This window comes from Lygodium microphyllum, chromosome 25 (assembly GCF_053477565.2).
Source record: "Lygodium microphyllum isolate KBCC chromosome 25, Lygodium_microphyllum_v1.1.10, whole genome shotgun sequence".
Lineage (NCBI taxonomy): Eukaryota > Viridiplantae > Streptophyta > Polypodiopsida > Schizaeales > Lygodiaceae > Lygodium > Lygodium microphyllum.
Genome location: NC_141159.1, coordinates 63,348,884 through 63,493,062, shown reverse-complemented (window position 1 = coordinate 63,493,062; position 144,179 = coordinate 63,348,884). Strand labels below are relative to the sequence as shown.

The 144,179-nt window shown below is 42.7% G+C and overlaps 1 protein-coding gene across 1 annotated transcript; it reads left to right on the top strand.

Moving 5' to 3' along the window:
• The first annotated feature begins 52,258 nt into the window (after positions 1-52,258).
• LOC148014300 (protein CHROMATIN REMODELING 35-like) lies at positions 52,259-133,874 on the top strand. The gene is made up of 5 exons (XM_087666603.1): positions 52,259-52,489; positions 68,989-69,046; positions 130,208-130,791; positions 131,437-131,589; positions 131,927-133,874. Exons 2-5 carry the CDS (start codon positions 69,001-69,003, stop codon positions 133,829-133,831), a joined length of 2,688 nt encoding a protein of 895 aa, XP_087522729.1. The 5' UTR covers positions 52,259-52,489; positions 68,989-69,000; the 3' UTR covers positions 133,832-133,874.
• The last annotated feature ends 10,305 nt before the right edge of the window (positions 133,875-144,179 follow it).

The following is a 144,179-nucleotide window of genomic DNA, read 5'->3' as shown; positions in this document are numbered from 1 at the left end:
ATTTTATTCTTATTTATGCTTAATTTACGTGAAGAAATATTGTCTTAAGAGGCTAATTAAGGAAGTTGGTTGCTATGTATCAAACTAAATCATGCTAGGAATAATAAGCAAATTAAAGAAAACCCTAAAGGGAAGCAGGTGGCTAGATCCAATAATGGGTCTTGCCTAAGGTAAGGATGGTCTCGGTTTGCTGAAAAGACATGAAAAATCCTAGTATGCAACCAATAAGGTGACCAAGAAACAATCGGCCTCTTGGAAGTTACAAAAAACCAAATACTAATATAAAAAAGAATGAGGACAAAAGAGGGTTTGGCATTTAGGTATTTATGTGTAGTTTTTCTTTTCTTGTTGTTTTAATAAAAAATATAAATTTTCTTTAATTTTGAAAAAAATTTGTGTGTATGTATTTTAAGTTGGGTTTGATTTTGTTTCTTTTTGTCTTTTTGTTGATTTGGGGGTTTATTTGTTTTCTTTGTTCTTTTTTTTTTTGAATAAATAATGAAATGAATAATTGAATATGATTACCCACATGTCAACAAATATGAAGAATATAAAAGAAATATGGTTGAGATATGTCAAGGCATGAAAACAACCATGTTTTGGAAAAATTTTGCAATGTCTTATTGTTGAAGTTAATCATTTCGAATATGTTTACTAATTTTTTATGTAATTTTAACAAGTTATAATCATACTAGAAATGCAATTGTAATTTTGTGAAACTTTTTTGTTATTTTTTAGATTTTTGGGAAATTTATATGACATAATGAAGATTTGTGAATTTTTGCCCTTTTTGTTTAATATTCTAATAATTTTTAACATTTTTATTGGCATTTTCCATGAATATGAAATATTCCAAGTGTTTAAAAATGGGATATTTTTTTATGATTTTAAAATAATTTTCTACATTTTAATTATTTTTTTATGAATTTCAAACAATTTTTTAATGTTGTTATGGTTTGTTTTCAAAAATTAAGAAGGCGAAAAATATGGTACCTGATCACAAACGACGTGGATTGCACGTGAACAGCTGCAAGCTCGTCGCCACGTAGACAAAACCACACACTCGTCCTTGCATGTGAACGATCGCAATCTCGAACACACGTAACGAGGTCCAAAACCTCGCACATGAACAAGACCTAAGGAGGCACACACGCGTACAAGATGGGGGAAAGGGGGCGGTCACGCAAAAAGAAGGAAGACGAAACGAGGGAAGGGGAATTTGATTGACTGTGGGTAATATTTTTTCAGTTTGGTTTGGTGAAATGAATAAATATATATAGACATATATATGGATTGAATGGGGGGCTTTTTTTAATAAGTAATTTAATTTAATGTAATTTATTATGAATTTAATCATGGTGGTAAGAATTGAATGGAGGAAACAACAAAAAAAATGTGTGTGTGGGGGGGAGGGGGGTGTGGAGATGGGCAAGGTAGTGGGATCTGGGCGTGTAGGGGGGCTTAATGGTGGGTAGGGGGAAGCTGGGCAGCCGAGGGCAGGGGGGGATAGGGTAGTGGGCAAAGACGGTGAGGGTAGGGAGGTAGGGGGGAAGGAGTAGGCGGGGCGGGGCAGGTTGGGAGGAGGGAGAGAAGGAGCTGGAGGGAATGGGGGGAGGGAAAGTGATGGTTTGGGGGAGAGGGGTGGAGGGAGAGGATAATGGGGAAGATTCACGGGTAGGAGGGAAGGTAGGAGGGGGAAGGGTGCCCAAGTAGGGAGGGAGAAGGGGAAGATTCACGGGTAGGAGGGAAGGTAGGAGGGGGAAGGGTGCCCAAGTAGGGAGGGAGAAGGGCACTGGGGGGGGGGGGGGGGGGGGGGGATGGGGGGGGGGGCGGGCTGGTGTAGGAATTAGGGGGATGTGGAAATGGGGTGGGGGGTCTTTAGGAAGGGAGGGGTGGACATGGGGTAGGGGGTAGGAAGTGGGGGGGTGGTGTGTTGTGTGTGCTTGTGTTTGTTTTCGTTGTTTTTTCTGTTTTTTTTTTGTGTTTATTTATTTTTTGGGTTTTTTTTTATTTTTCAACTGTTATGCTGCCCTTCATCCAGGTGTGTGCCCGCATGCTCTATCAGTCCCAAGAATGCAAATAGAAAGTCATAATCGAGGATGTTCGCACGCAAACATATGCAATATCAAAATGTAAACTCATGGAAAAAATAATTTCGAAAAATCCGACTGCCGAAATGAAACGCAAAAAAAGGAAAAGTGTGCAGAATGGCGGGTTGGATAAGTTTGGTAGATGAGAATGCAGTTTCGATAGGGATAGGACTCGGTCACATGGGAAGAATTGAAAAAACGAACCCGAAATGATAAATAAAATTTAATATAGAGGACGGTAGAGCGTATTCGTATAGAAAAAACCGCAAAAACACAAATACAAACAGAGGCAAAACTTAATTCAAAAAAATATGTGCATCAAAACGGAGGGAAACAAAAAGAAAAATGTTCACGAGAAGCTTGTCAGACAAGTTTATTAGGTCAAAACATAGTTCTGATGGCGTTAGGAGGCGGTCACATGGGAAAAATAGGAAAAAGAAACACAAAAATACACAAAAATTTTAATAAAATAAAAAGGTGGGCTGAAATAGGAGGGAAAAAGAAACTTTTTTAGGGGAGCAAGCCAAACAAAGTTGTCAAATCAAAATTGAATTCCAAGGGGGTTAAGATAGATTCACATGGAAAAAGACTAAATAATGCACACAAAAATACTCGAAACGACGAAAAATGTAATTATGGACAAACTGTATATCGGAATGATGGGCACTAAAAATGAAAAATTTTAGAGGGAAGGTGAAGGTGAGGGTTGTATCATCATATCACTATTCTAAAGCAAAAAAGGTGCATTCACATATAAACACGTAAAATGAACAAAAAATCCTTTAAAAATTGATAATGTATGATTTGTGGCTCAAAATGGAGGATTAGAAAAAGGAAAAGGGGCCGATTCAAAGGGTCAAACAAGGTTGTAAGGTCAAACTTTACTTTTGGTGAACGTAGGATGCGCTCACATGGAAAAGCAGCAAAATAAAGGAAAAAGGCAAACAGACAATGAATGACCCCAAGATGGGGTGAAAATGGTACATGTGGGTCGGGAAGGGACCCCGTCAGGGAAGGACCAGGACATGGTATGCTCAAGTCATTTCATTAGGAGGTCTCTAGGAGGGTATGCAAAGCGGGCGTGCAAGGACGTGTCCCCACACTTAAGACCTTAATAGATCGGATTGACTGCATGACAGGGGCCTAAAACTTGATACACGTATCTTCCCACACTTAAAACATGACTGACTCTTGCAATCAAAAGGGTTAGGGTTAGAAAAACTTGGCCCAATTTGCAGATGATCAAGGAAAATTGTCATTGATGCATGAAGGATCGTAGTCGTTGGTAGGAGGTACCAGGGATCACCACATCACACTCATCCAGCATGGCAGGGACCATGCAGTAGCACCTAGGGAGATAGCTTTATTGATGAAACGTTGTTTAGGTTGTCGATGATAGGATAGATAGCACACAGTCTCAACAATCACTCATGTTGAAATGATAGATCAGTTGCTCACCCTATGACTCATGTCACTCAAAAAATAATGATTGAAACCCATAGCTCACATTTGGTTTAGAAATCGACAAAGGGAATGGTTCAAAGGGAGTATGCCAATGTGCACAGTTGATGGTGCATCAGTGCGACCCAATCCATTTGGCATAGATGGAAGAAGAAAGGCCAAGGAGCCTTATCGTCCAGTGCGTCAAAGAGAATGAGGTGTAGAGTAATGACGGAGGAGGCATGTCCCATGTTGTGTGCATAGGGAAATGAAAACGTACATGTCTCCAAGTGTTGGAACGTCCCTCAATCCTCACCTCTTAGTTGATGAAGGGAAAATCAATCACACTCAGTCGCCCCCCCCTCTGTCTCATGCTCTGTTGATAATTATAGAAGGGCAACCAAGTTTCTCACATCCCGTTGTTTGAATCATGACTGCCACTTGTGCGAAGGTTGCATGCCTTGTGTGCAATTGATGGTGCAATAGTGCATCCCACCTTGTACTGGCATACAGTGCGAGAAGGAAGGCCAGGAAGCCATATAGTGTTGTGCTCAGGAACAATTTTGTGCTTCATGCATTGAGAGGCCCATCCCGTGCATGCAATGCTCCATTCACACATCTCACCTCTCTGTTGAATAGAAAGAGCAAAGAATGGTCACTCGCCCCACCCTCTATCTCACGCTCTGTTGATGATTATAGAGGGAAGCCCATACTCACAACCCCATCTGTTTAGGATGATAGCTCTCATCGCTGGAGGTTTGTTGATGTCAACGTGGATTGGTTGATGAAGAGGCATACCCAAGGAGGTAACCAACAAGTCCGGTACTTTGATTACATAAGGGGAATATCGTATGTTGGAGGAAGCGGAAGCATTGATGGGGTTACAAGGTGTGCAATGCACCAAGGGAGGCGGCTTTGGAACTTCTGCTGTGTAAGAGTTCTGCTAGTAATTCAGTTGTCCTAAACTGCGGGGTGTTACCACCTTTTTCACAGTGAGCTTTCCGTCCAAAGGTGTGTGCCACCTTTTCTTGGTTATGATAGGGTGTTTCTTCCTTTTCTCCCATCACAATTTTGTTATTATTATATATATATATATTATTTTCTTTTCTTTTTCCCTACTCTCGAGGGTGTTTCCACCCTTTCTTGAAGAATAGGTCGGCATGATAGGGACCGAAGTCCTTTTTTCCCATGATTGATATATATATATAGGAGAATGACAAGAACACCGTGTATCAGAACCATCCTCGCCACCTCTGCTGCATTAGACGGAAAGGAAGCCAAGGAGGGTGGAAAGGTGGCTGTGAGGGGCTAACTGAATGAAACCACATCATCAAGATCAGTAAGAGGGCTATCATGAGCATTAGGTAAAGCCGTATTGATTGTCGTGCAAGGAATGAGGAAGCTATTGGCGGTGATTGTCACAATCCCCAACGAGGGTAACATGTCTTGAGGCAATAGCCATTAATCAGGAAGGGATCATTCAAAGCATCGATTGTCTAGACTTGGACACAACCATTAAGGTTGATGGCAAGTACCTTATAGGGGCCCATCCATCGTTGTTGAAGCTTTCCGAGAAACTTGCCAAATCGAAAATCATTAGCAAGGACTAAATCTCCTTCTTTGAACTCCTTCTACTTGATAAAGAATGGTTTCCACGCACTATAGGGCCATCTTGTGAGTCTCATCTAGACATTCCAGGTGCAAGAAATGGCATTTCAAGGACTCGTCATCTCCCAAATGTTCTTTGATAGCCACGTACAAAGAGGGTAGCTCGAGTTCAACAAGAAAGACAACTTATGTCCCATACACCAGTTGGAAAGGGGTCTTTTCAATAGCAACCTTATGGGTGGTTCTGTACACCCTAAGGGCCTCTATAAGTCAATGACCATCCCAATCATGATGATGTGCAACAATAATCCTTGTGAGGATCGAGCATAGGATGAAATTGGTAACTTTCACTTGGTTGTTGGCTCTAGGGTAGCAGGTTATAGACTTGTGATGGTGGATCTTATACAGCTTTGTCAATTCTTCCATGATCTTGTTGAGGAAGTGAGTACCTCTGTCACTTATGAGATTTAGGGGACTACCAAAATGGGTGGTGATGATATTCTTGTACAAGAACATGGCCATGCTATTGCCATCATCTCACTTGAGAGCTTTGGATTCACACCACTTTGTCACATAGTTTGTACACACCAAGATATATCTATTATGTTTCCTTCTCATTGGCGGATCTATAGGGCCCATGAAGTCAATTCCCCACTTCTCGAACCGCTGTAGGGGAAGGGTTGGTTGTAGTGGCATGGTGTTGGATTTGGTAGGCTTTCCCATTCATTGACAAGCATCACAATGTTTGCAGTAGTTATAGGCATCCTTGTGGAGGGTTGGCCACCAATATCCTGCAAAGCAAGGCCTTTTTGGCTATCGCTTCTCCTACAAAATGTCCATGCCACAGGGCTCGTCATGGCATGCTTTCAACACTATTTCAATCTCTTCTCCTGCAACACATCTTCGCAGTACTTTGTCCTTACCTTTCTTGTACAGTAGTGCGTCGTCTAATAGGGTGTAGGGGGTTGATTCCAACAAAAGCTTCTTCTTCTCACAAGACTGGAGATATCAGGGGAGTACTGTTGGGTTGCCAAGAGGTTGGCTATGTCTGCGTACCATAGGGTTACAGTTTTGACCAAAAAAAGGGGAGCATCAGAGGAAGGTCTGGATCATCCTACTCCTCTTCATCACTCTAAGGAATTCATGACGGATGATTAGCCAGAACATGGGAGTGAAAGGGTTTGATGACTACCTCAAAGTCAAACTCCTGAAACAAAAGGAGCCATCTCATTATTCTTTTCTTCACATTGGCCTTGTTCATCAAAAAGAACAAGGCCTCATGGTCCACATAGAATTTGAAATGCATCGATAGTAGGTAGTGCCGGAACTTCTCCAAGGTGAACACCATTGCTAGGCACTCAAGCTTTGTCACTATGAAGTTATTTTCTCTATTGGTTACTTTTCGACTTGCATAATAAAAAGGTTGATCTAATTTCGAGGGGCCCTTGTGGCATAGGACTGCACCTAGGCCTTTGACTAATGCATCAGTGTGCACATGGAAATCCTTCATCCAATCAAGAGGCTACATGATGGGTGCTTCAATCAAGCACTGTTTCAAGGTGTTGAATGCCTCGTCACAATTAGTCGTCCATGTAAACTCTGCATCTTTTCTGAGGAGTTTATGCAGGGGGACTACCTGTGTTGGAAAGTGTGCAATGAACCTTCTATAATAGTCCACGTGGCCAAGGAAGCCCCTCAATTTTTTGAGGTTGGTTGGCGCTGTTAAGGATACAATCTTCTCAATCTTTGCATGATCTATTGCTATCCATTATGCAGAGACAATATGGCCCAAAAAAACTCCTGATGAGACTCCAAAGACGCATTTGTCACGGTTGAGAGAGATCTCATACTCTTGAATTTGTCAAAGCACTACTCTAGGTGTTCTTAATGCTCACAAATTAGGCTATAGACATAGAAGTCATCTAGGTACACCTCAATGAAATCATACAGATCATTTTGGAATGCAGCCATCATCACTCATTAGAAGATAGCAAGGATACTACAGAGCCCAAACAGCATTGCTCTATAAGCATAGGTTCCCCATTCTATTGTGAAAGTTGTTTTAGATTGATCTTCTTCTATGATTTGGACTTGGTTATATCCACTGAATTCATCCAAGAGGGAATAAAGCTCGTGGCCTACCACTGTGTCCAACAGTTGGTCTATGAAAGGGATAGGGAAACTATCATTCTTTATCTTGGAATTTAGCTTTCCGAAGTTCACACATATTCGTAGCTTTCCATTATTTGGGTACAATGGGTGACACCCATTCACTATTGGCCACTCGATAGATAAACTCAGCTTCAAGGATGTTAGGATCTAAAACGATCCCGACACTAGCTATAGGCACTAGCTGGGCCTCTCTAACACTCACAAGACAACCCCACACGGCCTCGCGGCCAAGAGTGACCAACGGACACACTGCCCTAATCACTACTATAGATATTGCATTTGTAGTGAAACGTAGTCCAACAATTGCCTTTCTCTACTCGTCAAAGGGAGATCACACACATCTTGGTGTAGTACACCAACATAATACAAACATAAAGGAGGCACCCCTCCGACTAAATGTCATGGCCCCATTGCAGCTCTCCTACACCTTGGGGATTGGTCCCAAGATGTGCTGCTCTAACATAAAGCACATACGAACACACTCCACTCTTATATATTTCAAATGTTCCAGGATATAAATAAATGTCTGCACTTCACAGGTTTCCAAAGTTTCGAGCATCTAGCCTACAGCTTGGGTTTTCTCACAACTTAGCGTAGGTCATGTATTTGGCAATCAATTGCTATGCATCAGGAGTTACCATGTGCTATGCATAATGCAATTGTGGATGACACACCTTGTGCTCAAGCATTTTATGATTTAAAAAATAGCCATGTGAGGTGCAAAACCAATCCTTTAATGATTTCCAAGTACTCGTAATTGCGGTGTTGCTAGAGATTAGCACCAAGTTTCCTCATGCTCCTAGTCTCTCTTAAATTTAAACGGCGATCAGTCTGTATGCTATGCATAATGAAATAAATCAGAATTTGAAACATTTTCAATGACCACTCACTTTTATAACCCCTCTTTCCTCCTATCGTTTAGGTTTTGCATCCGTTGGTTGGTGTAACATTTATTTTTATGTAGTTTTTAATGTAAAAATCGATTTAAAAAACATACTCTAACATAAAAACAAGGCTTGACTAAGGCTTATCCCTCATGCTCCAGCCTTGTTATACGTTCATGAACATAAAATATATATTTTTCTAAATTTTTAGGCATAAAAACTATTTTCCCCCTTAATTTTCCTTTTTTTTCTCATTTATTTGTTCATAAAAATGTGGTATTTTTTATTTATGTGTCTTGACTAATCATATTGACTAAAAATTGGTTTTTATCAATTTTTTAAATCCCATATCAATTCCATTCCCCAACCCAAAATGGAAGAAATCCTAGGATCATTTTCCTTCATTTAAGACGCATTTTGAGTGTTAAATTATTAATTTAGACTATGTAGGACTACGGATTTTACATTTTATCATGTACAACCCTAAAAAATACTTTAAACATGATTCATACAATTTTCTTTCCATGTGCACATCATCAAAGGCATCAAATATCAAAACAATGAGATTTCCTTTGTAAAAATGGAGCATACCGCTTATTTGTGTGTTGTGTGGTTTTTATAAAATGGTTTCGAGAAGCCAACAAACCCATCCTCAATTTTCCAATAGCGCTGGACATTTTCTCTCAGGCTCTTTTTGATCTTGGAGCAATCAGGTCCATGCCAGACAAGCATCCTTCATCCCCCTTTCTTCTTGATTTTTCTACGTGTGATTAGCCCCTTAGAGGAGAGAGGAGAGAGAAATACTAAAAATCAGAATCTTGATTCCCTCCATGAAAATCAGCATGCTTATGACCAAAATGAAGCCCTCAAGGAGTAGATCAGGAATGTGTAGTCGATTCTTGAACAATCCCAGCATCAGAGAGGCATGTATCTCCCAAAAAATGGGTGCAAAAATTTTTTGTGCCCCCTCCCTTCTCATGACTGGAAATTTGAGTTTTCTTTCATTAATTAAGGTTAAGGTTTTAATGTTGAAAATATCTAGTTCATCTCTTTGTGTTCACACTGCAAACCAAGGTGGATTTTTCACTTTTGGAGGGGGAAATGAGCTCAAATTCGAGATCCATCTAGCCAGATGGCTTTGTGACGTCGAAATCATGTAGCTATTTCATAATGCGAAACCTTGCAGGGATTAAATGGGGGAGGGGGGATCAAATCTGATCGAAAAACCGAGACTTGCCTTGGGTTCCTAGCATCAAACTCCATCTAGGGAAACTCTAGCTCATCAATCCGCAACCGTTCAATTTTGCATGAAAATTTGGTCTTTGACACCTCCCAGCCACTTTTCTACTCCGAAAAATGGGCTCCAACACTTCAAAAATGGGTCTAAAAATTCAACTCTCATTAGCGACCACAAGATAGGGCGACTCAGCCTGTCGAATTCCATGAACTAATATGCACAGATAACAATCAAAGCAAGCATCAAGTTGCCACAAAAATTATAATCAACAAAGCACAATAACAGCTCTCACCCTACCCCTTGATAGAATCAAAGCATGAAAATTCACAAGGGATAGGCCCAACATAATATGACAAAAATCCAAAGCAAGTCGCTAACCAAGTGCTCTAACATGGATTGGCTAAAAAGCCTATCAAAGAGGTCATCCTAGTGGTGGTCTAAACTACCTGCCTAGCTTAGGACAAAACTGGACCAGGACCTCCTATTGGGCGAGGACTCCTATAGCCTGGGCATCATATTTTTCTTGTAACACATTGTCTTCCCAAGGTTTCCATACTCGGGCATGTAAAAAGAAGGGAGCTGAGCATAGAGTTACCCAAGGAGAATAGGCCATTGGCCTCAGGTCCTGACTTGATACCCAAGAGCCTACCAAGCCCTCGTGAGGAGGCGATACTTAATCCTTTTCTAATGCTCACTTTTATTTTTGCTCCAACCTTCCTTATTTTCCTTCTTTTCCAACTAGATGCCCCCTTTAGGAAAACAAGGCATCGGCCCTAGGTCTCTAACTCATCCCTAGGAACCTACCAAGCCTTCGCAAGGCGATAAGTAATTGCTTGTAGGAAGTTTCTTTCTTTTTCTTCTTCTTCTTTTTCTTTTCTTATTAAGGGGTTAGAATCCCTTTTTACACATCTTTGTAATTTTATTTTTTTAGATATACTCAGAACTTACTCTTCTTTTGATATTTTGGTAGGCTTCTCTAACTGGCTCACACTAGCGGGGACTCCTAGGATAGCTGCCTAGCAAGCAGGAAGGATAGGGCCACAAGGACTACCCTCTATCACAAGTCTTTATCGCTTAACAATGTAAGAAGCTAGGAAGAATAAGGATTTAGTATGCAAATAATATTGATGTTATGCCATGTCACAGTGACATTGGTATAAAAGGAGAGGACATGTAGTTTTTCTCATCTTTTTGACACATTAATACATTAATGTCCTCTTCCGTCTTGCTCACAGCTTCTATGGTTTCTTTCTCTTTCCTGTCTTTCTCTCTCCAATTCTAGTCTTTCTCTCTCCTTGTCACTCTCTTCCTATAGTCTTTCTCTCTCTTATGCACTCTCTCTCCTCTTTCTCTCTCTATAGTCTACTTCTTGGCAAGTGGTATCAGAGCATTGGTCTTTGATCCATTTTTCCTTCTATTTTCAGTCCTATTTTTCTCCATCAAAATCAATGTCAGACAAGCATTGGACAAGACAGTGACTAGTGGAGGGTTGCAGACCATCTACAATTAGTAAGAGACTACATCTGGAGATCTCCAAGGTTAGATATGGTAGCATGAGGCTAAAATAGCATGTTGTCATCAAAATTTCATGCATTTCGGAGGTAACTAGGGTAAAGGAGAGTTAACCGGGCCTAGTTTGGAAATAAACTATGGTTACTTTGAAAAGAGGGAGTTCTCTTTCCCCTTTCTTGGAGTTTCCTGCAGGTTTCATGGAAGTCTACCATCAAGATGTGTTCATCTCTCTCAAATCCATGATCTTCTTAGCCAAGCACCATATGGAATAGCTTCCGTACTTCAAGATCTACAAGTTAACTACCTATTTTACAAAGATCAGCTCAGCAATGGAGCCGAGAACAACCCCAAAAATTGTAGTGCAATTTTCAGCTGATTCCAGCCTATTCTCTGCATCATATGCTTCAGCTCCAACCTTGGCACTCTCTCTGATCTTTGGTAAGTGAAATCCCTCATCAAACTCTCAAGATTGAACTCCATTTGAGAACCTTCAGCTCTCCTATAAACCCTAGATGAATGTCCATGGGGCAGTCATGAAAGCTTTAGTCCAAGCTTTCATTTCTTGACAATTTCTTGAAGATTCTTCATCAATCTAACCCATGGTACCATTTCAGTGAGGATTCTTCAACAAATTGCAAAGATTTCAACTCGTGGAGAACATTGAAGCTCATATTGAAGCTTTGACATATGATTTTTGACATCGAGAAGTGCTTAAAAATAGCCAAAAAAGTCAAATTTTAGGGGAAAAATAGACTTCGTCAAAGGTAGCAGTTGCAATCAATTCGATTTTAAGCGGCAAAGCCCCAAAAGTGCTTTAAAGACCCACTGAGCGACGATCGGGGAATTTTCATAATTTCTTGGCATGTTAGATGAGAGTTTGGGAGATGCCCAACTGTCGGGGACTTCGAGACGGACACCCAGGAATTTTCGGAGGTCGATTTGGATGTCAGACGTGGGAGGAGTGCCAAAAATTGACAAACCTTCTTGAGAATTAAAAGGGTGTGACCCTTGGGTGCTCCCTTGGGTGCTCCCTTGGGTGCTCCCTTGGGGGGGGGGGGGGGGGGGGGCTTAAATTTTGATTTCTTGTGGTGGGGTTGTTTGTTTTGTGCATGAGGTCCGGCTAGTGCCATAGCTAGTGCCAGCCCATTTTAGGCCCCATTAGTGGTGCATTTTTCGGGAGCCGCCAACAAGTGGTGGTTTCAAATCTAGGGTTTCTAGGAACCAAATAGTTGGTTTATGTCCTCTCACAAGAACTGTCAAGCCGAAATACAAAAAGCAGAATGTACTGAGAGGGATAGATGGCATTGGAGATTGTAAGGTGTTATTTCCCTCAAAGAAGCAGCCCACTACCCATAAGCGGAAGTGGTTCTAATAACCTAAGTGTCATAAGTAGCCCTTTGAGTGCAAGTGGAAGTCTTAGCAGTTCCCCACTTCCAATCAATCAATCCACTTCAAGTGGGGGTGTAGTTTTGCCTACAAAAACTCCTATTGTCAATCCGGTTGTAGCCATGGCACAACCCATTGCAATTCCAACAGGTACACCGGATTTATCGGAATTAGGAGCACCTTTACCCATCTTCCATGGGTTAGCAGAAGAAGATGGAGAACTCCATATTAAGGATTTTCAAATGCTCATGTTCAACTATCGAATCCAAGATAAAGGACACCTAATGATATTCTTCAATATAACGTTAAAAGGAAGGGCAACAGTATGGTATCACGGTCTAGAGGCCAAAACCATAACTAGCACTGACCAATTCTTCATGGCCTTTCGTAGAGAGTTCGCTCCTAAGAGGGGTGGACAGTATTGGTTGTGTGTCTTGAATATAACACGCCAAGAGCCAAATGAGAATGTCCATGCCTATGGCAAGAAGTTAAAGCAAGTTCTTTGCAAACTTAATACTTATATCCCCATTCCACCGGCTGCACAGTTGTAATATTTCCTACATGGATTAGATTTCAATATCTAGGTGCAGCTCAGTAGTGTCACTTTGGCCGACATTGACACTGCTATTACCCAAGCAGGAGTAGAGTCGAGCTTGCAAGTGGCTTACGTAGCAAGGATAAATTGGAATGGTAGTAATTTGGCACTGACCAACAGGAGTCAAGGGGACCCCATGTCAAATGCGAATGGCCGAGGGAGTATCATGCCAAATTTGCCTATGTTACCATCTCCTCCCAATAGCATGACTATGCCTATGGCTAGTCAAACGGGCCCACTACATGGTGGAGGCCAAATAACGAATCCTATTGTTGTCCCAATAGGTGTGCGGCCAATTCCTAATCAAGTAGTTAGGTCGATGGGACGACAGATAGATGATCACGGCTATGAGTCGAGTGCCTCTAATGTCCTTGGCAAAGTTAAGGACATGATGAAGCACTACACTGATGTGATTTCTGAACAATATAGATAAATAGCTGTGGAAATCAATTTTCTTAAGAAGCAGTAGAATTTGATAGGGAATCAATGCCCTGAAGAGGGTGCCCCCTCAAGATTCAATTGCTGTAAGTGGTGTGGTGGCCAACATTTCCCTAGGAATTTCCCGAATGGCAAATGCGATATTTGCAGAAAGTCTGGCCACTTAGCTACTACTTGTTGGAGTAAGATTAGTTCTCTCCAACAAGGGAGTAAACTGCCGGGTCCAATTAACCATTGCGCACAAGGGAGGATTGTAGAGGAGTTGCCTCATGGGAATAGAGTCAGTCTTATTGAGGTTGTATGTGTCAATGACACTAAAACTTCTAATCTATGAGCCATAACAAGATGTCAAAATATTAAAGAGGGTGACAAAGGAACTATAAAACCTGTCAAGGGAAACCCTAAGCAAGAGGCTAGGGGAAAGCAAATTTTGAATCCTGATATGGAAGGTGGACCTCTAAGACCTGTTGATAGTAAAGTTGATCCCAAGAAGGATAAAGGATTGCCAAGAAAGAAGGAAAAAGTTAACAAAGAGGCACTAAAGCCAGTCCAAAGACCAAAGGAGAGAATGGTTTGGCGCGACAAGAGAACTTTGGCTAACTAGCACAACTTTGATCTAGCAAGTTCTCTTTGTGAAGTTAAACCAGACGTGAACCTCTTGCAATTGATTAGACTTTCTCTAGGAGTACGCAAGGAATTCAAGAAAATCCTACGTATTGGGTATATTCATAGAACCTTTGGGCATCGCACGAGTGGGAGAAGATTGGTTTGATCATGCTGCTGAAAAGCATTGCCCTAGGATTCCAACATACTTGGATGGAATATTAGTAGAGCATGCTATCATGGACACTGGATCCTCCGTCAATATCATGAGTTCAAACTTGATGGAGAGGCTAGGTCTCGAAATTCAAAAAGACAGCTCCACACTTCTTAGGATGGCGGATGAAAGTCTAAGACAACCAGAAGGTTGCATCACTAAAGTCCACGTTACAGTTGCGAGCGTGGAATGCTATCTGGACTTTAGGGTGATAAGGTCTGTAGGACGTCCTAGCTATCGAGTTTTGCTAGATAGGCCATGAATCTTATGAACAGACTACCAAGTCGATATACCCGCTGGTCAAGTGATTCTATGTAGAGGCACCAATCGTGTAGTACTAGATGCTTACCCTGAGTCGCCTCAGAGTGAGAGGGCTCCTTTATCCTCTATCAAACTAGAAATAGTAGAAGATCCATCAGGTAGTGAGACATCATCGAACAATGGATCTAAAGAAGGGTCCACTACAGAGGACATTTATCAGATAACATTGAATGAGCCGATAGAGTCTCAAGATCGAATAAGAGATGGAATTGAGTTAGACCTTGGTATGCCTAATGATTTGTGGCCAATCAAATTAGGTTCCATGCTCAGTTCAAAAGAGAGAGAGGACTATGTGTCCCTGATTCAAGATTTCCATGACATCTTCGCTTCGAACTTAGGGCCGTTCCCTCCAGTCTGGCTGTGCATACTAGTCTTGTAAAGGAAGAAACCCGCCCTATACGTCAGAAAGTAAGGTGTATGCCTTTTGAACTAAGGGACAAGTTGTTTGAGGAGCTACAGAAGTTGTGGAAAGCGGGTTTGATCTTCCCTATTCAGCATACTGAATGGTGTTCGCCAATTGTGATTAGAAAGAAGAAGAACAATCAAATCCGGCTTTGTGTAGATTTTAGAGAGCTAAATAGGCAAATTGTCAAGGACTACTACCTATTGCCCTTTATTGACCAAATTTTGGATCAATTAGTGGGTAAGGAAGTATAGTCATTCATGGATTACTTTGCGGGGTACAATCAAATGGAAATTGTTGAGCAAGACAAGCTTAAAACGACATTTATTACTGTCTTTGGTACTATTTGTGTACCATGTGATGGCATTTGGTTCATGTAATGCACCTGGTTTGTGGCAAAGAACAGCCGAGACAAGACCTCTAGTAACATCTCCCCAGAGGAGTTGAAAGTACTCATTGATGACCTGGGGACATCCACCACAAGAGAAAGGTAGTTGATCATTTTGCGGAAGTGTTTTAAGCGTTGCATAAAATTTTGCATAGCTCTTAACCCACGGAAGTGGGTCTTTGGAGTCCCTTATGGGCTATTGTTAGGCCATGTGATTAGTTCAGTAGGGATTGCGACTGACCCTGAAAATATCAAGGTCATAGTCGCCATGAGTTTGCTACGTACTCCAAAGGAAGTACATAGCTTTCTGTCATCAGTAGGGTATTATCGGAGGTTTATCAATGCTCCAAGAAGAGGAAAAGTAAATAGTAGGCATTGAAACTTTCCTTTATCGTAGGAACACTATATCGACAAGGTGTCGATGATATCTATCACCGATGTGTGATGCCTGACGAGGTTCCATTTATCTTGGAGGAGTGCCATGACTCCACTTGTAGAGGGCACTTTGTTGGGCCATTGACGGCATAGAAGGCTTTAAGAGCTGGATATTGGTGGTCGTCCACCTTCCAAGATTCATTTGAGTATGTTAAAAGATGCAATACATGTCAAAGACATGACAATAGAGAGAATAGGAAGTGACCACTTACACCTATCATGGCTATTCTTCTCTTTGAGAAGTGGGGCATCGACTTTGTGGGTCCCATTACCAGTCATCAACTACTCAGAAGAGATACATTATAGTAGCAACTGATTACTTCACAAAGTGGTCAGAAGCACAGGCGACAAGGTAAGACAATGCAAAAGAGACTGCGAGTTTCCCACTTGAGCAAGTTATTTTCCGTTTTGGTCCATCAAAGGAAATATTATCGCATCGTGAAACCCATTTTTTGAATAAGGTGATTAAAAGTCTGATTGAAACTTAGAAAATGAAGCATAACAAGACTACCCCCTATGATCTGTAGGCAATGGACAAGTCAAAAGTACCAACAAGTAGCTTGTGGGTATCCTATCCAAGATAGTCTTTGAAAAGAAATGGGAGTGGGATACAAAATTATATGTGGCGGTTTGGGCGTATAACACAACATTTAAAAGAGCCACTGGCCACACCCCATTTAAATTAGTTTATGGGGAGAAGTGTGTCTTTCCCTTGGAAATTGAGTTGCCAACCATAAGATTCACAATCAATTATTCTTTGGGTGATGAAGACTCGGGGGGTTCACTATATATATATTCTCTATATAACATGCGTTCATGGCCTATTTATAAATATCCCAATTTGTGAATTTTTCTTGAATAAAACACAACCCTTTTCTATTCAATCTATAAGTAACCCCTTTATATGACACCCTTTTGTATGTAAAAAATGTATTAAAATGGTATTTTAAAAACCCCTTAATTTGAACTCACATTATATATATATATATATATATATATATATATATATATATATATATATATATATATATATATATATATATATATATATATATATATATATATATATATATATATTCATGAGTGACCCCCCCTCGAGGATGAAGATGCCTTATTTGAGCGGTTTATGACTATAGCCCACTTGGATTAGCTTAAATTACAAAGTATGTTGTACCAGGAGATAGCTAAGCGTTGGATGAAGTGGTTGCATGATCTAAAAGCAAAGGAATATACCTTTAAGAAAGGACAATTAGTTCTATACTACGAGATGCGCATAGGGAGCTATTTCCAAGAAAGCTGGAACCTAAATGGGATGGCCCTTACAAGATAGTTAGGATAGGTAAAAATATATCCAAGGGTTTATTAGCTGATCTGCAAGGAGTGGAATTTAAAAATAAGGTTAATCTTAATAAAATTAAACCTTATTATTTTTTAATATGCTAACATGCTAAATCCATTGCAGATCCATGTTGGGGTTGATTTGAGACTTGCAAGAGATCTTAAACTGGTTGATGGGGCGGTTAATCCCTTATCTGGAGCACCCATATCTAGAGCAAAGGTATCAATAGGGGAAGCTTATCTAGTGGAGCAAAGGATACAAAGTGATTGAGCAAGAAGATGGTACCTTTGTGTGGGAGATTAAAGTCTTCTACCATCACTGTTTACAAATCCTGACAAGCATCCCTATTGAGTTTAATGAAGAAAGTGGGATGGAGCTGTCAGTCCATCCTCTAAAAATGTTGAATTTTGATTATCATCATTATGAATAGGGGGAGTTCTTTATGGCTGGCTATGTAAACCCATTGTGGACATACATGTTATACTTTGATAGAGTGTCCCAGGGCCCTAATAAAAAAGGAAGTGTTGGAGTATTTATCCAAGATCCCCGACATAGAGTTACAATGAAATTGGCTGTTTATCTCAGGGTAGGATTCACTAGAGTATGAAGCCTTGATTATGGGAATAAATATTGCCAAGAAAGGTGGTATTCAGCGGTTGTTAGTAAAAGGGGATTTCCAGCTGATCTTAAATCAATTAAATGGGACATACACGATTTGGAATCCTATCCTTCGTATATATCATCGAACTGCTATAACCCTACTTGATGAATTTGAGAGCGTCTCTCTTCAGTTGATTCCACGTTATTGGAATCAATTTGCAGATTCCTTAGCAAATTTTGCTTATGACGAGGACCTTTTCTTCAATTGTGGTCCTAGTCCGGATGTTGTCATTGATAATGAGACCAGACCTAGTCACTTGTGGGGAGTTTTATCAGACCACGCATTATATGGCAGGCGATGGTTGATATGGGTAATGCGAAGAGTAGCTGAGACCCATCTACCACTACTATCTTAGACCCATAGGTTGGTCAGACGACATGTTATGCATATGCCTCTTGCTATATATGCAGGAGGGATGGGTCACAACTTGATGCATTTAGTCTAGGGTAGAAAGCCCTAAATTTTTTTCCTTGGAATAGAGCATATTTCCATATATCTGCCTTCTTCCAAGGAGGGATCTATATAAGTTGGTTCATTCGATTTCTTTAGGCCAAGAGGGCTCGTTACTTTCAGGTGTTAATGTTTGATTTCTTTAGGCCAAGAGGGCCCTATGTCTGTTTGGTGTAGGTACGTTTAATGGTTTGTTGTTTTAGTGATTGCATCATACAGGTTGACGAAGTCACTGGAGGGAGCCTTTTCTGCGAAGAAGCTTCTTGTGGCCATTCCAGGTGGTTTTGTCCCCTTTCCAAGTCTTTTTTCCTTAAGCAAATAATGATGTATGTGTATGTAGTAAGGGGTATTTTCTTTTTGTTTGTTGGGACAATCAAGGCATGAAGTCCCAGGTTTAGGCTATGTATGTCTATGGGAGGTTTGAGTAGTCATTGCCTCCTGTAAAGGCATTGTTGGGCATTGAAAGACATGTTTTAGATGGCAATTATATTGATCCTATTTTTCTGACTTGCTAGGTAGATGTTCTAGGAGGTCCTACTAGTGTGGGGTAGTTAGAGAATCCTACTAAAAATAACCAAAAGGAAAAAACCTAAATATCCGAAAGAAAATCTATGAAATACAAAGGTGTGTAAAAAGGGGTTCTAACCCCTATAAAAATAGAGAAGAAATAAAAATCTTTAAGCAGTCATTTATCACCTTGCGAAGGCTTGGTAGGTTACTGGGGATGAGACAAGACCCAGGGCCGATGCCTTGTCTTCCTAGGGGTGGCAACTAGCTAGAACAGTAAAGTAAATAAAATAAGATTGGAGTGAAAATAAAAGTGAGTGTTAGAAAATGGTTAAGTGTCGCCTTGTGTGGGCTTGGTAGGTTCTTGGGTACCGAGACAAGACCTGAGGCCGATGACTTGGGCTCCTTGGGTCACTACGCTCAGCTCCCTCCTTTTTACACTCCCGAGTATGGAGAATCCGGGGCTACAAGGGGAATGTGCTACAAGACACCATCTATTAATCAGGCTACTATAGGAGTTCTCACCTAGTTGGAGCTCCTCATTGAGTTGACCTTAGTTAGGTAGGTAGTTCAGACCACCACTTCAGATTACCTCTTTGATAGTTCTTTTTAGCTTGGCCATGCTAGAGCAGTTGGTTAGTTCAGACCACCACTTCTCGGATTACCTCTTCGGATAGTTCTTTTTAGCTTGGCCATGTTGGAGCAGTTGGTTAGTGACTCGCTTTGGGCTTTCTATCAGATTATGCTAGGCCTACTCCTCGTGGATTTCATGCCTTGGTTTTGTCAGGGGGTAGGGTGAGAGCTGTGATGTGTTTTGTTGTGTATCTATTGTATCAGCTTGATGCTCTTTGTGGTTGTGTTTATGTGCAGATTTGTTCATGGGATGCGATGGACTAAATCGCCCTATCTCGTGGTCATCAATGATAGATAATTTTTGACGTCAAGAAGTGCTTAAAAATAGCCAAAAATTTTGAATTTCAAGGGAAAAATAGACTTCTTTGAAGGCGGCAGCTGCAATTAGTATGATTTTAAGCGGCAAAGCCCCAAAAGTGCTTTAAAGACCCACCGAGCGACAATTGGGAAATTTTTATAATTTCTCGGCATGTCAAGTGAGACTTTGGGAGATGCCTCATGGTGGGGGACTTTGAGATGGACGCCGAGGAATTTTTGGAGGTCGGTTTGGATGCCAGACGCGGGAGGAGTACCAAAAATTGGCCAACCTTCTTGAGAATTAAAAGGGTGTGACCCTTGGGGGGCCCCCCTTTATTTTTGATTTCTTGTGGTGGGGTTGTCTATTTTGTGCATGAGGTCCAACTAGTGCCATAGCCAGTGCCGGCCCATTTTAGGTCCCATCAAGCTTTATTTTGGGGCTTTCCTTCAAGAGGCTTGAATCTTTGGTATTCAAGTGTTCAAGCAAGCTCTGGGCTTGATCATATTGATTCTTCACGTACTTGATCATATTGGAGCTCATATGGATTGATTTCATGGATATTTCAAGCTTTGTGGTGGATTCATGGTGGATTATGGAAAATTCTTCCATTAATGGGATTGAATCTGACATCTACCATCCTCTTCAAGCTTAATCAAGGTATTTCTCTTGCTTAATCTCTGAAATCTCTCAATAATCCACTTACTAATTCTTTTCCACTTGTTGATGAGAGATTATTGATCAATTAATTCTTTGAATTGATCAATAGATCAGAGATTAGTATTATTCCCATTAATCTCAGCCCATTTCATTGAATTTCAATATTGATTCAATCATAATCTCATCATAGGTCTCATTTACCAAGTTTGATGCATAACCTTGATTTGTTTTGTTGAATTCTTTTTCCCAAGCTGAAAAACTATAAAAGGATAACTATAGCAATCAGTGAGTCATTGAATTGCATTGGTAAGAACCTTTTCTTATCCTATTTTTCCAGATGTCATTCAATTGCATCTCATGAAAGGGGCTAAATGAATACTTTAGAAATGCACTTCATGCTGGTTGATTAGAATAGAACACTGCCATGTTGATATACCCACCAAAGAAAAAGGTGGACGTTGGGGGAGATATTGGGACAAAAGAGAGGTGACCCTCCCTCACTATCGAAGATCCTAAAGGGGTGCAATTAATCGACCCGGGGGGAACTTTGCTCACCTCCTGGTGATTCGGAGCCTGTGTAGGGAGCCTGTCCTACCGTTTTATCCCTCGCACAGGTACATCGAGTGGATAATTGAAGATTGAAGAGTTTCCAAAGGCTCAAGTACCTTCAAGATCAAAACAGGGTAAAACAGGGATTTTACAGGATACTACAGAGCATTTATAGGTCCATACAGGTACAAAATTCATTACTCAAGTACAGGTGCAGGTGCTACAGAGTACCCACAGGTTCTATCAGCCTTCTACAGGGTTTGGTAGCTATTTGGGGTTACTATTTTACTTATAGGATGTAAACAGGACATTCACAACAGGGTGCAAGCCTGGACAATTCAGACTCAAAGATTGAGTTGCAAAATTTTCTGTCCTAAACTTATTATAGCGTGCTATAGCTCATCTTGAAGAGGGCATTCTTAGATTTGATTTGAACTAAAAAAATTTGGAATCGGAGTTTTCTAGCCCAAGTTATAGCCATTTTTCTGACAGGAGGTACTGCAGGACTGCACTATTATGGCACGGCATAAAGGCAAAAACAAGGTCCATGATGATTATGCTCAGCAAATCAGAGATTCCATGTTGGAGAATGTATCCCAAGTAAGCTCTAAAGAGCCTCAACAACATGGAGAAATCGGTGCACTTAATAATACCTTGTGTGCACATGAACAAAGGCATCAACAACGTCATATGGACCTATTATCGAGAGTTGAGCATATGGTTTTATCTACTGATCAAACAAAGTCTTCCATTGAGAAGTTAGTAGATTCAACAACTCAAAAAAGGCTTCTATTGACAAGTTGGTGGAATCCAATGCTCAAATTATAGCTCAATTCTCCCAATGGATGCAAATGCAAATGGGATCTAAAGAAGCGAAGGAGAAAGCTTATTCAAGCAGTGAGCCTTCATTTCCACTTCATCTACCTAACCAAAATGGTCATGGCCATGGAATTATTGGGTGAGGAGGCATCCCAAATAGCCAATATGAAGTAGATGAGACTTCACAAAGGCATGATGATTCTTTGGGCAGTTTGAATGGAGTCAACTCTCAAGCTTTTGGGTTGAATACTCAACTTCTTAGGGGTCCTCTACCAACGGGAAGATTGCATAGTAGTTCTCAGTCACCTATTGTGAGATTTTCATCTCAATTTGGGGGTTCAATGTCTGGCACTCATGATTAGTCTATCTTGGGATAGCAAACATTCCATGAAAGCAAGCTGAAAGAAAAGATTATTTTAGCCAAGTTCAATGGTCAGTCATCTTCACCATCTGATTTGGAGGAGTGGACCTCTAAGATGGAATCTTACTTTGACATATTTCCCCAAACTAATGACATGAAGATTCATTTTGCTTTGCATTTGGAGGGATTTGCGCATACTTGCTGGAGGTATATAAAAAGGGAAAACATACTTGTAGAGAATTGGGAAGCTTTCAAGGAACTTATGGCTGAAGTATTTGTCTCCACTCTTGAAAAGGAGAAATTGGCACGGAGATGGTATGGTTTGGATCAAAGATGCCTAAGTGTAAGAGAGTACACTAACCAATTTCTCAACCTCACCATGTATGTAGAGAGCATCAGTGATGAGGCTAAGCTCCACAAGTACATGTATGGTTTAGAGCCATCTTTATCAGCTAATGTCATGGCACAAAACCCTACTTCTCTCTTTAAGGCTATTGAGCTTGCAGAGCACTATGGAAGGAGATATAGAAGAGAATCTTCATTTCAACCTGGTTTTGGACAGCTGAGAACTGTTTTAAAATAGGGGCAAGTTGGTAACATTTATGGCAGCAATCATGTGCCAAATGGGGGCTTAAGAGTGCCAACTTATCCACCCTTCAATGCAGCCAACATGAATCCTAAGTCTATTCCTATGGACCTCTACAAAGAAAGAAAGGAAAAAGGCTTATGTTTCAAGTGTGGGGAAAAGTGTACACCTGATCATGTCACAAAGTGTGTATACAAAAATGTCAAACCCAAGCTTTAGAGTATGTTAGTCTTTGAGGATCTTGAAGATGAGATTGATGAAGCTAATGCAATCAAACCTAATGCTGAAAATGATGATCTCGAGGAAGAAGTTGGGAAATAGTGTCTTTATGATCCACTCAACTCTTTTCCTTTTGATCCAGGTGGGAGTGTTTCTTTTGACCCAGGTGGGACTTATCATGAGCCACTTGCTGCCATTAGTTGTTCCATTTCCATGGATGCCTAGACAGGTTCTAAGATCCCTAATGCACTCCGTATGAAGGGTAACATTCATGGAAAGGCAGTGTTCATTTTGGTAGAAAGTGCCAATACACATAGTTTTGTGAATAAGTCCATTATGGACAAGCTGAATTGTATTCCCACTAATTTACAGCAGCCCATTAGAGTTCAAGTGGCCAATGGTGAAGAAGAAATCAACACACAAATATGCCCACAGGTTTCTTTACAGCTGGCTGAAAATTTTGAAGCAAAAGTAAACTTTTTTGCCGCATTAATACATTACTGTCCTTCTCTCCCATCTTGCTCACAGCTTCTATGGTTTCTTTCTCTTTCTTGTCTTTCTCTCTCCAATTCTAGTCTTTCTCTCTCCTCTTCACTCTCTTTCTCTCTCTTCTTGCAGTCTTTCTCTCTCTTTTGCACTCTCTCTCTCCTCTTTCTCTCTCTCTACTCCACTTCTTGATAGAAAATGTCCTAATAGGAGGTAAACGACTACTCAAATCTCCCCCAGATATACCTAACCAAACCCTAGGACTTCATGCCTTGATTTTCGATCCCTAACAAACGAAAAGAAATTAACCCCCACAGACACATATAACACTTATTAGCTTAAGGGAAAAAGCTCAGAAAGGCGACGGTACCACCTAGAATGGCCACAAGAAGCTCCTATGCAACAAAGGCTCCCTCCAGGCACTTCGTCCACCTGTGTGATGCAATCACTAAAACAGAAAACCATTAAATGTATATGCACCAAATAAACATATGGACCTCTTGGCCTAAAGAAATATAACATTTCACAACCAACAAAACGGCCCTCTTGGCCTAACATAAATCGTTTTATTCTAACCAAATATGGTCTACTTGGCATGTAAATTATATCTTGTCAAACTAACCAAGCTAAACCAAAGTCACAAGTCCAAGCCTTCCTACTGATATAACCTTAGTATGGGTTATTCCTATTTGTGTGCTATTAGTTGAATGAATGACCTCCTCAGGTTGGAGTGTCTTATCATCCAAATAGATTGGTTATTCCACCTTTCCCAAGACCTCTCCTGTAGAGAGATCCGTGGATTCCAGCCCATGTGACCCTTCCCTATTTGGAGATTTGGATGTATCATTGTTACTACCCAAATTAGGTAGGGATTCAATCCTAGGCCCATCACAATGATGTGTCCTAGAGCAATGCATAGTGCTAGATGTATTATTATGGCCTCTGGTCTCATCCACTTGGGAATTATCCATAGTGTGTCCACCTGGGACACTTTGCTTGTGATCCAGCACACTAGCCACACTTTTAGAGATTTTGGGCCTCCAAACCCATCTCTTTCTAATCTTTGCATGGCTTGATTGACAACCACCACTCCCTCTATTTTGATATTTTTTCATAGTGACTATCATTTTGATATCTCGGCTCACTTGTTGTCTATCATTTCCCCTAAATCGGATCCTTTTACTAAATCGACCTCTAGCTGGGATAACTTCCAATGGTTGAGATAGCTTCCACTATTTTGATATCTCGGCTCACTTGCTATCTATCATTTCTCCTAAATTGGATCCTTTTACTAGATCCACCTCTAGCTGGGACAGCTTCCAATGGTTGAGATAGCTTCCACACGGTAGCAAATATCAACTATGTTGTGGGGTGTCATCTCATTGACATGATTTTATTTCAAACTTAGACCATTGAGACGGGTTGCTTAACCACTCTGCTTCCCCTATTAGGTCTACATCCATTTCTATCTAGCTCATGGCTTTGGAATGAGGGATTGGCTACACCAAGATGCCAAGATTCCTGGGCCTCAAGGTATTTATGGTTAATTCTAGGAGTCTACCTAGTATACCTATCATTTGCACCTCCAACATGACTAACATTCAGCAAATGTTGCCAATCCTTTTATGAATTTTAAGGGTGCGTGGAAAACTCCAATAGCTCTCACAACATCTCTGAATATATCTCCCATAATCTTATGCTTGAACCTTTGTTGCCAGTGAGTTAGGGTTTCTCATCCTAACTTGGAACTGCATATTTGTTTCCAAGCCACTAACAAAGAGTTCACCAAGCACGTCTTCTGGTAATTGACTGACTTTCCTTGGCCAAAGCTTCAAAATGTCATCAAAGGCTCTTGTGTACTCTTTGATGGAGATATACAACTCTTTGCCGAGTCTACATAAGTTATCCCAAGACCTGAGTTATGGGAACCTTCTTCCATCCAAAAATCTATCACATAATTCCTAAAATGTTTTAATTGACCCTCTTGGGAGGCTCCAATTCCATTTCCTGGCCTCTCCCTTTAGGGTGCTAGAAAATACAAGCATCTGATGGATATCATCAAACCCACTTGCAAGGAAAGTCAAGCCATATTCTTTCAAACGTAGCATCAGATCCTCATCTAGTAGCCCATGAAACACGAGAATATCCTTGTAAGGAGGAGGGCATTTAGTCCTCTTCTTTGGGATCAAGACGGGGTCATCAAAATCTTCATATTCATCTTGACTTAATACCCACGTGTTAGGGTCGCTAATCTCTTCCATTTCCACCTTTATGGTGCAGAAGAGTCACTAATTGCTTTGGCTTCCCTTTCTAGCAACTCACAGAGTAGTCTAGGGAGCCCTATGGCTTTCAGCATATAATGTCGATCCTTTCTCAGAGAATCTTCCATGCCTTGCCCATCCAAAGGCCATTCCCTAATGGATTTATGCAAGAGCTTTTTCCCTTCATCTAAAACCAATATATCGATATTATTTAAAGCTTGCGGGGTAGGCCTTTTGAGCAATGGCTTCCCCTTAACAACCCCAAGGCTTCCAATGTCCTTGTGAGGTCTAATATTTTAGCATGATGACCCACCACATGGGATGCTTCAGCCATAAGCAAATTCCATAGTATATTATTACTGTCCCATGGTGTTACGGCTTTGGTATGATCGTTGGCGATGCCAGAAGTGCCATGGGTTCCAACATTCTTATTGCATATCCTCTAAGCTGATGAATGGCTGTGCACAATGTTTCTTGAATAGAGATTGCAAACCTCGGCTCCATGCCATCATGCTAGAGGACGGACTAGCCACTAAATGCGTAATTTCCACTTAACCTAAATCATTTTTTAGAGGATTCAGTCTCTATGTAATTAATTAAGTTTATTAGGAGATTTTGAATAGGGCAAGCCAAGTATTTGAAACCTTGGACAAACTCCATTTTATAGATACTTTAGTCCATTTCTAATGGATGGGATTATAAAATTTAAGTCCCTTTCTAGCAAACCACCACTTATTAGTGATTCCTAGCAAATACACCACTTGTCGAGACCTAAAATGGGCCCGATACTGGCTATAGGCACTAGCCATGCCTCTTTGACACTCGAAAGACAACCTCACATGGTCTCGCGCCCAGGAGTGTCCAAGGGACACACTGCCCTAATGACTACTATAGATATTGCATTTATAGTGAAACATAGTCCAACAATTTCCCTTTCCTACTTCTCAGAGGGAGATCCCTTACATCTTGGTGTAGTACACCAACATAATACAAACATAAAGGAGTCCCCACTGCAGCTCTCCTACACCTTGGGGATTGGCCCAAGATGTGCTACTCTAGTGTAAAGCACATACGAACACATTCCACTCTTATATATTTCAAACGTTCTAGGATATAAATGTCCTCACTTGACATGTGTCCAAAGATTTGGGCGTCTAGCCTACAGCTTGGGTTTCCTCACAACTCAGTGTAGGTCATGTATTTGGCAATCAATTGCTATGCATCAGGAGTTACCATGTGCTATGCATAATGCAATTGTGGATGATACACCTCATGCTCAAGCATTCAATGATTAAAAAAATAGCCACGTGAGGTGCAAAACCAATCCTTTAATGATTTCCAAGGTACTCGTAATTGTGGCATTGCTAGAGATTAGCACCGAGTTTCCTCATGCTACTAGTCTCTCTTAAATTTAAACGGTGATCGGCATGTATGCTATGCATAATCAAATACATCAAAATTTAAAAAAATTTCAATGACCACTCACTTTTACAAACCCTCTTCCCTCCTACTATTCAGTTTTGCATTCGTTAGATAGGTGTAACGTTTATTTTTATGTAGTTTTTCATGTAAAAATCGATTTAAAAAAACTCTAACATAAAAACAAGGCTATCCCTCATACTCCAACCTTGTTATATGTTCACAAACATAAAATATATTTTTTCTAATTTTTTAGGTGCAAAATCTATTTTCCTCCTTGTTTTTCCTATTTTTCTCATTTATTTGTTCATAAAAATGTGGCATTTTCTAATATATGTGTCTTGACTGATCATATTGAATGAACACTAGTTTTTATCAGTTTTTTCAATCCCATATGAATTCCATTCCCCAATCCGAAACGGAAGAAATCCTCATTTTCCTTCATTTAAGACACATTTTGGGTTTTAAATTATTTATTATGACTATGTATGACTACGGGTTTTGCATTTTATCATGTACAGCCCTGAAACATACTTTAAACATGATTCATACAAATTTTATTTCCATGCACACATTATTAAAGCCATCAAACATCGAAACAATGAGATTTCCTTTGTAAAAATTGAGCATACTGCTTATTTGCATGTTGCGTGGTTTTTTTAAAAATGGTTTCGTCAGCCAACAGACCCATCCTCAATTCCCAATAGCACTGGACATTTCCTCTCAGCCTCCTTTTGATCTTGGAGCAATCCGGTCCATGCCAGACAAGCATCCTTCATCCCCCTTCTTGATTTTCTGCATGTGATCATCCCCTTAGAGGAGAGAGGAGAAAGAAAGACTTAAAAGTAAAATTTTGATTCCCTCCATGAAAATCAATGTGCTTATGACCAAAATGAAGTCCTCAAGGAGTAGATCAGGAATGTGCACCCCCTCCCTCCTCATGAGACTGAAATTTTGAGTTTTCTTTCATTAATTAAGATTAAGGTTTTAATGTTGAAAATATCTAGTTTATCTCTTTGTGTTCATACTGTAAAACAAAGTGGATTTTTCACTTTTCAAGGGGCAAACGAACTCGGATTTGAGATCCATCTGGCCGAATGGCTTCGTGATGTCGAAATCTATAAATCTGGGACCTGCCATGCACTTCTCCACTCCCGAATCATGTAGCTTCTTCATAACGTGTAATGTTTTCATTACTTGGTTTATTTTAATAAACAATGTGCGTATACATTCCAAAGAAAATTGATTTATGTTGTACATCCACACATGGAAAAGATTGCAGAATCTCTACAGGATTTACAAGAAACAGGACTTGTTTACTAGAATAGTTTGAAATCTCTAGTATCATGTTTAGATAACTTAATTCCCACCTTAGATGGATCCAAATATATATTGTTACTTATTTTGAAGGGAATAAGTCGTGCAAGACAAAAGATAGATAAAAATAACGTGATTTACAAAAATCATCATTTACGTCTATTTTTTATGGATTTTCACAATTCTACTCACTTAGGCTTGTCGTTCAGATGTGTTCCGATTGTTTTAAGTATCCGAATGTCTATATTTGGAGTTCATATTCATACGATGAAGTTATGATCCAAACAAGTCACAAGGTAGAAAAAAACGAAAATCTTTGTCATCAATGATGTCATAAAAAATGCCAAAGCCCTCTCTTTACCCCCCCCCTTCTCATTACTATATAAACAAGGGTAGAGAGTCACATAATAGACACACAATGACCCATGCAAAGTCTCTCTGCTGCTATTGACGTGACGAAGCTCTGCTGTAATCAGCCGAGCATCTCTCTCTCTCTCTCTCCAACCCTATGGGGAAGCGCTGTCGGAACCCATCAGGCTTCTTCCATGGCTCCCATGAGACAAGGAGCGATAAGAGCAATCCTTACGGGATGAGATGTTGATCGAGAAGGGAGAGCGACAAGAGCAATCTTGACGAGGACGAGACACTGATCGAGAAGGACGAGACTCTATTCCACGAGACGAAGAGACATCATCCGGGATACGCTGAAGGTCTCTCATCCTCTTCTACTCTGATTGGAGAAAAGAAGCTGCTAAAGAACTCTATCATACCTCTATTCCATCATGGCCCTGAAGAGAAAGAATTCAAAGGTAGAAATTGCGAATGACCCTACTAATGTGGAAGCAACAGTTGGAGTTGCAAGCACGGGAGTCATAACTGAGTTAGAGGCACGGATAACAACCCTTTACCAATTGCAATACCACAGTTTTTTCTAAAAATTTCTATTCAAATTCAATAGAAATAAGATAAGTCTCTTGAGAAATATTGACTTAAGACATGGCCGAGAAACTTGGTTACAAGAACTGGGAAGTTAGAGATCCCAAAATCTAGATACCCCTAGTTAAATTCTAAGGGGAAGATTTCATTTTGTGAAACTTAAGTGTCGATTGCTACTAGAATTAAGCATCACTTGAAAGTTTCATGATTGATTGAAGTCATAACTGCTTGGAGACATCAATCTTGTTTGTGATTTTCTAGATTAGATCCTGATTGAATTAAATATTGGAATAGATAAAAATTAAGGAGCCCTATACCTTCCCCAAGGATAGGTGCTAAATCCCCATACCAAGAGGGGATGCTTTTATCGTTGCGGAAGCATGGATCAGCTTCGATGGGGCGAGAGGTCTCCCAGCAAGGATCGTATTAAGTAGGAGGTGGAAAGGTGCCAAGGGGGCTCTAGCTAGTAAATCCTTTTTCAAACCTAGGAACTACTTGGTCCCCTGTATGGCCCGAGTTCTACTTAGGACACTTATGAATGCTAGCTATAGGTGGATTTGATCTTGGTGACGTGCATATGCGCCGGATGAGGCAGCATGTGAAATTGTAATTTTTCTCCTATATGGGCGGGAGAACACACGTTATGGAATATAATCAATGAACTTGTTTTATTCTGATTGTATGTCCGTGAGTAAATTACGTAAATGAACAATTGTGCAAAAATGGATTTTAATTAATGAAGCTGTTTTTATCTGTTTCACGTAATGTGATAGGTAAATTGATAACTAAGAACTCCATAGAGGGATGTGGGTGGATGGATTCCCGACAAATCCAGTCCTATGGCAGGGTGATCTCGGTTAGCCGAGAGGTTTCCCCAAAAGCAAACACTAGGAAGAAACTCTAGGAAGGGCCGATTCGTTGACTTACTTAAGGTTTGGTCTCAGAACTCGAACTATAAATTATCTTAGGGGAAAAGTACAGCGGCTATGCCAGAGCACTGCAAGGGATTTTATAAATCCTTAGCATGCTACTCGAAAAAAGCGTTGTACTCCATGAACCAAGGGTAATGGCAGTTGCTCCTTTCGGACAAGAAGCCTCTCGAAGAACACCTTCGGATGTGAGTTAGTTATTGATAGGTGACTGTTAGGTCAATTAGGAACCTTCAGGTTGGTCCTCCGTAGGTAATGGCAGGACGGTTCCCTTGTGGGGTAGACCTAGGGTTAATTAGCTAGACAAAATCCGATCATTCTGGTTAGAGTATGGATGGCGACGACTGGAAGATAAACTCTAGGCAACTACTAAAACATTACTCGTCACGTAATCAAAGGCGGGTATGTCACAAGTGGTATCAAAGCGAAAAGAAATATTAAAAAAACTTGGTATTGTAGCCTGAGAGATGAGTTGTTTTTTTCTTGGCCAAGGTGAAAATGTCGAGGTTGAAGCAAAAATATGGATCGAGTCCATAGAAGACTATTTCATTGCTGTTGGAATTACCCCACCTAATCAAGCAATGATCGGCAAGTTAAAGCTAACAGGAGAAGCCCAAATTTGGTGGAAAAAAATGGTGTAAAGACCAAGGAATCTCCGAAGCGTTTGTTAGTCGAGATGTATTAAAGGATGCAGTGGGAAGCGAATATCTTTGGCCAGCATATCGCACACAAAAGATGAATGAATTCTTTGTTCTAAAGCAACTTGGAATGACACTAGAAGCCTATTACTCAAAGTTTGTAACACTTCTCAAGTATGTACCATCTATGGACATTGTGCAATAGGTATCCAAGTTTTGCCATGGATTGGATAATCCCTTGAATACACAGCTTGAAGCAATGTGTCCATCCAACCTTCAAGATGCATTGATAAGAGCAAGACCAATCGTATAGGAACTCCAGTCCAAATCGAGAAACGATAAGCCTTGGAATAATAAGTTCCAAAATAGAAATATAACTAGGGTCTATGCAAAAAGAGCCCAAGGTCAATTCCAATTTGCTAATAGCAAGAAGGCTAAGACGTTGGTAGTGGAGAACTTTACTAGTGGTAATAAGGATACTTTTAGGTGCTATTATTGTAAGGAACTTGGCCACACCCTCCCAAAGGCGATGCCCAAAACTTAGACAGAATGAACGCCAAAGCAAGTTCCATAACAACCAGATCCGGATAGCCATAGCTAGAGGAAGAGTTGCCGGCATAACCCTTAAGGAAGTAGAAGGTGATGAAGGTCCCACCTTGGAAACCGACATGGAGAGAGAAAGAATTCATGCCTCTCTCAACAAGAAGGGACCAAATCGACAATTTTTAGTGATTCAAACACCATTAACCTATAACGGTAAACCCTTTAACATTTTGATTGATTGTGGAAGCACACATTCATTCATATCACTAAGGTGTGCTAGAAAACTAGGCATAGACACAATGCATGCATCTGGACTAATAGTTGAGCTAGCTGATGGAAAAGAAGTTTCCTCAACACAACAGACAAGGTGGAGTTTAATTTGGGTGGCAATCAAACCAACATGAAATTCAGAGTAATGAACTTGGGAACCTATGAGTGCCTGCTAGGAATGGATTGGTTAATTCCCAATGACACTCATATTCATTGTGAAAAGAGACAAGTCACATGCTTGCATCTTATAGGACAACAAGTAACCACACAAGGAGAATCAGGAAAACTGAAGATTCAATCAGCAAGAGTTTCCTAAATTGCTAAAGGTTTAAGAAAAGGCTCACCTATATACCTAATCAAATTAAATAAGACTAAACAATATAAAGAAGCCGAAGATGAACCGTCATGACTTAAGGAATATGTTGACATGTCCACCGGACAGCTTGATGACGTAGGATATCATGTATCTTTTGGAGACTCTACATGGAAGATTACTCGTGGCAAGCTTGTGCTTGCGAGAGGTGCTAAGGCTGGCAACCTCTACCCCTTAGTTGTTTCTGGATCTACGGTTCATCATGCTTTGTCTATGGGGTCTTTACCTCATGTATCTCTTTGGCATGCCTGTTTGGGGCACATGTTTGTTAAGGAAATGAAAATGCTTTTTGGTTTGCAATACTTACCACCCCTTGACTATTCTCATTTTGATTCTTATGATCATTGTCTTTATGGCAATTAGACTAGGCCTACGCATAAAAAGTCTAGTATGTCATGCATGAGTGAGCCCTTGGTTTTGGTTCATTCTAATGTTTGTGGACCCATGCCCTATCAGTCTATGGGTGGTGCGAAGTATTTTGTTACTTTCATAGATGGTTTTTCACGTAAAGTATGGGCTTATCCCATAAAGCAAAAGTCTAATGTATTGGCAGTTTTTTAGAGATGGCTTGCTTTGTTGGCAGAAAACCAATCTGGGCATAGGCTAAAATGCCTGAGGACAAATAATGGGGGTGAGTATGTCTCACGTGCTTTTAAGCAGTTATGTGATGAGAGGGGTATCAAGCGTCAGTTGACCTCCCCCTACACCCCTCCCTAGAATGGTAGGGCTGAGCAGATGAATAAGACCATCCAGGAGAGGGTTCACAGTATGCTTAGCCATGCATGCCTACCCTAGCACTTTTGGGCTGAGGCAGTTACGACTGCCATGCATATCATCAATAGATCACCCTATAGTGATGCCATTAATTTCCAGGTTACAGAGGAGGTATGGACAGGAAAGCCTCCCTCTTATGTACATTTATGTGTCTTTGGATGCGAGGCATTTTTCCATGTGCCCAAGGACAAGCATAATAAGCTGGATCCTAAGAGTATTAAATGCATATTCCTTGGCTATGGAGATGCAGGAGAGATGGGTTACCATCTATGGGATCCGTAGGTGCGAAAAGTCATCTACAACCATGATATAGTCTTCCATGAAGACAAGATGCATAGACAGCCTAAGAAGATAGTGGAGATACACAAGGTTATATTTCAAGAGGAGCCAGAACTTTCATACAGCTAGCTAGACAGCCTGTAGTAGCAGCAAGTACTCATGGCCAGGGTGTTGGACAGAAGATTGGGTAGGCAGCAGAGCCTGCAATGTGGCATTCTACTAGAGATAGATGCCCCCTTGACAGATTTCAACCCTCGATGCATTATGTCTTGGTTACAGATGCAAGAGAGCCTTTCACTTATGACGAGGCTATGCACAGGGGTGATAATCACTCTTGGGAGAGGGCTATGCAATTTGAGATAGACTCCTTGCATAATAATGAGACTTGGGATTTGGTTTCCTTGCCTAGTGCAAGAAGGCTCTGCCATGCAAATGGGTGTAAAAGTTGGAGAGTACCCCTAGACACCCCAAGCCAACTTATAAGGCAAGACTTGTTGCTAAGGGTTTTAAACAGGAGCATGGAGTTGACTTTAATGAAGTTATTTCTCCTATGGTCAAGATGACCACCCTTCGCTTGGTTTTGGCCTTAGATGCGTAGCTTAACTTAGACTTGTATCAAATGGATGTCAAGACTGCATTTTTACATGGGGATTTTCATGATGAGATTTACAGGGAGTAACCTAAGGGCTTTGTAGAGCCCAGCAGGGAACACCTAGTATGCAGGTTGAAGAAAAGTTTTTATGGCTTGAAGCAGACACCTAGGGAATGATACCATAAGTTTGATGCTTTTATGCAATCACAGGGCTACAACCGTAGTGCTATGGATTTGTGCTTCTACAGAAGAAAGCCCGTGGGGGATCTTTGCTTATTTTGGTACTTCATGTGGATGGCATGCTATTAGCAGGGAAAGCTCATGATGAGCTAGATGCTCTTAAGGCTCAGCTCAAGAATAGCTTTGAGATGAAGGATCTAGGACATGCCTCTTACATACTTAGTATGCACATTAAATGTTACAAGTATCAAGGACTCCTCTACTTGTACATTCATAAAGTCCTTGAGCGCTTCCGCATGCAGGACATAAAAGCCTATTAGTTGTCCATTGCCTTCTTATGTGAAGGCATCATAGGTCGATTGTCTGCAGATAGATTAGCAAAGGGCCGAGATAGCCAAGATTCCCTATGCATCCGTAGTGGGTAGTCTTATGTATGCCATGATAGCCACTCATCCAGATATTGCCTTTGCAATTGATGTTGTGGCACGCTATGTGGCTACACCTGGCAAGAAGCATCGGGATGTCATGAAGGGTATCATGAGGTACGTGAAGGGCACTGCAAATATATGCATATGCTATGGGAGATAGGATACAAGAGTCATGGGGTACACTGACTCTGATTATGCATGACATGCCGATAGTAGGAAGTCCACTTCTGGCTATGTGTTCACCTATGCTAGAGGTGTTGTCTCTTGAATGTCCAGGGTACAGAAGTATACAGCTCTTTCCACCATTGAGGCCGAGTAAGTTGCATCCACTAAGGCTTGCAAGGAGGCCATATGGTTAGGCTACATCTTTCCTCATCCTATTGTACATGTGTACATATTGTACTATCTTTTTCTTTTTCTTTTTCACTCCTCACTAGGGTAGATTTGCCTTTAAATGGGAGGCTGTTGGGGGTAAAGGCACCTCCGCCTAGCCACCCGTGTATTACTATACTGACAATACCCACGGCTGCACTCTATAGGCGATGGGCACCTGTCACCATCACGTTATTCTTTATTATTTTAGTGACATATGAATAAAAGGAAGGTCAATCACACATTGTGACTATTGGACTTCCCACTGTGAGTCTCTCTCTCTCTCTTGCTCTTGCTCACCCGCCATAGCTCTCCTGTGCAAGCTTCAATCCTTCTCACCTTTCATGGGGTGGGGTGTATGGTGTGATCAAGTGATGCTTAATACTCCTCTCATCACAAAACTACTCAAAGGCTTTGGATACATACTCACTCCCCTTGTCAGATCGTAGGCATTTCAGTCTATACCTAGACTAGTATGACAATGCTGAAATGTAGCTAAAACTTTTGATTTCTGCTTTATTGAGTATGCCCAGACCTTGTGTGAGTAATCATCGCACCTTAATACATCACCGTAATATATTCCAACCATTTGTGTTGTTGAGAAATGACAAATGATGTATGCCCTAGGAAGAGAACTCCTGAACCCCATATGCACAGTGAGGAGAATGGAACAACCCAACTACTATAAAGCATTGTACTTGACTATCACTTTTAGTGTGAGTAATGCAATATCATGATGCTTTGTACTTTCAATTAGTGTCATTGTTATTGTCAATTTACAAGATTGTGTTTATGAGTCCAAGCTTCCATCTTGCAACCTAATTCACTTGTGTAACAGTTGATCTATTCATTGTCCATGTCACTATGAATTTGGTCTTCATCTTCCAACCTCCATAGCTACCATGCTCTAGATCCGTGATCTCTAACATGGTATTAGAGCTTAGTCAAGCATAGCTCAACTCTCCTCTCACTCCTCTCAGCTTTGCTCAACCTTAGATGAGCTTAGTTTGAATGTATGACTTCAATCCTTACTTGAATCTCACACTCACTGTTTGGCAGTCATAGCCAGGCTGGACCTGCAGCACTTGGATCCTTCATAACTCTCTCCATAGGCCATTTCTCAACTCGATTTCTTCGAGAGAGTTGCTCTACAGTTTAAGGTGCTCCATTCCATAAAAAATTTTGAGCTAATTAATGCACAGAGCACCCAACATTGCTTGATTTCATCGTCATAGTAACTCTACGCCAGATTCTTGTTGTATAGCTTGATCTACCTCTGCGCACCACGATTCACCCTATGCATATAGGGCTTTTGAAGGCCTATACATAAACTATCTCCCACATAAATATTGAAGCAAATGATCCACTCTAACTCCTGCTACAAGCGAAAAATCGGATCTGCAGGATACCCTAAAACAAAGACTCCATAACCTTGAACTTCAAGCTCAAAAATCTCTTCAATTTCTCATCTTTCTTAGTCAACTTGAGTTCCTATCATTCAAATCTGATCAGTTCTAGCAAGTGCAACTTCAAGAAGAAGACCTAGAGCAACTCACCTGAATTCAAGCAATCCACCTGAAGATCAAGAAGACCACCTGAAACCAAGCAACATCAAGCCTGAAATCAAGCTAGTATCTCTTGATACTAACCTTGTGTTTCTTGGCACCCATGTTTCTTGATGCATCCAAGAACAATTCATTTGCTGGTTTTACTTCAGTTCTTGCAATGACAAACACGAAGATTTTTAATGTGGAATGCCCGATTAATTAAATCTCTTGTAAGCTTCAATCTCATTGTAAAAGGATAGACACTGCCCGAGTACACTCGTGGTAAGACCTCCTTCAAAATGTCTAAACTTGAGCAAATAGCCAAGTTCAATGGAGAAGGCTTTCATGCCTGGAAGGAGAAGACCATGTACCACCTTATGTGAAAGGACTTGTGGGACCTGTTTGAGGATGATGCAAATAGCAAGAAGGAAGATTATGAAGACGGGTTTGTTGAGAAGACTAGCTCAAGACAAAGGAGTGGAAAAAGATGAACAATAAGGCTCTAGGCATCATTTCTTGGGGACTAAGTGATGATGTGCTACATCATATCTTTAGCATCAGAGATGCTAGAACTACTTGGAAAGTACTTGACAGGATGTTTGGTACCCAAGCAAAGAATTCAAAGGTAAAATTACTCATGCAATTTTATAAACTGGATATAAAAGACAGTGCTTCCATGACCATACACATTAACAAGTTCAAGAGCCTAAAAACCCAGCTTGCAACTCTTAAGAAGAATATTGATGAAGATGAAGCAATAGTCGTACTACTTGCAAGTGTAAATAAGGATCCATATGAGAACCTTGTGTCCACCCTAAGTAATGTTCCAAGTCTCACACTTAAAGATATTGACCATACACATTAACAAGTTCAAGAGCCTAAAAACCTAGCTTGCAACTCTTAAGAAGAATATTGATAAAGATAAAGCAATAGTCGTACTACTTGCAAGTGTAAATAAGGATCCATATGAGAACCTTGTGTTCACCCTAAGTAATGTTCCAAGTCTCACACTTAAAGTCAATGAAGAGAATAAACAAAAGAACAAGAATGCAAAAGGTGGTATCCCTTCATCTAGGGAAAATCTCTTATACACCAAAGGAGATGCTGGATCCAAAGGAAGAGGCCGAGGATTCAACTCCGACAAGAAGCAGATGACATGTCATTATTGTGGAAAGGCTGGCCATATAGCCAGTGAATGTTTCCACCGTAAAAGAGCACAAGAGCACAACAGATGCAGAATGGTAACCACCAGAACCAGTTCATGAATGAAAGAGAAGAAGAAGAAGAATATGCTTCTACCATCAACAACAACTATGACAGATTGTTTTGAAGAAATTATATTTCCTATAGGGGATTTCTTGTTTCCCTTAGTGGATTTGCTTTGTAAAACAAAACCCTTACCAAATATATAAATTTTCAAGCTTTAACTTGACTAGGTTTCCTATGAGCTAGTCTCCTAGGCCGTGTTATCATGTAGGGGGGGCAAAAGCCAGCAAGTGTAGGAACTCATCATTTGAGGGTGGGTGTTGAGAAATGACAAATAATGTATGCTCCAGGAAGAGATCTCCTGAATCCCATATGCACAGTGAGGAGAGTGGAACAACTCAACTACTATAAAGCATTGTACTTAATTACCACTTTCAGTGTGAGTAATGCAATATCATGATGCTTTGTACTTTTAGTTAGTGTCATTGTTATTTTCAATCTCTTACACAAGATTGTGTTTATGAGTCTAAGCTTCCATCTTGAAACCTAATTTACTTGTGTAACAATTGGTCTATTCATTGTCCATGTCACTATGAATCTGGTTTTCATCTTCCAACCTCCATAGCTGCCATGCTCTAGATACGTGATCTTTAACATGGACAACCAACAAGCATCAGTAGAAGCAAGAAATGAGCTTCAACCCACTAATGAAATATTATTACAAACTTATAACAATAGGTCTACTGCTATATATAGTAAAAAATAGAGATAATCACTATAAAGAGTGTTCCAATGGAACCAAGGATGCCCTAAGAAGTTGCCAAGTGTGTGCCTAAATGCTCAGGAACACCAAGAGCTAAAGGATATGCCAAATCAATCAGAGATAAGGGGGAGGTTACTAGAACAATCATGTTCTTTGTAGCCCCCTTTACTGCTACTACTAATGTTGAGGAGAATAGGGGTGGGGGAGCACTAGAGATGCTCAAGTGGGCCTATTCAATGCTAGGAGGAAGCCCACACGAGTCAGGAAGAGGCTAGCAGAAGAATGGTTACCTCGAATAAGTTGAAGCAATATCAACCATTAAACTTTGAGTTGTAGGTATTGAATCTAGGCTAAAGTAATCATAGGTGAAGCTCCTCAAGCAACCAATGCTCTAATACCAGTTGAAGGGAGAAGCCCAATTGAGAGAACGAGAAAGTGAAAGTAAGGGAGGTGTGAGCTATGGTGGCAAAGAGAGAGAGAGAGAGAGAGAGAGAGAGAGAGAGAGAGAGAGAGAGAGAGAGAGAGAGAGAGAGAGAGAGAGAGAGAGAGAGAAACTATTATTGATCTAATATCACCCTTAGTTGGACAAACTCCTCATAAAGGAAGAACTACATCTTGTTAGTAAAATGGGCCAAGGAAATGTGGTACTCAATATCATTCCTTACATATTCTTTTTGGAGAGAGTACCATGATTTCTCTAATCTAGTGACCCTCCTATAGAGAAATTGTACAATGAAGATGAATATAGGAAATGTAACATATAACGAAGAGGGTAACAAAGTCCTCATGAACTACCTCCTCATGCTAATCATGATGCTATGTTGTGGAAAAGGGAAGGAACAAAGTACGTAAGAGAAAAGGTCGAGCATTGGGATTAGGACATATGTCAAATAATGGATCCCAAAAACAAGAATCTTCATTGGAAAATCAAGTACACCGAATATGCAATGAGCATGGCATATGTATCATGACCTAAATGGCAAGCATCTAGTAGTAGCCATGATGATCTTACAAGACATCATATCTCAATTCGAAAGGACAAAGCTATAACCATCAACCCCAAAGACAAAGACATGATATCACATGGCCTATCTTAGGGTCAAATTGATTGTGGAATGAGAGCATGCAATTCAAGTTCTCATTGACAAAGGAGCAAATTATAACGTCCTAACCTATGATGCTTACAACTCAAGCTTATGCTAGCCACCAATGCAGCAATCAACCCATACAGAGCCATCTTAGGCAAATGTAAAATCTTGATGGCCACATATACATAAATAATATCCATCATGTTTATATGCCTTCAAGAATATATAGGGAAGGAAGTCCTACTTGGAGTAACTTTCAAGCACACAACCAAATGTGAAGTGGACTATTAGGCACATTAGATGCAGTTGAGTCTACCAAGTGCTAATTTAATCACGTGTCACATGGCTACTATTGTTATGCTCCTTGTTTCTTTATAAAAGATGAATGTGCTTTGGTTTTGGGAGCCTTTGGATACTTAGAAGTACTTGAATCTACTCTAGGCTATTGGTTAGTCACATTCAATGTTTCTACTCTCTCTCCTTGTTAGGGTCTTCTTGATCGAATAGAGTAGTATCACTAGGATGACTTGGTATTTTTGTTTGTTCATTTCATGAATATGGCTTATTAGATGCCTTTAGTTCCTCTTGTGAGTTGGCAACCACTTAAGCTAGTTGCACTTTGGCTATTGTAGGTTCCGAGGTTTTCTTTTGATAGATGAGAACTTGTTTTCCATTTATTGACTTGAGTATTCTTAATTCTAGTCTTAACTTAGCTGTTGACCAATGTTTTTGTCTAAGACTAGTTCTCTTTCTTTGTAAGTATGGTGGAGCCTTAGCATTGGTCAATGCAAGGTGGCCATGTGGGTGGTTTAGGTAACCATAACCATTATTTTTTTGTGTAATACCCTTGGGCATGTAGCAACACTTTGGGAACCCCTCATGGCTTTGTGTCAACTTTGTGTTGATACTTATAATTGTCTGCTCCTAGTTTTCTTTTACTTTTTATGAAGTTCCTTTCCTATCAGCTCTAGAAGTTGTTATGTGGTTCTTAGTAGCTGTAGTTTCCTTTCTTGGACCAATAGGATTCCTATTGTAAGCAGTACTTGCTTTTCCTCTTGCACCTTAAGTAGTTTCTTAAGAACTTCCTTATTGTCCTCACCAAAACTTCTTTTTGACTCGAATGAAAGCTTCTTACCCTTCCCTTGAGAAATTGCAAGGTTTCAAAATTACAACATAGGTTTCATTATGACTACAAGTGTTGAGAGACGCACTTGTATGTGCTTTTCCTTTTTCAAAATTTTAATTTTTTTCCTCAGAGTCTCTCACTTGCTTTGTATTGCAAGTATTGTAAGTCAAGAGACCATGTGATTAAGGGGAATATCCTAAACTTGCTATAAAAGAGTGTGGCTCTTACGGATACCTCTACTTCTAGTTTAGACAAATAATGAGTGTGGTTCCTATAGATACCTCTAGAGATCGTGTCATTAAGGATTATCCTAAACTTGCTAGAAAAGAGTGGGCCTCTTATAGATATCTCTACTATTAATTTAGACAAATAATGAGTGGACATCTAGTATGCAATCCAATTATGACTCTTAGTTACATGATATGTGCATGTCTGTTATGGATTTAGATGTGTGGCACTTTGATATTAGTGCCACTAATCAGATTACTTTGCAGTATAGTTTGTTCACATCTCTTAAGTGTATCCCGAAGAGTCATATTGCCACATTTGCTGATAACTCTTCTTATCCTATTAAAGAAGTTGCCAAATTTGTATTTACTACTAAAAGAAGTACTTTCACACTTTCAGATGCTTTGTGTATACCATAGATCAAAAAGAGTTTGCTATCAATTGCTACACTTGCCAAGATTGGCTTGATTGTAAGCTTATGGATGATAGATATATTGTTCATGATCTCTCATATGGGGATAGAGCTATTGTCAAGAATCGCGTGGTGGGGGGACTTGCTCAAGATGCTGCGCTGATCACACACAGAATGCACAAGGAGAAGCTCACTCAAGAGACAAGAAGAGAGATGGAGGCCAAAACGTTTTCTTGGTGGTTTCTTCTTCTTCTTCCACACTCTTTACAATGTACACAAAGTATAGATAAGATACAACATAAAGGAAAGTGGCCTACTAAGTCAAACAATGCATAACCGACTACACTAGTCGACTGGCGCTATAACTATGCCAGCTGTAAATAGGTGTAACAACCTGAATATAATAAGTAATGAGTCAGTGGTCATGTGAGAGTCATAATGACCACCGACGTGCTAAGTGTAGACGTGTGGACCCATCTAACCAGGCGGTCCATCATCAATGTCCGTATGTGTTGAGCTTGTCATCTCAACACTCCCCCTCAAGCTCAACTGCATCTCTGCAACTCCAAGTAAGCTTCGAAACTTTTGAAGCTTCTCTATACCCAATGCCTTCGTGAAGATGTCAGCTATCTGATCTTGTGTGCTGACATACACCAAGTCAATCTCACCTGCTAGTACCTTCTCTCTCACAAAGTGGTAGTGTACCTCAATATGTTTTGTCCTGGCATGGAACACAGGGTTCCTAGCCAACTGTATACTGCTCATGTTGTCACAATAAATGACAACTAGACCTTCCACTTGCACATCCAAATCAGCCATTAACTTTTGTAGCCATACTACCTCACATGCTGTAACAGCAGCATCTCTATACTCAGCCTCTGTACTCGACAAAGCAACTGTAGATTGCTTTTTGTTGCTCCAAGCAACTGCTGCACTACCAAGAGAGAACATGTATCCGGTGGTAGATCTTCTATCAGACATACTACCAGCCCAATCTGCATCTGTGTATCCAAACACCTGTACATCTGTACCTGCCTCATAGAAAAGTCCATAATGTAATGTGGACTTCACATATCTCAATATGCGTCTGACTGCATCCAAATGTGGCTTTCTAGGTACTTACATAAACTGACTCACAATACCAACAACGTAGCTCAAGTCTGGCCTTGTAATGGTCATGTAGATCAAACTCCCCACTATCCTCCTGAACATAGTAGGGTCTTCTATCTCATCCCCAACATCAGCACTCAACTTTACATTCTGCTCCAATGGGACTGAAAGTGGTTTGCATGCTGTCATACCATACTTGGACAACATATCCAAGCCATACTGTCTTTGGGACAGCCATACACCATCATCACATCTGATCACCTCAATGCCAAGGAAGTATCTTAGCTCACCGAAATCCTTCATCTCAAACTTCTTCTTCAAAGAGTCCTTGACTTCAGCAATCCCACTATCACTATCACCTGTAATAATCAAGTCATCCACATAGATGACTATGATGACCAAACTTGCATCTCCCTTTCTCACATAAAGTGAGTGATCAACATCAGAAACATAAAAGCCAATATTGACAAGATACTCTCTAATCTTGTCAGACCATGCTCTAGGTGCTTGCTTGAACCCATAGAGCGCCTTCTTCAACCTGCACACATACGTGGGATGCTCTAAATCCTCATAACCTGCTGGCTGATCCATATACACTTCTTCCTGCAAATCATCATGCAAGAAGGCATTCTTCACATCCATTTGCTGCAATCTCCAACCTTTGGCTGCTGCCAAAGCAATCACACATCTGACAGTTGCCATCCTAGCAACTGGACTGAAGGTTTCATCATAATCTATCCCATGTGCTGGGCATAGCCTTTTGCAACCAGCCTAGCATTGTATCTACTAATAGAACCATCTGCATTGTGCTTAATCTTATAAACCCACTTACATCCAATAGCTTTCTTGCCCTTTGGCAATGATACTAGATCCCAAGTCTTATTGGCCTCTAATGCAACCATCTCCTCATCCATTGCTACATCCCAATGAGTATGACCAACAGCATTCTCAAAACAAGTGGGCTCAACATCCTCAACTAGTTTCACCATATAAGCATAATGGTGAGCTGCATAACCTTCAAAACCAAATCTTTTAATAGGGTATCTGACCCTGCTAGATCTGCATACCACCGGATCACCCAATGGAGTCTTTGCATTGACCCGTGCTCTCTGCACACCTGGATTTCTCACTGAAGGAATGCCAAGCTCATCATCCAAGCTCTCTGAGCCATTGGAGTCTCCATCAAGAACTGCATCAATGCCTTCTGACACTTTATTCTTTCCTTTGTCTTTATCTGTAGTGCTACTAGATGCACCCGAAGATGTAGAGGTACTCCTTAGTCTCCCAGACCAAGGACTACCAGATGATGTCTCTGGTCCACTAAAAGTCCGTGATTCTTGCTTTTCAGCCTGCACATGAGTGTCATGATCATCATTATCATCCAATGCATCACCACTAGATGCATACCAACTGCTCATTTCATCAAAGATGACATCCTTGCTCACTCTGAACTTACATGTGACAGGGTTGTAACAGCGATACCCTTTCTGCTCTAAAGAGTATCCAATAAAGATACACTTTTCAGCCTTTGGATCCAGTTTCTTCCGCAACTCATCTGGCACATGAACATACGCAATGCAGCCAAACACTTTCAAGTGTGAGACATTAGGCTTCTTACCTGTAAAACATTCTTCGGGGGTCATACCATGAACTACAGTTGTGGGAGTTCTGTTCATAATATAAACAGCAGTATGAACAGCCTCAGACCAAAAATGCTTAGGCATATTTTTTTCAGCCATCAAGGCACGTGCAACTTCTGCAATATGCCTGTTTTTCCTTTCTGCAACCCCATTTTGTTGTGGGGTATACCTGCATGTGAACTGTCTCTTTATCCCATGAGACCTCAGAAAATCACTGAACTCATTTGAGAGGTACTCTCCCCCTCCATCTGACCTCAAGCACTTTACTTTCAAGCCTATTTCTCTTTCAACTGCAGCCTTGAAAGTTCTAAAGTGCTCAAACACTTCACTCTTTTCCTTCATAAAATATACCCACAGCTTTCTAAAACAATCATCAATGAATGTGACAAAGTATGAATTGCCTCCAAGAGATACATTTTGTGTAGGCCCCCAAATGTCTGTATGCACAACATCAAGGATATTTCTGCTTACATCTTTGTCATGTGAAAAGGGTTGTCTTGCCTGCTTACCAAACTGACATGCTTCGCATACCTTATGAAATTCTGCAACTCTAAATGTAGGCAAACCTGTAACCAACCCTTTGGACTGCATTAATTTCAGCCTTTGTGCATTTGCATGTCCAATGCGTTCGTGCTAAATTTCAATATCTGCAACAACATCTTTTCCTTTAGCATACATAGCAGCATTCATAGTAGGAATTCTAGCATCCAGAGTAAACATACGTCCAACTCTACTTCCCATTGCTACCAACCTGAACTTGTCATTGAAGTCTTCTACAAAGTAGCCCTTTGCATTAAATCTAACTTGCAGCCCTTGCTCTACCATTTGACTGACTGACACCAAGTTCTTTGTAATAGATGGCACATGTAATACATCTGAAAGACTCTTTGTCTTACCATCATGCAAGGACAAGGGAACTTTTCCAATGTGTGATATTGGGTGGCATGAATCATCACCCGTCTGCACATAACCTGCATTTTGCAAATCCTGCATCTCTCCATTGAACCATTCTGCATGGCTGGTCATATGATTGGATGCACCTGAATCAACATACCAAACATCATCATGTGTTCCCTTTCCTGTAACAGCATTCAGCATATGCTACATAACAAACATACGTTCATTTTTGTCTTCATTCTGTCGTGAAGACGATGCATAGTTTCCTTGCTGCAACTTACCACTGCGAATATCATCTTTCTTAGCATAACATTGGGCTGCAATATGACCTGTTTTGCCACAGTAGTGACACACAATACCAGAGTTGTTAGAGCCTCTGTTCTGCCATCCACCTCTTCCTCTAAAGCTCCCCCTGCCTCTAAAGTTACCACGACCGCCTGAAACCTGCATATCGCCAAATTGCTGATTCAATCTATTTTGCTGGTTGTCACTACCACGGCCTCTTGAAGAGAACCTGCCACGTTCCCTTCCTGAACTGGAGTAGAAAGCTTGGACCTGTTCACCACCTTTTTCAGATGTCTCACTCTGCATGTTGATCTCTTTAGTGATCATAAGGGAGACCAACTCATCGAAATCTGGAAATGGCTTTCTAACATATACGGAAGTTACAAAAGACTTCCAAGCCTTTTCATTGTTAAGTCCATCCAAGGTAGACGACACCAAATCATCATCATCAGGCATTGCATCAATCGCTGCCAATGCATCTGCAATGCTCCTTACCTTCAGTGCATACTCATTGATAGACATCTTCCCTTTCTTCAATGTATTCAACTCTTGCTTGAGTTGAATCTTTCATGCCTTTGTATTTACAGAAAACATACTTTCAAGTATGGTCCAAGTTGCATATGAATTCTCTGCATTTCTAATGTGTCCCAGCATATTATTGCCAATTACTGCAGACAACCAATACATGACCTTCTTGTCTTTTGCATTTCATTCCTTTCGTGCCTTTGTCTCTTCTGCAGTTGGAGGATCACTCACCTCCGGCTCCTTTTCTTCACCTGAAACAAACTCGTAGAGGCCTTTTCCAATAAGGAAGTTCGTGACACGGAACTTCCATGAAGGGTAGTTGTTCTTGTCGAGCTTCTCAATGATGGGGCTTCCACTGTTCTTTGCCATTATCACAAAATTAATACCAACAGCAAGCAAATCTTCTGCAACCCTCGACCTATAGTGCACAGCAATACACCAGACAGCCTTTTTCATTGTCTGCTCAACAATATATGCAATCTACAACCTGTTTGCAGATAAACCTTGTGTTTACTCACTGGTAAACACCTTTGAACTTACAGATCTGAAATCTGTAACCTGTGCACCCACTTTTGGCAATACAGTCGAAGTCACAGTGTACCCTGAAACTGCTGTCCGCAACCTTGCGGCTCTAAAACGGGCCCTGAAACGGCCTCAGATGCTCAAAATAACACAGCACTCTTCGCGCACACCAAATGTCACTGCAATCTGAGATTTTTGCTCTGCCCTGCTTCCAGTGCCTCCACAGGCACTATCCAAGAGAAAGAGTGGAAGGATGGGAGAGCTTCTTACCCGTGGCTTGCTTGCTCAAACCTTGCTTCTTCTCCTTCACTTTAGCCTTCGAAATCAGCCTCTCTCAGTGGTGCGGCTCTGATACAATGTCAAGAATCGCATGGTGGGGGGACTTGCTCAAGATGCTGCGCCGATCACACACAGAATGCACAAGGAGAAGCTCACTCAAGAGACAAGAAGAGAGATGGAGGCCAAAACGTTTTCTTGCTGGTTTCTTCTTCTTCTTCCACACTCTTTACAATGTACACAAAGTATAGATAAGATACAACATAAAGGAAAGTGGCCTACTAAGTCAAACAATGCATAACCGACTACACTAGTCGACTGGTGCTATAACTATGCCAGCTGTAAATAGGTGTAACAACCTGAATATAATAAGTAATGAGTCAATGGTCATGTGAGAGTCATAATGACCACCGACGTGCTAAGTGTAGACGTGTGGACCCATCTAACCAGGCGGTCCATCATCAATGTCTGCATGTGTTGAGCTTGTCATCTCAACAGCTATTGCATCTGGTTGACTATGTTGTGAGGTGTATATTCTTAATGATTATGATAAAAGTGTGAAATATATAGTACGTGCAATAGTAGATTTGCAAGCTTATGTAAAACTTTAGCATGCATATTTTGGTCTTCTAAATTTTGCTAGTTTGCTATGCTTACAAAAATCTGGCATTGCCTACTCTTGAGGAACCTTCAAAACTCATTTATAAGGGCTACATATTACATAAGATACAATGTATGTCCTTTCCAAAAGATGATTCAATGAGAGTTATTCGCAAACTACAACATGTACATAGTGATGTTTATGGTTTAGTGCAAGTGTTGTCTTTTTGTAACTACCTATATCTCATGATATTTATTGATGATTACTCTAGGCATGCATGGGTATATTCTTTGAAACCTAAAGCCAAAGCATTTTTATGCTTCAAAAAGTTTGTATATATGACAAAAAAATCTATCAAGATCTAAAATGGACACTCTCTATTTATGATAAAGTGGAGTATATGCCTAAAGAGTTTTATGCATTTATATGTTGAAAGTTGGATAAAAAACCAATGCATGGTGGTATATACACCATAATGAAATGGTGTAGCTAAGAGAAAAAATAGATCTCTCATGGAGATGGCACACTATTTGATCAAAAGGCTCGAGCTTTGCTACATAATTTCTAGCTTGAGGCTATTACATGCATAACTTAGTAGTAAGCAACAATTGTCCTAACAAAGGTATTACAACATGTCACTCCATATGAGGATTAGCATGGTGCTAAGCCTCATATGTTACTCAATTGCATGTTTTGGTTTACTTGATGTAAGCACTAGTACCAAGGAGGTCTCCCCAAAGGTGCTCCTTTATACTTACCTATGTGCTATGGGTTTTCAAGAGCTAGTAATACTTATATTTCTCATTTGTGAGCCATGGGTGGACAATATGGTACTTCTTGATGAGAATTATGAGTACAAAGGTGCGATTATGTTTGATATTGATATGTGTTGTCTATGTCCATGAATGTGTTAGCCATTAAGTTTATCAAAGGAATGTTGTAAGTGGACACATTCCTCTGTGTGCCCTATACAACATGGAATTGACCATAAAGTGATGCTATGCCCTATTTTGAGCTATAAGAGTTCTTCCAGTTGTGTGCATGTCTTTTGATATATTAGCACTAGCCTTATTCTATGTCTCTTTTGTCTTTAAAAATCTTGTGCCTTGTAGTGGATTTGGGTTTTCATCATTGAAGTGTTGGTCTAAGGTAGTATTTTCTTTTCTTGGTCTCTTTAGCTTCACATTGTTAGTCAATGATTCAAGAAGAAAAAATGTTTTGAAAAATAAAGATTCATTTGAGATTGCCTCAAAATTTTGGTCCTAAATTTTCAATTTAGATAGTCATAGCATTACATGATAGCTATTTGGGGACATGGGAAATTCCTTGACTTTTTAGATGTAACATTTTGGTCTCATAGACTGATTTGGTCTTTTGTAGACATTAATATAACTTCACACACACACACACACACACACACACACACACACACACACACACACACACACACACACACACACACACACACACACACACACACACACACACACACACACACACACACACACACACACACACACACACACACACACACACACACGCATGCATGCGCACGCGCACGTGCACGCACGCGCACACGCACGCACGTGCGTGCGCGCACGCGCGCGCGCGCACGCACACACACACACACACACACACACACACACACACACACACACACACACACACACACACACACACACACACACACGCATGCATGCGCACGCGCACGTGCACGCACGCGCACACGCACGCACGTGCGTGCGCGCACGCGCGCGCGCGCACACACACACACACACACACACACACACATATCTCAATATGAAATTGACATATAAAGATTGTTCATATCATTACATACTATTTTTTGTACAAATTGTATTCATATGAACAACTTTTGATGAAAGCTATTTGTATGGATACATATTTATACAAAGAAAGCAAAGAGATATAGTTGAATTCATTAAAATGGTAAAACTCTTGACTTTATATCATGTATTTATGTTTAAGAAATTCAATCGTATCAATGCAACTTAGGTTTGGGGGGGGGGGGGGGGGGGGGCGGGGCAAAGTCAATGCTTTTCACTATGCCCTTATTTTTCCTCTTAGCTACTTCATTGTCTTGTGAGTGCAATACATTGTACATTAATGCTTGACACTCTTTTCAACCATTATTACATGAGGTTACAAGATGGCCAATCAAGCACCATGATTTCTTGAACAAGACGTTCCAATTTTCATATGTAATACTATTGCAGACATTTATCTTGTAAAATTCCTAACATTTACAAGACTACAAACTGACAACAAATTCTTCTTGATGCATTGTACATAGAGCACTAACAAGAGAGTCAGTGTACCATCATTTATAGATGTACTATCATTTGCAATTGTAAGGAGCACTTTACCAATACATTGAAGACCATATGCGGTGTTGTTGACACATTTAATAGAGGCTATTTGCAATTGTAAGGAGCACTTTACCAATACATTGAAGACCATATGAGGTGTTGTGCTGACACATTTAATGGAGGTTATTTGTGAAGGAATTTCCAAAGAGAAAAATACCTCCTTATGAGAAGCAATACGCTTGCTAGCACCTCTATTACAATACCAATTATTGGAATAAAAAGCTATCATACATATCATGCATAGAAGGATTGTTGACAACATTTAATAGAACCTATTTGTGAAGGAGTTTCCAAAGAGAAAAATAGCTCTTTATGAGAAGTAATATGTGTCCTAGCACCTCTATCACAATACCAAATATTGGAATAAAAAAGTGCCATACATATCATGCATAGAAGGATAGTTGCATTATGTAGTGCATGCCTAGCCCTCTAAGCATTAGAATGTGCTATATTAGTGAGTGATAGACCCTACTCTTTCTTCTTCTCCTCCTCCTCCTCCTCCTCATCCTCCTTGTCGACTTGCAACTTTTGATAGTCTTATTTCACTTTCATGCTTATAATCATGACAAAAGAATGTCTTCCCTTTATCACCCTAGTTATCTCTAAACAAGATTCTATGTGGAATCAACTTTAGCCTTTGAGAAAAGTGGCCCCTCCCTTTCTTTTTTAATGACTTACAACATATACCTACATCAATTATGCACATGGTTGGACGATTATGTCCTGATTATTCTTCCTACAAGGGCATTGAAATCAAGTCGTCAAATCTTATCATGATCCTTCTTCTTGCAAGGCCATTAAAATGATATTGTCAACACAAGGGCATTTGAAATTCCCTTCATCATAAGCTAAAGTCTTGTTGTAAAACCATGGTAAAAAATTGCTAGAAACTTTTGGGGGAACAAACAACAAGTTGCTTTCTAAGAACCTTAATTTTTCTAAGTGATACATTTATCGTCACACTCATCCACATGTTGAGATTCCAATTATTTATGCAAGGAGACCATTCATGGCCCATTACACACATGCTAGATATTATCAAGTGCACACCATGCCTTTGTTATGGCTTTGCATAAGTTAATGTGAGATATACCTACTTTTTTTTTATAGAAGCCAACAATGCATGAGCTAGTACATCCTTACGGCACACTTGCATGTGCAACTCTACCACTATAGGACCTACACCATCTTGCACTACACGTATACAAGTAGCAGTTCTGAGCTCTACCCAATACATGATCTCTAACTGTTGCATGTCTAAAATAGGTACACAATGTATGGTTGGTTTCATTGAGCTTGAATTATGTTGGGAACATATCAAATACAACATCAAATATAAATATGTTGATATCTTGAATGCAACAACAAATTTTTCAAGATGTAGGAGAAAAGTACTTCCACATAATTGACACTTTATGTTAGCTTCCAACATGGATATGACTACTATATCTATTGTACAAAGGTTAGAAAAGGATGCATTGACAATAAAACTGAGTTAGTTGAAGTTAGAAACCATGGAGGTGCCTTTGTGTAGTAATTCCTAACTATGAAGCAACAAAACAAGCCAAAGCAACAAGTATTAGTTGTTGGGCTTTTTAAAAACACATAACTTTGCAAAACAAACTATAAAAAATGCATAATTTCTTACTTATCTTGAAATTTTCTTGTAGATCTTAAAATGTGCCTAAAACATGTGTTTTTGCAAAACAAGCTATAGAAACATTGCATACTTTGTAGGTCTTGCGGGTCATGATAATGAAGTCCACCTAAGGGGTATAGCAATTTAATGTTATTTTCACTTTGTGCGCCAAAAATCGATGGAACAACTTCTCTAATATTGATTGTTGGAAAAATGACAAGGGGGCAAAACTAAGAACACAAGAAATGGAGGAGCTAGTCAACACTTAGCACACTCCTACCAAAGGTAATGGAAAAGAAGAAGTAGGATGGGTACACAATCATACATTAAGCAATGTTAGGGTGCATGTTTGAATAGAATTGTAATGGGTCTACATATAAACTATACAAGTTTGGGGGCCATTCATTGTGAAAATATTTTCCTTTGAGTTCATATGTGGTAGGAAGATCTAGGGTTTCTCTCAAAGTACTATGGTGCTTCAACTTCTTGCTTGCCTCTTATAAACAAAGTATTCATTGGTGGTTTTAGGGATATGTTAAGCATCATCTTGAATTTATCTTGATGGTTCTCGACAAATTGACCATAAAAATTATGTTTGAGCATATAACTATCTAAATGACAACCTTGATCAATTAGAGATATACAATAATCATCCGAAGTTCTTCTACAATTTCACACAAGTAGTCCTCAATGACTTGTCAAATAAGCAGTGGATTGCTGAAGATAAGCATAGTAAGTATCTATATATACAGATTATGTTTACAACTTGGTTGGCCTATGAAATAGAGTTCGTGTTCAAAGAGATCATGGAATAGATAAGATGAGAGCAATTCCTAGCACAAGAACTCTCTAAACTATTGTGAGTATAATCACTTAGTTATTGTGCACAACACAACAAAAGAAACTCCCAAATCTTGTTACATTGATTTCAAAAGAGTCTTTAATTATTGCTGCTTTGACCACACTATATTGCTTTGTCTCAAAAACACCATGGATATTTGGAATGTAGCTTATGGGTCTCAACTTATAGTTAATTGGTTAAGCATGTTATCAAATAAATTTGCAAAGCATGTAATGTAAGCTGAATGAGATATGGATGAAGCGAAAAGCTGCAAAGCACACAGGAAATGCACTCGTAGATCCAAAAGTTGTAAACAAAGGACTAGAAGTGTAGCAAGGATTGAGCGTATGCCGTAATGCTAAGTGCTTATCATGTCACGAAAACCATGAAGTGTGGCAATATTCTGGCCTTTAATGTATTATTTTGGGGGGCCAGCAACTTATTGGCCCCTGTACCCTAGAGCCCCCCTAGAGCCCTTGGGGTTTTAGTATAATAACTCTAGCTGAGTATAAGAACTCTAGCATGAGGCATGTAGCCTACATGCATTCGATACTATTCACATCTCGATCGACTCATCGAAACGTGAGTTGACGTAGAGTGATGGATTTACACCCACACGCACACAGACACAGAGAGGGCGAGAGAGACGGAGAGGATAAACAAACAGACTAAAGTTCAAAGCAGAGGCAAGCCGCGAGAGAGAGAGAGAGAGAGAGAGAGTGTGTGTGTGTGTGTGTGTCTGTGTGTGTGTGTGTTCATTTCAGCAGAGGGAAGCTGCCATGGCCAGCCCTGTAAGTCTAATGTTCCTTCTCTTTTGGTTTTGCCAACTAGGAAATTTGCAGTTCAACCTCTAACTGCTATGCATGCAGCTATATTACTCCCTCAGCTCAAAATGAATACCCATTTTTTACCCTATTGGACTGAGATCAATGATTACAACATTACCGATGTTTAATTAGGGTCATTTCAAATTGCAGATAGGCTTGCTCCGAGTCATATGTGCATGCTCGGAGCAATGCATTTGCACACGTGTGTCAGCACTTTCTTCCCAACCTCGATTGTAGAATTAGTTGAGCAGAACATGCAATGATGATTGTCATAATGGAGATGGCTGGTGAAACATTCTAGGCAAGTTGTTTATATAGATACTTATTGATATGCTGGGGTGTTGTTGATAGAAACTCTCTATCTAAAAGCAGTACAACTGGAGGGCCTTAACGTCTTGGAGTGGCTTTCAATGGTGCCAAGAATGGCCAAACATTCTCTTCTAATCAGTCTTGGTGCCACCCATTTGGTAGGGGGGAGAAAAAAAACCCCCAACAACTGGGTAAATACTTTCTGCATGCAAAACCCATGAAATTACACCTCTGTCAACTGAAGCTTGTACCAGTACATTCCTGTCTAGGTTTATTGATGCCCCCCTGACAACTTGACACAATATTTTTGAGGAGCATCAAATGTCTGCTTTCTTACTTAGTCCACGTGTATTTTGCTTGTGGAATCTTTTCTTCTGTTTCTTTTTTACGACTGGAAGCTTGGAGGTGGTCATTGCACGAAAGGTTTTGAGTTGTATGATGCATTCAGAACACAAGTTTGCATCAGGTGCAAGTAGTAGGTGTTTTACCACATTTGGTTATACTAACTTGGAGTATTGCAAGGTGGCATAAAATTCTAGGACTTTTTAACTGGGTATTGTGTCTTGGCTAGCTCTGAGAATACATTATTTGGAGAGAAAGAGTAGGCTCAAATTATGGATACTTCTCTATTTTAGAATTTGTTGGAAACATCAATGGCATGAGCAGCGACAATGCAAATGGCAATGGAGATTCCAACAAATGCCTACATGATTTACATGTATGCATGAGAGTAATGGTGAACTGAAGGGACAAGCTTGTCTAAATGTATGAATGATGACCCACTTTGTGCTTTTGCTCATTCTAGACATGAGAAGTTGCTTCTATAGCTGGATGGCTGTCCATAGAAGAAGGGTGTTGCTGTCTGTTAAAGCTACCTTCTTGCTTTCACCTTCTGGTTGCCTTGTCTCATCTCCTACAATTGCCATCTCCTTCAATTGCACCCTTCTTACAGTCGCATGGAAGTGCTATGCAATAGCATGTGTGTGGGTGCCACCTTTTGCAAAGATGTAGCTGCTATGCTGTTGGACAAATTGCTTCCTGTGCTTTTTGGCTGTCTGAGGTCTGCTAGAGACTGTTTGCTAATGTGTTTAGGCATCATCATCCAGCATACCATTGAGGAATCTTTTTGCAGGCTATATTACTATCATGAGTTATTGTGGGGCTATGGATTGAAGGTGAGAAGACATGCAGATGCCAGAGGGATTGTATATTGTTGTGTTTGTTGCTTGGTTGCTGCTGCGATGTTGGTTTGTAACCTACAAGGGGGTAGTACACTTGTGGTTTGCAACTCACTCTAGTGGGTTACGACTAGTCTAGTGTTGGCATAATCCTTTACAGCCTAGACACACCTGCTTTGGCTTTGCCATGCCAAGCTGAATCAAGTAATTAGGATGGACATCTCCAGAAGAGACATCAAGAGGGTATTGATCTCATCAGCAGTACCACTTGGCACAAAGGTGGCCTTCCACATGAACGATCTTCTTTATTTTTGAGGATGAGTTCATTATCATACCTCAATGTATGGACATGCATATGCTATTTCGTATGAGATGTCCCTTAGGCCAAGCTGCCTCACACTAGCTCTGAGTTGAGATAGGAGATACTTGTGAGAGGCACGGGAGGACAAGATACATCAAATATGCTAGATATAGGAGGTGGAGATAGAGTACGATATATGTACATGCCTTGCCTACTAGGATGTTAACATTGCCTTGTCTAGAGGGGATTTGGTTTCCTATGTCTAGTCATTGCATTCCCTAGCTAGAGATGCTTGGGGTCTACCTTTTGGAGGTTCACATGTATCGAGATTCATTGACCAGGCTCCAAGCAGGCATAGCTGTGGGGTGTGCAAGCCATGCGATAGCAGACACTCATAGAGTACTTCAGGGTCTTAGTACCACCAACATAGGCTAGACCACCAACATTCACCTATTAGAGGACTATCCAAGGTGACAATAGATAAGAGTGACAAAGCCATTCAGAGCTAAGAGGCCATGTCCTTGAGTTAGGCAACATCGGCCATGAAATTGCAGTTTTAAATTGCATTGCTGAAATATTCAATGAAGAGCTTGATCATATAGGACATACAGTAAACACATTGCAGATTTAACCTTGGTTTAAACTGGATTATTAAAACATAGCATTGAGCAATGCATTGTTGAAAACACGGATCTAGAGCACGGCAGCTATGGAGGTTGGAAGATGAAGACTAGATTCATAGTGACATGGACAATGGATAGACCAATTGTTACACAAGTGAATTAGGTTTCAAGATGGAAGTCGGGACTCATAAACACAATCTTGTGTAGGAGACTGATAATGACAATGGCACTAACTTGTTCCACTCTCCTCATTGTGCATATGGGATTTAGGACATCTCTTCGTGGAGCATACATCATTTGTCATATCTTTCAACACCCCCCTCAAATGATGAGTTCCTACAGTTGTTGGCTTTTGCCCCCCCTACATGATGACATGGCTTGGGAGACTAGCTCATATGCAGCCTAGTTAAGTAAAAGCTTGAAACTTTACATCTTTGGCAAGGGTTTTGTTTTACAAAGAAAATCCACTAAGGGAAACAAAATCCACCATGGGAAAACATAAGATCCACTATGGGAAAGATAATTTCTTCAAAACAATCTGTCAAAGTCGTCGTTGATAGCGGAAGCATCTTCTTCATTCATGAATTGATCTTGATGATGGTTACCATTTTGCACCTGTTGTGCTCTTTTATGTGGAAACATTCATTGGCTATATGGCCAGTCTTATCACAATAACGACATGTCATCCGGTCTTTGTTGTCAAAGTTGCATCCTCGGCCTTGGCCCTTTGCTTCATAATTTTCTGTGGTGTACAACAGACTATCTTTCTGTGTTGAGACAACTCTCTTTGCGTCTTTGTTTTTATGTTTAGTTTCTTCATCAAGTAGAGAGTGCTCAATGTCCTTAAGTGAGATATTTGGAACATTACTTAAGGTAGATACAAGGTTCTCATATGGCTCTTGATTTACACTTGCTAGTAATACTGCTATGGCTTCATCTTTATCAATGTTCTTCTTTAGAGTAGCAAGTTGAGTTTTTAGGCTCTTAAACTTATTTATGTGCATGGTCATATTTACATCTAGTTTATAGAATTGCATGAGTAGTTTTACCTTGGAGTTTTTAGCTTGAGTTCCAAAGATCCTGTCAAGCTCATCCCATGCCTTTTTTGCATCTTTGATACCGGAGATATGGTGTAATACATCATCAGATAGTCTTAGGCAATGATGCCTAGAGCCTTGTTGTTCATCTTTTTTCACTCTTTTGTCTTGAGCTGGACTTCTTCAATGAACCCGTCTTCATCATCTTCCTTCTTGCTATTTGCATCTCCTACATCATCCTCAAATAGATCCCAAAGGTCCTTCCTCATGAGATGGTACATTGTCTTTTCTTTCCAAGCATAAAAGCCTTCAACATTAAATTTGGCTATTTGCTCAAGTTCAAACATTTTGAAGGAGGTCTTGATGCGAGTATACTCGCGCAATGTCTATCTTTTTACAATGAGATTGAGGCTGACAAGGGATTTAATCAATTGGGCATTCCACATTAAAATCTTCATATTTGTCATTGGTATGACTAGGAATCAACATCCAATAATTGAGTGTAACCACCAAGAGAGTTGAACTTGAGTGTACCAAGGAAGGAAGAGATTAACTTGAAGCACTTGATGTCAAGCTTGATGATGCTTGAACTGCAGGTTGGTTGCTTGATATTTAGGTAGGTAGCTTGATATTCAGGATTGCTCCAAATCTTCTTCTTGAAGGTCTATACTTGTTGGAAACTTCAGATTTGGATGTTTGGTCTTGAGGTCTTTAAATCTTCCAAAGTCTCTCCTCCTTGCTAGTTTGATGGGAAAATGTTGTTGGAGATTGAGAGAAAATGAAGAAAAAAGTGAGCTTCAAGTGAAACGGCTATGGCTTCTTCTTTAGGGTTTTGACAGGCGATTGTTCTTTTAGCTCGTGCAGCTCAAAGAGTTGATCATTGCGAGAGATATTCCATGGGGAGTAGGCTTACATAGTGAGCTTTCAAAGCCCTATACTCACAAGGTAAATTGTGCAGCGTAGAGGAGAAGAATCGAAAGTACGAACAGAATTCGGTGCAGTTCAGACAGCGACTTCGAATTTGTGTAATGCTGGGCTATGTGGTAAGCAATGTCAAGCTCTGAGGTGACAGAGAGAAGCTCCAAGAGCAGGGAGAGAATTCTCCTAAAGGAAGCTTGTCAAGATCTTACCTGGTTGAAGAGATCTAAGAGCTCAAAGTAGGGCAGTTGCGATTTGGCTATGGTTGCCAAATAGTGAGTGTGAGATTCAAGTGAGAAACTGAAGTCATGCATTGACCTGAGGTTGAGCAGAGTTGAGAGGAGTGAGAGGAGAACTGAGCCATGCTCAACTGAGCTCTGATACCATGTTGAAAACACGGATCTAGAGCATGGCAGCTATGGAGGTTAGAAGATGAAGACTAGATTCATAGTGACATGGACAACGAATAGACCAACTGTTACACAAGTGAATTAGGTTCCAAGATGGAAGCTTGGACTCATAAATACAATCTTGTGTAGGAGATTGATAATGACAATGACACTAACTGAAAGTACAAAGCATCATGATATTACATTACTCATCTTGAAAGTGATAGCCAAGTACAATGCTTTATAGTAGTTGGGTTGTTCCACTCTCCTCACTGTGCATATGGGATTCAGGACATCTCTTCCTGGAGCATACATCATTTGTCATATATTTCAACACGCACACCGTGCTATTGTGATTAGTATTTGTGAATGCATTGATAATAGGTGATCATACAAGTGCAAACATGGATGGATTCATTAAGGAACTAGTATCACCAAGAAAACAAGATGATATTTTGGTGGAAGAGTAATCCTTTCAAATCCCAACGAATCTCTATTGGCGAATCTCTAGTGGACATGTGAACATGATACACCCAACCCCATGAGCATCAAAAGATGCTCTTAAGTTGCAAAAATATTGAAATCAACATGTAGGAGGGTTGGATGACATGAAGTCTCTTAGAAGAGCCAGGGTGAAAGAGATGTATACATCAATACATGATAAATTATTTCTCGAGATGAAAATACACATGAAAGCATACATTAATGAGTGGGAAAAGGGGAAATATTGTGAAATAAAGGTTGAATTACAAGATGAAATGACAAATAACATGGTCAAATTGGACACAACTTCGATGAATGAAAATGAAAACTTTGAAACAATATGGCAATACATGTATAGGAACCAAAGACTAGAGATTGCTGAGCTGAAATCTAAGCTAGATGCTTGCAAGAAAGACATTATAACATATAGGAAAAACTTAATATACAAAAGCCACTGCCAATTACAACAAAAAGAAAATAGGAATGGAATGCCTTAAGAAGGATATGCATACTTTGGTATATGGAGTTGAAGGTGTAAAAAAGACAATGGAAGTAGTGGAACATGTCACCAAAGAAAATTATCAATGGATTGAGGTTACAAAAAAGAACAAAGGAGCACATGTAAATAAAGTAAAAATGAGAAAGCTACCATAGAAGAGGAAGCAAAACAAAAAATTTGAGCACTCTAGATTCGCATAGTGTGATGGGTTGAAAAAGGCACCCCATAAAAGGATGGCAAAGCCTCAAGTGAAAAAAAGGGGGGAGAGGAGAGAAAGAGATATCCATTCTAGACACAATGGAGTGAATGACTATTGAATATACAATGCTCATGTTGCAAACACACTATACAGTGAATACTGAACTTCAAACCCTTGTATCTCTAGGATCAAGGAAGAGGTTATGACCTTGAGAGTGTGTCATACTTTGAAATGGATCCCAAAACGCAACAAGGCAGCCTCCGTGTGTGTCAAATAATGGCAAAGGCAGCCAGAGAGGGTGGATCTGATGTAGACAAGCAGTGAAGAGAGAGAAAAACAAAAAATGTAGGTACTTGAGGAGAGAGAAAAATTGGGCAATAGCTAGAAACAGTAGACGATTATGCAAAAAGTATAGGAGATAGCTGGAGGAGAGAAAATCAGTAAACATAGGGTTTTGGATGATGGCGACAATGCTTGTTGATGGCAATAGCTCTAGTTGATGATGTTAGCAGCAAATGCAATGTGTAGATTGTAGGCGACAACTCCAAGGTACCAGGCAATGGCTCCTAGATGCAAGTGACAACTCCAAGATGCAGGTGACAACTCTCAAATGGAGATGAAGGCTAGAATTAGGTGCTTGATGATAGCATATATAAGGGGAAAGGTTTGATCGCGATGTCCTTTGTGAACAGGGTGTAGGCAGTAGAGATACAACTCCTGAAACTTGCAAAAATGAGATTAAGGGAGAGTGGTGGGCTGCATGCCTATTTATAGAAAATTTGGGGCACCCAAATTAGGGTTTGGCATGTGGGACATAGTAACTCTCCAGGACTGCGTTTCTTTTTAAATAATAAGGTTTCTTCATTAATTAAGCATATTTTGGGGCTGTTTATGTCGAGCTAATACAATTTTAGCTCGACACTCACTCTCAAGCCCAAAACTAAGCCATGAGAAATAAGCCCCTTTTTTTATTTTTTCTTTTACCCCAAGGCATCCCACCCCAAAGTAGCTAGGGTATCGAGCAAAGGGTGTGTGTCGTTTGCCCAGTGACTTACCAAGACTAAGAGGTGATGGTTATTTTACCAAGGGAGCTCAATTGATCACCCCAGAAAGGCCAAGGCATTGGACCAAGGGTACTCGTCGGTTGCGAAGGGGCCTACCAAGTCCTGTAAAGGTGGATGGAATCAACAATGGACTTTATTTATTTTTTGAGGCTTGGTTTTAGTGTGTCATAAGATTTAGCATTAAGTGAGGGTTTCAAATTAGTGTTTGTCCCATTGAGTCACTCTACCTCGAAGGATGGATAGCTCCACTACCTTTATAAAACAAGCAAAACAATTTCACACACTACTAGGATAAGGGCCTAGGGAGTACCTAAGGGTGTGCATGTGCCATCTTATAGAGAATATGTGGAGAGACAAGCAATACAACGCTTGAGTAAGCAAGACAAGCAAAGCCAGTATGCAAGCATAGGGAAAAGAAATTGCCTTTGGAGATTGTCATGTGCAATGCCAGGAGTATGGTGGATCCGAAGTAGACCACTCCCAAGGGTGATTGAAAAGGGATAAATGTGCATAGATACATATTTACATGAACAGAATGCCAATGCATGGAGTAATGCAAATATTCAAGATTTCATGCTCATGCAGAATGCGATGCAATGGTGCTACTTGTGTTTGGGAATTATTCACTTGCCCAAGTGCCATTTTACAATCATGTCATCTTGACAATGTGGATGATCTTAAAAATGTCTATAATGTACAATACAAAGGAAATAAATGTCTAAGAGTGCATCATTACTGTCACTATTAAGAGAAAGAAACCGCCCCCTCTCAAACTGGAAGGAGAAGTAAGAGGAAAGCACCCTCTCCCCATCAATTTGAAGAAGTAGAGGAGGGGTACCCAAGCCAAGGAGGGTGTATGATACCGCTTACCTAGCTAGCATGCTTTATAGACCTCTCGAGATAATTTTAGGTAAGAAAGGTCCACAACCATCCCCTGACATGACAACTCATAAAGAGAGTCATAGCTAAGATGGCCTAAGCGAAACTGCCAAAGATGTTTAGTGTCCATGAGCTTCCATGTGGTGGCCAAGGCCTGGAAGCTATGGAACTTTGAATCATTGGTAGTCTGCTTGGTAAGAAAATGGACCTTGTGGTAAAGGCCGTTAGGTTGTGCATTGGAACTTTGAATCATTGGTAGTCTGCTTGGTAAGAAAATGGATCCTGTGGTAAAGGCCATTAGGTTGTGCATTGCCGCAAGCAATCACTAAACTAGTTTGAGAGTCTAGGATCTTGACTGTGGTTGTTGTGAACAAAATTACTCACCCCAATTGGCAAAGCTGCTGAATGGACAACAAGTTCACCCAAGCTGGGGGACATGATAGACATCATTCAACAAAGCTAGATTTGGGACTGTTGTGAAGAAAATTGCTCATCCCAATTGGCAAAGCTGCTAAATGGACAACAAGTTCACCCCAAGCTGGGGGGACATGATAGACATCATCCAACAAAGCTAGATTCGAGACCGTGGTCAACTGACCCAACCTTGGGTTTGAATCTTGATTGAGGAGTTATTTCCTATGTGGACTCTCTTGGTTGGTGCAGGGGCTCAGGAAATGAAAATGTCCTCTATAGGAGTCATGTTGCATTGTCCTCAGTAGGATAGTAGGCCACTGCTAACTCGAAATCCACAATCTGCTCTCGAACATAGTGGTACTAAATCTCAATGTGCTTTGTGGGAGCATGAAACACCGCGTTCTTCACCAGAGGAAGGCCACTGTGGTTGTCCATGCACAGGTTTGTAGGTTCTGTCTATGGATAGCCAATCTCTGCCAACAAACGATGGAGCCAAATTGCCTCAATAGATGTAGAACAATGTGCATGATACTTAGCCTGTGTAGAAGAAAGGGCCATAGTAGGCTGCTTCTTAATGCTCCAAGAGATAGCCCCTGATCCAAGGGAGAAGGCATAACCTATAGTGGACTGCCTCCTCAAATCTGTGTAGATAGCGTAGAATGGGAAAAGTGGCTCACCAGTGAGTTTGATAGGAGTCTTCATAAAAGATGATAACAAAGCCACCACAAAAGAGATGTTCAGCCAAGTGTGGATCATGTCTACCTAGATCAAAGAGCCAACAAGGAACTTGTAACGGGTGGCATAGTTTTTTCATACGTTTTTCATACGCATATGCATATAGGTATGAAAGTATAAAAAAAGTATGTTTCACCAGTACTGTTTGAACCATAGGTGACCTTAAAATTTAACATACTTTTCTGCTAGTATACATTTAATTAACCACATTCTCCCATGACACACATTTTAATGGGTTTAACTTGACAAAATTTGAATCATACGTGACTTGAAAAATTTAACATACTTTTCTACTAGTATACTTTTAATTAACCACATTTTCCCATGACACATATACATTTTAAAACACGCATTACAATGTGAACTTGACGTACCTGAGCCACATTGTGTAGACATTGTGTAAGCCTATAGACTCAATGTAGACATTAGATCTAAAGAACATAGAAAAAATTCCAAAACAGTATGCTGATCTAGATAAGTGGGTTGAAGTACTCAACAAAGTCTTAAGTACACAAAAAGGGTTGCTAGATAACATGTCGATTTTGCTAGATAACAAGTTGTCTAAGCCCTATGGAGTTAAATCGCAATAGTTATGGGGATGACAAGATATAATCGTTAAATTTTGGCCACTTGGGATTGTTTTGCTAAAAAATTGATAGGACAAGTATGTTATGAATAACATACTTTCATACTTTTCATACGTTTGCAAAGTATGTTGTCTGAAACATACTTGGCCGATGGGACAAATATGTTATGCATAATATACTTCATTTTTTTAGATGTTTGCAAATGTTTGTTTGCTCAAACATACAAGTATGAAAAAAACTATGACGGGTGGCATCATTAAGGCGATCTCCTACTACCGGAAGCTTGGACTCTAGGTCCATGGGCCAAGAAATAGGCTCAACACTCCACCATACCAGACTCCGAAAGAAGCTCGGAGATGTATCTATGCTAGGAAATAAAAATGCCTTGTGCGATCTAATAGATCTCCAATCTAAGGAAGAAGTGCAGGATCCCAAGATCCATCATGTCCAACTCTTGGCCCAATATCTATGGAGTCCAATAAACCTTCTGCGTGTCACTCGTTGTGATAATGAGGTCATCAACATACAAGATGACCAAGAGACACTTGTCCTCCCCAACCTTGTAATAAAGTTTGGCATCATGATTAGATTGATGGAAGCCACTGTCCAAGAAGAATTGATCAATTTGTTGATACCAAGCCCTAGGAGCTTGCTTTAGGCCATAGAGGGCCTTCAACAACCTATAAACATGGTCCTCCTTCCACTCTACAAGAAAACCAGGAGGCTGTGAGACATAAATCTCCTCCGAAATGCCATTCAAAAAGCTGACTTTACATCCATTTGATAAACCGGCCAATGGTGATGGGCGGTTATAGCCAAGATAGCTTGAATAGTGGACATCTGAGTGGTCGGTGGCAGAAGTCTCAAAGTAATCCAAACTTGCTCGCTAAGAGAATCCCTTGGCAACCAGCTATGCCTTATACTTGTCTAAGGTTCCATTTGCAAGATACTTGGTCTAATAGACCCACTTCACACCAATCACCTTTCGCTTCTTTGGATGTGAAACTAACTCCCAAGTCTAGAAATGCTTGATAGAATTGAGCTCAGCCTGCATAGTATAGTGCCAAACAACTTGTGCAAGAGCCTCATTAATTGTGGTAGGCGCATGATACTGAAGAATTTGTGACATAAAGACATAGTTCACGTAGTGAACTATCCCATCGGGCATGAAGCCTAGCTAACCTATGGGGACCAAGAGGCATCTCAAGGAATTGATTAATCCCTAAATCTTGCATGAGCCATTGACACCATTGAGGAATGGTGATATGCTCATCCCATTGCGAAGGAGACCGAGAAGCCTCCGGTACTTGTAACATTCTTGTCTATGGAAGTGACTTTCCCTCACTAAGGAAATGTAGATCCTCCTCACCCGATGAAGGAGACTCCCCCTTTGATGGCTCAATCCCCTCCTAGAGGAAACTTAAGGAGATGGGAAAGGGATATTAATACTCGATTATGTAGTAGATGTAGGAGCCATCAAGGGTGGAAGGGGAGAAGGTGAAGGAGGGGGAGGAGTTGCAAACGAAGAAGGGGTGCCAAGGGGTGACCTGGAAGGAAGGGAAGGGGCTGATGGTATTTTGGGGGGGATAGTCATGTAGACAAAGAACCACATGTATTAGAAGAATCATCAATCGGATCTTCGGAGCCTACAGCCTCATCGAAGATCACATCCTTACTCACCTTAATCTTTCGAATTGTTGGGTTGTAGAGCCGATAGCTCTTTGTGGTCGTACTATAACCAATGAAGATAAGATTCTGTGACTTGGGATCGAGTTTGTGCAGTCTTTTCTTCTTGTCCACATGGACATATGCCTTGCATCCAAAGATGCGAAAGTGGGAAACAGAAGGCTTCTTCCCAAAGAAAGCTTGGTAGGGAGTCATATCCTTCAAGGCTGAAGTAGATGACCTATTGTGGATATGGACCATAGTAGTCACTGTATCACCCTATAAGAAATGGGGAAGACACTTGTGCTCCAACATCGACCGGCCTATTTCAAGCATGGTTTGATTGGCATGCTCCACCATACCATTTTCGGATGGTGTGTTCGGATGGGAATACTCCACCTAATTACCATGATCCTTGTAAAACTTAGAAAACAAGTTAGAACAAAGCTTGTTGCCATGATTTTCTTAAACACCTCAAATTGTGAAGGAGGTTTGCTTCTCTGTAAACACCTTTCACTTGCAAATGTGAAAGTACACTTTGCTCTTGTACTCCAAGAAATGGGGCCATACATAATGACTAAAATCATCAACAATCAGCATAAGGTACTCGGTCTTCCCAAGGGAGGCCATGCCAATAGGTTCGTAAAGGTTGGTGACTCAAGCGGGGTAGATGCCCTTTGAGTAGCAACCTGTGGATGAGATTGTCTATGGTGCTTGCCCCTCAAGCAGCTAGGGCAAAGAGTGTGTACGAGAGGGAAATCAAAAAGTCCCTTTGTCATCTATCTCCTAGAAGCCCGTTGAATAGAATCAATATTTAAATCTCCATAATGAGCATGCCAAAGCAATCCAAGCTCGTGGGAAGACCACGTAGCAAGGGTTGTGAGTGTGTAGAGTCCACCCTCCTGTGTATTTGTCCAAAGAGTAGCTTTTGAGGATGCATCCTCCACCGTGATTGTGATTGCATCCTAGATAAAGATGATTTGGGTACCTAGTTGTGTAAGATTTTAAATAGACAAGAGGTTAAAACCCAAATTTGGTACCATAGAGAACTTTGGTTGAAGAAGAATTTCTATCAGCAACAAGAGAATGGTCCCCACTCCATGCATGGGGATTGAAGAGTTGTCACCAATGGTGACGGATCCCCCTCTAGATCGCATGTCTTAAAGCCAATCCTAGCGGTAAGTCATGTGGAAAGAGGCCTTACTATCCATGAGCCAAGGCTTCTCCATCGAAGAAGCAAATGCTGTATCCTTCACCTCAAACAAGTGTATGACGATAGACTTAGTGGTAGTGGGTGTAGCCTTTGAATCCTTGGACTCCTCCTTGGGCTTCAAATGGGGGTACTTCTACCAGCATTTCTCCTCAAGATGAGTGCCCTTTCCACAATGTGGGCACTTGGGCTGCTGCTGCTTCTCATCCTTGGAATCATCCTTCTTGTCCTCCTGTTTCTTAGCCTAGGTCTTTCCCTTCGTCTCTCCCCTTGTACCTATTGTAAAAGCCTTCATGGAGTTGGATCTACTAGTCCTCACCTCTCTCAGACGCTCATCATTCTCCAAGACAAGCAGTGAAAGCTCCTCCCAAAGAAGTTTATCTCTGGTCCTTAATGTTAGAAGGCTGATGTAGAAAATTTTGTACTTAGAAAATGGTAGTTGAGTTAGTAGAATCATGGCCATATTCCTTGAAGATATCATCCTCTTGAGAGGTGTAAGCTCGTCTTGCATATCCTCTAGTTTGTTGATGTGATCCTTCATAGAAGGAGAGTCATCAATGAGGTCTTGACGGTCCTACAACACCATCAGATTTATGCACAATATTTGAAGAGAAAGGATCATAGATACCTTCACTGAGAAGCTATCATTGAAGTGCTATTTTTTTTGTTAAGCTCTTTGGTCTTCTTGGTTTTGAGACAGCTCCTTATCTGTAATTGGATAATTTCTTATTTTTCTTGGATAGTCAGAAGTATCTCCACTTGTGTTGGAACCTTGTGGGGTGGGTTGTGGAACCCACTCTTAATCATTTCTTGGCATAGGCTCCTTTGGAGATTGAGTTGGTGTGGATGTGTTTGATGTTATCTTCCCTTTGTAGGACTTGCTTCTAAAGATGGGCTTTCGGATGAAGGGCTTAGGTTTCTTTGATGAGTAACTAGCTTTGATACCATATAAAGAAATGTTCAACTACAAAATAAGAAAAAAATTGTACGACAAATGCACAAACTAATAAAGAAATACGGTTGGGGTTAGGGTAATATGGAGCCAATGAAGAAGATGAAGAAATCTGATTAATGATATAGAGACAATGCTCAATGTAGGATACACACTATGCAAGGTGAATAGTAAACCTCAAGCTCTCATATCTCAAGGTAGGGTAGAGTATATGAGCTGAAGAGTGTGTTGTACTTTGACAGATCCGAAAACACAGCAGATAGTCTCCGAAAGTGTCTGGCCGTAGCAAACACAGCTTTGTGAATGCCGGATCAATGACAGACAAGTAGTCAGAGCATGAAATCGGCAAAACGCTGGTCAGCTGATGACGTGGCAGGCAGGTGCAGGGTGTGAACAGCAAAATACAGCAGCTGACGACGTGTTGGGGGCAGGTGACAGGCTGTAGAGTGAAAACGCAGGCTGCTGGCTGTACAACAGCAAACCCAGCAGACGATGATGTGGATAGGCTGGCATCAGCTGAACAGGGTCAAAACAGCAGAAATAGTAGTGGAAAGCAGGTCACCAGCTGAACACGATGTCTAGACAATAGCGAACAGCAGTCACCGATAGTTGGGGAGTGAGTTTTTACCAGCAACAAAGAATAGTGGATAGCAACTTGAACTGAGATATCCTCTATGCAAGGTGTGGACAAGACAATTTAGGCACTAGCAATCTGCAAAAGTGAGATTAAGGCTACGTGGTGGGCAGCATGCCTATATATAGATGGCTGGGTCCTCCCAAATTAGGTTTGGCTTATGGGACATATACACTCTCTAGGAATGCATTTAAAAAAAAAGAAAGTTTGGTAATCTAATTAATGAATCTTGTTTTGGGGCTGTTTAATATGGCTAATCAATATGTAATGCGTTTTTATCTCAACATTCCTCCCCCCTTATCTTGAAAGGAGTCTGGTCGAGGTTGAGCTATGTATCTCTTGTGGTATATCTTAGGGAAGCTTGTTGCGTGGTGGCCTATCATCTTGTGGAGAAAACAATTTCTTGGGATTCCAATGTAGTAGACCGTCTGAAGCATATATTCCCCATGCACCAAGAGTATCTTGATGACAATGTAGTAGACTGTCATCTGAAGCATATATTCCCCATGCACCAAAAGTATCTTGATGGCCTCAGGAAGGAAATCAAGTGATGAAATAGGGACCATGACCCTAATTGAGAGTGTGCTTGGGCACTCCTTCAAACCCGTATTCGCAAAGGTCCTATTCCGTTGAATGGCATGCCCAAAAGATCATCCAATCTTAGCACTGCAAGGGATAAAATAGTCATCAAGGCTAAGGAAGTAAACTATGATAGATGTAACATCACTAAGCATGGAGTAATCCCTGCCCTTGATCAAAGAAGGCCAGAGAAGTCTGAACATCTAGCGGGCTGGTGGCAAGTGCTGCCTTTGACTACTTTGGAGCTAATGCAGATCACCCTAAAACACCTTTCCCCAACATGGTTACTTTTGTTAGCTGTGCAGGAGTGCCTTTAAGAGGTGCCTTATCATGTCCGTCAAGGAGTATGCTGGTGGTTGGTCACCTACTAGTCTATAGGCCATACATGTGACTTCAAGGCTGCCACTTCGTCTTTGATATCCAGATTTACATCAGGATCAAATCTGATCTTTGGGAAAACATCAGGTGATGAAATTGTGAGGGATGCATTGGAGTCCCCTGGGAAAGGTGGGGGTTCAGACACTATCCCACAAGTCGAGTTTTCTCTTTCCTCTTGCTGCTATGAGGGTTCTTGTATTTCTTGAGTTTCCGAGCCTTGCTGATAATGTGACATTGCCTGGGGAAGGATTGAAGATGAAAGGTCAGAGGCCATTGCTTGTGATAAGGCTGCTAGAGGGGTAGGTGTGAAAGCCATGACGAGGGCAGGAGGCTAGCGGCAGGGGCAGAGGGAGAGAGTGCTGGCCCGGTGGGCAGTATGAGCAGGGAGACAGCACATGGTCAGCTAAAGGGGCAGCAGGCAGGGGGAGGAAGGCAGTGGGAAGCGGGCATGCATGAGGGATGGCAATGATGGCTGAGGAATATGCTGCACCAGCAACAGCAGGGCATCTCAAATCAGGCCTTTTTCAGAAGTTCATTCACCTGGCTCATGATTTCCTCTTGCTAGCTTCACTCACACAATGTGGGGGTTTATTTGGAGAACTACCATGTATAAGATCAATAGCATGACCTTCAGGCCTCTTAGGTGGAACTTGTAAGTACCAGAGGAGGGTTCAGAACCTACATACTGGTGCTTCATTTTGTGATACCAGAACTGTGGAAGCCTAAGACTCTGAAAAAAAATCTGCACATTTTTTGTAAGAATCCACTTTTTTCATGTTCAACTTAGAAAGACTCAATGATTTCATCTTTCCAAAATTTAACAAATAAAAAATGCAGAAATATGACTCTTCATCTTTGAGAAATGGCCAAAGTGATACAATTGGGATGAGTTCCATGTAAATTTTACATCCAAAACATGTTTCTTCCTCTTATGAGTTAAAGACGTGCTCAATTAATGTAGATTTTGATGTGGGTAGTGCCCAGGTGCATTACAACTTTGTTGGATGGAGATTTTCTATTTCAGTGCTTATGACTTGGTGGCCAGATTGAAAAATCTTAAATCAGGAACTTCCAAGATTTGTTGCGTTCTAAGTTCAATCATTTGGAAGAAAATCTGACTTTAAGTCAGGATTCAGGAAAATATTCTAGAAGAAAAGTTGATTTATAGTCAAGAGTCAAGATAATATTTTAGCAGAAAAGTTGATTTATAGTCAAGAGTCAAGATAATATTTTAGAAGTAAATGATGCTTTCTCCTCTTGAACTTGTTGACATTATGCATGATTTTTGGCTGTATATGATGAGAGAAATCACTTGCTATAAGCCTTTAATTGAGTTCCAAGATTGGCATCGAATAATGGTAAGAATATTCAATGCAATTGGATGCCTTCAGTTTCGTACAACTGATATTTTTTGTCAAATTGTTGCACAGGCACTCTGAACAATGGGCAGGAAAAAATCTGAGTCAATTGTTAAACTGCCCTGCAAAGGTTTGTGACTCCATATAGATAAATTTAATGAATCTTCTATTTTCTGTTTTTTTTTTCTTTTTTCAAATTCATGTATAATTATCTGCTGGACTTAGTTCTTATATTTGGCTTACTAGCTATGAGTTCCCATAATGGGTACTGCCTAGAAAAAGAAAATACAAGCTCTCAAGCTAGCTGCTCTAGATGTGAGCATTCCCAAAATGGAAAGCCACTAAATCTCTCCTCCTCTGGATTCTAGCAAGAAGAGATAGATGTGGCTTGCTGCTGCCGTGTAGCCTGTGACATGTAGAACTCCTTTCAAGATGAGGGAGGCAGTAGGCATCAGCCTTGGAGGAGCAAGGCAGAGTGCCAATAATGGAGCATTGTCAGGCAAGGAGACAGCACCAGTGACAGTAAGAACACACTGATATTGGACAGAGACAGGGGCAGAGAGGCCCGGAGCAGCAAAAACAAGCTGAGGGACAATCGAAAGTAGTCAGTGACCTCAGATTGGCAGCCCAAGCAGTGCCACCTCAGCCATCCACGACCTCTGCGAACACCCTTTTGGCCCACCAGGAGCCAGATATGCCCCTGCCCTAGGTAGTAGCAGACCCTCGTGAGACAGACATGGTACAGGCCACTGTTACACAGGCTGCCCAGCTACCACTGACTCCCAAGAGACATGTGTTGCAGCCCTATAGTTCAGATATCCTGCATTACACTCTTGAGGCATCTGTGTCTCCAGCCTCCACAGGCCACCAGGTTGAGTCCTCGGAGCTGATTCCATTGTAAGTCCCTTTCAACACACCGCCTACCTTCAGCATCTGTGATGTCTCCCTTCTCATGGAGCACCCAACTTCCTTCTCCTCCCTCTTGCCTAGCACGCAACTACCTCCTCCTCCGCCTTGCTTCACCCTCTTGCTCAAACAATGCCCTGACTACGCTTGCACAGCCTTCAACAGCAACACGTACACTTGCTCACACTTGCCATCAATGCTGCTTACACCTGCCAATTGTCTTGGACAGCTCTTCCTCCTCTGCCTGGTTCCCTCCTCCTGCTCAGTGCTGCCTACCCACTCTGCATGGCACCTCAGCCACCCCTTTCTCCTGCATCCCACACATTGTGGCCCATTCTATCTAGATGCACTCTTGCCAAGTGCCCCCCTTTGTCTAGGCATGGAAGTGTCGTCAACCTCCTCTTGTACCTTAGCAGCCTTTGTTTGCTTCCTTGCCCAAGCTGCCTCTCTCCCCTTCTCCCATTGAACCTTCTCCTCAAAGATTGGAATCATTGTGGTGGGGACCTGAAATAGATGCCTAGGAATCTTTAACACTGCAGACACAAGAAGTGAGTGAGACTGCAGCTAGTCCACCACAACCATCAAGGTTCTGCAATGCAGCCCCCCATGTACCCTAGGTTGGCATTCCCACTGATTCATTTTACTCCAAACATAGAACCCTTAGGGATAGAGTAATAGCCCTCAAGGCATCATCTTTGGCTTACGAATTGATTGGAGATTTCCCCCCATCTATACCCTTAAGAACTCCATCTAAGTACCTTTCTTTATACGGAGAAATACCCTAACACAAAAACTCAAACATAATTGTAGGACATTAGCACAAAATGATAAAAGAACATAGTCAAGGTTAGGGTAACTCATGTTGAGAAACCCTTCACCCTTCACCCGCAGTTTGTGTTTAGGATTTGCAGCCCTAAAAAGGGGCGCCATCCTAGACTGACTGTGCCTATTTATAGGCCACTCTCTCATTCATTCCTTACGACTGATTCATTTAGTCCGTCACCTCTTCTCTCCAGCCTCTCCACTACTCTCACACCCCTTTAGGAGAACATTGTGGTTCGTGGTTCGTGGCTGTCTTCATCATCTTCCTTGTGCTACGACACCCTTGTTCCCTTGTATCACATTCACTCCATGATTCGGAACTTCATCATTCCATTCATCAGAGTTTCTTCTCTCTTCTCTTCTCTTCTCCATGTTTGCCGAGGCCGTGTTCCTCCCGCCAACCATGAATGTGATACAAGGGAACAAGGGTGCTGTAGCACAAGGAAGATGATGAAGACAGCCACGAATCACGAACCGCAATGTCCTCCTGAAGGGGTGTGAGGTAGTGGAGAGGGTGGAGAGAAGAGGTGACGGACTGAATGAATCAGCCGTAAGGAATGAATGAGAGAGTGGTCTATAAATAGGCAAAGTCAGTCTAGGATGGCGCCCCTTATTGGGGCTGCAAACCCTAAATGCAAAACGCAAATTGCGGGTGAAGGGTTTCTCAACACCCCCTCTTAGGCCCAAAAAGGGGAACAAGAGAAGAGTGAGGTGGAGATGCAATGCTACATGCTGAAGAATGCTCATGCAGCATGTGCCACTTGGACAGTGTTCCTCGTGGGGAAATTGTTCACTTGCCCAAGCGTCCTAGTACAAAGATGATGAAAACGTGCAATGCATAGGAGGAATGTTGGACTTTGTGTGGTGCTGAGAACCATAAGGATATGCCCATACTCGATCTTGGGAGGTGGCTCCATGCTAACCAAGTGACCAAGGCAAGAAGAGAAGAGGAGGAAGAAGATGTAGAGGATTCCTCAGATTCAAGAGTTCCACCTGAAAGGTAACCTGTAGTAAAGAATATTAGACAGAGTGAACTGGAGAAACCAAAACTCAACCTTGAGAGAGAAGTCACTAGTTTCGTGCATCCATGCTGGAAGGAATACGAAGGCCTCGTCACCAAGTCACGAATGAACCTCCGAGGTCCTGATCTAGGTGGTACTTGAAGATTTTGGGTATCGGTAGAAGAGATGACTGGTCGAAGATAGCCACCCCAAGAAAGTAGAGGATGGGTGAAGAGCTTCATGTGGAGTAGGTTTCCCCTCTGAGGTGGGAGGTGGAGGGGCCCTTGTTGAAGTTGAAGAAGAAGTAGATGCCCCCTTTGAGGGCAAAGAAATAACATCCCCCTCTGAATCTTCCTCTAAAGTGGATAGGGAATCCAAAAACTCATGGATCACGGACTACGAAATATCTGATGACGAAGGAAGTACCGCCAGTCATGTCGAAGAAGGTATCTGGGGTGCCGAAGAGCTCCCAGAGATAGCCTTTCGAACCTGAGTAGTCAAGGGTGGGGAAGGGTGGGGCTTAGAATGAGCAAGAGGTGGGCAATAGTCTTTGTCTCTCAGTGGAGCAGACTAGGTAGTCGAAGAAGAGGAAGGAGTTGAGCAGCCATTGTCTCTCGAAGGAGCAGACTGACAAGGGGACGGTATCAAACAATCATTGTCTCTCGATGGAGCGGAGTGCAGATTCAGAGGTCGTGGAAGCCAATGTACTTGAAAACAAGTGGGAGAAGATTGCTGCTAGCATTGTGACGATCTCTAGGAGGTTATAGCGCCAATTGATCCTCCATGTGCTTGAAATGACTTAGTGCGCATTGGATGCGTCTTCTTGCCTTGAGCATAGTACTCTGATAGCCGATGTAGAACGATCTCTGTGGCCCAGAAAGGAGAGGTGGCACAAGGAGTGCCTCGTGAAAGACACATATACTCCGGGGGGGTGGGGAGCAAAGGTCGAAGTCGGCAAGCATCGGTGGTGTGTCCAGTGATGCCGCAGTAGGAGCACCCAATAGTATGCATATACTCCGGGGGGTGGGGAGTAAAGGTCAAAGTTGGCAAGCATCGGTGGTGTGTCTGATGATGCCACACTAGGAACACCTAGTAGTTTAGTCATCTGTTGGTATAGAAGCCATGGATACTAGTGTGCCTTACTGAAGAAGGAAGAGGTCAGCCACTATGAACCACGAACCACAATGTCCGCCTCAAGGGGTGTGAGAGCAGTGTGAAGCATGAACCGCAATGTCCGCCTCAAGGGGTGGGAGGGCAGTGGAAATGCTGGAAGTGAGCTGCTAGTGGGAGGAGGATGCGACCAACAGTAAGAGACTGCAACCAGTAGAAAACGCAGGTGAGGAGAGAGAAAGACTAAAAACGCAGGCGGCAGGAGAGAGAGAGTCTAAAAGCAGGAGAGAGAGACCAAAAACGTAGGCAGGACAGCTTGCAGGAGAGAAAGACTAAAAACGCAGGTAGGACCGTCTGCAGGAGAGAGAAAGACTAAAAACGAAGGTAGCAGGACTGTGATGATGTGTTAGGCTGTACGGCAGCAAGTCTGCACAGGAACAACAGTTGCTTGGCTGGAATCAGCTCCAAACTGTGTGAAAAGGGCTGGAAATTAGGCGCTAACTGATGGAGACAGCAATGGACAGCTTCGGCTGAGATGTCCTCCGTGACGGGGTGTGGGCAGCAAGCTGAAACACCTGAAATTTGCAAAAACGAGATTTTGATGCAGCAGAAGAAGAAGAGAAGTGGATGATGAACCCGCCACCGGTTTTTGCCTTCACTGGAGTGGAGGATCTTTGCCGCTGTTTGAGCAGATCCAGCTCTGATACCATGTCAAAAGATGACGTACCAACGAGACAGTTGTGAGAACAGAGGATCAAGGTACAACAGAGATTCAGTAGATAGTGTGAGAGTGTGAGAGACAGAGTTGAAGCACGACACCCAAGAGAATAGACTAAATGAGTGCAATCTAAAAGTACAAAGTACAACCCTTAAACCTTAGGGTTGTAGGGGGGTGTTCACACCCGACACACACTAAGTGCCCAAATGTGTGTAACATAAGCACATAAGTACATACGATAATAAGACCATAAGTCGGGGGAAAAAACCTCTCCTACCGAGAGTAAAAAGTGCCCCAGTGTCCTACTGATCACCCACACTCCCATATGAGCGTAGGCGTAAGTAAGGCGTGAGTCAAATACCCAACAAACCCCCCTGGAGTGAAGAGTGATCAAGAGTACAAGGATCATCCGCCACCAAAGGATATCAAATTTAAAGCATCGCGAAATGCTTCAAATTTGTCATGAGGAAGAGCTTTGGTGAAGATGTCTGCCACATTACTGGTGGTAGGACAATAGACAAGGCTGATATCACCTGCATGTAGCCTCTCTCTGACAAAGTGATAGTGAATCTCAATGTGTTTCGTGCGAGCATGAAACACTGGGTTCCGTGCCACTGCAATGGCACTCTGACTGTCAGTGAACAATGGAGTAGGCTCAGTAACAGATACATCCAAATCAGCTAGCAAGCATCTAAGCCATACGCATTCAACTGTGGTAGTGAAAGCTGCCTTGTATTCAGCTTCACATGACGATGTGGCAACAGTGGATTGTTTCTTGCTAAGCCAAGAAATGCAAGAAGTGCCAAGAAAGAAACAATTGCCACTAGTAGAGTGACGTGTATCATAATCACCAGCCCAATCAGAATCACTGTAAGCATGTAAATGCAGTGGTCCCCCCTTGGCATAAAGCAACCCAAGAGAACGAGTACCCTGCAAGTAGCGAAAAACACGCTTGACAGCTTGCCAATGTGACATACGTGGCTGATGCATATACCTGCTCAAAGCTGAAACTGCAAACTGTATGTCCGGCCTAGTATTGCATAGATAGATAAGACATCCAACTGCAGGAGCATATGTATGTATATCAAACAAATCACTGTCATCATGTAATGACAGTTTCAGTCCAGGAGCATATGTATGTATATCAAACAAATCACTGTCATCATGTAATGACAGTTTCAGTCTAGGTTCCATGGGAGTACTAACTGGCTTGCAATCCTGTAAGCCAAATTTCTCAAGAAGCTGCCCAATATACCTTGACTGTGATAACCCAATACCTCGAGCATTATGTATGAACTGGATGCCCAAGTAGTAATGCAAAACTCCCAAGTCAGACATGTCAAAAGTTTGCTGCAAATTTTGTTTGAATGCTGAAATCTGATCAGCATGTGTTCCAGTGAGCAAAAGGTCATCAACATAAAGACATAAAATCAGCATAGATCCCCCTTCTTTACATACGTAAAGGGTAGACTCAGATGAGCTCTTTAGAAACCCCTGACCAAGCAAGAAAGCATCTATCTTTTCATACGAAGCTCTAGGAGCTTGTTTTAAACCATATAGTGCCTTTTTGAGCTTGCATACCAAATGTTGTGAGCCTTCAACTGCAAAACCAATGGGTTGCTGTACATAAACTTCCTCCTGAAGTTCCCCATGTAAAAATGCAGTCTTGATATCTAGCTGATGGACTGTCCAACCATAATGTGTAGCCAAAGCAATCATAGACCTGATAGTCGTCATACGGGAAGTAGGAGCAAATGTCTCCTCATAATCAATGCCATTTTTCTGTGCGTAGCCTTTAGCTACCAGCCGTGCCTTGTATTTATCAATGGATCCATCTGCTTTTCTTTTCAATTTGTAGACCCATTTTGTTCCAATGGCTTTCTTCCCAAATGGCAAGGACACCAAATCCCAAGTTTGATTCTTAGTAATAGAATCTAATTCAGCTTGCATGGCTGCCATCCAATGCACATTGTGTTGTGCATCCTCATAACATTCAGGCTCTTCATTATCAAAAGTACTTGCTGCCATAATAAACTCCATGGTATGTGCTGAATCATGCAAGCGAGTTTGCCTTCTAGTACGACTAGCCATGGGTGCATCCAAAGGACTATCTTGCATAGTCTGCAAATACCATCTAGGTAGCTGTCTAGCATCCTGGCTGTGTGCAAGCTCTGGCTGAATTTCTGTTTCAGCATGATGCTGAATATTCCGATCAGCCAGTGGCTGAATTTCTGCACTTTCCATAGGAGCAGCTGGCTGAACATTAGGTTCATTTTGTGAACCTCCAGCTGAATCACCAAAAGTAATGGGCAGCAGCCCTTCAAAAACATCACGGGCAGCCTGATATGTGTCCAAACCAGCCAAGGATAATTCTGATTTTTCATCAAAAACAACATCCCTGCTGACAAAAACCTTCTTCGTAACGGGATCATAGAGTCTGTAGCCTTTGCTCTCATTGCTATATCCCATAAAAATGCACTTAACAGCCTTGTTGTCCAATTTTCTTCTAAGTACCTGTGGAATATGGGCATAGGCAAGACACCCAAAGGTACGAAAGTGACCAACAGAAGGTTTACGGCTGTTCCAAGCCTCAAATGGTGTGATGGTCTTCAAGGCTTTGGTAGGGCATCTGTTCAAAATATGGTAAGCACACATGACTGCTTCCATCCAAAAACTATGAGGCAAGCTCTTTGCCTTCAGCATACATCTGGCCATCTCCATGAGTGACCGATTTTTCCTCTCTGCTACCCCATTCTGCTGTGGAGTATAAGCTGTAGTATACTGATGTACTATGCCCTTCTGCTGCAAAAAAGAATTCAGCATAGAGGACATGTATTCCCCCCCTCGGTCCGAACGGAGAGTCTTAATGTGGCATCCAGATTGGTTTTCAACAAGTGCACTGAAAGCCAAAAATGCATCATACACTTCTGACTTCTTTTTCAAACAATAGACCCAGCAAAAACGTGTGAAGTCATCAATGAATGTCACAAAATAATAACAACCACCCAATGACATGGTCTGCATAGGCCTACAAACATCTGAATGCACCAACTGCAATCTGGTTGTTGCCCTGAAAGCAACATCACGAGGAAATGAGAACCGATGCATTTTCCCCAAAATGCATCCCTCGCATAAGTGCTCAGGAGGTCTCTCCAAGAGAGGTAAGCCATCCAGCATCTGAGTACGCTGTATAAGCATCAAGCTGCCAAAGTTTACATGCCCTAAACGAGCATGCCATAACTCCGCCTGTATCATAGCAGGAGTAAGAGTGGATGTCAAGTATGCTGACTGATCTACTGAAAGAGGATCCAACTCATATAAACCATGACACAAAGATCCTGTCAAGACCAATGTCATGCATTCTTTTTCTCGAACCATGCAACGGTCATCATCAAAAGTGACCTGCATACCACAACGTGCCAAAGAAGAAATAGAAAGCAAATTCTTCTTTATTCCAGGCACAAACAAAGCATCCTGCAGGCGGAGAATAGAGCCATCAATGGCTGTGAGCTGAATCTCGCCAATACCACGAACAGGGTATGATGCATTATTGGCACACTGTACCGATTTCCCAACGGGAGGTGCACTAACTGAAGCAAACAAATCTCTGCGAGATGTGATATGTCTAGAAGCACCACTGTCAAAGAACCAAGTGTCAGCATCCTCTGTAGAGCTAAGTGCTCTATCGGCCCAAGAGATGTCATAACTGCAAGTGTAAAAACAATAGTCCTTGTCCACAACAAAGGACGCGGACTCACTAGCAGTGGAAGGAGTAGTAGAAACAGACATTCCTGACTCCTTCTTCTTCTCTTTGGCAATGCGCTTTCTGCACTCAGTGATATAGTGGCCGGGCTTCTTACAATAATGACATTTTCCTTTCTTTGCTTGCGTCCCCCCTTGTGACTGATTCTGCGATGTGCCCGAAGTGCCAGAACTCTGTGGAGCATTTTTCACCTTGCTGTTCTTGCCTTTCTGTCTTGCCACAAAAGCTTGCTCAGAGACTATAGCATCCACACCACTATTTTTCCGTGTTTGCTCCTCCTCTAGAAGCAAGCTAACCAGCTGAATAAAAGTGAGTGGGTGCTCAGCAATCCTCATGGTGAGATTCAATGCAGTATGAAAAGACAAGTACGAAGGAGGTAAGGAATTCAAGGTGGTGGATATCAACTGTGCATCCGAAAAATACTCATCTACATTCATGAGCTGCTCCCTCAAGTCCTGAATCTTGTTTAAGTGATCCTGCATAGAATTACCTTCATGCATCTTCAGAGTTTCCAACTCTTTCTTCAAGAAAGAGATCCGTGTCTCATTTTTTCCTGCAAACATATGCTCCAAAGTCAACCATGCATCTCGTGAAGAAGATGCCGAACGGATATGAGGTACGATGGACCGCTGAACTGCCAGAGCAATCAGCGACAAGGCCTGTGCATCACGGGTATCCCAAGCTTTTTGAGCTGCAGTTCTTGGAGGAAGTGGCTGAGGTGGAGCGGGCTGAGGTCCCCGTTGTCCACGTGCGCCTTGGGGAGGAGGAGTAACGGGAGCTACAACTCCCGGTTGAGTTTCCTCTCCACTGACATAATCCCATAAATTCTTGGCCACTAATACATTTTTCATCATGAATGACCAAAGGGAATAGTTGTTTCCGTCCAGTCTGTCCTCCTTGGATACATACGTAAAAACATCACCTCCCTGATTTGCCATGATGACAAATTTCCAAAGACAAAATGAGCAATGTCAAAGCAGTACGAACTGGAAATCTGCAAATTTTCAGAAATTGCAGCAAATACGTTTCTGCAATTAATGTGCAAGGGCGTACTCTGTCAGAAAACTGTCTTTTAATGCATGCTTCCCAAGGTGCAAACAGTGCGCTGCAACACTGTTATGTCAAAATCCCCAAAATTTTTTCCAAAATTTCTGTCAAAAACAGTCTTTCTGTGACTGTATCAGCAGTTCAAATGCAACTATCCTCCAAATACACAAAAGCCCCAAAATTTCTGACGATCCAGTCCAGAAATTTGCATGAAATTTATCCCCCCACTTGTTCTGTGCTTGCCGCGTGTGAACCTTCGCTTCCAGAACTGTGTTCTGGGCTGAAATTAAAAAAAATTGTTGAAAATTTTACTTGACGTGATCGTCAGACGAGCAGGCTGCGCGTGGTGGGCAGGACGTTGACTAGCGGGCGCAGGACAGTCGTCGCAGTGCTCAGTCAGCGGCGCTTTAGACGGCTGAGCTGGTGGCTGACGTGGCGGGCTGCAGACGGAACGTTTTAAAAACGGCGGCAGGCGGGCTGCGCGTGGTCTGACGGTGGTCAAACGGGCGTCGTCTGACGAAGACTGCGCTGATGAACAACGCGCGAGCTGCTGACGTGAGCGAGCTGTTGTCATGACGTGACGAGCCTGATAGAGTTTGACTGTAGGACCTCGTGCGAAGGCTGCGCTGGCAAACGTCAGCGCCTGCAGGTGACGTGACGAGACTGATGTTGACGGCTCCTGCTGGTAGCGCGCTGGGACAGGCAAGTGGAGCTGTGCTGGCGGCTGGAGGAGCTGACGGCCTGGAGCTGAGTTCAGAGTTGAGCTCTGATACCAAATGTGAGAACAGAGGATCAAGGTACAGCAGAGATTCAGTAGACAGTGTGAGAGTGTGAGAGACAGAGTTGAAGCACGACACCCAAGAGAATAGACTAAATGAGTGCAATCTAAAAGTACAAAGTACAACCCTTAAACCTTAGGGTTGTAGGGGGGTGTTCACACCCGACACACACTAAGTGCCCAAATGTGTGTAACATAAGCACATAAGTACATACGATAATAAGACCATAAGTCGGGGGAAAAAACCTCTCCTACCGAGAGTAAAAAGTGCCCCAGTGTCCTACTGATCACCGACACTCCCATATGAGCGTAGGCGTAAGTAAGGTGTGAGTCAAATACCCAACAACAGTAGGGTTGGTGAGGAGGAACATAGAGTGAACTCAGCAAACATGGAGAAGAGAAGAGAAGAAAGAAGAAACTCTGATGAATGGAATGATGAAGTTCCGAATCATGGAGTGAATGTGATACAAGGGAACAAGGGTGTTGTAGCACAAGGAAGATGATGAAGACAACCACGAACCATGAACCGCAATGTCCTTCTGAAGGGGTGTGAGGGTAGTGGAGAGGCTGGAGAGAAGAGGTGACAGACTGAATGAATTAGCCGTAAGGAATGAATGAGAGAGTGGCCTATAAATAGGCACAGTCAGTTTAGGATGGCGCCCCTTTTTGGGGCTGCAAACTCTAAATGCAAAACGCAGAAACACAAAAACGCAAACTGCGGATGAAGGGTGAAGGGTTTCTCAACAACTCAGAGACAATGAACACAGTGAATAAGCAATTGAATGAATTTGAATAGAATACAATTCTTATGCATTAGACACACTATGTGGTGAAGGAATTATGACCTCGGAACTCCCAGGTCTCGAGGACCGAGGCAGAGAGTATGACCTCGAGAGTGTGTTGTACTTCAATGGATTCTAAAATGTAGTTAGGTAGCTTCCATAGGTGATAGGCAGCAACAAATGCAACTGTGGGCAATTGGATCAGTGATAAATAGGTAGAGGAGAGAGAACATCAGCAAACATAGGCATAGAGGGTGCTGAATAGTCAGGGTGGAAGTAGTTGGGTCAAAATGCAAACTCTAGGTGATGTCAAGATGGCAAGCGGCAGATGCACAGACAAAACGTAGCCTAGATGATGATGTTAGCTCTAGGCAATGGATCTTGGACAATAAACGCAGCCTTCTGTGGATCACCCAATAGTAAACACAAGGTCTTGGTGATGGTAGATAGTTGGCGACAATTGGATGACGAGCAAACAATGCTTAGATTGTTGGAAATAGGCACCAGATGGTGGTAGACAATGTGGGGCAGCTTCGGCTGAGATGTCCTTTGCGAATTGGGTGTGGGCAGTAAAGCTCTAGCACCTGCAATCTGCAAAAACGAGATTGATTGAGTCGGAGGGCAGCGTGTCTATTTGTAGAAAGTTTGGGGTCTCCCAAATTAGGGTTTGCATGCGGGACACTAAAACTCTCTAGGACTGCGTTTGTTTAAAAGAAAAGGTTCAAATTCATTAAATAATTTGAGTTTTGGGATTGTTTAATTAAGGCTAATGAATTTTTAGCTCAAGAGCCTCCTTCAAGCCCAAAACTGGAACTAAACAAGGGCTACCAACAAGCCCAAGTCCATTTTCTTTTCTTTTTCGCAAGGCGTTCCACCCCAAAGCAGCTAGGGCATTAGGCAGAGGGTGCACGTCGGCTGCCTAGTGACCTACCAAGACTATAAAAGTGATGGTAATCTTGCCAAGGGAGCTAAGTGTTCACTTTAGGGAGGAAAGAGTATCAGATAAAGGGTGCTTGTTGGCTCCTAGTGGCCTACTAAGTCCTGCAATGGCGGATGGAAACACAATGTTTTTTTTGTTCTTTTTGGGTGGGTGGACTTTTGTTTTCTTTTTCAAAAAATGAGTTTTCGGCCTATTGGCTAGTAGTGTCCGAAAGGGAGAAAGGGATAGTCAATCCTAAGACCTTCACAAAACAAACAAGACTACTCCTACCACTATTGGATGTCGATGATGAAGAATGTAGTGGAAGTGTGTGGGGTACGTGGTAGAGGCAAAAACGATAGGTGGAAGCAAGCTAGGCAAGCTAAGCAAGCAAAGCAAGAAAGGGATATTACCCTTGGAGACTACCATGTGCAATGCCACGAAGATGGTGTATCCAGAGTCAACCACTTTAAAGACTGAAAAGGGATAAATGTGTATAAATGCATATTTACAAGAACAGAATGCTAATATCGATGCCAATGCACTAGAGTTATGCAAGAGGCAATGTAAATAGTCATACTCATGCAAAATGCTGTGCAACTGTGACACTTGGATAGTGCCCTTGCAAGGGAATTAGTAGTTTTTTCAAGCATCCTTTTACAATCATGGTCATCCTAAAGTACAAAGTAAATACATAATGTATGGGTCAATATGTAAGCAACACCCTGTAACCATCAAGAGAAAAGAAGTTGCTCTCTCTCAATTTAGAAGATAAAGCTAGAGGGAGTCACCCTCTCTCCGTCAATCCAAAGTAGTACAGGAGGGTATACCCAAGCCGATCTTGAGAAGTAGATACTAGAAAACCAGCACCTTGGTCAATGTATATGCAAAATTGTTACTGGAAGGCACAAACTCTAGGCGAAAAGTGCCTAGCTCAACTTACTCTCTAGTGAAGTGGAAATGTACTCCAACGTGCCTTGTCTGTGGGGTGATGATGGGGTTTTTAGCTAGTGCAATTGCACTCTAGTTGTCACAGTAGATGATAGTCGGAGCAGCACAAGGGAAGTCAAGCACTGCCAATAAGCTTCTCAAATAGATGCCTCAATAGTACCATTGTAGAGAGCCCTATGCTTAGTCTCGGTTGTAAAAGATGCCACTATCTGTTGCCTATGGCTTGTTGACCAAGAGATGGAAGCTGTGTCCAAGGAAAAGAGGTAGCCGTTTTGGGAATGTTGGGAGTTGGGATCTCCTACCTAGTTAAAATTTGTATAGCTATGTAAGCACAAACCATGACCAAAAGTCAAGCCATATGAATAGCTACATCCAAGATATCTAAAAACATGCAAATATGCCGTTCAATGTGACATTCTAGGTACAAAGAAGTATTGACTAAGCAAACTAACCGAGTACACTAAATTTGGCCTAGTATGAATCAACCAAAGAAACTTCCCTATAAAAAACTTATAGGTGTGCTCATCGAAGGACTGATCGAGAGTATTCTTAAATAAGTTGATAGTGGGATCAAGAGGCATGGCCACACGTTGTGTCTAATTAGTGCAATAGTGTTCCATCAATTGAAGAGTGTACTTTTGTTGTGATACAAAAATACGACCCTTGGAATGAGCAAACTCCATTCCTAAAAAGTAAGACAACTGGTCATCTTAAATGTGGAATTAAGCTGGGTCTTAATTCCGCAATGATAGCAGAATCTGAGCCAGTGAGAAGTAAGTCATCAACATATAGTAGGCTATAGTTGACCCCCTCTGAAGTGATATAGACATATAAGTTTAGGTCATAAGGGATAGAATGGTATCTTTGAGTCCTAAGAAACTCATCCATCCTTTGGAACCAAGACCCTAGTGCTTGCTTCAGCCCATAAAGAGCTTTCTACAAATGAAATACCTCATCTTTTCACATAATGGGGTGGTTGCTCCACATAGACTTCCTCCTCTAGATAACCATTTAGAAAGGCACTTTTGACATCCATCTGATAGATCGGCTAATCATGATGAGTGGCAAGTGCAACCAACATATGGAAAGATGTCAACCACGTAGTGGGAGCAAAGGTCTCTTCATTGTCAATACCTTCCTTTTGTTGTTAAAACCCTTGCACTCTAAGGCAAACCTTGTACTTGTCTAAAGTCCTATAAGCTTTTAGCTTAGTCTTAAAAATCCACTTGGTCCCGATGACTTTCTTGTGACTTGGACGATCCACCAAGGTCTAAATCTCATTTCGGTCAATACTCTCTAGCTCCTTTTTATGGAATCTTGCCATTGGGGTGTCAGAGTGCAGCGATGCAGAAGCGTAGGACAAAGATTGAGAGAGAGTGAACACAGAGAGAAGAGAGAGAGAGAAAAGGAGACAGTGAAACACAGAAAATCTGCAGTGTAGTATGCTGTATAGGAGTGTAGAAATATAGATGGGTGCAGAGAAAATATCTGCATGTGTCTCCGCCTTGTGAACCTCGATCTCCGTTAGCCCGCGCACTGTCAATCTCAGCAGGCTGTCTCTGTCAGATGCCAGATGTGTGTATGTCCAAGTGCTGGACTGGACTGCTATAAATAGCAGAGAAAATACCACCAAAAATGACCAGAAGCAGGTTGGCTGTAATTAATGCAGCCGATTGCATAAAACAGTCCGACTGCTGCTATACCTGGGTCCTGGCCGACTGCTGTACCTGACCGACTGCTGATGTGGCATTGACTGCACTGTCCGTACTGCGTGCTGCAATACTGCTGTCCAGGGAATGTTGCCGAAGAAGAGCCTGGGGAAGCGCCTTTGTGAACAAATCTGCAAGATTATCCTCCGTCTTGCAATACTCCACATCAATGGTCCCATCCAAAAGCTTTTCTCGAATGAAGTGATACTGGATCTCAATGTGCTTCGTCCGGGCATGGAATACAGGATTCCGTACCAAGGCAATGCAACTCTCATTGTCGCACCGTAGAAAAGTAGGACGAGTCTGGGGGTAGCCAAGCTCCTCTAACAATCTTCGAAGCCACACAACCTCACATGTGGTGGAAGACGCAGCCCGATACTCTGCCTCAGTAGAAGAAAGGGTGACCGTGGGCTACTTCTTGCTACTCCATGAGATAACACCTGTACCCAAGGTAAAACAGTAGCCGGTAGTAGACCGCTGGTGGTCCACATTGCCAACCCAATTTGAGTCACTCCAACCGGCAAGAACAAGATTTGATGTATTTGTACCTGCTAGATAAGAAATCCCTAAGTCAGAGGTCCCCCTCACATATCGAAGAATCCTCAGGGCAGCCTGCCAATGCACCTGTTTGGGTTCACTCATAAACCTTGCCAAAAGACCCACAGCAAAACAAAGATCAACAGGAGTGTTGAGAAGCCAAATCAAGGATCCAATCAACTGACAGTAGCGGAAAGCATCCGTCAAGGGAGAATCTGAGTGTGAAGTGGCCTTCCAGTTCGGATCCATAGGAGTAGAAATGGTCCGACAAGTCTCCATCTCAAAAGATACCAAAAGCTCTTGAATGTATCTCTACTGAGAGATAAAATCCCCCCTCTGAGACTGATAAATCTCGTGACCCAAGAAGAAATGAAGAAGCCCCAAATCCGTCATCTCGAACGTATGATGTAAAGTTGTCTTGGTCTCTTGCACTTGTTGTGCATGAGCCCCTGTCAGAATCAAATCATCAACATACAACACAAACAACATACGACCAGCCTCATAAGTGTGCACATAAAGTTGCGGATCGGCCTTGGAGCGTTGATATCCCAACTTTAACTGAAGAAACGAGTTGATCTTCTTGTTCCATGCACGTGGAGCTTGCTTGAGGCCATACAAGGCCTTCTTCAACCTGTAAACTTTCCCATCCGAGGATCCAAAGCCAGGAGGCTGCTCAACATAGATCTCCTCCTGCAAATCACCATTGAGAAAGGCCAACTTCATATCCAACTAATAGACAGGCCATCTCCTATGGCCAGCCATGGCAAGAACAGCGCGAATAGTCGCCATACGGGCAATGGGGGCAAAAGTATCATGGAAATCAATGCTTGGGTGCTGAGCAAAACCTTTAGCAACAAGGCGAGTCTTGTGCTTGTCCAAAGAACCATCACTAAGATACTTGGTCTTGAAGACCGACTTGACACCAATCACCTTCTTGTGAGAGGGACGAGGCACAAGTGACCAAGTGCCATTTCTCTCAATAGCCTCCAACTCGGCTTCCACAGCCTTCCGCCAGTGGTCAGATTGCAAAGCCTCCTTGACTGAAATGGGCTCTCGATCCTGCATAACACAGGACAACAAACAATAGTTAGAGCAAACAAGCTCTAAAGAATGTGCTTGGTTCCTCCGTGACCTCCGTGGTCCATCCTCCTGCGGTTCTCACTTCTCAAGGACCCCCTCGATCCCTGAATCTCGGAGTGTGTCACGGGCCCAACAAGGAGGAGGCCAGACCTCTCCCCGGCCGTCGGTCTCCATTTGGTGAAAACTTGGGAACATCCATTGGCGGAAGCTCCACTAGGGTGGCCCGTGGAAGGAAAGACTCTGAATCAGAAGAAGAATCTCCATCAAAAGACTCTGGCTCCAAAGGAACTGTCTCAGGAGTCCAACTCTTCCTTGGATCTCCAAGGACGGGGTGCTCCTCACCCCCCTCTGTGGTCGGAACTTCCACGAACCGCAAATCTCGGCTCGTGTAGACATCTCGCTTGACGGTATCGAACATACGATAACCTTGGGACTAGGAGCTGTAGCCAACAAAAACTTGTCATTGGAAAGTCGCCTCAAACTTGTCACCCAATGTCTTCGAAATGTGCATATAGGTGTCACACCCAAAGATCCGGAAATAAGAGACATCAGGCTTAGGCCCAAAGTAAGCCTCAAAAGGAGTCATCCTGTCAACAACCAAAGTGGGAGATCGATTGAGGATGTGAACTGCAGTAGCCACGGCCTCGGCCCATAGAAACTGAGGTGGCTGTCGGTGCTCCATCATAGTGCGCGCCATCTCGATCACACTTCTGTTCTTCCGCTCCAAAATGCCATTCTCTTGAGGAGTGTTGGTGTTAGCAAACTCCTGGTGAATGTCCCTATCTGCATAAAAACGAGCAAACTCATTAGACACAAATTCACCACCCTTGTCTGAGTGCAAGGTCTTTAGTCGCCGGCCAGATCGGTTCTCCTCAAAGAGAAGCCAATCCTTGAAGTGGGAGAAAGCCTCCGACTTCAATGTTAAAAAATAGGCCCAAGTCATCCGGCTGTATAGTCATCTACGATCAACATGAAGGACAAGCTCCCCTTTAGAGACTTGGTCCTTCATCGGGCCATGAAGATCCGTAGATACAAGCTCCATAGGTGATGTAGACCGCCTCGAAGCTTTGTTGGGAATCGCATCCCGATGCAGTTTCCCACGAATGTAGGCGATACATGGTTGATGGCTCACCACCATGTCTCGGCAAACCTCAGACAAACGACCCTAGCGACGCCTTCGAAGGTACTCATAGTTCAGGTGGCCAAACTGAGCATGCCATAGCTCGGACTGTGTCTGAGAGGTAAGAAGAAGAGAGATAAGAGCTGTAGAAGACTTCAATTTGTAGATGCCATTCTCCTTAAACCCAGAAGAGAGAACCTTCCTTGATCGTGGATCAAGGACTTGAACAGCATCACTGTCAAACTCCAAGAGACCAAGATAACAAATCTTATGGACCGAAAGCAAATGATACCCCAAGCCTGGCACATGCAACACCTCGGAAGTGTGGATACCACCACGTCCATCTAGAATCAACTACATCTCACCCTGTACAACAATAGACATAGAAGAGCTGTCTCCAATGAGAATCTGCCCATGCGAAGGTCGCAAATGGGCAATACCAATGGGAGGAGTCATGTGCCGTGAGGCACCACTGTCCACGATCCACTCTCGAGTTTGGGGAGCTATCATTGCAGCATTAGAAGTCTTCGGTATAGAGTCCTCAATGACTGCTAAGTGTAGAAAAGCAGCTGATGAGGGTTTAGCCACCGGTCCTAAATCCTTCGTGTCCTTCTTCTTGGTGTCCTTCTTGTCTTTGTCGGGGCAATCCTAGATTCCAATGTCCGGTCTTACCACAAATATGGCAAGTCGATTTCTTCTCCTTGTCGTTCTTGGATTTGTTGTCCTCCTCCTTCTTTTGGTTCTTTCCCTTCTTCTGAGAGGCTTGACCAACCAATGCCTCCGATTTGGAAGCATTCTGTCTCTTCAACTATTCCTCTTGGTCCAAGAGCATAGGAACTAACTCTTCCCATCGAAGAGTCGACTCCCGCCCTGATGTAATAAGAGCAGAATAAAAGGTACCGAATCATGGCGGCAACTGGGGCAATAAAGTGATCGCCATGCCTTCGGAGGAAATAGGCTTCCCCGCATTTTGAACCTGCATCTGAAGCTGCCAAAGCTTGTTGATGTGTTTCCAAAGCGAAGAAGACTTATTCACGGACAAGGTCCGCATCTGCACCTCCAAAGAAACCCTCTTCATCAGGGTCATCTGTTATACATCTGATTGAGCTCTAGCCATATCTCTCGAGCCACCGTCAAGTGCTCGATGTAAGCTATCACGGCTGTAGTGCAAGACAAAAAAAGAAAAGAACGAATCCTGGCATTCAGTTTGTCCCAATGAGACTAGGCCTTGGTCAATTCTGCATGAGCATTGGAAGAGAGTTTGGACTCATCTCTTACTGAGGGCCTTTTAATCTCCTCCATCACACGCTCTGCCAAATCATAAGACTCCAGAATGGCCAACATCATCTCCCGCCAGATGCGGTAATTGTCACCATCAAGCTTCTGATCTAATGGAAGAGCTGGTAGGATAGGCATCTTCGTGTCCATGATCGTCTGGAACTCCAAATCAGTCTTTGTAGACATGTTCACCTGCAATGCCTGCACAACCGCAAAATCAGCCCCCTCTGACTATGTAAACGCAGCCTGTTAGGGCTGTTTCCTCTGCTTTCCGAACCTTCTTCCTCCGTTGGAGGCGATGAAAAGGTAAAATCTGTAGTGGAAGGCCTAAAACACAGCCTTCCTCCCCTTCGAACAACAATGACCTGCAGCAAATTCACCAGCTGGACTCCTTTCCCGCACGCCCACGCTCACTTCAGCCTTGTTCCGATGCGCAGCCCTCCCGCTCTCCCTCGAATGCTGAAAACACAGCCTTGTGTCGTGCTGAAATCTCCTCTTCAGGTAGGTTCTTCAATCAGTCCATCCGATTTCACCGCTTTGATACCATGTCAGAGTGCAGCGATGCGGAAGCGTAGGACAAATACTGAGAGAGAGTGAACATCGAGAGAAAAGAGAGAGAGAAAAGGAGACAGTGAGATGCAGAAAATCTGCAGTGTAGTATGCTGTACAGGAGTGCAGAAATATACACTGGTGCAGAGAAAATATCTGATGTGTCTCCGCCTTATGAACCTTGATCTCCGTCACCTGCGCATTGTCAATCTCAGCAGGCTGTATCTGTCAGATGCCAGATGTGTGTGTCCAAGTGCTGGACTGGATTGCTATAAATAGCAGAGAAAATACCACCAAAAATGACCAGAAGCAGGTCGGCTGTAATTAATGCAGCTGACTGCATAAAACAGTCCGACTGCTGCTGTACCTGGGTCCTGGCTGACTGCTGTACCTGACCGACTGCTGACATGGCTGCAACTGCTGACGTGGCATCGACTGCTGTCCGTACTGCCTGCTGCAATACTGTTGTCCAGGAAATGACATTCTAACATGGGGATATTGAAGAGCGTCTTGCCAACTTTCTAGCTCAAAATTTGCTATATAATTGGATGTAGACAGCTACGCAAATGAAGCTCGAGTTACAAGCTGGGTAGATCTTCTAGGGCTTTCTGGAGTGGGGTTTGGTGGAAAGATCCCTGAATCCTACATGGTCTATTCGTAACATTGAGGCAACAGGCCTTGCAAAGGGGACCTAGGGGCTAAAGAATCTATGGGAAGGTGAGGAGTAGGTAGTAGGCCCAACTCATAAAGCACTATCTTTGATGGTGTATCAAGGAATTGGCTTGGAGTGGAGTGTAGAAGATTGCACAATGTCCCTCTCATAAAAAACTGTGGATCATAAAAAACTTCTTGGCAGCTTGACCTTATTCAACATGCCAATATCTTGACCAAAGATGATTTAGTACCTTGGCATCAGGCAGTCTCTTTAGACCCTGCCCTGACTTTTGTACCTCTTTGTGCTCTTTTAGTCATGTGAATTTTGTATGCTTTTAGTCATTTGATAATGTATTCACTCATTACGAAAAAAAGAATGAGAGAGAGAGAATGAGTGTATGGGTATGGCCCATGGGTAGGCTTTGTATTTGAAAGGGTGGGAGAGAGAGGGGGAAGGGGAGAGATTTCAAATTTGGATGTTTGTTTGTGGATGATGAGAGAGAGAAGGTGATTGTATTGTCACGTGTATGTGTCGTGAGAGAGAGAGAGAGAGAGAGAGAGAGAGAGAGAGTATATTAACGACTCTAAAAGGCCAATGTGGCCTATGAGACCAAAGCAATACATACAATGATGGTGTGTTTCTCATCTGGAACGAGAAAAGATGAAAAACATGCCTATAAGACTGAAACAATGAAATAGTGTCCTATAAAAATTCCACATGTCAATGATCTAAAAGTGAAAGTAGAAAAAGGAAAACTCTCCATCAATGATATGTTTGTCCTCTAAGGAGGTGTATCTCTGCATGGCTGAGGCGTCTCGGCATTTGTCTCTTGTGGTGCTCAATGATGGCTTTAATTTGTGTGTGGTGTGGATGTCTAGGCCTTCGTCCGGGTGGACGTGGGCGCCTAGACCGGCTAAGTGCCACTGCTTTATCCAAAGGGACACCTACAAAAGATGAGGTCCAATGATGATGTACTCCTGTAGGCTCTGTGGCAGTAGTAGTGATATCTGCCATACTCTGTTGTGTATCAGTGAAAAAGTCAGTGACTGCTCTCTGTCTATGTGAGTCGAGCTGTGGGGGCCTCCTACTCCATAGAATTGTTGCTCTGCGCCTCGGAGCTGCAGCTGGCGGCCAGCAGACCAGGACGCGAGGGAGCTGCAACTGGCAACTGGCGGCACTGGTGACTGCTGGAAGGTGCCGCTGAAGATTGGTGACACTGGACTGGATGCAGAGCTGGTGGCGGGAGCAGAAATGGCTGGTGGTGCTGCAGGTCTGAACAGCCAGCAGTTGGCTAGCGGGGAGATGCCGGCCTGGTGGTGAGGAGTGAAGCTAGAGCTGACCCACAACTCCAATACCAAATGTGAGAGGGGGTGAAGATCAAAGATCTCAACTGAGAGTACACAGTTGATAGTAGAGAGCGAGAGAGTGAAGACACATCATGACTCCCAATGCAATTACCAAGAGTGGTCCATTATTTTTTTTGCAAATAAAATGTGGATGATCATATTACTCAAAGAAACTGATTACAATGGAGTGCTCATGCTCAACAGACTAGCTGGAGCTGATGCAGAAACACAAATACATCATGAATACAAGCCTCTTAGGGCGGTCTGGGGGGAATGGGGGCAAGAAGCCATGGAGGGGGGGGGGGGGTATATCGCCATCTAGGGCTGCCTGCCTGCATCACGAAAAACAGGTCCTGGCCGCCCCAGGTATGCATGAAGTGACCACGGAGCTCCTGACGAGCCCTGGACTCGCCCTGCACCTGATCCCAACGGCCGTGGAGGGAGTGGATGATGGAGGTCCAGAGCTTAGCTAGGGTCGCCTGTGCGGAAAGTCTCTCTCCGCCGAAAGTCTCCTGACACCACGCCTTCTAGATATGTCATCCAGTAAGACTCCCTATGATCTCCCATACCTCAGAGCGGTCTGCTGTGGGCTCCAGTACCTGGCGGATGTGTAGAGCCTCCAAACCGATCACTGCGCACGACCTTGCCTCAATGATGAATATCGTGTCCTGCATCCCGGCCTCATACAGAAGGTGACGGCCTTGGCTGATTGCCTGCCAGCAGAAAGCTCCCCATGAGATACATCCAAGGGTGGGTGCTGTACGGCGGAGGATGCGGCATGCTCCTCTCCACATGAGCTGCGCCTCCTCACATGACCAAAGGCAGTGCTTTGGGGTTTTCAAAGGCTGCTGTGTGCAACGCTTACAACCTCCCTCCTGCATCTGGGCAAGCCAACTTCCCATTGCCAAGCCTCCATGTGCCACCAGCCATAAGAAATATGATACCCTCCTTGGTCTCTAGCTCTCCCATCGGCGGCGCTAGAAGGTCCGTCGGAACGGCTCCGTGATGTTGTGCTCCGCCCAGTGCCTGCTATGTGACGGCGCCCAATCCATATCCTCCTGCATCAGTACGTGTCTGCCAATCCTGGCAGTGTACTCTAGGAACCTTGGTGGCTTTATGGCGATTGCCGTGGTCGGGCATAGCCACTCTCCTGGATCCCACTCTAGCTCATCAAGTGGTTTGCCCTCCCAGATCCAAAGGTGCCACTCCTTGAGCTCCTTCCAGAAAACATAAGGGTCCAATCGCCATGAAAGGGCAGCTATCTCCTCATCCTACTGCCCTTTGTCAAGGGCCAGACGCCCCCCCTCCTGAACGGTGAAGAAAGTCCCTTGCGGGGCGCTGCCCACTCTACCTGCTACCTGTAGGGGGATGCCTGCTGGTGAAAACCTGGCGGCCTATACCTCCCCAGGCTCTATCGGCACCCGTATTGGGGGGGCAAGCCACTCCGGAGGTATTGCTGCGTCTATCTCCCTTCGCCTCAACTCCACTCCTCTCTGGCAGCCTGAAACTCGTTGCAGCACCTCCTCGTTCGCCATCCTGTACACCTCCTGCCATGTCCTGATGGTACGACCCGGGCCGGCCTCCCAACCAGCCCACTGGATGCGGGTCATCTTTTTCCCAACATATAAAAGAATCAGCCTTTGCAACTGATGTACGAGCTAGCAAGCGAAGATTGGAGCTCACATAAACTAGGTCATTCGTCTTCATTGTACCAAGACGATTTCTCTTCTTTGAGTGAATGTGATTGAATGAGCTCCATAGTTGCTCTAAACAAGAAGAGCTAATTGTTTGGCTAAGAATACGAATAGCCAAACTCTGCAACTCTGGAGCTTCTGCCCCGTAGTCCTCCCACCATAAAGCAGCCCCAATATTTGTCCTATCCTCTAGTGCATCCTTTATACCAAACATCCCTAATGTTTACTGATATACAGAGAGCTGATTTTTAATTTTGCGTTGCATTTCACGGCTGGGATAAAGCCTTGGAAGCAATGTGTTCCAAGCCTTGACCACCTCAAGGTCTCTTTCTTGCATCTTTCCTTGAAACTCAAGATCAAGCACATATGCTGCAGCATGCATAGGAGAGTCATACTCATTCCATCTGTTGATGCATAACTCCTTGATCTGCTCATACCTATCTGCATTTCATTCCAAACTCTCCAACCTCTCAATCATGCGATCCATACCTTCATAGATCTTCCCAATGCATGGATCCATGCCATCTGCAAGCCTCAACATGTGCATAATAGGATCAACCATTTGGTTGGTGCGATTAACCTCATCCCAAAAATCTCTATCAGAAACATATGCATTACATAACACAGCAGTAGCAGTGGCAGCCCCAGTCCAATTTTCATACTCGTCACTAGCAAATAGCTCCCTAACTGCACCTTTGCAATAGTGCAATCGACCAAGCATAAGAAAGTTATATGCAAATCGTGTATCCGAGTATTTAAGAAGTTCTTTGTCACTTCTCTTGCGAAACTCAGCATGCAAGTACTGATGATTACATATAAATGTGATAATCTTGTTGCCTTTCGCAACAAGAGATGCAATCCATGGCAAGTCCCCAATATCCTTCAACAAGTTATTCAAGCAATGCGCCATGCATGGACTAAAGGTGATATGTGGATACATTGCTATTAAAATGTTTCTTGCTGCCCTGTTTGTAGGTTCACCATCTGCCACAAACTGCACTACATTTTCTGCCCCAACAGCCCGCACTGCCTCGCACCACTCGGATGCCAATACATCTGCACTCTTTCCAGTCTCTGAAGCAGCATGACTACCAATGAAGTATACATCTCCACGAGAATATGCAACAACACCATGTATGGACCTATGGCGTGTGTCACTCCATCCATCTGCTATCAATGTCACTCCATTTCTTGCCCATTGATTGCGAATATTTGCTGTTGCAATCTCTATGGCTACTTTCTCCTTTTCAAGCAATGTAGTCCTGATAGTTTTTTATGAAGGGGGCTTATATGTGGGTCCATACTCTGCAATCTTTGTCACCATATTTAAAAAATAAGGTGACCTGGCTGATTTGAATGCAATATGGTCATGGTAAAAAAAGCGTGCCACTGCTACATTTGTTTCCTCTTTTTTCTTTGGTTCCCATGAAGTGTGCAATGAACTCTGTTTAACACCACGACCTGTTGCCATTGATGGCCCACGAGAAGGCTGCGTAGCCACTAATCCTGGTGGTCTTCTGCATGAAGCACCATGCCCTGCTGGCCTTGGAGTCCATGTTGTTGGATCCACTGCTATATTTGGCGTCCTCTTGGCATGTGAATTCCCCATAGAAGTGGCTATGCGGTCAAGTAACTCCTGCCTTTTCTCAATTGATACGTTGGTGCAAAAACGCACCTCTTTCCCCTCCTCATGTAGAAGATGGGCTCTCACTTTATCAGCCCCACTAGTGTGAGCATAAGGGCAAAGTTTGCATTTCCAAGGGCGAGCCCCTCCACCTCTCAATGGCACCCCTGCATCTACCTCATCCCACCATGACCAAGTAGTGCTTCGACTTCGTCCAGTTGTTGACGAAGTACTTGCTGAGGATGATGAAGATCCCATAGATGTCAATGCTGCCATCTATATAGAAGTGACAAATAATCAGTAAACTTCAATGAAATTACAGAAATTTGCAGCCAACATTTCAACATCCATGCATCAAAGTTCAATGAAATTGCAGAAAATTTCAACCAAAGTGTACCGTGTGCCGCACGCGACGTAGGCGGGAGACTCAGAGGCAGGTGGGAGAGTCAGCTGGGCAGAAGTAGGCACGTCCACGGCCTTGGCGAGGTAGGTGTGGTAGGCGGAGCAGCCTGCAGGTGAGTGGAGCGGAAGCAGGCGGAGGAGTAGGAGCAGGCGGAGCAGGTGCGGCAGGAGCAGGAGCAGGAGCGGAGTGGGAGCAGGAGCAGGAGCAGGAGCGGGAGCGGAAGCAGGCGGAGTAGGAGCAGGCGGGCACGTGGAGCCGCAGGCGACAGGCGGGCGACTCTTCACGCAAGCGACAGGGGCGACTCTCCACGCAGGCGATAGGCGGGCAACTAGCGGGAGCGGGCGACAGGCGGAACATCGAGACGCAGGCAGGCGACACGCGCAGGCGGGAGAGTAGCGGGTGACAACAGGCGGGAGTAGCGGGCTGCCGACTTTTTTTAAAACAAATTAAAAAATTACATTGCCTGGAACGGCCGTTCCAAACAGGGAACGGCCAGGGAACGGGCGGGAACGGCTAGGGAACGGGGCAGGGAACGGGAGGAAACATTTCGCCAGCGTTTCCTGGGCTCGTACCTCCCGGAACGCGTTAATCCGTTCCTATGCACCGAACGGGCGTTCCCTGTCTCTATGCTCCGCGCTCCGTAGCTCTCAGGTAGGACCACGGGCCACTGCGGAAAAACTCCTGTGGCAACAGCTGTGCCTGTCTTGGGAAGGTGTGACGGGCGGCAGGGGCAGATGAGCTGGTGGCTGTGTGGGAGGGGGAAGACTGCTGGTGTGAGGAGGATGTAGGCGTGTGTGGCTCATCACTTCCTATGGGATGAGTGGGAGTGGGTCTGGGGGAATCACCTGCAACGGGTGTGGATCGGGGGGGTGCTCGGCGGGGGAGATGGTGGGGGGGAAGAGGATCAAGGGATGGTCGGAAGTATGTGGCGGGTATGGGGGGGGGCTGGTGGCCCTGGAAGGAGGGGGCTGTGGGCCAGGGTCAGTGGGGGGAGCTTGGGAGGTGGTGGAGGGTGGGTGTGGGGGCTGTGGGATCTCAGGTGGGGTAGTCTGTGGCGCGACTGGTGGCTGTGGGGGACTGCGATCCTGCCGGGTGGGACGGGCAGGGGAGGCTGCGGAGTGCTCTACTGGGGGGGGTTGCTCGCCCTCCTATGCCCTGCTCTTGAGGCTGCGACTGAGGCGTTGGCTGCGGCCCCCCTTGCCGTCTCCCTCTCTATTGTCTCTGGACCCGTATGAAGTTGTCGACGTTCACCTGTGGGCCCGTCGCCGGAGCCGCCTTGGCCCCGAAACTCGTATAGTCTGTTGCGTGATATCCAAAGTCATGGCAGTGCAGACACTGCCTTGGTTGCCCAGTCACAATGACCTGTTGCCTAAAGGAGTGACCTCCAGCCTCAATCTCCAAGAACTTTGGTATGCTTTTTGTGTCTTTCACGACCACTTGTACCTTTGGGACTCCTGCAGTTGTCACTGCATCCGCGAAGGAAGCAGGGAGAACTGTGCCAAAAAGCCGTCCAAAGTCCTCCACTAACTGGCGGTATTCTACCGCTAGTCCAGGAAAAAGTAGGGTGATTGGGTGTCTGAGAAAACTGTTGTGGAGCATAAATGATTCCACTGTGAAGCTGCTATACCAAGGAACCATGTAGATGACCCCCTTCGTGGAGGGATAGGGCGAGCTCTCCACCAACTCACGGGCTGCGTCCACAGAGGTGAGTCGAACCATGAAGATCCCTCGGCCCATTAGCACTGCCTCCAAGATCTGCGCTGTGTCAATGCGCAGCTTGGAGTGGAGCCAGTCCCGCAGCTAGGCTCTCGATGGGGAATGTCCAATGACCTGACCAAAGATTCGTTGTTTCTTTCAGCTCCAACTCTGTGGCCCGGACGACCAAGAGCTATTCCTCAGAGAGGATGATGCGCAAGGTGTTTGACTGGGGGGCACTTATAGAATGCGCCGGCGTCTGACCAAAGGTTTCCATTGCGCGTCCCAGCTGAGAACCTACCACTCACGTTTCTGCGCTATCGGAGGAGGAGGGGGGTATGTTGCTGTAGAGGAAGGGAGCAACTGGAGGGGAGGAGAACCGATGGCGAGGAGGACGGGGGGGGTGGGAGTGGTGGGAAAAGCTTGTTTACATGGTAGGGGAGATGTTGGACACTACTGTAATCCAGCTCGTAGCGAGGTGGGGGGGGGGGAGTGCGGAGGGGCAGGGAACTTGTATTCACATATGTATCCAAGGAGGATAGATTGGACGGCAATAATTATTCTCTATGGTCTTTTATGATGAAGAATGTGCTGCTTGCAAAAAATCTTTGGGATTATGTTAGTGGTGAAAAAGTCTATCTTGGAGTTGTGGCTCTTGCAACGCCTCCCCCAAGAGGATGTGGTCAAAGGCCCGCTCAAACTTAGCCACTTCCCCAAAGATCAATAGTACGAAAGGCTTGGGACACATGAGATGCTCAAGCATTGTCATTGATTGCATTGGCAATTCAGCGGTCTATAATCCCGCATATATGGTCCACAGCTTCTTCATGAGAAGCATGGCTCACACTTGAGCAGATATTTGCTGGAAAAAATGAGACACACATCTTTTTCTTGAAAAAAGAGCTTGAGAATGTGAAGATGGATGAAGGTGATGCCATGCAGGATCATCTTAACAAAATTTAGGACTTATTTGAGCAGTTAATGAATGTAGATGAGTATTATTTTGATGCACTGATGATCTCTACTACTCTGAATTCCTTGCTGCCTTCTTATTTGGCCTTTCACATGGCCTTAAATCTTACCATGAGAATGTCTTCGTAGCCACTTACCTTTCTTTAGTTGGTTAGTTTGCTCCTAGAAGAAGAGTAAACAAGAAAGAACAGTGGGGTGGATGTTATAGCCTCTGAATAGGCTTTTATGGTGAGACATAAGGGCAAGGGCAGCCAATCTAGAAATGATTTGCAGAGTTCTAGAAGTTCAGGTACTTCATAGAGAGAAACAGGGGGGGCACGCAAGCCAAGAAGAGTAAGTGCCACTATTGTAAGAAGCCAAGAAGCATATTGCCAAGGAGGAGAAGGAGTCATGGATGTTTGTTTTTGATGCACCTTCTATTGCTACAGAGTCCGCATCTTTTCTTGTAGACCGCGATTATTGTTTTTACACTTGAAGTTATGAATCTTCTTGGAATGATAGAGCATTTATCTCTACTGAGGATGCTAGCACTTGGTTCTTTGACAGTGGTGCTTTTAAGTACATTACATTCCGCAGGGATTTGTTTTTCTCTATTATTGTAACTCCTGTTGGCAAGTTTGTACAATATGCCAACAATGCATCTTACCCTATTAGAGGTGTTAGGGAGATTGTCTTGAAAGCCATTGATGGCTCTACTCTCTGTTTACAAGATGCATTATATGTGCCAGGGATAAAGAAGAATCTATTGTCCATTTCTTCTTTAGCAAAGTGTGGTATGTAGGTCGCATTTGATGATGACAAATGCATGGTCAGGGATAAAGAAATCTTGACTTTGGTTTTGATTGGCACATTATGTCATGGACTCTATGAGTTAGATGCTTCCGTTTGATCAGTCATTCTATTTAGCACCTACTCTTACTCTTGCCACGTCGCAGATAGAGTTATGGCATGCTCACATGGGACATGTCAACTATGGCAGTTTGATGATTATGTAGCGTACTTAGATGCTAGATGGCTTACCTCTTTTGGAGAGACCTCTTGAGAACCTTTAGTTAGCCACTTTCGTACCTTTGGGTATCTTGCATATGCTCATATTCCCAGAGTACTAAGAAAAAAGTTGGACAACAAGGTTGTCAAATGTATTTTTGTAGGATACAGTAGTGAGAGCAAAGGATATAGACTATGTGGTCTTGTTTCCAAGAAAGTCTTTGTCAATAGAGATGCGATTTTTAATGAAAAATCAGAATTATCCCTTGCTGGTTTTGATACATATCACATTGCAAATGATATATTTGAAGGGTTGCTGCCCATTTCTTTTGATGATACAATTGGAGTTTCAGTAAATGAACACAATGTTTAGCCAACTGCTCCATTGAGCAATGCAGAAATTCAGCCTATGGCTGATGTGAATATTCACCAAGATGCTGAATTCAAGGTTCAGCGGGAGTTTGTACATAGTTAGGAAGTTAGGCAGATGCCTAGATGATACTTGCAGACTATGTAAGATAGTCATTTGGATGCTCCTATTGCTGGTCATACTAGAAGACAGGCCTGTCTGTATGATTATGCTAATACTATGGAGTTTGTTATGGCAGCATACACATTAGATGATGAGGAGCCTGATTATTTTAAGGATGCACAATAGTGTGTGCATTGGATGGCAGCAATGCAAGTTGAATTTGATTCTATCATAAAGAATCAAACATGGGATTTAGTGACATTGCTTGTTGGAAAGAAAGCCATTGGCACAAAGTAGGTCTATAAGCTGAAAAGAAAAGCGGATGGATCCATTGATAAGTATAAAGCCAGACTTGTGGCAAAAGGCTACACACTAAAGAAGGGCATTGATTATGAGGAGACATTTGCTTCTACATCCCTTATGACTACCATTTGGTGTATGGTTGCTTTGGCTGCCCATCATGGTTTGGACTGCGCACTAGCTTGATAGTAAAATTGCATTTTTACATGGGGAGCTTCAAGAAGTGTATGTATAGCATCCCATTGGTTTTGTAGTTGAGGAATTTGAACACTTAGTATGTAAGTTGAAAAAGGCTTTGTATGGTTTAAAGCAAGCTCCATGAGCTTGGTATGCAAAAATTGATGTCTTTTTACTCAGTCAAGGGTTCACTAACAGCACATTAGAGTCTACTCTTTACATATGCAAAGAGGGGGGATCCTTGCTAGTCATACGTCTTTCATTTGATGATCTTATGCTCACAGGGACACATGTTGATCAAATTTCAACATTCAAGAAAAGTTTGCAGCAAACTTTTGAAATATTAGATTTGGGGCCTTTGCATTACTATTTGGGCATTCAGTCCATTCATGATGCTAGAGGCATTGGATTATCATAGTTTAGATATATTGGTAGACTCCTTGAGAGGTTCGGCTTATAGGATTGCAAGCCAGTTAGTACATCGATGGAGATTGGAGTAAAGCTGTCTTTGCATGATGACAATGATTTGTTTGACATCCATATATATGCTCCAGTAGGTGGATGTCTCATTTATTTATGCAACATAAGGCCAAATATTCAATTTGCAATTTCAGCCTTGAGCAAATATATACACAGCCCACGCATGTCACATTGGTAAGCTGTGAAGTGTGTTTTTTGTTTCTAACAGGGTACCAGGACTCTTGGATTGCTTTATGTCAAGGGGGGACCACTGCAATTACATGCTTACAGTGATTCAAATTGGGCTGGTGATTTTGATTCACGTCACTCTACGAGTGGAAACTGTTTCTTTCTTAGCTTCTCTTGGCTTAGCAAGAAACAATCCATTGTTGCCACATCATCTTGTGAAGCTGAATACAAGGCAGCTTTCACACTACCACAGTTGAATGTGTATGGCTAAGATGTTTGTTGGCTGATCTTGATGTATCTGCTCACGAAGCCTACTCCTTTGTTTACTAATAGTCAGAATGCCATTGCAGTGTCACGGAACCTAGTGTTTCATGCACACACGAAACACATAGAGATCCACTATCACTTGTTAGAGAGAGGCTACATGTAGGAGATATTAGCCTTGTCTACCGTCCTACCACCAGCAATGTGGCATACATCTTCATCAAAGCTCTTTCTCGCAATAAATTTGAAGCATTTCGCAATGCTTTAAATTTGATCTCCTTTGGTGGATGATCCTTGTATGTTGATCACTTTCACTCTAGGGGGGTTTGTTGAGTTTAACTCATGCCTATGCTCACAAAGGAGTGTTAGTGATCCGTAGTAGGACACTGGGGCACTTTTTACTCTTCTTATGAGAGGTTTTCCCCCCCAGTTACATTATCTTCTATTTTATGTGCTTATGCCACATAGTTTGATCACTTATCATGTTTTATGCCTTTCGAGTGTGAATGCACATTAGCAACCCTAAGGTTTAAGGGTTGTACTTTGTACTTTCATTACACTCTTGGTAATTGCATTGGGAGTCGTGCTATGTCTTCACTCACTCTCTCTCTCACTCTCTACTGTCAACTGTGTACTCTCAACTGAGATTGAGAGTTTCGATCTTTAACCCCCTCTCACAATAGCAAAGTGAGACATTAGAGCTAATTCCATTGTAGGTCCTTGACATTTAGCAAGTTTTAAGTGGCTACCCCATAGAAGAGAGAGTAGGAGCTTGATTACTTGGATGCATAGTATGAGGGCTTCGCTCTCTTGGTGAAGCAATAGAGTTGGTAGAGAGGAGGTTTGATAGGGTGTACTCATGGAGATAGGGGAGACATGCATGGGTGATAAGAGTTATGCAGGTCCCAGAGACTCAGATGCACTCAATGCAAATCCTCTCATGAAATGTATGAGGCTTTGGTGAACGAATTTTTTGGCAAGGTCGGAGCCTCATGGGATAAGACTTGCATAGAGCATTAGTGGGAGGTTTGGTGGATTTCCTTATACTATAGGAGCACACCTCTCAGCAAAGAGGATATCCAAATTTTGTGGAAAGCTTTGCTAGTGAAAAGTTACACTAATTGGGCAACAATTGTGGGTGTCATAGAGATTCGGGTAGGAGTTTGCATACATGTTAGAGCAGTAAACTAAGGTAGTGTAGGACTAGGGCATCCTAGTTCTAGGGAGAGTCATGTGGGTCTCTATGAGAGAGGATGATGCACTTGTTGCCCTATTGATATTCATGTCCAAATTGGAACCATGAAACTGGCCTTCAGGAAACCCAAAGGGCACTAATTATAAACTTAAATGAAAAACACTTAACCATAATCATGAATTAGCAATAAAACAATTTAGACACATAACCCAAAGGAGATAGATGCTCCTACCCAAAGACACAAAACATAGATTTGCCCCAAAGCTTGGTGCCTCTTGGAGTATTTCTTTCAAATTACTAGAGTCGTTCAATCTGCATACAAAGAACCTGATTTTTGCTCCGAAATCTTGCATTTCAGCTGCTGTTAGACTCATCTTGTTCTTGTACTTACTCTTCATAGATCAGTCCTCCCTTGCTTACTAAGTCACAAGTTTTTCTCACCAATTAAGATTAAGATACGCTAGAACTGACCAGATCTGCCTTGAAAATTTTAATTTCTGCGCTCTCTCTTCAAAATGCATTTCCACATGGACCAAAACTTCTGTGTACAGAAAACTCTATGCCCTCTTGAGAGAGAAACTGCTGCATACAGCCTGCATGCAATCCTAGTAATATTTTGATAACCAACACAGAACAATCTCTATGGCCCAAAAGGGAGATGTGGCAAGGACTTAGTGCATATTGGATGTGTCTTATTGCTTGGAGCGTAATACTCTTGATAACTGATGCAGAACAATCTTTGTGGCCCAAAAGGGAGATGTGGCACAAGGAGTGCCCGGCAGTTGATGCATGTGCTCCAGTGGTGTGAGGAGCAAAGGTCGAAGCTGATAGTCTTCAGTGGTATGATTGTTCTTGTTGTAGTAGGAGCACCAAGTGGACTGTCTGTCCCTTGAAGTTTCTAAAGCACCAACAAGGAATGATAGTAAGTGGATTGTTTTACACAAGTTAAATAAGAAATCCATTTTGTTCTGATGAGGATGCAGATAGAAGCAGATCTTATGGTTAGATTGCTCAATGAGGATTTCTCATGATTTAATATCGTGCCTTTTTCTATCATTGGAATATAGATATGCATGGGTGACTCGAGTTTAGAAGGCAAGGTTAGCACTCCAATAACACAACCATAGAAGAGAACAGTTGGATCTCATCACAATGCATTAGAGTATGCAGAGGGTGATTGGATCCTCTTGTATGCTGAAGAGGTTTTACAAATGATCAATGAAGTAGCTTATAGACTTAAGCTACCGGAACATTAGAGGATTCATGATCCTTTTCATGTGATTCTTCTTAGACTCCTCTAACGCCTTTTGGTTGCACTTCCATGAAATTGAGGATGCTTGGAGTTTTTTAAGAGGAGGGTATGTCACCAAGATATGTTTTTTCAAGATTAGGATTAACATGAGATTAACTCCTAGCTCTTTAGGTAGGCAAGACATTGCATATGTTGTGTATGACATGGGTAGCTCCATCAATGACAGGGGTTCAATAGTTGAGAGCCAAAGATTAATAAATTATTTAATGTGCAAAGTGCACATTTCAGTAATTGGGGCTTTTTGAACCTTATTGCCCATGTTTTTTTTCCTAAGAAAACAAAGATCTATTAATAACACATAGGAGAAAATCTCCCTAAGGCAAAATACAAAGCATACAAAGTCTAAGTACATTACAAGTACAATAGTTCCGTGAACAACCAATCCAGTGGGCTATAATGCTAGGCATCTAGGAGGTCATATGGAAAAAAGTGTCCGAGTCCCAAGTCTGCAAGAAGGTCTCTCCCCTTCTCCTCACTTTGTCAAATCCTCCCTACATCCTCTCCCATCTTCTTTGGAGAGTTTGGGTCTGATTAAAAATATGTTTTTTCTGCAAAAACGTCAAGGAAAAAGCTGAAAAAACGTAACGCAAGTTTGTGTGCTAGTCTTGGGAATATGGAGTAGTTTTTTGGGGCAGTCATGGCATGCAAGGGAGGGGTTTGGCTGTTTTCTACTCTACATGTTGATCCCTTGCATCTATAGGGGCCAATTGCTTTGTAATACCAAATACAACCATGCATCATAAGAAATCGATCCTCAAAAGTATAGTGCACAAGTTTCCCCCTGACCTTTAAACAATTGTCCAAAGGTACTTGCACAACTGTACTCTTATGCCGTCACTTGCCCATGTTGCATCAAAACAGGAAAATCTACTGTTCTTGCATGCATCATAATGGACAACCAAAGCTCTCTTAGATTACATGCTGCAATTTTTTTGGTGCCCACATGGTGCCATGCTAGCCCTTGCAGTAATTGCAATGTGGTCTTTAATACTAGCCCTAGTTACTTGTACACCTTGCATACCTATAGCGCCATGCAACTTGCCATGCATTCCAATTGGAAAACTCGAATACAAGCCAAAGTTACCATATATTCCCTTTTGTGCGTTGGGATGAGTGCCTCTAAGCACATTCCCTTGCATCCCAGTATGAATACCAACACTATGAATCATGATTCCCAAGCAGACCTTAGCTAGCCGAAACCTAAGAACCTAGGTAACCTTAGCTTGAAACCCTAAACCGTATTGAGTGCTTAGATGTCAGCGGGCTAGTTTGTTGCCCTTGAACTAGTCGCTAGAATTATTGCCTTATCAAGCTAATTCAGCACTTTGCCCAAGAGTGAAATTATGCAAACAAGCAACCACCATAGTAGGCATATCTGAAGGTTGTCCAACTCAATATCTATAGATGCTTTTCTTTCAATAGGTCCAAAGCTGCCATGGTGAGAGATTTTCTGACATGTAGGCAATAGGCCACCAACATATGTGAAAGACCCAACTCAAGTCCATGACTAAAGCTTGAAAAGTCATGAGCACGTGGGTTCTGGAAGTCGTAAGCCATGTCATATTTCCATTTCTCTAACTTGTGATTCTTCTATAACCGTACCTATGCCTGTATATGATTGTAAACAACACAAAAGACAACAACATTCTCTAGTGCATCCAAAAAGCATGGCAAAGTGTGTTGTCGAGCAAAGACACTTCTTCTAACAATACATATGTCCTTAATTGTGCCTTTGCAAAGAAGTAATCATATCACACAATTGGGCAACACTATCACATCACTATGACTCACTTCTCTTGCTTCTTTTTGCAAAACTTGTAGGAAAAGCTCAAAAACCAATTGGTAGCACATTAATAGTGTTGGTCAATAACAAAACCAAGCATGGATCCACATAGCACACAAATGCTTTGACAAGCACTATGATCCACTAGATGCATTAATCACCCTTAATGGCTTCTTTACAAAACTTATGCTCATGGCCATCTAGAAGAACTCATGTTGCTTCACAAGACTTATGCTCATGGGGTTGCTTTGTAGGACTTACACCCATGGCCATCCTAAAGCATCTATGATTGGTGTTACATCATGAGCATGAGAATGCATGCAATGTAAATAAACATACACTCGGTGCAACCAAGCATACATTCAACATACATCAACTTGTACTTTCCTTGTATTCTCCTCTTAACTATTTACCCATTTTGTGTATGATCACACCATGCATGGTCACCTCGTAGGACCCATATTGAGTGGAAACCATAAACCATGAACAAAATGAAAGTAATTGTTGCATGTAAAACACACATTTCCGAGATCAGATTTAAGTGTCTGCACCTGAGCAATTGCAGATTCACCCCCTTGAGAAAGTTGGGATTGTCCTAGCAATGGAATCTTGAAATTGACCTTTAGGAAACCCAAAGGGTAGTAACCATAAACTTAATCCACAAACATTTAACCTTAATTATAAAATCAGCAATAAACCAATTTACAGACTTAGCGTAGGGGAGTTACAATGCTTCTACTCAAAGACACAAAACACAGATTGGTCCGAAAGTTTGGTGAACCTTGCGATATTTCTTTAAGATCACTAGAGCCATCCAATTTGAATACAAAGAACCTGATTTTTGCTTTAAAACCCTGAATTTCAGCCACTGGCAGACTCTAACCAGTATCTTGTTCTTGTACTTGCTCTTGACAGATCAGTCCAGCCCAGCCCACTTACTAAGTCCAAGTTTCTCTCATCAGATGAGACTTAGAGACACTAGAACTGACCAGATCTGGACAATCTCTTCAAAAACCACTTGCACACAAATGAAAATTGCTGCCTACAGAAAATTTTGTGCCCTTGAGGAGAGAAAGTGCTCCATACAGCCTACACGCAACCCTAGGTAGCAAATCTATGTTGAATAGAGAAGCTTCAAGCTATTGCTTCAACTTAGCCCTGCACAATTTTGTCCAAACCTATCCTTTGCATACAAAAGAGAGAATACCACCAGTCATTCAAGACAAAACTGCACAAAATTGAGAAAAAGCACCTATGCATAGTCTAGGACAGCTGCCAACACAACACTAGTGTTCAAGGAGGAGAGGGAAAGTTGCACACAGATTGCACATAATCCTAGACAACAAATGTATCTTGTTTAAAGCAGCCCATAGCAGTTACCATTACAATACAACATCTTTCAGTCTTGCGCACTACTATTTTACCTTGACCATCTTTGGAGATGAGAAAATAGCATGTCTTTGCATGCCTACTTTTGGGGAAGAGGGATAAAATTGCCAGTGATGCAAATTTTGTGTATTGGAGAAATCGAGTAGTGTAATGCATGTAAAAGACCATTTGGAATGCATATCCAACAAGGATATCAGGCCTTATGCAAATGTGCTAGCGGATGTGTAAAGCCTTGTGTTGTAGTCTTACCATCATATGAGATTTTCTTTCGTACCACACATGAGAGGTCATCACGAGCATAAGGATCTAAAATGTGGTGTTGGTGTTTAAAAGATGATGGAAACAATTATATGGCCATGGAATGTATGCTTGAGAACGAGTCTTTTAGCATCACATGGATTCAATGCACTTCACATTACTTTGACTTGCTCATTGAAGATGTCAGGAAAATATCTTGGGTGGGCAATATCTTCAAGATAACAAGAAGTTTGGTAATATTTGTGAAGAAGAGGGCATTGGCATGTTTTAGTTTAACCACACACTTGAGCTATTGAAGCCCTCTGCTACAAGATTTCTTACATTTTTATTGTATTACACGGGCTTATACAAGTCCATCTAGAAGTGATATAGGCAATTGCATGTTAGCAGTGGCTCACATGGAGTAAAAGAGAGTCTCCAAAAGCTTTTGAGTTAAAATACAATGTCTTGGATGAGAGCTAGTGGCTTGAGACCAAGGCATTGTTGAAGACTCTCACTCCTATCTACACTGACTTGCGCATCACTGTCATGAAGCGGGGTACTCTAGGTCTTCTCTATTAGTACATGGATATGATTTACATGTCACAAGATAAGTTACCTTGTGTATAAGTTGATTGTTGATATATCATTTATCTATTATTTAATTGTTATTTATGGCTCATTTTTCTTTTGTCTATGATCCATTACTCTCAAGGATTGATAAGATTTATGCAGTGTGGAACACACGATGGGATTGATTTCATAAACCAATCCATGTTATTGTGTGTATACTATATTATCTTTGGTGTAATGAGGAGTAGTATAGTAACGAGAAGCTTGAGGAGGGCTTCATGGAGTATATGCAACATATCATAGGCAATAACTTTGACATAATAAGGAGGATAGAGGATGATTTGGTAGCATTTCACAATCATTCTCTTTATTTTGGCCAACCCACTACTAGGCTTTGAGAGACGCAGGTTTAGCTTATCTTGGTGGAAGAAACATGGAAAATGTGCTTCTAGTTTGGAATAATGTGACTCATGATAATCTAATGCAGCCTAGTTAAATGACTCTTACCTAACCTCTATTCCTTGAATTTGAATAGAAATGCACTACCATTTATGTCCTCTCATAAAGATTGCAGTTTAGGTTCTGCCGAGAGAAACTGAAGCACATGGGCTCTCTTCCACACAAAGGAGAGAAACAAGTTTAGAACAACCTAGTTGGAGTACTTGGTGTTTTTGTCATTGCAACCTTCAACTTCTTGAAAAGACAACTTTTCCCCCTTGAGCCTTTGTAGGTGATGAATTGTAACTTGTTTAACCTTGGATTGTTTGGGTGTATTGACCATAAGCACTTCAAGTATTTTCCCAAGAATGATATCTTTATTTTAGTTGGAGCTTTTTTAATATCTCTATCCCCTCCGCTTTTATAGGAATGTGGAGAAAGTTGATATGTAGAAGGTACATGACATCCAAGAGATTCCACAAGAAGAGCTATCAATACTAGTCCATGAGATTTGTGGATATAGAGGAGACCTAGAGTGAGGATTGCATGTGCAATAGAGCTAGAGTAAGCTAGAGTTAGAGGTGAATGTGGGGGTTGCTTCATCATCCACTCAGTCAAGGAGGGAGTCCTTGAATGAGGAGATGGTGCAGAGATCCTCAGATGATGCTTAGACATGTGGCATAGTACTGTCATCCATGTTTTATAGGCTGTGCCCCATCATTCTATGATGGCAGATGTACATATGTTTTTTTATTAGATGATGTTATATGTATCTTGATTTTGTTATCATGTGTCTTGGACTTGTCACTTGATATCATGTTTCATTTAGTTGTTTCAAGTCTTGGCATTCATATTTGGGTTCTAGAGCCTATCATTTTGCTGTTATCTATAATTTATTCCTTATGGTCTTTTAAGATTTCTAATATATTTGCTGATTGCATCTCTAATACTCACTCAATGCTCATTATTTGTAACTCTGTATTTTATATTCTTCAATCTTGTAATGATCATGTATGATGTAAGTTTTAACATGTTTAAACTTTGTGAATCATGTGGCATCAAGGCTTGAAGTTTTATGTGACATTTGAGTAATTGATGTTGTGGGTATTGATATATTTGAGTACCTATATATGGATTTTAGGTTAAAATCTGAAGCTCCTCTCCCCATTGCAAAAACAGGCTGCAACTCTGAAACTCTGTTTTGGCTGTTTTGTTTCCCTTTATTTTGAAACTCTCCCTTACTGTGCACCCATACATATAACACACACACATTTCAAAGTCAAAAAATTTGAAAGAAGGAAAACATAACGAATGAGAAAGAACCTTCATTCCAGTCATAGACATGTGACCCAAATGGATATAGTTGGCTATTCACATTAGACATATGGATATAGATGGCTATTCATGTGACCAAATGGATATAGATGGCTATTCACATTAGACATATGCAAAGAGTACAAAGTGCTAGAATTTGGCCCTCTAGCAACAAGTGACCCTTCGTATATCTTCAAAGAGTGAGTACTAAAGACAACACGATAATTACAATCATCTACTTGTCTAGTGCTAATCAAGCTTTTCTTTAAATCTAGTACATGGTGGACATTTTTTAGTGCAAAAGAGGAATCACTGGCAAGTGTTAAATGTATATCTCCCACTCCAACAATGCTATATGTAGAGTCATTGCCCAAATGGATACATCCTCTTCTACCTATATCATAAGTAGAAGACCACTCCCTATGAGGAGTAACATGAAAGGACACCCTTGAATTAAGAATCTAGTTTTGTGGCATACTATCATCTATAGCAACAAGGAATGTATCACTAATTGTAGAGACATATAATACATCGCCATCATCGCTATTATTGCATATGGTGTTTACTTCCTTAAATCTTTGCCTCTGATTTTTCCTCCTTTTTTCCATCTTCGTCACTCTTTTGATTGTTTTTGTTCTTGTTCTTCCACTTTAAGCAATCCTTTTGAATGTGACCCTTCTTATTTGCAATAAAAACATTCCATGTCTTTTTTTGTGCTACTTTCTTCTAGAGTGTCCTCTTTCACAAGATTTTCCATGCATTTGACCCCTCTCTCATTGTAAGTGCACTACAGCCCTTAGTTCCTACAGTTGTTCTTTCTATTGACCAACCCTTGCAGTTTGAGCACATGTTACTTCTACTCTTGATGAATCTTTGGATTTGGATTGGGAGCATCTGCTGGAGTTTGCCAACATATTCTTGGATGACTATGTCTAGCACAATTGTGAAACATTTTCAGATCAAAGATTGTGTTTTGGATGCTATTGTGGATACAAAGATTGTGTTGCATTCTTGTTTAGCATTCTATGAAAGAGGAGTTATCCTCTTCTTTATAGGTAGGATCCCACCACTTTGTCTTTTGTTGCTGATGCCACACCTGTGAGCTGTAGTGTGTTGATGTCTTTCCCCATAGCCATGAGGCTCTTTTGGATCTGGGGCCAGATTTTGATGGCATTGCAGCATAGGAAGCCCTTTCCTACCCTTTATTCAGATCATCCTTGGCAGGATTGGGATCTACCAGGCCAGTTCAATCTTAAAAAGACTTCCGCTGATCAAATGTATCAGCTCATGATCAAAGATCATCATTGGCTAGTCATCAAAGCCAATATTGTTGGGGCCTGCATAAATCTAAAGATTGGTGGAAAATGACTGTGATGGAAGGTTGGTTGAACAAAACCCTGTTTAAATGTAGCATATTTTTTTGGAGAGTGTTTCTTGCCTTGGCTTTCTCAAAGCATCAAATCTCGAATGGCAATCATTATTTTTGCACTACTAATGTGGAGTCCTCTCGTCACATAATTATTTCTTGCTCTTTAGCCAAGAAAATTAGGACTCTCTTATCCGATATTTGGAGAGCTTTGGTTGGGCTGTCATTGTGCCCCTTCGACTAGGTCTTTGCTAAGGCAAAATATCCCACTCTAGGATAGCCACATATGAAGATATTGTTTCCCTTTCTTAGATTTTGGGACTGTTGGCACAACCGGGTCACTCGAAAGGCATTCGGTTTTTATTCAACCCCTGGTGTCTAGGGACATATCGCCAGGCTCAAGGGTCTTCTACATTGGCAGTTAGATTTCAATCGGCATGCTAGCCTTCTTCCTAGGGAGGGTTGTGTGAACAACCAATCCGGTGGGCCGTAATGCCAAACCATGTGAGGGGTAGTATGGAAGAAAGTGCCTAAATTCCGTGTCCGTAGAAAAGCCTCTCCTCTCTTCCTCGTCCTCTTAGAGCTTCCGTGCAACCTTTCCCATCTTTCGTGAAGAGTTTGAATGATCTTTATCCAGATCCTTGACAGAGTCTCTATTGTGGATACATCCAAAAGGTCAATAGCCTGGTTACATCTTGCAGTCTAAATATACCAGGCTATGATACTGCCAATCAACTCCCATTTGTGGCAGTGTCCTTGGGTTCACTATGCTTGTGAGTAATTTGGAGTGGGGATCCTGCTCAGATGTTGTCAAATGATAAGAAAAGGATAGCTTCCCTAAACATCCTCATTGCCACATGCTAGGTCTCTATTTGTGACCCATGCTATAGCCCCCTAGGTCGCCACCATGGTCTCTGTTGTGCCATGAGATAGCATTGTGAGGGCTCTTTTCCAAACCTTATGGGCTCTAAGGGCAGTCCCATAGGCATTGTCTTTGTATCTCCATTGGCTTGTCGCATCTCATGCATGCTATTGGATCTGTGTTGTATCCAAGCCATGCGCCAATTGCTAGCCTCCTATGAGCTACAAGACATAGGAAGAGAGATATCTTCCTAGGCCTAAAGCTGCCATGTAGCCTTCTCCAGAAGTCATATAGAAACTCATTTGTGATTCTCTCTATGTGCCAATGGGAAGTGGCTATTGGCTATGCTCTAATCCTACTCATTTGTATTCTGCTCTAGCCTAGTAGTGTAGCCAAACAAGGCCAGATCGTAGGGCTTATCAAGGAATGGATCCCTCCACACCCACTCTTTTGGATCCCACTCTTATCTTTGTAGAGGTCTCCTTTGGTAAGCCCGATATCTCCATCTATCTACCAGATGGGTGGCTAGGTCTAGGTCAATGTGCCACTTCTCGAAGTGAGCCACTACTTCGATCCTCTGTTTGGAGCTTTGAATGAATGCTATTTGGTCAAGGTTCCCTCATTGGAGATGGCCATCCTCCTCAAGCATAAAAGTAAATGTCCTATTTATGCTAGTTGCAAAGACTACTAGAAGAACGTCCCCTCTAGAGAAGAGACAGATCCAAGTTTGAGAAGTACTTGTATCTGTCCATCAATTTGGTGGAACCCCCTCCATCACCACCTCAATCATAGCTTTGGCTCCCTTGAGGCCTTGTAGTCTCTGTCTTTGAGCCTTCTATGGTAACTCTTGGAATGCAAGTAGCAAACTAGTCTCCCACTGATACAGGAACCTGTAAAAAGAATCTCCCCCATGATAAGTATGTCCTCTATACAAGAGTGTGACTGTAGTCTAGAAGAGGTTGCCTTCTCTTCTCTTTAGCTGTAGTGGGGGGTAGTTGATGAAGCCCCAATAATACAAATCTCCATGCTCTAATAATAGTAGCCATGAATCTGACATCAAAGCTCCTCCTTGAGTCCTTGGTCTTGATCTTTTGGAAAATCGAGTGGGCTGCCATGGTCCTCCGCGACGAGTAGGTGTCATAGCTTGTAGCCTCCCTATCAGAAATTTCTTCCAACGCTCCTCGCTTGGAAGCAAACGCCTAACAATGAGCTTAGCCACCATCAAGGCTTTACTTTGGCTATCTTGGTCTATGATCCCCAACCCTCCCTTGGATCTAGGTTGTATGATGACATCCAAAGCAGCCTTCACTCTAGTTGGGCTCGTGTCTCCTTTAGACAAAATGAAGTTCTTGATAAGGTGCTTCACCTAGCCAATGCATGACTTGGAGAATGCCCAACAGGAAGTGATGTACCACATAGTTGCAAGGACCTAGTTGGTGACCGCTACTCTCCTTGCTAGTGAGTGTCTTACTAAGCTCCAATAAAGAAGCTTTTGTCTTATTCTCAAGAGGAGAGGTGCCATCTATTGTTTTGAGGTAATGTCAACCCCCACATGGCATCCAAGCTATCTCATTGCGGTCCCACAGTGAACCCACATGAAATCCTCATGCGGCCGCCACTCCGGCAGCCTAGTGTCGCATATCCAAAATCCATATGATTTGTGCCAATTAATTAAGGCACTTGTTGCTCTACAAAATATCTCCATAGCTGTTAGAAAGGCCCTAAAGTTACTCTCATCCCCGTCTAGATAGACTGTTGTGTCATCCACAAACTCCACATTGAAAAGCTCCTCAAACTCAAGGATGGGTAACCTGATGCCTCTCATACCTGTAGATCTATCTCTCCAGAAGGAACTCATGGCCTATGCTACAAACAAGAACAAGAAGGGGACTAGTGGGCAGCCCTATCTAACTGATCTTTGAATGTTGAATGTGTCTCCTCATGCCCACCCAGTCATAACTTGGCTATGTGCTAAGGAGTAAAGAGCTGCTATTTCCCAAAACCATTGCTGTGGAAATCCCATCCTCAGCATTGTGCCCTCTAAGAACTCCCTGTTGACACAATCGTATGCCTTCTCAAAGTCAAGAAGTAGCACAATAAGGTCTTAGTTCCTAGACTAAGCCAAAGCTGTGGACTCCTGGAAGGTAAAGATGTCCAAAATGCTATTTTCTTGGACAAAACCTGTTTGTGGGGATGGATGATATCTAGGATCAATTGGGCTAATCTAAGACGGATTGCCTTTGCAAGGATTTTATAGGCAATTCCAAGCAAAGTGATTGGTCTCCACTGTGTGATCTCCAATTTGTCTCCACTTCCTTTGGAAAAGAGGTGAATCAATCTCTTTGAAAGTCTCTTTGGCATGACTCATGATGCTATGATCTCTTGGAAAACCGAGAACATGCCTACATTGGCAAGATCCCAATAGCTCAAAAAGGACTTATCCAGTGGACATGTGCCAGAAGCACCTCCTGCACCTCCTCCTCTATAAAATGGGCTATCAAATATGTACTCATCCTATCTATAATCACCTTTCTAGTGCTCTGCTATATTGTTTCTCTATCCTTCTTGTAGCCTAGCAGCCTAGTATTGGACCCAAGCAAAGGTATATAGTACTATGTAGCCACTTGTCTTGCCTCCAAAGGGCCCTATGCAATGGATCCATTTGCTCTCCTAAGTCTCCTAACACCTTGTCTAGAGTGTTTTGGCCCTATGGTGCATAAAAAATCTATGTTCACCCTATTACTAGATTGAGTCTAGAAGGAAAGCTCTCTTGTGAAACCTATATTGTGATCTAGCTTCCTTCATAGCATTGATTTGTGCTTTGGCAATGTGCATCCTCTTAGCTGTTGATATACACCTTGGCCATCTGCCCTTTGTAGGGCAGCCAATGATGCTCTAATAGACCTCTCCTCCTCTAGAAGGCTCTCTCTCCTCGTGGCCTCCTTCCTAAAGAAAGAACTAATGACTTGTAAGCTCTTATCCAAGTCACTAGTTGCTCGATGTGCTTGTCCCAATTGAGAAGGGTTGGATCTCCACATTTGTGTGACTGACTCTGTGAGATCATCCTCATAGAACAAGGGTTTTGGAATCCTGACACTAGAGTGGGGTCCTTTGACTCAAGAGAATTAGCTGAATTGGTGAGTGGTTTGAGAGGGTCGTGCCAAGTATGATGCCCGTTAGGCTGCCTCTATCACAAGCCAAATTGTCCACATAAAATCGATCAATCCTAGAGAAAGTCCTGGCTCCTAGTGCCTTGTCCCTCTTGCAAAGTAGCCTACTCTCCTTCTCTAATAGCTTTCGTATATTTGCCTCTCCTATACTGCATGGGAACACCACACTAGAGCTCTTTTATACAGAATTTATTTTGAAAAAAAACAGCTTGGACTTGTATTTCACACTTGTATATAGTAGCTGTTAAAATACTGAGAATGCATGCTATGCAGGATTACTGATGAGCAAATAGACAATCATAATGAGGCAGAAGCATTGATAAAGAAGAACAACTAATATTATCCAAGCATAATGCAAGTACAATTGACTGATAATGTTTGATAGAATGAGTGTGGGGATGAGTGCCTTTTATAGGTTTTCAGTAGTAGGTGGTATTGGTAGGTAGAGATAGGTGGAAAGGAACCATGGTATTCAACAACCGTGGTTTTAATAAACCGTGCATACTTGACCTAGTCTAAGGCTTTATTTGCTGTATGTTTCATTGCCTTGTTTGCCCCATATAAAGAGGCTATGGTGGATGTGATTGCACATTTCTCAACACCCCTCCTCAATCACAACCAGAAAAGACAATGAGTATACAAAGGCTATCGTGAGTAGAACCTTACTAAGTGTAGACATGGAAGAAAAAACCAACCATACAAAGCTAGAGGCTGTTACAAGGCCTCACTAAGTGTGTAGAGGTTGTAGTGTGCAGAGGCTATATGAGGAGTTTAGGAGCTTATGGTGGGAACATAAGGCAAGTCCACATGTTAAACTTTTAAAAAAGTCTATCATCAGAAAATGAGCTACAAAAGAGGGATTGGTGAGCCCTATCCTTTTGTTCTTGGGGTTCTTCTTCTCATTCTTCTTCTATGTTGTCTTCATCTTCTTTGACTGTAGCAAGCTATGCTCTTTGAGATTTTTTCTTAGCATAGCAAAATTTCTCAATATGCCCAGATTTCTTACAAAAGCCACAAACTACGCTCTTCCTTCCTTTCACATAGAGAAGTTGTTGGTCTCCTCTTGGGATGCTTGTTTCTCCTTTGTTCTTGATCTTCTTTTCCTCTTCCAGGAGAGAGGCTTTGATATCCACGAGTTTCGACTTTGGCATGTTGATTAATGTGGTAGACACATTATCAAACTCAGGTGGAAGACTTTTGAGAAGCACTCTAATGCAAATGTCTTCATTCATCTTCAAGTTGATTCCTGCAAGTTGTGTCAACAAGATTTCCATATAATTCAAATGAGTTGCAAGTGAGGTGTTACTTTGCATGTCAAGCCTAAAAAATTCAATTAGTAAACCATATTTTGAGGATTTGAAATGAGCTCCAAATAGGGTTTCTAATCGATCCCATGTCGCGTAAGAGGTTTCACAATTATCAACATGATGAATGTAGCTGTCATCAAGTTCTCGAGCTTGATAATAGCTTGAGCCTTATCATCATTTTTATCCCATAGGACTAAAAATGTAGCTTCCCTTGGTTTCTTCTCTTGACCACTTGTGATTGACCACAAGCCTTTCTTTATTAGGATCAGTTTGATCCTAGTTTGCCATGTATGGAATCCAACACCAAGAATTGCCCCGCCAGAGATTTTTTCCTCTAGACTTGTTGTTTGGAGACTTCGAAGGCAAACTAGACTTGACTACAAGCTCCCGGACCTAGAGATTTTTTGGTGACAATCAGGAGAAAACTTCCTCCACCACTTTGTCTCTTGATATTGATATTGTATAAAGATACTTTGCCCTCCCCTCTCTTCATCTATAAAAAGAGAGGGGAGGCAACCAGTGTATCTGGCAATCATATTATGCTAATAGAAGTGTGCTCTTGCAAATCTATGTACTTCTGTCTCTTACCACTCAGGTGTCACTATATTTCTCTTCTCATTTTTGTTCTCTTCACTCCCCCCCTTCACTCCAAACTTCACTTCCCTCTCCTCCCTATGTTTGGCCCTTGTCTCCAAGCTCTCTCTCTTCCCTCTTCTTTCCACTTCACTGTCTCTCTCCTCTTTCCTCTACGCTTTCTACTCTAGCTCTAGTTCTTTGTACTTCTCTCTAGGCTTAGACCCTCTCTCTAGACTTCATGTCTCTGTCTATCTCAACTCTTCTCTCCAAACTCCTTGATTGCAAGCTTCTTTGTGTGACCTCTCTCTTTCTTAGACTTCTCTGTCTCTAGACTTCTTCTCTGCCTAACTTCTCTCTTTCCTAGACTTCTTTGCCGCTAGATTTCTCCTCTTCCCCAAACTTCTCTGTCCCCAAGCTTCTCTACCTCCAAACTTCATCCCTTCCCTAGACATATTTGTCTTCGAACGTCTTGCATCTAGACTTCTCTGTCTAACTTCTTTGCAATATTTTTCCTCTTCCCTCCAAACTCCCCTTTTCTCCTAGAGTTCTCTCCCCTCTTTGCTAGACCTTCCTTCTCGGTCCTCTTTGCATTAACGAGCAATGTCAAGGAATTTGGAAGCGTATACATTGATTGTAGAGCGAGCATATTGTCCGTCGCCATCTGTCACCTGTCCCGTCACCTGTCTCTGTCGCCCCCCTTGCCTTTGTCCAACCTCCCCCTTGCCTACACCCGACCTCCCTCTCGCCCTACGCCTGCCCAGCCCTTCCCCCCTGGACCCGCCTAGCCCTACCCCCCTGTGCCCGCCCTACCCCTCGCCCTACTGCCCCCTGCACCTATCCTGGCTACCCCTGCTCTGCCTCTTTACCCCCTAGCCGTCCCCCCCCCCCCCCCCCCCCCGGCGCGCTGCCTCCACCTCCTCCGCCTTGAGGCCGGCCAGATAGACACACTACCTATCTTCAAAAACAACAACTTCCCTTCCCCCCCCTCCTCGCCATCGATCCCCCCCCCCCCCCCCTCCAGTTGCTCCCTCCCCCTACAACAACTCCCTCCTCCGGTAGCACAACAGCGTGATAGGTAGGTTCTTAGCGGGGACACACAATGGAAACCTCTGGTCAAATGCCGGCGCATTCTGCGAGTGCCCCCTAGTCAAACACCTTGCGTATCATCCTCTCTAAGGAACATCTCTTAGCTGTTTGTGCCAGTGAGTTGGAGTTGAAAGAAACAACGATCTTTGGTCAGCTCGTTGGACACTCCCCATCGAGGGCCTAGCTGTAGGATCGGTTCCACTCCACGTTGCGCATTGGCACAGCGCAGATTGCGGAGGCAATCCACATGGGCCAAGGGATCTTCATGGTTCGACTCACCTCTGCAGATGCAACTCGTGCGCTAGTGGAGAGGACACCCTATGCCTCCACAAAGGGGGTCATTTACATGGTTTCCTAGTATAGCGGCTTCACAGTGGAGATGTTTGCGCTCCATAACAGATTTCTCAGACATCCAGTCATCTTACTTTTTCCCGGATTGGCGGTAGAGTACCGCCAATTAGTGGAGGATTTTGGACGGCTCTTTGGCATAGTTCTTCTTGCCTCCTTCACAAATGTAGTGACAGCTGCAGGAGTCCCAAAGGCACGAGTGGCCGTGAAAGACACAAAGAGTATATCAAAGTTCTTGGAGATCGAGGTAAGAGGCCACTCCTTTAGGCAGTAGGTCATTGTGATTGGGCAACCAGGTTAGTGCCTGCGCTGCTACAACTTTGGATATCAGGCAACAGTTTGTACGTGTTTCGGAGCCAAGGCGGTTCCGTCGATAGGCCCGCAGGTAGATGCTAACGGCTTTACACAAGTCCAGAGACGATAGAGAGGGAGATGGCAAGGGGGGCGTAGCCAGTTCCTCAGACACATCCTCGACAACAGGGAGCAAGAGGACGAGCGACCCCCCTCGGCAAAGCACTCCGCAGCCTACCCCACCCGACAAGACCGTAGTCCCCCACATCCACCATCCGCACCAGAGACTACCTCACTTGAGATTCCACAGCCCCCCCCAACCACGCACACACACACATCCCATTACCCCCCCATTGACCTTGGCCCACAGCGCCCCCCCCCCCCCCCCCCCCCCCCCCAAACACCCGCCACATACCTCCGTCCATCCCTCGATCCTCTTCCCCGCTACCACCTCCCTTGCCGCCACAGGAGGTGATGAGCCACACACGCCTACATCCTCCTCGCACTAGCAATCTTTCCCCTCCCACACAGCCACTAGCTCCTCTACCCTTGCCGCTCGTCACACTTTTCTGAGACAGGCACAACTGTTTCCACAGGAGTTCTTCCGTAGTGGCCCATGGTCCTACCTGAGAGTTGCGGAGTGCAGAGAGTTTCCACTGCCTCTAGAGATGGGGATCTTCGTGGTTCGTAAGTCGAGGAGGGGCAAGGTCCATCTACTAGCATCACCGGATGGACCAAATTACGCTTTTTTCCTTCAGTCCTCTCACTCAAGGGAGTGGACGATGACACAGATAGAGGAGGAGTTGAAGAGTCAGGTGACGGACTACATCTCCCAGTGGATGGGAGAAGGACTAGCACTGTTTGCATAGCAGTGGCCTGGTTGCATGATGGACATTAACTGGTGGGCTGGTACCAAGGTTATCTTCCGAGCCCCTCCATAGTGGAGAGCTCTGAGGGATGTGATTGAGTGCCCCCTAGCACAGGCGGTCCGTTTCTACCAATGTATAGAGTCATGACTCTTAGCATGGTTGATAGATGCATTGATAGTACCACCTGGAGCATCTATCACCCCTATGGTCTGCCAGCCGAGGGCCACCCTGGGGGATTGGAGTTCGCCGTCCAGACCTGTGGAAAAGCGTACTTACATGCCCCATAGTTTTTCCTCCTCATCAACAGCCTCCACACGGAACATATGCCAGTCATAGGTTTCCCCATGAGCTTACACCTTCCATCCTGGAATGTGAATAGTCTCCACTACAGTGGGGCACGTGGTTCCAGGAAGTTGATTGTTTGGCAGGAGCTGCAGCCTGTTGCCCTTGCTGGACGGATCAACATCTTAGTTCTACAGGAGCACAAGCTCATCCCCACCCAGGCCCAGCTGGCAGGGAAGGTACTCCTGGGCAGCTTGCACACATACTGGAAGCACACCATCGGTGCCCACGGCAGGAGTGGAAGCGTATGCATCTCTATTGGCTCGAGTCTCATCGCCTGTGTACGAGACCATGGGACGATAGTGGCAGGGAGGGTTCTATGGATCAGATTGGATATTAGGGACTTGTGCCTTGGAGTCCTCAATATCTATGCGTCTACAAAGGTTAGGGCACGCAGCAGGTTCTGGGTGGAGATCGCGGATGGACTCCTAGAGGTGGACTCTTGGATCGTTGGAGGAGAACTACCAGGGCATGGCTGGGGAGGAGCAGGAGGCATGAGAGATCTTTCTTCTGGCAGTAGAAGCACGCGATGCTTGGAGAGACCTTGCCTTCCACAGGAGGGAGAGGTCGTGGGACTTCTCTTGGGGATACAGGAGGCTAGGTGGAGTCCTGTTGGAGCGGTTGGACAGGTTATATGTGGGAGAGTGGGAAGGCTCTCGTGAAGGCCAGATTGGACAGTTGGTGGGCACAACGTTGTCCGATCATTGCCTGCAGTTCTCCTGACTTTTGATCCCTCAGCATCCACCCTAGATACGCGATCCTGTCGGATCCTTGACTCGATCTATAGGAGGGAGGAGAGGTGATGAGATAGATAAAGTAGATTTGGACCAGGGAGTGGGGCAAGAGAGACCGGTAGATTGCAGAGGAGGTTGCAGAGATCCTAGCCGAGTTGAGCAGCATCTGCCTAGAGGCAGCCATACAGGCTAGGCAGCAGAGCTAGGAGGAGGAGAGAGCACTTCGGTGGGACCTTGCAGCCACTCAGAGATTATTACAGGAGGCACCAGGGGATCCCACCCTCCACGCACAGGAGGTGCACGCGCGAATAGCCATTGTTGGCCTAGAGGACAAGCACTCGGAGTTCTCTTTCCGCACCTCAGCAGCTTTTTGGGCGCGGAAGGGGAACATGATGTGCAGGGAGTTTTTCCAGGTACACCAGCCTCGCACCTCAGGAGAGCAGATACACAGCCTTCGAGATTAGTATGGGAGGACTCATTCTAGCCCAGACGAGGTGATGGAGATTGCCACCAACTACTACAGACGCCTTTTCTAGCAGGAGATAGCCTTAGCTAGAGGACATGGATGTAGACAACAGCTTTGGGATCACATCCTGTCCCTCGTCATAGAGGAGATGGGATGCTCCCTCCTAGCCCCCTTCACAGAGAAGGAATTAGAGGAGGCTTTCCATACACAGGACGGGCAGAAATGCCCGGGAGAGGATGGTCTCTGTAAGGCCTTCTTCACTACCTAGTGGGAAGTGGTGAACGATTCCCTACTGATGGCCTTCCAGGAGATTTTCACTTTAGGACACAGATGCCAGGGAGTCTTTCGGCAGGCCTTATCAATCTTCTCTCCAAAGGGGGAGACCGGTTGGAGCTTTCCCAATGGAGACCCCGATCACCTTATTGTCACTGGCCTACAAGGCACTGGCAAAGATGATTGGTAGGCGACTACGCCCCGTGCTTCCAGACATCATCCATGACACACAGGCAGGCTTTGTCCAGGATAGGATTATCCTAGACAATGTATTCACCTTCTTTGAGGCGACAGAGTGGGCTTAGCACAGTGGGTAGAGACTGGCCGTACTTCTCTTGGATTTTGAGAAAGCTTATGACGGGGTGGACTGGGATTTCCTAGAGGGCACCATGATGAGGTTGGGTTTCCCCCAGGCTTGGATTCACGGGGTCTCCACACTTTACAGATCAGCCACTGGTAGGATTCTCATAGGAGGTAGGCGAGGGGAGGAGTTTCGGTTGGAGAGATCGGTTCGGTAGGGCTGCCCCCTGGCCCCGTACCTATTCATACTCTTTGCAGAGGCGATGTCCCACTTCCTCAGGTTACGTGTGAGCGGATTATGCAGCCTCTGACTTCCACTGAGAGAGGAGATTGAGTTGTCAGACTCAGAGTATGCAGATGATACAACACTCTACATAGAGGACGATGAGTTGATACTAGAGAGAGTGAGGTTGGCTCTTGAGGTATTCTGTTCTACAACAAGAGCGAAAATCAACGGGCGAAAGTTGGTTGGTTTTCTCACAGACCCGGACTCTAGCACGGAGTGGGGCGTCCACCTGGGATTTAGATGGGTGAGCAGAGGGCAGACCGTTCGGTACCTAGGATTCTAGGTGGGACTTAGCATCACTTCCGCCCAACAGTTTCTTCTAGTCCTCGATTCTATTTGGAGGAAGTTGATGTACTGGAGCATGGCTCGCCTCTCACTAGCCAGCCAAGCCTTGGTGGCTAACCAGGTCCTCCTAGCGACGGCCTGGTACATCGCCTCATGTTGGTGCTTCTCCTCATCCTATGTAGTGCAGCTTCGCCGCCTATAGCGTGGAACTTCCTTTGGTCCGGGTCAGACGGCTCTAGGGATTCCAGGGCCAAGGTGGCGTGGGCGACCATCATACGGCATCGGTCAAAGGGAGGGCTTGGGATCATAGACCCAGAGTTTCAGAGTATGCCCCTCTTGGGCAAGCTAGTTTTCCGCGGCCTCACACCAAGAGGACAGACTTGGAAGGTCCTATTGCAGGAGGGTCTTTAGGATTGTAGACCAAAGCTTGGCGGTGAGTGGAGGCCATCCCTGAGATGGATCTTCACGTCAGCCCAGATCATCCCCTCCCCCCCCAGATCACCTTTCCTACACGCATCTTGGTCCGTGTGTGGCAGGGCCTCTTCAAGGCCCTAATCTAGAACCCCCCAGGCTGCTAGGAGGAGATAGACCATTAGCTGGTGATTTGGAACCCCTAGGTCAGAGATCGGGAAGGGGCATGGATTGGCAAGCTCCCCCACATCCAGTGGGCTAGTTGGGAGGCTGGCCCTACTCGTACCATCAGGACATGGCGGGAGGTGTACAGGATGGTGGACGAGGAGGTGCTGCAGTGAGTATTAGGCTGCCAGAGAGGAGTGGAGTTGAGGAGAAGGGAGATAGACGTAGCAATACCTTAGGAGTGGCTTGCTCCCTCGATATGAGAGCCGATCGAGCCTGGAGAGGTATGGGCCGCTAGGTTTTCACCAGTAGGCATCCCCCTACAGGTGGCAGGTAGAGTGGAGTTGAGGAGAAGGGAGATAGACGTAGCAATACCTCAGGAGTGGCTTGCTCCCTCAATATGAGAGCCGATAGAGCTTGGAGAGGTATGGACCGATAGGTTTTCACCAGTAGGCATCCCCCTACAGGTGGAAGGTAGAGTGGGCAGCGCTCCACCTGGGACCTTCTTCACCGTACAGGAGGGGGGGCATTTGGTTCTTGACAGAGGGCAGTAGGATGAGGGGATAGCTGTCCTTTCATGGAAGGGGATCCGGGTGATTGGCCTTCAGGGGAAGACATGGCAGCTGGACCCTTTTGTCTTCTGGCAAGAGCTTAGGGAGTGGCACCTTCCGATTTGGGAGGGCAGGCCACTTGATGAGCTGGAGTGGGATTCGGGAGAGTGGCTATGGCTGGCCACTGCGGTCGCCAAGAAGCCACCGAGGTTCTTGGAGTACACCACCAGGATTGGCAGACACGTACTAATACATGAGGATATGGATTGGGCACTATCACGTAGTAGACACTGGGCGGAGTACATCATCACGGAGCCTTTCTGATGGACCTTCTGGCGCCGCCTATGGGATAGCTGGAGGCCGAGGAGGATATCGTATTTTTTATGGCTGGTGGCACATGGAGGCTTGGCGGTGGGAAGCTGGCTTGCCTAGATGCAGAAGGAGGGAAGTTGTAAGTGCTGCACACAGCAGCCTCTGGAAACCCCAAAGCACTGCCTTTGGTCATGTGAGGCAATGCAGCTTGTGTGGAGAGGAGCATGCCGCATCCTTCGCCCTATAGCATCTAGCCTTGGATGTATCTCATGGGGAGCTTTCTACTGGCAGGCCGTCAGCTAGGGCCGTCACCTTCTGTATGAGGTAGGGATGCAGGACACGATATTCATTATTGAGGCAGGGTCGTGCCCAGTGGTCGATTTGGAGACTCTACCCATCCACCAAGTACTGAAGCCCACAACAGACCGCTCCGAGGTATGGGAGATCATAGGGAGTCTTATTGGTTGGCATATTTGGAAGGCGTGGTGTCAGGAGGCTTTCGGCAGAGAGAGACTTTCAGTACAGGCGATCTTAGTAGAGCTTTGGACCTCCATCATCCACTCCCTCCGCGGTTGATGGGATCAGGTGCAGGGCGAGTCCAAGGCTCTTCTGGAGCTCCGATGTCATTTCATGCTCACTTGGGGCGGCCAAGACCTGTTTTTCGTGATGCAAACAGGCAGCCCCAGATGGCGATACACCCCCCCTCCATGGCTTCTTGCCCCCACCCCCCCAGACCGCCTTGAGAGGCTTGTACACATGATGTTTTTGTGACTTTCATTAGCTCCAGCTTGTCTGTTGAGCATGAGTACTCCGTTATAATCTTCTTTTTTTTTTTTTTTTTTTTTTGGAGTAATATAATCAGCCACATTTTACTTGCAAAAAAAATAAGTGGTATAGCTAGTTTTGGGAGAACCACTTTGGGACATAGGCATCCCTCTGGGACGAGTTCCTGCCAGCTTGGATGCATTTCAATAGTTGGCAGTAAGGATAGAAAATGCACGCAAGCTTTCCTTACAATCAAGTACGCTCTTAGCATCCTCATTGAATACTTATTATGATGTTGTTTAACAATTGGCATGTGAGTTGCATGCCTTGAAAATGGAAAAAACATAAATGGAGGAGCAACGTGTAATAGAGCTCTTAAGGAGGAGCTCAAAAGTGCAGCTACTTCTAGCATAACAGCTGCTGCTCCTTGGTGTACCCATTGTCAACAACAAGGGCACATGCCAAGTGAGTGCCCTTGGCGTAAATTCTGCAGCTTTTGTCGCAAGATAGGCCATGAAGATCATGAATGTTACTACCTTAAAGGACTCAAACCACTCCCCAAGTAAGTCCACTTGCAACCCCTATTTTTCTCACCAGGTTTCCCCTCAAGTTTCTCATTTACAGCAAGGCAATAGTTCTTATTTGCATCCCACCCCAACATTCCACCCTCCACGAATCCTCCTTTGCTGACTACTCTTCCACTTGCATATGCCACTTCTTCTATACCACCCTCCACAAGACTGAGGGCCTCTCGCAATCTGTGTGACCACCCCATATTGTGCTATAGGTGTGGAGAATACTAACATTATCAAAGTAGATGCACCCTCCCAGAAGGTACACCTCCATGCCGGTTTTGTCCAAGTTCTCGCGACCACTATACTCGAGACTGTCCCAAAACCAAAATACACAAGCACCTCAAACCATGACTTGATTGATATTACTTCTCCTACCACTAGCACACTTGCTCCCTTAGTGGCTATTCTCACACAAGCACAAGCACAAGCAAAGGCCCTTTAAACTTCTTCCAATCCTGTAGGAATCTCCCCATGTACTCCTTCCACTTCCTCCTTAGAACATCCACAATTTCCATCAAGAAATTTTGATAAAGTCCCTCTAGGAAACTTTGAACTACCAACATCGATAAATGAATTTGTAGCAAGAGAAAAATGCTCACTATCTCTCGCAAGGAAGGCTATTACCGAGGCACCAAAACAGCAAGAAGGCTACAATGTTATCGAAGAGGCTTTTCAGTAAACTTAGGAGCAGTTATGTCATCCATCCTCGACAACAAGGATGGCCAAGGCCCTCAATGATTGGCCTCCAAGTGAAGCTTTGCTTGAGGAAATTTGCAATGGTAAGTGGCTTCATCTCTCTCTTCCCCAAGCTTGGCATTTTGAGTCCTCTAGTTGAGGAATATGTGCAAAACATTCTCAATCAAGTGAAGGGTCCACAATTGAACCCCAATATCTACTAGTGTCAATTGTCACCTAGTGTTGGACATTCTTGTCATTGTTGACTCTTGTAGCCCACGACTTTTGGTTGAAGTTAAAGGCCATGCTATTAAAGGGGCCATAGTGGATGGTGGCTTGGGAGTTAACATATTTAACATAATGCCTAAAATGTCACTTTTAACATTAGGGCTTACAATTACTTGACCCGCCCCTTTTACCATTCACATAGTAAATATTTGGGAAGTGCAACCCATGGGATTGGTTGAAGGGGTTCTAGGGCACATACAAGGCCTCCAGTTCCATATGTCCTTCCTGGTAGTAGACATTCCAGCCATGGAAGGATTGTACCTATTCCTTATTGGCTGCCCATGGTTCCACATAGCTAGGGACCTAGGGTATGCCAAGATTGGGACATGGATGAGCTATGGTTTAAGTATGTCAAGGTGCTAACACCACTGCAATTAGAGAAAGGGCTCGACTTTTCTTCTATCATGGTACTTGTTGTGGAAGCTGCCACACCCACTCGCCCAAGTAGCCCCCATTCCTTAGATGACTCCGCCCTCTTAGATTGGCTAGGGGGATTCTCATGCCATATGGTGCAAATAAACAAGTTTCCCCTTGCCACTCCAAATTAAAAAAATCGACCATTGCAAAACTCTAACCTAAAAACCCATCTGACTTCTAAAGACAGTCTCTCAAAACCTAGAGCTTAATACCGCAAACATAGAAAACTCTTCAAACAATCACTTAGAGGATAGCACTGACATAGAAAATATAGAGTACCTTGATTCACAGAAATCTGTGGGATCCCAACTCAAAAATTCCTTGGATTTTGGGTAGGTTGATCCATGGGAACTAGATACTCTTCACTTTGATCGCCATCAAGACAAAGGAAGCCATCTCTTACCTGAAACATGTCAAGTGCAATGGAAAGCACCCTCTCAACATCACACCATTAGATGCACTAGTAAACTGACCGCACCTTCTTTGGAAGAACCTAGAACTGCAGACATGCATGCTGAATATGGTAAGCTACCAGCATCTTGGCTGAGTGACACTATTGCAACACAAAAGATTGATGATACCCTTGACCATGATCTAACAGTTCTTATATGGGAAGTAGAACAAGGGCAACTGTTGGAGCTGGAACGATTCCAAGACATGCTGTGGGAGTACAACATTGGCAGCCTAGAAGTCCTGAAACCCATCTTGCTAGTAGCATGGCTATGGGAATTCCCTTCTCATCTTGAAAAGGTAACCTCTTTTTTCCACTCCTTTGATATTTTTGCATGGATCTACAAGGATCTTCTAGGCATTCTTCCTTAGCATGGCTGACACTGTATTCCACTCCATAGTGATGTTTGTCCTGTATGAGGGCGCGTGTATAAGCTTAACCCTAAATATACATTAGAAGTTAAGCAAGAATTGGATAGAATGCTCGATGCAAAGATTATCACACCCATAGAGAACTCAGAATGGCTTGCACCTATCGTAATTGTTCCTATAATGAATGGAAAAATCCAAATTTGTGCTGATCTTTGAGAAGTTCATTAACAAGGCCATGATTAGCGATGGTTTTCCCTTACCTTACATTGATAGAGTATTGGAAAATGTGGCTGGTCTTCTGAGGTTGATGAATCCTTCAAGTATTTTAGATGGCGCCTTACTTAAGCACCCATCTTAATCACCCCTGATTGGACTAAGACCTTCAATGTCCACATGGATGCAAGCCTTATAGCAGTAGTAGGAGCCGCCCTCACACAACCAGATTCCTCAGCCAACATCAATTGCCTATCTACTATGCTAGTCATTTTCTCAACAAGGCCGAACGTAATTACTCCACAATTGAGCATGAAAAATTGGCTGTTGTTTACGCTTGTATGAAATTTCAACATTATCTTTTAGGAGCCCACTTTGTTGTTATTTCAGATCATTAGGCTTTAAGATATTTACTTAACAAATCTCAACTTTTTGTTTGTGTTTGTAGATGGTTGCTACTTTTGCAAGAATTTGATTTTGAGTTATGGATGTGTCCGAGAAAACACCATAATATGGCTACCATCTTAGTTGTGTCACGAGCAGAGAGCACCATCATTCGAAGGTCTCGACCCAAATTTTCTAGTTAGCAAGCTCTTTAGGATTACTTGCTCGTTGTTCCAAGTGGATGTAGTATCAACCTAGTACAAGGATATCAAAGACTTATTGGCTCATGGCTTATTTCTGCACCAAGTGTCCACAAGCGACAAGCCTCTGCCTCCACTGTTGCAGCCTTCTTTTACTCCCATGTGTTCTTTCACTATGGTTTCCCCCTCAGTATCATGACGGGCCGTGGTATACACTTTAATAATGCTCTTATCAACGATCTTCTTAGTCATTACAAGAATTTCCATTGGCAATCTTGTGCCATCCATATGCCAATGGCTGAGCAGAGAGCACCAACAAAACATTGTGTCACCTCCTCCTCCGCACATGCCACTCACATCCCCAACATTGGGATGATGAGGCTTTGCTTGGTTGCTTATGGACATACTGCACGACACACAAGGCCACATGGCACACACCCTTTTAGCTTGCATTTGGCCTGGAAGCAATCATGCCATTCAAGTTTGCCACCCTCACACCTCGCCTCCTCTAGCATCTTGATGTTGTGACACTCCTCTCCGAGCCCTCGCTGCATTTGCATCTTTTGGAAGACACCCACATCCATGCTGACCAAGCTCTGAAGGCCATCCAACAACAATGGAAGGTTTGGCATGATCGCCATCTCCAAATGCCAAGCTTTCACATCAGATATCTAGTCCTTATCTACAATGCTAACTACCTTGCCAAAGATACGACCATCTTGCTAGACACCTCCCATTCCATGCCGTGGAGTCACATTGGATAGAGCCATTTCATATTGTCAAGCACGATGACCTCGTCTACCAAGACCACGTCCGAGGAGGCCGCACCATGGTCAGATTAGAGCCATTATCACGAGACATCGAAGATTCACCACTAGGCATATGGGTGGAGTGGTTAGGGACCACATTATAGTTGAGATCATGTATAGACCTTGAGATCAGCTACAACCTACAGATTCCACCACATTTTTCTGTACATAGTTCTGTTAGATTTGGGTTTCCTTTTCTTTCTATTAATGGGACAACACTAGACATGGTTGTACTCTAGTGTAGTCCCATCATAAAACTATTCTTAGCATTGTTTCATAGGCCGCCTACTTATTTTAATGTTTTCTTCACCTTATTGATGAGATGACGTTAGACATGGATATACTTTGGATATTGTTTAGGCCACTTACTTATTTTAATTTTATCTTCGCCTTACTAATGAGATGACATTAGACATGGATGTACTTTGGATTTTGTTTAGGCCACTTATTTTAATGTATCTTCGCCTTACAGATGAGATGACATTAGATATGGATGTACTTTGGATTTTGTCTCATAGGTCACATTGGCCTTATGTAGACGTTAATCTCTCTCTCTCTCTTTTTTTTCGTAAACTCTCTCTCTCTCTCTCTCTCTCTCTCTCTCTCTCTCTCTCTCGCGCGCGTGCAAAACAGTTGCCTTGCCACACCATATGTTGAAGCATCCCCCATCTCTCTCTCCCTCTCTTTGCTTTTGGGAGTGTGCCCATCATACTTTGCATATGCATGGGCATGTACCTTAAATTTTTACTTTCTCTAAAAAGAGAGAAAAAAGAGGAAAAAAGAAAGAGAAGGGAGAAAGAAAAGAAAAGGAAGGAAAGAAAAAAAGAGAAGAAGAAGGACAAAGAAAAACAAAAAAAGGAATTTAAAAAATGGGGGACCACACTTGACAAACCACCCTACCCTCCCTACCCCCAACTTTCCCTATCCGACCCCATCCCACTCAGCCTTGCCCTACTGCTTGCCCTGACCTGCCTTCCACCTGCCCTACACCCACCTTGCTCCCCAACCTACCCCCCCCGCCCTGCCCTCTTGATCCACCCTCTCAACCAGCCCCACCCATAGCTGCCCCCACTGCCTGCCCGAACCCACCTTCCTAACCTCCCCGTCTTGTTTCCCACCGACCTGCCACCTCAACATCCCTGCCCAAAACCACCTCGACCCAGCCTTGCACTCCCCAGGCCACCTTGCCCCACCCAGAAAAACAGAGGAGGAGGAGGAGGAGAAGAAGAAGAAGTAGAAGAAGAGGGAGGAGGAGAGAAAGGAAGGAAGAAAGAAGTAGAAGTAGTAACAAAAGAAGAAGAAGAAGAAGAAAAAAAAGTAGACAAGTTGTTCCTATGCTACCATGGAGTTGTCAACAAGACCCATTGTACCATCAGCAAAGCCATTTGAGGCTCTCAACCTCAATACAACTCCCATGTTGTCCATGGCATTGCTAGTAATCTCTTTTGGGCAACCCACACTTTCAGTGGCACTTCTTAGCTCTCCCACAAGTCACATGGTCTTTGCCGCTTCTCTACACACCCGCGTTGTGTTTGAGCACATTCATTCTACGAGTATGCTAGGCATTGGCCCTTCTCCTCAACCTACTCCTATTGAGATCCGATATTCCTCTCGCCCCATCCCATCGGCCCAATAAAAAATCTCTTGGGTGCCCTCTCTCAAACTCCTCGCACTTTAGCATCCTCAGGTTCTTCATCCGAATGAGATAAGGACAAGGTCAGCTCCTCGACAGACACTTCTATGAGCATTGGTGGTGACACTAACAATGAAACTCAGCTCAGCTGGTGGTGGCCAGGACCTTAGCTGAGCAAAGTGCAGCTCTCATACCAAATGTGAGAGGTGAGAGGATGCATGAGGATCGAAGCTCAAGCTCAGCTGCAAGTACAGTTGACAGTGAAGAGAGAGTGTGTGTGATAGCACGACACCCAATACAATAATTAAAGAGTTTGAAGTGCAAGTACAAAGTGCAAGCCTTAAACCTTAGGGTTGTAAGAGGGTGTTCACACCCGAAGGGTGTAAAACACGATAAGTGCCCAAACTGTGTAACATAGGCACATAAAATAAAAGGAAATAAATCTGGGGGAAAAAACCTCTCGTAAGGAGAGTTAAAAGTGCCCCAATGTCCTACTAAGGATTACCAACACTCCTCTGTGAGCGTAGGTGTGAGTTGTACCCAACACATATGTTGTTCGATGTAAGTCATTTGAAAGAATGCTTGGGACAAGGCGAGTAGATAGTCCGTAAGGAAGCCCCATGACTAGAAATGTATGGCTCAAAATATTCCACTACAACTCCAAGTGCTCCTTGACTATGGGACTAAATGATCCCGAAGGATTGTTTATCGTCAAGTGGAAACACCGTGCACTTTGGAGGTGTAGGCAACATGGAAGTCAGTTCACTCAGTCTACAGTCACTTTCTTGGCTTCATTCCTGAGGATATTGCTGGGACAGCAAGGAGGAAACTCGAAGTGTTACATGCATGGACCTCCGAGATGGGCATCAACAGCATTTGCAATAGGCTTGGTTCGCATTGAGACTAGGGGTGGATGTGTCCCTAAACTAGGGTACTGTTAAGGAGGATATAAAAGGACCATGGATCTCATTTCTGTGATATCTTTTATGATCACCATACTTGGACTCTAGGCCCTAAGGCCATTGCATCTGCACGCTAGTATGGTGTAGTTGGTGGTATGAAACACCAGCCCTTGTGACATGAGTGTTGTGATCTGAGTGTGGTCCATTATTTTGTTGGACTCCAAGTTGGGGCTGAGCTGGTTTTGGCTCCATGGTTGGGAGTTGAGTCTATTATCCGTTTCCTCATATTTCACCCTACCATAGATAGGGATTATGTGGTGTCTCATGTGCAAGTTAGATCCTAGAAGGAAGTTTCATTGGAGCACTTGACAATAGGAACGAGTCTCTCCAAAACCACACTCTTCGATCCGTTGAAATCCTCAAACACGTTTTCTCTCTTAAACTAAGGCACCAAGGGTAATCCAACCAACTCCAAACATTGTAAAAGCTCTGTGGCAGTTAGCAAGAAAAATAGTTGTGCCTTCCATGCAGTCCTCGGTTGCATGGGGTAACATTTTCCTGCAAAGCTCTCAAGTCATCCTTAATATGCCACATTTGTTTCTGATATACTTGGGATTTAGCAGCATGAACAGATGGCATTCACATCACCAAGTCTTGGACCAGACAGCACACAGCAAACAATCACACAATCACATACCATTACCCCCTACCCCACCCCCTGGGGCAAAAAACAAAACAAAACGAATTTCTGATAGAGGTGAGCCTAAATCCTATACTGGGACTCTACAGAGACTCAAGTTAGATAGAACCAACAAACTACATACATGCATGAGCAATTAAGGTATGTAGCATTTTTAAGATTGAGCTGGAGCAAATGCAGCTTCTGCAAAAAATTTCATCTGTTCTTGCTTATTTCACAAGAGAGAATCGAGAAAAGAACCAGTTTTCTATATGAGTCTTTAATTGGGCACCAAAGGTGCTATTAGAATGGTAGATGTTTGATTGACCTGAATGTGTTTACTTTCTTCAAAGACCTGAGGTGTTGTTTCTACTCTTGCAGATGATCAGCATAAGGAAAGAGCAAAAACATCAACCTATGGAAGCCTGACCGAAGATGTCAGTAAGCTGTCAAGCATGTGCATCAGCACTATAAAGGATGTGAAGACCATAATGAAGAATTCACCAATTAAATGGGCCCCACAACCTAAGAAAATGAAGCGGAATCGATCTCATGAGATCTCTTCCAGGGCAAGCTGCCAAGCAAACTTGGGATTACAGACTGACTGCAGTGTATTAAGAGCTGAGGTTACAGTACCAGCCCATGTCTGCTCTGTAATAGAGAGGCTGGCACGCATTGGGGTGACAGTTGATGAATGTTACAAAACCTTAAATGTTGCAGGACCTCTTACAGACTTGAATATTAACCATTCCTCTACAGAGTTGAGTCAAGCTAAAACTATTACACCGGGACAGCTTGTGGAACACAGCTCAGTGTGGGTGGGAGTCCAAGACACTTGTGAAGATGATGAGGAATTAACACCTTTCAGTTTGCTTAATTGCCAAGAAGATGCTAAGATCGAGTCTGACGATGATGGTCTAACATACATGTGGCAGGATATGGCATTTTGTCGGCAATGTGTAGAGGTGAGGTTCTCCCACCAGCCTAACAATCAATCTTCTGGCTATAGTTTATAAACTTTTTCTAATTTGACAACTTCAGACTAATATCATTGAAAAACAATAGGATGTTTTTAGCAAGATACAATCATGACCTTGAAACAGATTGAAAATAAAATGTAGGGTAAAACCACCATGTTATCTATGTGCCCAGATTTTAGTTTTAAATTAGAATGGCTGTTGAAGATCAACTTTATAAGCAATTTTAAGAAAACTGAATCAAACAACAGTAACCATTTTATAACAATGGCACTAGGAAGGTCTGTGGCTCGCTCCAAAGCAGGGGTCATCCAAAAATTAAAAAACCTAACTGCTGTTGATCAAATTGTAGAAAGTAAAGAGCCAACTAGAGGCTCTTTCATATTAATTATCCTCTATTTTAATCAAATTCCTCCATGTAGGGTGCAGTCCTATGTAGCGCTCACCTGCATGGGTTGGACTATACACCATGTAGGCTGCAGTCCTATGTAGCACTCACCTGTATGGATTGGACTATACACCGAAGCATCTTTTTTTGCCTCCCTAATTGCCACATGCTGTTTTGTTTTTTTTTAATAATATAATTTTTTGGGTGCATCTGATTGGACAAATACTGACTTTTCTCTTTACCAGGGGCAAGATGAAACAGAAGATCCTGAACCGGACCCAACTGTACAAGGGTGCGATCATCATTTCTATTTGAAAAATGACATGGGCTTGGTATGTGAAGTATGTGGGCTTGTCGGGCAGGATATTGAGACAATCTTCCAGATAAGCTGGGGAAATGTAAGTTTGATGACATTAATCTTGATTATGTTGCACACTTGTGCATGCAATTAATGCAGGTCTATTCATTTCATCCCTATGATAAATTTCCTAGGTCACATATGTAGCCTCTTTGATAATTGCTGATTTGAAAAAACTGGTATAGTGCTTGCAGAGGTAATTCTTGTGTTCAAATATTCCCTCAAACCAGCTACTTAGAAACAATAGTTTGGAGCTTTATGGATCTACACTCATAGAAGTTCAAGATTTCATTTGTATGACAGTCCTTTTGGCTATGATTTTAGTGCTATCCTGTGGCCTAAACTGAGACTGTTTGATATATGCTACTTGAGGACAGGTGCATAAGAAAAAGCACCGCAAGCATCTGGTTTCTGAAGATGAGTTTGATGAACGTTCTTTGAAAGACCTGATTGATAAGGAAAGTGCACATAAAAATAACCAAAACCAGAAAATCATTGCAGTTCATCCACAATTTAAAGGATTGATGCATTTGCATCAGCTTGATGGCTTTGATTTCTTGGAGAAAAATATAGTTGGGGATGAGCCTAGCGGTTGTATCCTGGCACATGCTCCAGGAACAGGGAAAACGTTCCTAGTTATTGCATTCTTACAGAGCTTTTTGGAAGCTTATCCAAATGAAAGGGTATTGATTATGGCACCCAAGGGTATGTTGCTTCCTTGGGTCAAAGAATTTAAAAAATGGAATGCAGAAGATATTCCCCTATTGAACCTTTACGAGAATAGTAGCTCAGGTAAGACTTTGGGAGAGAGCAGTGATTGGGGAGATTCTTTTGATGTCAATGCAAGCAATTCACTGAGAGTTTGGCAATGTCAAAGAGTCAAAGAATGGCAGAGGACCAGAAGCATCCTCTTTGTAAGCTATCACCACTTTTCCAGTCTAGTGAAGTACAGAACAGGAAATCCTATTTGCATGGAGTTGAAAAAACTACTCCTAGAAGTTCCTGGGCTTCTGATACTGGATGAAGGGCACATAACCAGGAATAGTGATACCCAGATCCTCAAAGGCCTCATGCATGTTCACACCAAAAGGCGCATTCTCCTATCTGGAACACTGTTCCAGAACAACTTTGAGGAGCTATTTACACTTTTCAAGCTAGTAAGGCCAGATTTCTTGAGAAGTAATGCTAGTTGTGCACGGATCATCTTAGATTCTCTTCTTGATCACAATGCAAAGGAGTCACATGGGCATGCCAAGACTGTTGATTCAAAATCAGGCAGCAAGAGGCATACTGCAGAGAGTCTGGAGCAGAGGATGTTTGTTGAATGCTTGGGAGATAAAATCCAGTTTGGAAGCATAGATGAACAAAACCAGACAATTAAGCTTCTGAAGCAGCTAACTGATCCGTTTGTTCACTGGTACAGGGGTCAAGTACTGGACAATTTGCCAGGATTGAATGATTACACCGTTTTTCTATCACTAACCAAAGCACAAGAAAAGGCTTTTGTCTCACTACAGAAACAAGCACCAAACAAGATGGAAAGGGAGATTAAATCTGCCCTAATCTGTGTTCATCCATCCTTATTGAAACTTAAGGTGGATTGTACACAACAATCTCAAGAGAAAGATGAATCTCCTTCTGCAGCTGGACATGGAGCAGAGCTGAGCCTTATGAATGATGAAGACCCTAACCTTGGTGTAAAGACAAAGTTTGTTCTTGACATGGTACTGTTATGCCACCACTTGAACGAGAAAGTACTGGTATTCAGTCAATACTTACAGCCATTGTCTCTGCTAGAGAAAATTATGATAAATTACTTGCACTGGGCAGAGAATCGACAATTGTGGAGGCTTGAAGGTAACACACCAGCTGAAGTCAGGGAAAAGATAATTGAGAGTTTCAACATGGATCCTGATTCAAGGGTACTGTTTGCTTCTATTAAAGCTTGCGGCGAAGGCGTATCACTGATAGGTGCCTCCAGGATTGTGTTCTTGGACTTGACATGGAATCCTGCAGTTACACAACAGGCAATTAGCCGAGCATTCAGGATTGGACAGAGTAAACGAGTCTATGCTTATCGTTTAGTGGGTGCAGGAACATTGGATGAGGAGATTCACAGGTCAGCATCAAAGAAGGAATGGATTGCCAAGGTTGTCTCTCATGCTAGTGATGAAACAAACTTTGACTTGTATTCAAAGGAAATTGATCCTCAGCAAGAGGACTTGATATTTGAGAGCCCAGAACTGAAAAGGCTGGTTAAAAAATGCTACAAAAATTCCTAGATTAGGCTTCAGGATGAAAGGATTCTGAATGTGTAGCCTGAGATGTCCCTTGTTCAGTTAAATAAACTGCATTTCATGGCTCTAAGTATATACTTATATTGATTAAAAACCAATTTGGGACTTTTAAATGCAGATTAAAATGTTATATACTGCACGTTTGTTGGGTGGCAGCTAGTGCCTACACAAAATTCAGCCTGAGACTTATGTTCTCGAGTCATGCGAACTGCAGTCTTAGGGTTGTGCAATGATCAAGAATCGCAGTCTATCACGTCTGTCACCATGTCACAGATGATGGACCATCAATTCTGATGCTCACAACGAAGTTGGAAAGACAAAATCTGGAGCAAAGAGACAAAAGGGCTTGGCGCACTGGTATCCCTCCTCACGACTATGTTACGATAGGTAGTGAGTGCTCTCTGGGAGAATATTGGACTACTTTGACTGTGCTGCTGCTGGCAAACACCCGCTAGCACTGCTGGGCTGCTGCCACCCCCTTCTTCCCTGCCCCCGCACCACTTTCTTGCTGCTCCCCTTAACAGTGTTAGGAAACTCAAGAGAGTAGATAGGTCCCTTGCCCAAGGGCCACAGGAGGTTGGATAGGTGGACATAGACTATTATACTTCCCTATTTGGTTTGATGATGAGACCTCCAAGCTTTGAGAGGGATAGACAGATTGTGTGGCACAGTACCAATAGAGTGGCCAAAGAGCATGAGGAGACACTTGATGGCCCCCATCCCAGAGGAGGAGATGGCAGAGGCTTTATTGGCATTACCATGAGGGAAGTGCTTGGGAGATTATGGATTAAATATGGATCAGCATAGGACTTCTAGCAACATTTCAAGAGATCATGGCATCAAGAGATACTAGAGATGCTATTTGACAGATTGATTTGCCTTATCCCAAAAGGCAGTGGAGAAAATTGGAGATCACCCAATGAAGATCGATTACTTTGCTTGGAACAACATGTAAAATCCTAGCTAAAATGATGAGTCTCAAATTCTCTCTCTTAATGCTAGACCTCACTCACCCTACTCAGATTGGTTTTGTTCGGAAGTGCACCATCCTAGACAATATTTTCACCTTTTGGGAGTCCACATCTCTTTCACAATCCAAGGGATAGGATATCATCGTTTTGCATTTGAGAAGTCTTATGATAGAGTTGATTGGGAGTTCCTAGAGTGTACCATGCTAAGGAATGTGGAGATGGTAGCCTGGGATGTCACCATTCAATTAGATTAGGGGCAGTTTGGGGATCATTGACTCAAACAGTCAAAGCCAAGTGGCAACGGTGAATCTCATTGTGAGGGGCCTCCTTTTGGGAGGGAAACCATGGAGGAAGCTACTCCTATGGAGATTAGAGACCATGGCTCCTGCTCATGGAGGTCCATGGCAGCCTAGCATACATTGAATATTGTAGCACATCCATGCTATTGGACTTGAGAATAGTTTTGAGGTCAGATTTGTTGCATCTATTATATAGGCATGGAGACTAGTATCTGCAACACGGTCACTGCTGAAGAGAAGTTGAGGCAGCCACTTCTCTTTGACCAACTACTTAGAACAGAGAGAGGCCACACCATTCAAGAGAGGATTCACCTATCTTGGGGGAGGTTCTCTTCGCAAGTAGCTTCTACAGTGGGGGAGTGGTTTACCTTTCTTGAGCTACTAGTTCAAGTACAGAGACAGAATTTGAATCATTAGGGGGCTAGAGCCATAATGAGAGCATTAGGAAGGTGGTAACCCCTCAATGAAGGAGTGGCACAAATACCTTACAGACATCAATTGGGCTTTTCACTAGAGGACAAATCCTTCTTACATTAGTAGCCACCGGCAAAAGAGTGTATTTACTTTCTCAGTAGAGGTGGATGACAGACTCAGGCAAGAGAATTTGGTTCAAGCAAAGTTCACAGGATACTCTCGACAAAGGAGAGTTGTGGCTCATTGTGATAGGACTTGGTACTTAGACCCAGACCCTCATACTTTTATGGTGAATGACCGGAGACATTGAGCATATAGGAGAAGGCCACTTCAAAGGCTGCAAGGGGACAATGGGGAGTGGGTATGGAGAGATCCATTCGCAAAGATACTCAAATTTCTAACACAGTGTGTGGACTTGAGGGCATTGTCATAGACGGGAGCTCATAGCTAGTATCATTGCTTTGTACATATGGACAGCCAGATGCAGCCATACTATAGACTTTTTTGACATATCTACTACAAAGATTCTCTCCAAGATTTAACAGAGAATGTGCATACTATTTGAGGGAGATGAGAAAGGATACATGGCAGTTTGGAGACTACTATGAGGAGAGATGCTTTTCTCAAGACATGGGATTTTGGCAATTTCTTCCATTTCTAGACCCAGATGGGCCAGCATTATAGACCTCCCCACTGGTTACTCAGTTGAGCTACAATACACACTCCCTCGTTACATATTTTTTTGATATGGAAGTCCCTTACAAGGCTACTTGTATTTTTGCTTGGACATTTTTTTTGGAGGGATCCTATTAATACAATGTTTTCTCTTTGTTGAGACAAAACAGAGAGGGCTTGGCACACTTAATGGCAAGTTGGTTTCTCTATGCTTGCGAGGTCTCTGCATCAGACTGTAGAAATAGACAGTAGATATAAGAAGACTATTCCTTTTTTGTTGCCCGATGCAAGTATACAAAAGAATTGTCATGTGAAGATCAACCCCTATTTACTTAGGGGGTAAGCTATCATGACCTTTGCTAGCACGATTCCCACCTCCCTGTTCCACTGCGTCTTTGTGTGTGTTTGCAGGCCCCATGTCTCAGTCCCCTCTATTGCTGTAAGAAAGCTGACTCTGCCCTTGATACAACAACAAGCTCTATGAATATTGATTACCTTGCTAGTGTCATCAGCCACACCAACATCGCCGATCCTTCTCCCATCTTCACAAACCCAGTGCTCTTATTCTTCAGGAACTTTTTGAGCTTCTCTTGCCAGCCTCCTCTTCATTGACCTCTCATAGTCTACCATCGAGAATTTTGCACATTTCATGGCCTTCATCGAACCTCTTTGCACACTCAGAACCAATAGCAATGGTCTGAGTGATGGGGTAGCTAAGCCTCACCGTACAGAGATTTGGATGGAAATACATTGCTTGGAGATTTTGAAGTTTTTCCAATAGGCATTACACAATAAGTTGTAAACAAATCCCGACGGAAATTTTCACATTGTGAATTACGAAAATTGTAAGAAAACACAGATCTAGAGCATGGCAAGAGCTATGGAGGATGGAAGATGAATATACAACTCATGATGACATAGACTTAGATAGACTAACTGTTACACAAGTGAATTAGGTTCCAAGATAGATTAGTTTGGACTTGTAAACACATTCTTGTGTAAGATGGACAATGACACTGCCAGTGACTCAAACTAATAGTTCCATTACCTTGTAATGAGTGTCAACCAAGTACATGCTTTTATAGCTTTTTGGATAGTACCACTCTACTCACTGTGCATATGGACTGTGCATATGGGATTCTGAACATCTCTTCCTAGAGCATATATTATTTGTCTATCTTCTAGCCTCTTCAGGGCATACATCTAGCCTCTAGAGGCAAGCATCATTTGCTATTCTTAACACCCCCCTCAAATGATGAGTCTCTACCCTTGCTGACTTTTGCTCCCCCCTACATGATGACATGGTCCAGGAGACTAGCTCTTTGGCAGCCTAGTCAAGTTAAGGCTTGAAACTTTACATCTTTGGTAATGGCTTTTAAATCCACTATGGGAATCAAGATCCACTACAGGAAATAAAGATCCACTATGGAAAAACAAGATCCACTATAGAAAATAGAGATCCACCATGGAAAATTTTCTTTGAAGTCAACAACAAAAATTTCTTTATCTTTTTCATGCTTCTTTGACATCCTTTGCTTTAAAAGATCTTCTGGGTGTCTTTGATCTTCTTGGACTCCTTGGTCTTCATGCTTTTCATCTTTGACTTGTTCTTTGTGCTCTAGTCTTCTTTGTGAGGTCCTTTTGGTCTTCTTTCTCAGTGAGTTTGAGATGGGTACATTGCTGTGACTTGACATGACTTGTTGAACTATTTCATAAATCTTGGGATACATAGCTTTTGGGATTTCATATGGCTTTGACTCATGGCTTGGCATAACATTGGATTTTTTAATGAGATCATACAACATCTTGCCCTTCATTTTGCTTGCTTTGTCACTCTTTACTTTGCTTGTAGCTTCTTTGACTTTGACTTTGCTTACCACCAACTTTGAGTTTTGTATGATGGCCAAGGCAGCTGGAATGTCTTCAAAAATTTCAAGTGAAATCATTGATTGCTCTTTTATGTAGACAGCTCCATGTCTTCCTGCAAGTGGGTCAAACAAGTCTTCCATGTAGTTGAAGTAAGCAACAATGATTGTCACTTTTCATGAGAAGCACCCCTTATAAAAGACTTGATTTCAGTCATTCTCATGGTGGAAATCAACTAAAAATATATGAGAATATCCAGCAAAGAAAGTTATACTTCAATGTGTCAAGAGATACAAGCAAAATAGTATAGATACTAGCTTGATTTCAAGCTTGATGTTGTCTAATTTCAGGTGGTCGTCTTGATCTTCAGGTGGAGTGCTTGAATTCAGGTGGGTTGCTCTATATCTTCTTCCCGAGGTTTGACTTTGTTGAAAACTCCATATTTGAGTGGTAAGAACTTGGTTCAAGTGGCAGGAGTGAGAAAATGTAGTGTTTTATGAGCTTTAACCCAAATGGCTATGGAGAACTGAGAGTTCGGGTTTCTGGCTGACTTGTTTTTCTCAAATTACAGCAGCTACGGTAGAGCATTTGGGCTCAAAACTTGTTAGAGGAAGCTTATGTGATGGACTTCAAATGCCCTATAGGTGCAGGGTGAATCACAACACGCAGTTGCGGATCCAGTCGTACGTTAGGACGCAGGTGCAAACAGGGCAGCGAGTTTCAATTTCCACAACATTGGAGCTATAGACCACCGATATCTGTGTTTGAAGTGCTAGGAGGAAGTGCCTTAAGCAGAGAAAGATATCTCCAGAAGGAATCATTGGAAGATATGGCTTGTAGAGAGAGATCTAGAAGCTCCAAGGTGGGTAGGTGCAATCTGGCTATGGCTACCACAAGGTGACTGTGAGATTCAAGTGAAAAATGGGGGTCATACACTGAAATTGAGCTAGACTGAGATGAAGAGGAGCTAAGAGTAAAAAGAGAGTTGTGCCATGCTCAATTGGGCTCTAATACCATGCCAGAAAACACGGATCTAGAGCATGGAAGGAGCTATAGAGGATGGAAGATGAATATACAACTCATGATGACATAGACTTAGACTAACTATTACACAAGTAAATTAGGTTCCAATATAGATTATCTTGGACTCATAAACAAATTCTTGTGTAAGATGGACAATGACATTGATAGTGACTCAAATTGATAGTTCCATTACCTTGTAATGAGTGTCAACCAAGTACATGCCTTTTTAGCTTTTTGGATAGTACCACTTTGCTCACTGTGCGTATAGGATTTTGAACATCTCTTCCTAGAGCATGCATTATTTTTATATCTTTTAGCCTCTTCAGGGCATACATCTAGCCTCTATGGGAAAGCATCATTTGCTATTCTCAACAACAATATCATGTGCTTCTGCTCGGGAGACACTATGTACATAGCTAGGTGCACCTAGCAAGGTATGGAGTTCCTCTCCAACAAAAGCTCATGATGTTGAACACTATAAGGAAAAGCAAGGGCAAAGAGCCCCTTTTCTCACATGGGAAAGTGTCAAAAACGTCTAGTGTGAATGCCAAAAGAAGAGACCATGTTACGTTCAAATTTGATTGGGATTCAACATTTTCTTAAAATAGAGAAAAGAGGCTTTCATGCATATATGGGACTCTAGCACTTTCATCCATATCGCCCCTCAAATGGTTTGACATCATAGCCCACTGGATTGGTGGTTCACATAGCCATTGTATTCATGATGTACTTAATTACTCTTTATAGAGTTTCTTGTACTTTATATTTTACTTCATGTTTATCCTTGAGGTGTTATTAATAGAATTTAACTCAAATTTTTGGAGGGATTTTTGAATTAGATTCTATATATTTGCCTTTTTCATAACTAAAAGTTCTATAAGGCTCAAGGTTTTAAATTTTATTGTTTAAAATTTGAAGGCTTTGTAACATTAACCCTTAGTTTTTTGTAAACATTCTTTCTAATCCCACCCCCTCGCGGCACTTTTTTTTCACTAGATGACATAGGATTAGGATTCCTTAGGTGTTGGGGTCAATGTCTTAAGACTTAAAAATCTCATTGTTTGCATGCCAATCTTGTAACCCATACAAAGATAGTAGCTTGGGTAGAATTGGACCATGAGTTGGCAAGCCATCACATTTATTGTGGATACTATGATAAGCCCATAAATGGACCACATCCAAATTTGCAAAATTACATGCTCTTTAAAGTTTCACCATTGCTAAGCAACATAAGTGTCAAAGACTCATTCTTAACTTGAATAAATCATTTGTAACAAGCCCATTGAGAGAAGGGTGAGAAAATTGGTGTGTGATTCGAGTTCCATGGCATCATGTCTTCTCTTCAACTCTCATTGTTATTTGCGATTGAACCTAAATGATTGAATGCATGGGTTATGGTGTCAACATTGATTGCATTTGGCACTCTATTAAAGTGGTGGGGAATAGGATGGCATTCTACATATATGCAATTGGTGGCCCTCGAGTCACATTTTGTGGGGAAAATTGGGCTAACATGAGAGAGATATGAAGCTATAAACAATGCATTCATGGCTCATCTACCAAGTGAGCATAAGGAATTGTAAGATTAGTAACCTTGGTATCATACATTGGCTGTGCTCTTTGTGGTAGCTTGAGTATGATTATTACAATAGTGATAGCCTTCACCACTACAATCACTTGCCCACTGGGTAGACTTAAGAGTACCAAGATACACAGGTGTTTGATACATGGTTTAAAACTTATGGATTATTATCATTCTCGTAGCTTTGTGGATGTGAATACTTTGATTAGTGATAATAAAACATAATTTGATGATATTTTTGTAGTGAGGATACATTCTCCAAGTGTAAGGAAATCCATGGGATTGAGACACCACAAACATATACACAAAACCCATTTATGTATGTGTAGGAGCACTTGATGTGATAAGAGTGGAAGAATATTGTGGAGTCTTGTCATATTGATATTGTGGAGTCTTGCCATATCAATATTAAAAGGAAATCTTGAATCGAATGCAAGACAATATGTTTGTTGATGAACTTGGATGTAAAGGCTTGAAAGAAGCATCATCCATGTCTCCTAATCCAACTCTTGAAAAGAAGACTAATGAAAAAGTTGAGGTGACCAAAGTCCACACCACCAACCAAGCTCAACTAAAAAAGGAAATCATGGACATTATGATAAGATGGTACAACTTGTGCTCAAGTGGTCCAGTGAATGTGTCATGATCATCAGAGTTGGTGGTTGAGTATATTTGTCATTGAGGTGATTGTGCTCCATAGGTAGGTAGATTTGAATAAATAAAACTTCAAAGAAATATGATACATTATGAGCTAAATTAAAATACACAAAAGAATTAGAAAATACATTAATGTTTACATGCATGTTGTTCATTCTTTTGGATCTATTCTAGGCACAAGAAAATATATGTATTACTACCACGTTCACCTATGTGTGGTTCAATATTGTATCAATGATCTGTTTGGCATGGGCAAATGTTGCCATGTGGCAAAAATGAGTGTCTCAAGGTAATGATCTCATTTGACTTGAGCATCCCAATTGGATTGCGCGACTTCAAAGTTTTTCATGATTCATAAAGAGGTTCAAATGATGTTCCAACCTATTAATCAAGGTAGCAACCTTGATTACATGCTCCCTTAATCATTGCTATATGAAACACCTAAACTTGATGCTCTTGCCCATACAAAGATCATCTCTCATATTGATAGGATTTCAATGTGTATGGAGGCAAGAGGAGTGCCTAGTCAAGGGAAGGTTTTCTACTTCAATCTTGTGATCCCAATGTCACAAAGAGATCGTTTGTATTGGCTGGCCAAATTGAGGGCTCACGGGAGACTATTATGTATTTGTCACTTAACAATGCATGGGCCATAGATAATGGTTCTAAAATGTGATGGACTTTTACTTTATGTAGGAATGGCACCTAATCACCTAGAGATTGGCATCTCTCTATGGTTCATGATGTATGCTTGACTTGGGCTTTGGTTAGATGATACGGATGAGATGAAGAGGTCATTTTTTAAAATTGTCATGTGTTTGAGCTTCCACATTATGTAGTAATGGCACCTAATCACTTAGGGTGGACATCCCATGATAGTTCATCACACATGCTTGACTCAAGCACTAATTAGGCAAGAGTGACTCTACATATGACTCTTCAAAGGGTTTGGAATGTGTGGCCATTAGCAATTGTTTTTGACAAGTGCTCCCAAAACTAGAGGAGTTATCAAAGGTTATTTGTAGCAAACTTGTTGGATCGTAGACCATCATTTGGGGAGGCATCAAGTGGCATAACATAAAAAAGGCATGGATTGTGAATCTTTTTGCACATGTACTATATTTGCTCTCAAAGTTGCTCAAGCAACCCAATTGCGTATATACGATCTATTAATAGGGAAATTTGATTGTTTCTACATGAATATATAGATAAAGTCTCATGATGCATTCTATTCATCTATCTTGGATTTGATGCACTCACACACATGATAAATTCAATACTAGATACCACGTACTCCTTTCCAAGCCACTCTAGAAATCCAAACTTTCAAAGATACATCACAAATGAGTGGTGTGGTGAAGCTTGTATTTGGATAATATATTTGCCCAAGTTTGGTCATCTCTTCCATTATGGCAAAATGGACAACCAATCTAGTGGAGAAACATTGGTCATACATAAGTATACAATCAATTTTCAAGTCAATTGTTCTATCCCAAATGTCCTCCATGCCCTCATCGAAAACTCTCAATTTGATACTCCAATGGTGGAAGGATTTTGAAGTTCTTCAAACAAAAGCAAGAGATTTATATTTTCTCAAACCAAATGTGGACCTTGCTCTAATAAGGTCATTCTTTGTATAGTCGATTTAGAGTGTTATCCACAATTTCGGCACAAGGAGAGCGGTTTCCTCAATTGTATGAGGATTCTTCTTCCTTTGTAGAGACATTAAACAAGTCCACATCGTTGTTTAGAGGGTGTAGCACCTCAAGCCAAGGCACATGGTATCACATCAATATATATTCCACCTACTATGATTTCCTAAACTAGACCATAGAGTGCAAGCAATTGTATAGCCTATGATGATTATTCCAAAAGAATATATATATTCTACCTACTATGATTTCCTAAACTGGACCATAGAGTGCAAGCACTTGTATATCCTATGATGATTATTCCAAAAGAACTTTACTCATCAATGATGAGATCCACACAATTATCATGTTCCCTTAATGCAAATATGGAAGACAATTGAGCATGCCCTTCTTCTAATGCAAGAGATGAAGCATCAAGGATGAAGCATTGCAAATGATGGAGCATGAATTTTCATTTCTTGATGAGGAAAAGCAAGAGATGTTCTTTACGTCACCATCGATCATTTGATTCCACCTATACAAATTGACGTGCCCATAAAGAGGAGTATACACAATAGGATTCAAGCCAATGTGATCAAGACATGTCTCGGGCATGGAAAGCAATCATTGATGTGATTACAAGTACCAATCTCCACACATCAAAGAAGCCATGCCAATAGACTAGTGGTCTATGACATAAATATCAACATAGAAGATAATCTGTGTGTTGTGCCAAACATAATAACATTCATTGTGGCCATTGGAATATAAAGATCCTTATGATGAATCCAATGGTGACTTTGGCATGCCACACGTGCCATGCTCTTCTTCCACTTAAAAGAAAGGATGCTCCACCCACCAGCACTACAAAATTGCCATAAGAGAGTGACAATGTATGAATAAAAGCCTTGTGGCATTCACTTTGGAAGAAACACATTTTTCCACTCTAAACCACTAGAATCCATGGCTAATGGAGACTAACAATTCTGTAGACAACATTCCTTAGTTCCACAAGATCTATAATAATGAGATAAAGTACTCAAAGAACTAAGTTTCATGTAATATAAGGGACACAAAACATCTGTGCTTATTTTTTTATAATGAGACTAACTTTTGTAAGTCCACATTGGCAATTCAACTTGATCCACTATTACAAAGATGATTTCCTACGAAATTGATGATAATGAGTGGAGTTTTTATGTGTCCCTTCTCACT

Coding starts and splice junctions, on each gene's coding strand:
- LOC148014300 (XM_087666603.1), top strand. CDS start 69,001: ATGGGCAGGAAAAAATCTGAGTCAATTGTTAAACTGCCCTGCAAAG. Junction 69,047..130,207: donor TGTTAAACTGCCCTGCAAAG/GTTTGTGACTCC, acceptor CTACTCTTGCAG/ATGATCAGCATAAGGAAAGA. Junction 130,792..131,436: donor TTTGTCGGCAATGTGTAGAG/GTGAGGTTCTCC, acceptor TCTCTTTACCAG/GGGCAAGATGAAACAGAAGA.